The sequence below is a fragment of the Eutrigla gurnardus genome, assembly GCF_963514095.1.
Source record: "Eutrigla gurnardus genome assembly, chromosome: 11".
Classification (NCBI taxonomy): domain Eukaryota; kingdom Metazoa; phylum Chordata; class Actinopteri; order Perciformes; family Triglidae; genus Eutrigla; species Eutrigla gurnardus.
Genome location: NC_139925.1, coordinates 14,016,664 through 14,122,179, shown reverse-complemented (window position 1 = coordinate 14,122,179; position 105,516 = coordinate 14,016,664). Strand labels below are relative to the sequence as shown.

General features: G+C 41.0%; 2 protein-coding genes across 4 annotated transcripts; one reads left to right on the top strand and one right to left on the bottom strand.

The window, feature by feature from the left end:
- Nucleotides 1-44,734: 44,734 nt before the first annotated feature.
- ccser2a (coiled-coil serine-rich protein 2a) lies at nt 44,735-94,904 on the bottom strand. Of its 3 annotated transcripts, XM_084020772.1 has the most exons (12): nt 94,324-94,903; nt 78,674-80,139; nt 78,383-78,591; nt 69,291-69,384; nt 66,299-66,407; nt 66,016-66,196; nt 64,377-64,442; nt 64,093-64,212; nt 60,753-60,899; nt 54,400-54,484; nt 52,952-52,991; nt 49,780-49,984 (listed from the first exon to the last, which is right to left on the bottom strand). In XM_084020772.1, exons 2-12 carry the CDS (start codon nt 80,094-80,096, stop codon nt 49,924-49,926), a joined length of 2,535 nt encoding a protein of 844 aa, XP_083876898.1. In that variant the 5' UTR covers nt 80,097-80,139; nt 94,324-94,903; the 3' UTR covers nt 49,780-49,923. The 3 variants fall into 3 exon arrangements, with proteins under 3 accessions (XP_083876897.1, XP_083876899.1, XP_083876898.1); XM_084020773.1 differs by lacking the exon at nt 52,952-52,991 and having other exon boundaries at nt 49,741-49,984; nt 94,324-94,901; XM_084020771.1 differs by lacking the exons at nt 52,952-52,991; nt 54,400-54,484 and having other exon boundaries at nt 44,735-49,984; nt 94,324-94,904.
- Nucleotides 94,905-96,852: 1,948 nt separating this feature from the next.
- sparcl2 (SPARC-like 2) lies at nt 96,853-102,839 on the top strand. Its single transcript, XM_084022023.1, has 9 exons — nt 96,853-96,979; nt 97,428-97,535; nt 98,231-98,303; nt 98,870-98,981; nt 99,098-99,216; nt 99,304-99,458; nt 100,638-100,750; nt 101,836-101,930; nt 102,487-102,839. Exons 2-9 carry the CDS (start codon nt 97,473-97,475, stop codon nt 102,540-102,542), a joined length of 786 nt encoding a protein of 261 aa, XP_083878149.1. The 5' UTR covers nt 96,853-96,979; nt 97,428-97,472; the 3' UTR covers nt 102,543-102,839.
- The last annotated feature ends 2,677 nt before the right edge of the window (nt 102,840-105,516 follow it).

Sequence of the window (105,516 nt, the reverse complement as noted above, 5' to 3'; positions counted from 1 at the left end):
TTTTCCATGTTACACTGCTGATTGGGAAAAAGTTGCATACATGTTGGAGGACGTTGAAGGATATTTCACCCTTACAATTTCACACATCCTCAGGCAAAATGTGGAATCAGTTTAGTTTCAAACTTAACCACTACAACTTCACTGTTGCCGTGATAACCCGTATCACACTTGGCAATCAAAATGCAGACATATTTGTTTCTGTTTGACTTCAGCACCATCTCTGACAGAACCTCCGACCTTGATGCAATCCCACAGCCACACGTAGGTTTATGAACCAGCTGCTGTTCACTGAGAGGCAGCCAACACACTGGGCACAGAGCGAACATTCTCAGACATCCACAGCTCCAGTGAGAAAGAGACGCATACCGACCAGAGCACCGGTGAACACCTTGCTCTCTCATTTCCAGTCTGGATTGTATTCCCCTCAGCATTTCTCTCATAGGAAAACAAAGTATGGTCTGACTGATGGGTGACAAATCAATTAAATTACTGCTATAGTATCAGAAGAATGGACCTGGATTCAAAAACATCTCCATGCAATGAGATTTGTTTTAGAAAAAGGTCATAGGTCATATCCAGGTACTATGATGATTTTTTTGCCGAGTAATTCGCCAAAAGAGAGCGTGATTGATGAACAGATGGGGACGTTTGTTCAGAGGTGAAACTGAATGTGTGAGGAGGCATTCGTCAAACTGTGAGTCATCTAATGTTAACTAATGTTTCTGACAAATATATTCACAATGAATGAATCCGGCGCATTCGCCTTCCTGCGTTCACACGACAGTAACATCTGTTTACTTGTCATGAATATTCATCACCGTTAGTACATTTACACGCATTTACATATCAGTAATCAGGTAATTGTCAGCTTTCTGGAGTAAAACAGTTTCTTAAATGTCATGTAAATGATAAAAATGTAAATAAACCCTAACAAAGCTCATTTTCAGCTAGAGAAAGCAAATTAATTATCATGTCTTACATGACATGCATTGGGAAAGGATGGCTGTGGCAGCGGTGCGACTGGATGAAATAATTATTATTACACATAAATACGCTAAAAAATAATCAACAAAACAAAATTGAAAGCTGATTGTGAGGCTGACATGGTTCAGATAAAAGGCACAGTAGATTACGCAGATTGAGGAAAGGGGGGAGAAAAAGAAGGAAAGATGCACACAAACATGCATTCAAATAACTGAATCAGTGTCTTCTTTTTAAGGGATTTATGTGTAGAGGTGTATAATACAGAGGCCACTGGATGAATGTGCTCTCTAACAAACAGAATCAAGGGTTTGCCCATCGGAAGAGAGTGTCACTACAAATAACAGCTGATCCCTTTGTCCCTCCCTTCATCTGTGGAGAGTCAGTACAAAACAAATGGGAGACAGGCGTTATACTAGTTCCCCCTGAGTATGGGGCCAACTGGGAGTTGACAGGGCCAGAGAAAATTCTAAATATTTATTACATGAAGTCAGAAACAATATTTGTCCGTTAAGAACCATATCCCATCTGACAAATTGAGTTTGGGAGATAGAAGTTCTGGAAAATAATTGGTACACTCCGGGCAGCGCTGTGAGGCCTTGTAGTGCAAACGGCAGAACGCAGACGCCAGATGAGTAACGGAGTTAGGCAGACAGCCGCGTAGCTTGAATATTTATCTCAAAAGTGTGGCAGATGTGGTCACTTTGTTAGAAGGACGGAGCAGAAATTTATGTCCGGAGTGAGTCAGATGACAAAACACAGAAATACGGACCTCCCTGTAAAAACAGGCAAAGACATAAGTAATCACACACACACACACACACACACACACACACACACACACACACACACACACACACGGTGTCTTGCATCAATCCCAAGTGCCATCAATTCCATGGTGTCACACAAGTTGTACCAGCAGGACAGAACTAAACATTGCCAACTGCGTTCAAAGCTGGATTGAAAGTCACAAAGTCCGCTTGCTTACTTAAATATCTGCACAGTAATTAAAACTCAGGTCTACTCTGTACATTCTGCGTTCACAGGTAGGAAACAGGGCACTGTTCCCCCCCCCCCCCCCCAATAAAATTAAGACAGATGCATAGATTGAGAAAATGTCAAAATAAATGTCAATTACATCCTGCCAGCTGTATAGAGTTTATTGATTTATTGTATTATTCAATGACATTTTGAATCCCTTATCTGAGGAAGACGAGAACAAAATGCAACTGGATTTCTGCAACAGGATATTTCCATGAAGAAACCAGCTTTGGTCTGTAAAGTACAACCGTAAAACCTCCGAGTGTGATCACTCAAAGCCAAGAACATATGCATCTTAGTCTATCAAACGTGTTTCAGGTGTTCTCCTCTGAAGAACATATGTTTGAGAACAACTTTGTTCTTGAAGCACTACCCTGTGGGGTTTTTATGTCAGCAAGCGGTAATGTTAACATTCAGTATTTCTCAGCTGAACACATTGTGAAGTTGAATTGGATGGGTTGAATGTGATTTTCTCATGCATAAAACATTTGTAGAATATTTAGAACCAAGGTTGTTTGGATGAGGACACCTGCTGGGGGGCTGCCACTGCCACTGCTGTTTAGTCATGTTACTGCCACTAGGTGGCGATCAGTTGGATAGCAAGATGCCATCAGCAGGAATTACGTAACAGAGAGCAAAATCAATTAGTCAATTGACAGAAAAAAAAAATATCCAACAACAACATTTTTAAGCGAAATTATAAAAAAAAATAGTATTTGCCATTTTTTTAGGCTGGGTAGAATGGATAATACATTTAACTTCTTTCAGTTTTTCATTGCTTGTTGTGCAAAATCAGCAATTTGAAACAGACGGGATACTATTACGTGAATAATGAGTTATTGATCAAATAAGGAAAAAGGGAAAAAACTGGCAAATTAAAGGAGAAATCCGGTCATTTTTGACCCCATGTCCGTTGTCCTCAGGGTCATCCCGACTTATTAGAAGCAAAAAACCCGACAAAAATTGACGTTGCTTAGCCCGAGATCTGTACCTGCCTGGCAGCCTTCCAGACTCGCTACAATGCTAACCCATTGGGGCACCGTTGTATCTGCTTTCCTGGGCCTCAGAAAACAATTCCAAGACCTATGCAACACAGGTTGGGTCCGTACGAGACACCACGGCGCTCGTTTAGCACAAATAGTGTGGCAAAACGACATAAATATGTGTGTTTTAGCATGAAGTTACTCACCTCAAATCACCCCGTAGAGTAGACATTAGCAGTAGACAGCCGAGCGCCTGTCGTCCCTCCCAGTCACCGCAGAAACGAAAACGTTTTTCAGGTAGTTTTGATTTTGTATCCATAAAGAAACGACCGAGCAGTGCAGTCGTCCTGTCTGTAATAAATCCATGAAGATGTTACGTCCATATGTATGACTGTTACAACATAGCAACATAGCTTACAGCTAGTAACGTTCCGGGCGCTCGTCCCTCCCAGTCACCGCAGAAACGAAGACGTTTTCCTCGTAGTTTTGATTTTGTATCCATAAAGAAACGACTGAGCAGTGCAGTCGTCCTGTCCGTAATAAATCCATGAAGCCGTTATGTCCATATGTATGACTGTTACAACATAGCAACGATAGCTTACAGCTAAACAGTAGCCGGGAGCCAAAACAATGCAAGTCTCGCGCAAGTTCCCGTCTGCCGTCCTCACTCTGGAGCTGTTTTCAAGCCCGTACAGTGAAACATCTTGGACAGTCGCGCGAGGGTCACTTTGTTCTCACTCTGTTGATGAGAGACTGCAGTCTGCTCGCGGCACGCGGCACGCTGAGACTGCGCGAGATTTGTTGTCGCTGTAGCAGCTTCAACTGTCACAAAGGCTAATCAATCTTACTATGTAGGCTAGCGCCAGTTACACTGTCATATGGACATGACGGCACTACTCGATGGAAAGAAGTTTGTCACTAGTGGCTTGAAAACAGCTCCAGAGTGAGGACGTCGGGAGACGGGAACTTGCGCGAGTCTTCCATTGTTTTGGCTCCCGGCTACTGTTTAGCTGTAAGCTATCGTTGCTATGTTTCTGCGGTGAGTGGGACGGACGAGCGCCCGGAACGTTACTAGCTGAAGCTATGTTGCTATGTTGTAACAGTCATACATATGGACGTAACAGCTTCCTGGATTTATTACGGACATGACGACTGCACTGCTCGGTCGTTTCTTTATGGATACAAAATCAAAACTACGTGAAAAACGTCTGCGGTGACTGGGAGGGACGACAGGCGCTCGGCTGTCTACTGCTAATGTCTACTCTACGGGGTGATTTGAGGTGAGTAACTTCATGCTAAAACACACATATTTATGTCGTTTTGCCACACTATTTGTGCTAAACGAGCGCCGTGGTGTCTCGTACGGACACAACCTGTGTTGCATAGGTCTTGGAATTGTTTTCTGTGGCCCAGGAAAGCAGATACAATGGTGCCCCAATGGGTTAGCATTGTAGCGAGTCTGGAAGGCTGCCAGGCAGGTACAGATCTCGGGCTAGGCAACGTCAATTTTTGTCGGGTTTTTTGCTTCTAATAAGTCGGGATGACCCTGAGGACAACGGACATGGGGTCAAAAATGACCGGATTTCTCCTTTAATAGATAGGTGTATTGACGGGGACAGAATTCAAGCATGTCGTCTGCAGCAGGCCAAGTCAACGAGCATTGAGAGCGTTAACAGTGATAGCCGCCTCCAAGGAGCCACATGGATCCAGTCACTCCCTGAATGTGCCCCACCTAGGACAAAGAAAACATTACTCTGTAGCCGCTCTAGTGGTCAGAAACTCAACAGGGAACCTTTAATAATACAATTACAGCTGGTAAGTCTCATGTTCCCACTGCTTTGGCCTGTCATCCCAACACACAGGTGTGTGGCACATGATCGTTTACATTGGCACACAGCAACACAGACGGTAAAGTCACAGTTGACATGTCGTCGGTGTGGAAGTTCTTCAGCGTAAGTGAAGATGACAAAGTAAATCCACAAAAAGCTACGGAGGAACAGCCTTAAAAACATTCAGAACAACTTGGTTAATCACACACTTGTATTATAACGGCATGATTGACTTGACGTGTCCATGCTTTACACAGTAGCAATGAGTATTGAGCCAAGGTACATTATAGAGTGTACAAATGTAATCTTGTTCAATTTGATTTTAGGTGAGAAACTTGCATAAATACAGTTGTTTGAAGGACATGTTTTCATAGCAACATGAAATAGATATTTATTTGCTGTCAATTATAGTTCTTAAAAAGAAAATCGGAATCATCCATCTGTATTTAACAATGAAAATAATAATTAGTTGCAGCACTAATGAATATCTGTTAAAAATGAATTCTGTAATGACATTTTTCTCCCCTCAAAGATTTTAGAACAAATGCATGAACTGCTGATTATTTCATTATTTTTATATTTTACTCTCTGAACTTTCAAAATGAGTCATATTTGTCTACTTTCAGTTCTAGACAGGTACATCTGATTATCAACACATGACAGCGTAAACACTTTAAAAGGATCTCCTGCTTGGCCCCCCATAAGAAATTTGATTTGGCAGAGCATCGTTCTCCACTCAATGAATTCACTAATTAAGTAATTGCACACAGTTCATAAAAAGCCTGCAGAGAGTTCTGTCACAGTGCACTGAAGAGGGCGACCTGCCAAACGTCTGTGCCTCGGCCCCCTGTGCTATTTATATATGTGTTGTTTTGAACGCCTCAGCATCTTTCAGAGTTTGGACCTCCCTCTCAAGTTCTGTTTCGTTCAGCTCGAGCAGAGAAAACGCAAGATGTCAGGTGAGAACGGTGTAGGTCTGTGTCATCCTCCTCATATTCTCACATACACACCTACGGGCCAGTTTGTTCACTGTGAGACTGCTGTCACAGTGCCCACGGCGGGGCAGATGTCCCTTCATATGGACAAAGCCAGAGAGAGGAGACAGCTTAGATCTCATTAGCAAATTACTATATCAGTTCATCAGCATCCACACCACGGAGCAGCCTTGGGCTCTTCCTCCCACTCACCATCAACAGCTTTCAACCTCGTTCAGGAACCTTTGTCCTAATGCTTCTTACTAAAAAAGAAGAAGCGGGGAAAAAGCCGGACATAAATCTGAATCCAAGTGACAGGACCTTTCTGCGTGCATACTGAAAAGTTCCTCTCTTATTTTGACAGATGTCTTTATTTTTTTTCCCCTAAGTGCATGTTGCGCTCTCTTTGAATTTTTGTAAAACTGACTCCATGCAGCGCTTCGCTTTGCGCCTTCCAAACGGCAAACAAAGCAGACGTTTTATGCTTTGCCTATTAATTCTTAATCCTGTTCTAAATGCAGCAGTCTGTAGCGCATATGCTCAGAATAATTAATGTTACAAGGCCTTTAACATGCGTGTTGACTGTAAAAGCCGAGTTTATTTATTCCTCAGCAGCCCCACACCTCCCTGTACCATAAAATGTTCTTCATCTTTTGATAAATAGAAAAAATAACTCAGACATTCGTTCATAAACGTTCATAAATTCTGTGAGCTCCGCTCAGTATCTTGATGTATACTCATTCACAGAACAAAATACAGATTTTGTCATAAATGGATTAAGATTTGCTTTCACAAGGTCGTTGTTAGCCCATCCAGTGCAGTTTCACAATGTGAAATAATGAGCAGAAAAACCTAAAAATGACAAAATAAAGTAAACTTTGCTAAGCACAAAAAAAAAAAAATCACTTTTGAAAAAGGCATGTAAACCAGCTTTAAGACTAAAAAAATGGTTCTAATGGAGCTTCTAATAGTGTTAGTTGAACACCAAACAGTAAACTCAGGTAATAGGGTTCATATTCAGTTTTCTCACTAAATGAAGCACTTCCAAGAAAGCATTTCTGACAATAACAATGGTCTAAACCTGACGCACTTTTGCACATTCACCCATAAACAGTTAAACCCAATTTACGAGGTAATTTACAGCTCTCTAAACATGTCACCTACCATTTAAATCACGGCAGCACGTCTCCGCCTGGGATTTACTGGCGTTCATAACCGAATACTAAGTATTCATCAAGCATGCAAATCAAACCCTGTTGGTGCACAATTTATCAGGTCAGCCATTTAAAGGGATAGTAAACCCCCAAATCAAACATGCATATTTTTTTATTTTGGTGTGAACTATCCCTTTAACACGCACAAGAGATGGGGTACCGGCAGGGACTTAGCCATCATTTCAGAAGTGAGGGGGACAGATTGTTCAGGAGTAAGCTGACATATTCAATTGTGCCTCTCCTTAGCGGCTAAAGAACCGAATCACCTCAAACAGCTACAGTACGGCCTGGTCTCTGTCCTGAGCTGCTCTCTCCCTGTCTATTGCAAATCACACAATATGTGCAAAGACATTTTAGAGTAGAAATTAGAAGAGTAGTTGTGAAATAGCTGTGGAAATTAATCTCAGGGTCACTCTGATCTTATAGACATTTCTTTAGCCAGTTATAATCTCTCCTCACCTATGAAGTCTTGGGCTGATGGTCAGTGACGCTGCCTGCTCTCTGTCCTGACCCCTGTGAGCTGCTCTCTCCCTGCTCTGTCTATTGCAATAATACAGATTTACATCAATGATAATACATATACAGATATATAAACACAATATATTGCAAAAGAAAAAGCAAATGTTTTGTATAGAATTGAGAGTAGATATATTTTCTCAGCTAATTATCATCTCTCCTTACCTGTAAAGCCTCTGCATGACTGTCAGTGCGTCCGTTTCCACCTTCTCTGCTCTTTCTATTGTAGCAATAAAGATTTTTTTGAAAATGTGCAAAGCAATATTGAGCACAAATTTGGAGCAGAAATTAATGATTGGGTCTATTCCTAGCATTATCCATCCATCCATCCATTTTCTACCGCTTATCCTGTATTCAGGGTCGCGGGGGGGCTGGAGCCGATCCCAGCTATCATTGGGCGAAGGCAGGGTACACCCTGGACAGGACGCCAGTCTATCGCAGGGCCGACATGTAGAGACAAACAACCATTCACGCTCACATTCCCACCTACGGGCAATTTAGAGTCATCAATCAACCTATCCCCATCCTGCATGTCTTTGGACTGTGGGAGGAAGCCAGAGAACCCGGAGAGAACCCACGCTTACACGGGGAGAACATGCAAACTCCACACAGAAGGAACCCGGGCCGACCCGGGGATCGAACCCAGGACCCTCTTGCTGTGAGGCGAGAGTGCTACCCACTACACCACCGTGCAGCCCCTCCTAGCATTATGTAATTTAAAAAAAAGTCAGGAACTTAGAAATGTAGGGGTTGTATTTGAACAGTTACATGTATTTGAAAAAGCGAGGGGGACCCCCTTGCCGGTTCTAGTGTTAACTGAGCTATATTGGCATCTACTTAATTAGACATTATTAAGCTAACATTATCAACAGGCGACAGCATTACTCAACTTACACGGTTCGTTTTAAAAAAAGAGTGCAAGGCTTTTTGCCTCTTGCTGGCTGGTTTACTGAACATTATTACATAACTAAATAAATTGAGATGTGTGCTGCCAGCGCACATCTCAATTGTGGATACACAATAATAATATACTATACCATCATTTAAGGACAGCTCAGAAAAACGTGTTACGACATGTAACGGTTGTAAAAAGTGTGGGGGACATGTCCCCGCGTACCCCACATCCGCTACGCGCCTGGGCACCGGTACACAAAATCTACTAGAACATTTCATGAATTTTTCTCTCAGATTTCCATTTGTATTAAATTGCCACAGATTATCTTCATCTTCATGAAACAACTGGAGTGGCACTCAAGAGATATGGAAGTTGTTTCCATAGAAACTGCTCTTAACTTAACTCATCTTTCAGTGTCACAAAGTCAAGTCATCAACAATTGGTGAACATCTAGCGCTTATAAAGAAATAAGAATGTGATGGGATACGTCAGGGTGATTTAGATGTCATCTTATCTTTTGCAAATATACATTTTTTATGCGGCTTTGTAACTCACTATCTATAAAGCAAAACCCAGTTCATCTTTTTAATGCTAGTGTGAGGCTTTCTGGGCCACAAATAAATAAATAATGACATCCACTCCCTGCAGATCCCTAAGTGACTCTGATGCATGAGGGATGTTTATCTTCAGTGTCCAATCAAAGCTCAACATTCATTCCTTCTCCCCATCAATGAAGCCGTGGCAGCTCCAATCGCACTTTCCTTTAACCAATCAGGCAGGGAAATCTAACTTGTCTCACACTGTCAAACAATGTGTCCAAGAGAACCGGTCCTCATCTGCGACTGAGAAATGGATCCGTGGCCGTCTTAATCATTTTACAAAACAGCCCAAAGTGCTTTCTAAAAGGGAATGCTCTCTAAAGACTGTGGTGTTATTGTATACATTCATTTATCCAGGGTTGCTCGCAGCTGGAGGGACATCAAAAGACGACATTCGATGCCCAATAATACATTTAAAAATGGGAGCAGTGGGAGTCAGTGACAAAACTACTCTGTTGGGTTTATTTTTGTTTTTTTTATCTGTTTCAGTGACTTTTTGCCGGTTAAACATCTGTCAAGTGCTGCAATGGACACTTTAAAAACAGATCAAAATTGATGCAGCAGGACCAAGATGTTTGTCTTTATTTCTTTTTTTATTCCTCTCCCTAGTGAAAACCTAGTGCCTACACTACCCATAATGCAACTCGACAGGCGATATATATATATATATATATATATATATATATATATATATATATATATATATATATATATATATTAGCAGAAATCATTTATATGCGTGTGCGTAGTCCGGAGCCATAAAAACAGAAATGTTTTAGTGAGTTCTCGTTAAATTATTTTGTTAAAAGTGAAGTTTAAAAAAGGAGTCTAAATCTGGTACGTTCATGTCTTTCTACAAAATTTAATAAACAAACGAGATAAACTGCAATAGTGTCTGGAACATCCGTTTCATCTGTGTAAGATAACTCCATCATACTGGTGTGTAAATGGCAGCAAAACGGAACATCATTGCACTAAACATTATACAAACAATATATACTTAAAGACCTCATGTTGTTGACAACATGTCCAAACTAATGGCTGATTAAAGGTGAATTCAAGCAATATTATCATTATTCTTACAATTATTATCCGACAATAAAAAGATCAATCCCTTCAGTTGCTGGCAGAAATCTGGCTGAGGGCGCCAACATTTTCAGAAACAGCATTTATCCTCCATCTCCTCCATCTCAAGGGAGACTGTATTTCAAGTGAAACTTCTCCCTTTTATCACATCACATCTCATTTTATAATACCTGAGCTCTTTCCTTTTTGAAAGACTTCTCTTTGGTGTTGCCCAAAGGCATGCTTTAGGATTTTAAAACATCTTGTATTAAGATTGTCAGTCGTATAGAAACAACACGTTTCTCATTGCACTAAATATAATTGGAATATAATTACTTTTTGATACATTCATTTGGTGTTTTCAAGAAGATTGCATTCACTCTTACGTTAAAGAATTGTTAGTTCAAGGTTTCCAGCAGTTGTGACTAATTTCTTTAATTAGTTCAAAAGTAATTGAATCAAATATGCAGATTAGGTGTTCTTGATCTTGCATTTAATCTGAAATCAGGCTCTCAAATTTGTTATTTTTTCCCCACTGAGAACAAACACAATCTTTAAAATAACTGTACTCTACTGAATTGATTTTTGCATTTTGGATACACAGCTGAACATCCAGCGACTGCTTAAAGAAGAAATATGCATTTTTAAATACTCCAGGGGGGGAAAGACAGTATTCTATAGACAAAGGATAAATTATAAATCAATGTTATAAAATCCTCCTGTCTCATAGTTTTGGTGTAAACAGCTATGCAGCCTTTTGGTGTTTGATAAGCCTTCAAACTGAGAGCTAATAATTATGGTTTTAGTGAAGGTGAGGCAGGGAAACAGTTCTGCTGTATATGTATGATGTCACCTGAAATGAATTAGATGCTTTTAGGTAAAGCAGCACAGGTGGGAAACAATCATTAATACACTATTAAGTGCTTAGAATGAGAACATCTGTGAGCACCCAGCTCTGTGAACGCTTTAATTTGTTTTGTTTTTAATAACCTGTGTTTAGGTGAATTATGTGCGTGCATGACTGTGCAAAAGCCACATGATTAGAAAATATCAGCTATTATTTCAAGGGAGGTGTATGGAATTCATCCTCATGTAGTTTGTTTCCCCAACAGGCCTCTTGTGCCAAATTGTCACAGGACTTTTTTCTTAAAATACTTCAAATTCTCTCTCGTGCATCAGTCCTTAATGGCTTAGATGAGATTTTACCATTTGTGATTACACTCAAAAGAAAATGAAGACAATCTTTTATGTTCACTAAAGTTGTAATACCAATCAGTTTAGTAGATTAAGGAACTGTAGCTGAGATCACGTCCATCTAAATTAAGCGTATTAATGAGATGGGGACTGCCATCAATGTACCATGGGACGATACAGAATCTGCACTTGTTGGTGTCTCTGCAGGAATCTCCCCTTTTTCCATTACAAGCAGTTCCTGCACTCATTGATCAGTCTTTCAAAAACTTTTCTCATGCTTCACACTACTTTCATGGAGTTAATAGTTTTGAACAAGTGAGCGACTGATATGTGGGTGGTGGCAATCTGCCAGTAGTAGGAGAATCATCTGTCTTTTGACAAACAGCTATTTGCAATTGTGTGTGTATAAATGCATACACACTCGCACGAATGTGACAACACGTTTGCAAAGACTCAACATACTGAAGAATGATCCATGTTTATACAGAGCCATTGCTGTGCTGTGTTGTACTGGTGTAAACATGGAACACATAATACCACACAATACAATATCTTAATTGGCCGTTAGAGACTGCTAAAATCGAACAATTTGAGGAAAATATCAGGCTCCGATTTTTCTTAGCAATATTGTAAATGTGATTCAAAATTGTGACTTATTGTGAATGGGGCTGCCATTGCAAACCAGCGCCGGCTGCTGAGATACAGAGATTTGAAAAGCACCCAGCAACGCCACAGGGAAGAGTTGAGAAAAGAAAAGGAGCGAAAAGCAATTCTGCATTCGCCGTAATAAGTGGTAACACAAAGATACAGCATCATGAGAGGCCAGTCACTGCCTACTCCTTTGAATGTGTGAGCCACAGATTAATTTTTTGCAAGTTCAAGCTCAAGGCTCTTCTGGTAGCGTTCTATTGTCTGCTACAAGCCATCTGGTCCACTAAGACGAGTGCATTATCCTCAATCCCTCATATATACAAAAAATATTGATATTCTGGAGACTTCTGGAGGACATTAAATCTTCATTTTTTTATTTAAAGATAAATATTACAATGCCAGGTTAATCTTGTGCACTTTGAGAGCTAAATCAAGCTTAGATCCATAGATCTAGAACATTGTGTTCCTACAAACAATTTCATTATAAGTGGGGTGTGCGTGGGCGACTGTCGCGTTTCACCTCCAAGTGTGTTAAGACGCTGTTAATGAAAGTCAGAAAAACAAAATGCTAAAGTGAATGTTCTGTGCCCCATGAACCTGAAATAGTTTCTTTGTAGGTATTCGTGATGCAATTATGTAAAATTCTTGCTATTTTGGTCTCCTCCACAGCACTGAATGTGCTTAAATGTTGGTGGCATTATTGTCAGATTGGCTTATTTTTCTCCGTGCACTTGATAAGAAACAAACTGTTAAAAAAACGCACAGTTGCACTGACCCCTGTTGGACGTGACAGAGCGGAGTAGATGGCTCAGCATGATCTCATACTGTGATGCATTAAATAACTGTCTGGTGATGTGCACCTTTGACCTCAGATGCTAATGTGTCAGCTGCGTTAAAGTGCTTTAGACGTGTACTTTAAAGGTAGATGGGCTCATGAGAGTGATATCTATATAAAGAGGATGCTGTGGGGAAAAATACAGCAGAATATTATTTATATTTTTGCCTTTCTAAACAATGTTATTATTTTGTTGTTAGGCCGTCAGTTGGTGTGTCCTGCAGTGTTTCTACTCTGTGGATGATCACTCTGAGCAGTAGCGAGTGTTACAAACTCTGAAGAAATGCTTTCTGACAGTTACAAAAGCAAACAGAGCAGATTTGCAGTCAGGCCAACATGTTGAACTCTGCTGTGCATTTGTTTAATTGAAGATGATATATCCGATAAAAGATTGACCGTCTGTACAACCTGAATTTGTGAGGATAATTGATGGGTTACGTCTCTGAGGGAAGTCAGGCTAGTAGATTATAGTGTTCTTTAATTTACATGGCTTAACATTTTTTTTTTTGTTTTAAAAAAAAAAGGATTTTGAACACACCATGACATGTCACAGAACACTTTGCTGAATTAAATCAATCGAAGAATTGAAATCTACTACTATTAGAAAGGTATTCAATCCACGATTTAGCATCTTAAAACATTTTGCAGAGTCATCCTTTTTGGTAACAAAAATACAAATTCTTCGATTAGATAGTTTGTTTTAAATCTAAATGTGTTAATTTTAGAGCAATTTCGAATATGACTGCTTGTGTTCAACAATATTTAACATTTGCTAACATTTTCTTTTCTGTTGTTAAGTAAAACATGTTTCTATTCTTCAAGATCTTAAGCAAGCTATCCTTTTGGTATCAGAACCCGATCATAGTCTTAGGTGGGTGTCTGGCCCAGGGCCACAAAATGTTCCAAAAAGCCCCGGTGGCACCATTTATGGTTCAGCAACCAAGAACTGAATTTCATTTGGCGGCTCGTATTTTTTGGTGGCTGCTCACTGCTCCGAGAAGAAGTTTGAAGGATTTTTTTAATGCAGAAGACAATGTAAGTGCTGGAATTAATGAAATGAACTGATAAGGCAGAGGCACATTCAGACAGGTCGGTTTATTATGTGCTTCTCAATACAACCAGCTGACTCCTGAAAAGGATGTCAGAACTCTAATCTGCCACATTGTGATTGTTCTCCTGAACTATGTTGCGGGTCCTTGCACCTTATTTCAAAGCCAGAATCAATGAGGGAAGGATAAGCATCGCATGCAAGAAAAGCATTTCGGAGTGAAAAGTGATATTGTTGCAGAGTTTTGGAGAGAGAGAAGTGTGTGTGTGTGCATGTGTGTGTGTGTGTGTGTGTGTGTGTGTGTGTGTGTGTGTGTGTGTGTGTGTAACAAGCACCAGATGGAGCGAGACCAGACAAGAGGGAATTGAGCATAAAGAATTATGTGAAGGGTGCCAGAAATGTCATAATGTCTAATGTCATTTTAATTTTCCATATTGAAATAGGTCCTTGTCTCCCGACTCTGGATAACTGATGGTCATGGTGGCAAAGTCAATTATGTCCACCCAACTCATTCTGCAGCAAAAGTAGACTCCAACAGTCATTTTTACTCAAAATATTCAGTATTTTGGACCTTATATGCACATTTTTGTTGTCCTAAAGTTTATAAAATCCTTTGCAATACCTTTGCTCATTAGTATGACGAGGCACCATAAGTCATTATACATGTTATATTGCATGTTCCTTATGCATTCAAGTAAACCTTACATTAGTTTACAGCATATCTATAAACTAACACTGTTTTCCTTTTGGAGGTTAATGTTAACCTTGACGTTCACCTATAAAATAAGTGTTTGTTCACAAACATCAGGATGATTGTCATCGGCTCAGTTTCACTTTCAAATACAGCCGTTCTCGATCTTGTCATCTGAACCACTCCTAAAATTAGTCTAGCCTCCAGCTGCTGGGCTCAATTGAGTTTAAGTGAATATTTCCCAGAAAAATATCTTGTAGAGAAAAGATGTGATTTGATTTTATAGTGAGGCTGGCTTCTGTGACGCTCGGGATTGGTGTAGATATTGCTGAATATTTAAAATCCCTCACATTTACAGATAATCCCAAGTAGACCGTCAATCCCAAGTAGACCGTCAATCCCAACCAAGCTGCACTTCTCTGAACTCGTGCTTTCCCCTCGTGATTGTCAAGATTTTAAATATATGGTGTCCATCAGCTCAATAATCCTTGAGTGCCCAGAGGCTGGGCCACACAAGGTTGGCTGATAGATGACTGAGACCACTTGTTGCTCTCAAGGGCCATGCGTTTCCTCTCGTCTATTACACACTACACATTTGGACTGGATTGATGTCCAGGGCCCAGTATTTCAAAACTTGTAATCCGGATCAGACTAATCCGGATAATGAAATCCTCCTTTTCTCAGTCATGGATCAAGGTGATCCTGCTGACTTTATCTGAGTATTTCAAAACACTGGCCGGGTGGATCACCGTGATCCCGACCTGGCTGGATACGGATTACCAAGTCTCAAATCTCCGCCCCTCTGCATCTGAAACATGGCGGACTACTTCACGTAAGGAGCAGCTGGGAACTTTCACGTCAAAAATGTAAGTTTACTGTCGTCTAATGTTGAGCGGTTTAAGGACCATATGAACGCCAACCAACATATCGTGCTAGCTAACTATATGAATTGTCACATACTGAAAACCAGGCTGTAGCAATCTTTAATTGAGCCGCGGCCGTGGTAACGGTAGCTAACTCCGCTCCACTGACTTGCGTGTTAAGCAGCTAGCGGGCTAGCGGTCGCTGGCTTTGTTTAGAAATTTTGCGGTCCATGGTTTGATTTACAAGGTAATTAATCTGATGTACATTATACCACAACTGTTTAAACTAACATCAACCTGTTCGGAGTTTATTAGCATTACGTCATTGGCAACACAGCAGACTGAAAATAGGCTACATGTGTACAGACCAGACTGCTACAGTGCTTTGGAAACCTATCATTACACTGTGTATGTGTGTTTTGTATGAATTATGCAGTTCATTCAGAAGTGTCACAATGCTACAGTAATGCTGGGATAATCATGCTGTTGTCATCATGCACACGATTTCTGTGATTATTGTGGATTCCAAATGAAGACAAAGATATTACTCATACTCCTTCCCTTTCTTCTACTTTAAGAGCCCACTCAGCTATTAAGGACAGGGTCTGTATGAGTGCTGGAAATCCTTGGAAATGCTTCAATTGCAGTGATAAGTTGTTGGATTTTGAATAAAGTGCTGGAAAGTGTTTGAAATTGTAGTTGCATTATTTTCATGTATTATAGCTTGATCAGTGACACAATTAGATAAATTTTTTTCCATCCTAATTTGTGTCCCTTTATGTAGAAGGCTCTCACTAAACATAATTGTGGTAATTTAAAGCAAAATAGCATCTGATTTGGTTAAGTAAAATAATCAGTTTGTACACAAACATATAGCCAAACACTTTTGCTACACCTTAAATGTTCTTAAATTACTCCAATTTGTTTCAAGTAATGCACTGACAATTTAGATTAAGTATAATGAACATCTTGAGTAACAATATCTAGGAGAAGCAGAGCTGAGACATTGTCAATCCAAGTCAAATCCACCTCTGAGGTGGGATCCAAATCATCCTGAAATTTTGGTATCGAGCTGATCCAGATCTCTGCCTTACGTTTTGAAATACCCAAATTCAGCCCTTTATCTGGATTCAAGGGAGGATTGGATTACCAAAGCTGAATCCTGATCTTCAGGATCGGGATTCTCTGGATCTGTGTTGAAATACCCAGTTTTCAGATCAGATCACGATTTAATCCAATCCGATCAGGATAATCCAGTCGGATCACTTTTGAAATACTGGGCCCAGATGGCTGCAGCTGGGATAAGACTTCGGTGAGAGGAGACCTGGCAAAGATTGGACAATTCCACAGCTTTGGTAGAAACCCGATTCTCATACGACATATTTTCAGCGCATCCCACAAAACAAGTCACTTTTCTTCTTCTCCTTTGTTACTGTTGGTGCATGTGAGTCATAAGCTATTCCTCTGCTTCCTAACCATGTTCTCCCTTTTATCTGTTCCGCCGTTACATCACAGCTGACTATGATGTGCCCGCTCTACATTATAGAAGGTGTGAATCGATTAACAGGTGACTGCGTTGAATAGGTAGAGCTTCAAGACCGTGAGAAGAAAATTCAATTAAGTTAAATGCAGTTAAATCCAAACAATGTATTGGACAGCCTGCAGCCTTTGAACATTTTAATGTCACAATGTACATACATCACGGCTTTCATTCCGAAGCATGAATGCCCAGTGTGCATACAACCCCAAGGACTTGAAAGAGTGTTCATGATGTCAGTTTTTGCTGTTTTTATACATAACAAGAAGATAAAGCAACGAGTCTGAAGCACGCCCAAGTCCACAAAGTCCTTTAAAATAGGAAACCGATAGTCATACAGGTGTACTTTGTCTGTTAATATGTTATTATAATTCCAAACACTATTGTTAGAGATAAATGATAAAAATGGTATGCACTATATATTTTTGGAGTGTTTAAAATTAGAAGTTGTTCAGCACTATCGCCTATGAAGAGATTCATAGAACAAAACATAAACCGTATTCATTATTGTACAGATCGAAAGGCCAGTCAACAGGAGGATACATTATTTATCAAAGACAATGATCGTATGAAAGAATAAAGGAATACAATCATGAATACTAAATAATGGGGAATTACCATTCGTTCACAAGAATGTGTAAAGCCTTTCAGTGCTTGTGCTTTCTTCTTCTTCACGTGAGTGATCTGTTGATGAATATCTTAAATAATACCCATTATGCTGCCTGTCCTCCATTCTAAGATGCTCCTGCTCTGCTGTGTGCGTTAGTCTTATGTAATGGCTGTACAGCACTTCAACTTGGTCAACTTGGTATGTTACTGTACTGCAAGTAGCAGAAAACTTTGGATGAATTTCAGGAGCATTGGTGCCAAACACATCCCACATTCCTCTCTTGGTTCACATTTGCTTCCTGTGACCCTATGACATTTACTTAGTAGACCACCAATCTCAATTTATCCACACAGCCTTCTTCTGACTGTTTGAACACTGGGTAACTTGTCTGATGTCATATGGAGCCATAAGATAAGACTCTTTGTTCTTATCTCTTTCATATTGGAGGTAGCTTGGCGGGTATAGCTCTTAGCTCAGCTTCAGTCTCCCCGTCTCTTAGAGACATTTACTGTGTGTAGATGTTCATGATTAGGCAGCACAAATTCCATTATGTATATCAACTGTGATTACATTAAAGATTTCAAATCCCATTAAATGCACCATGGCATATCATTGGTTTTTCATTTACATAGGCCATGATGACTAAGTCATACCTTAGTTTTGGGTTAATTTCTGTCCTAAAGCATTTTGGATGTTAATTAGGTACACATATGACGATATGATACTTCCTCTTGCCAATGATTTCAGATAATTGTGATGAAAATACACACGTTTGTGTAATTCTCTCAAACTGACACCATAGGGGAATACTTTTATACTGTAGTTAGGCCTGACACTCAAAGATGTGTTCACACCAAATGCAAAGAAAATTTTTCAGGCAGCACTATTGCTTAAAATGTCAATGCATTTTCATAGAAATGTGCTTATCTTGCAGACAGACCTAACAAACCATGACTTCTGACTTCTTACAAATTGTTGTTATTAGGAAGTAATTTAGGCTTCCTTTTTATCAGTTTACTGCAAATAAATCACTGCTGTACACAGTGAATACAACTCAATGAAATTCACCGAGCACCTCTGGGTGATGTTATGAACTCAGACAGGATTCCATCATGTACATCGCAGCAATAGTAGTTATCTCAGTCATGACAGACGAAACCTTGTCGGTGTCTACACTGATGTTATCAAATCAATCCATTAATCATTTTAAAACTGTACCATTGTAAATGCATTTCATGTGTAATTAACTTTTATTTTAATTAAATTTAAGTAACAAACTAGTGATTATTTTCTCGACTAATGGTTGTGTAGGGGTCTATTAATATCTTTGATATTAATTTATGCACTCGTAATAAGTTTGGGGCACCAGTTCAATTAAGAGGAAATTACAAAGATAAATTGTGTAGACCGTTATTACTCGGTCAGTAACCAATAACTATCAGTAACTTCAATCTCGTTACTTAAGTTGTTAATTCTCGATACATTGATTCTTCGTTTCTGCTCAGAAGAAATATCTAATGATGGCGATAAATGAACATTTATTTTTAATGGTTTAACAAGTCAGTAAATGGGTCATAAATTAACGTGATATGGAATAACACAAAATCAAATAATATGCATGAATGAATGTTCAATGTTAATCAAGAATTATTATTGAGTTTAGCGATAGTGACAGAGAAGTGGGCGTAACTAAACTGGGGAGGCAAAACGAATAAAACATAATAGTAGAGTAAAAGTGGAGAATAGATGAAGTGTAAAAGAAGTGAACAAAAAGAAGAGCGAAAAGTACGAAGAGTGAACAAAAAGAAAAGAGATAACAAAGCAAAGAGCGAGGAGGCCAAGCTGAATCAATAGTTATATCTTGCAACGTCGGTGGACGTGTTTTGCAAAACAGAGGAGTTCTGCTTCCCGGCCAGTCCAAAGAAATGTAACTGTAATGTGACTATATCTATGAAAATATACGATTTATACCTCATGCATAATTGACTCCTGACACTATGGTCAAAAACCAGCTCTTACATATAATACTTAAAAAAAAATCACCACACAACATTCACAGGAAGAAACACAGGTTTAAGCATTTTGTACACCAAGCATTCTTTAATACTAGCCTACAGTTGAATTATTAGTCAGTGCGGTTCAACACACATACACACATACGCACAGATAAATTGGATTTCTCAATCTAATCATATCTATCTTTTGTTGCCAATATGTCTGTGGAAAGCAGGTTCAAATCCAATTTGGGTGGAAACACTGCCATGCCATAAAACATTTAGTCTTCAGGCCTTTTCACCTCAAGTCCATTGAACTTACATCTTGGGAATTTGGGGATTAAGGGCGGTTCCTCCTACAGTTGGGTCAAGAAAGTCAAGGTAAAACATCATTTCAAGAGTATCTAGCTTCCATACTTTGACGTGTTAAATAGGTGCACAATGTGACCAGAGGCATGATCACAAAGAATTAAGAAGGTATTCTTCATTTCAGCTCATCTTTAGAAATTGTGGGAAAATGTCCAAAAGCAGCGGTCGGGGGAACAACTTCAATCAACAGCCCAAAATATCCCAAATATATTCAATTTACAATTAGAGATGCACCGATCCAGCTTTTTCCGATCCAATCCGATACCGATACCTGGGCTGAGCATATCGGCCGATACCCGATACCGATCCGATACTACTGTTGAATGAATGAACTGTATACCTTGCCATGTGACATTGCCACAGATATAAATGTACTTAATATAATTTATTAACAGATAAAGTGTTCATTAGCAACAAAAATAAATAAATAACACTTGTAACCATGTAAAGTGCACTGCAAACAGATATTTTAAAATGTAATATAAAATATAGCAGCTGCCTGAAACCCAACAAACAATGGCTTAATTAACCGGCGCTTGCTCCATGTTGCTCTGTGTTTGCTCATCACTAGCTGCTCTGCGTGATGACGTTACCAGCGTTGCAAACATAGAATTGAAGTGACTAGATCGCTGTAACTGTATTGCTGTGTATGATATTAATCAAAATTAAATGACTGGATCGAAATGCTGGATCGTCCTCATTCGTCCGATATCCGATCCAGCTAATTAGTCAATATCGGAGCCGATATCTGATCACATGATGAAGAAAAGCAGCAAATCTTCATCGGCTACTTTTGTAACTGGAAGTTTAGCTGTTTGCAACTGAAGAATTTTTCACAATTTCTCACAATATCAACTGCAATAAAGAACGACCAGAACTGATTTAGGCCTGAATGGAAATATTCAGACATTAAACAACACTGAAACGAGCTTGGAAGTACTCTCCCTAACAGCGCACACACACACACACACACACACACACACACACACACACACACACACACAGTAACTGCAGCAATAATGATTAAAATGAATGAAAAATGGAAGAGAGTGATGGTCTAATCAGGGGAATGGATAAGCTGTCTGCAGCTCCTCTACCTACCGGTCAACTCAATAATCTTTCCAAAGGAGGGGAAATGAGCACACACAAGTTCTCTATTGACTTGCAAGCATCACCACGGCAACACTCCATCTTCTCTCCCATTTTCTCTTTTTTTTTTTTTTATCTGTGTTACAGCAAATCTTTTTAGTGACCACCCTCATTAACATGGTTTTATAATTATTGTCGCATTTTAAACGCAGCTTCAAATAAATAAGGTTCATTTTCACTTGATTTGTTTGTTTCTCAGTGCTTTGATTTGTTTTTCTGTTCCTTAAAGTTTAAAATATACTCACAGTATTCACTGCCAGCTGGTAGCAGTGCCGAGTACGGTCGATACAAGGCGTCCAGTTAAACTTTTAAGATAATGAACACAAAGAAAATACAATGACAATGTGGATAGCCCTGCAAAGTACAGCTACATGATTTAAAAAGGTAATGATATAGTAACTTTAAGATCCATGGTTATAAAATTGAAATGAATGCTGCAAACTATTACAACTGCAATATAAATGCTTTCAAACAAATGTTATATGTTTTTAGGAGTATCTTCTCAGTGAAAGAAACACATACTCATTCCCTGAGCACAGATTTTTCAGATTTAATCGTTAAAATGTTGATGTCAGTAAAAACATTTTTAACATGGTGAAAGTCAGCAAGTCAGATATCAAACAAAATAGACAAAATAGTCTGTTGACACTGCAGAAACAACCCCCCCCCCCCCCCCCTCCAAAAAAAAAAAAAAAGCCAGACAATTGACTGAGCAAGGGAGAAAAAGACAGCAGTGGCTGCTGATATCCTGGTATAATGCATCCCCCTAGATTCTCGTTATCACTTAATAGGTATAGTGCTTATTCAGGAACTGAGCTTCATTTGTCTGTGTAATGAACCAGTAGCAATACTGCTGAATTAACACTGCAGTGCAGTCCTCAACAACAACAAAAGCTAATATCTTGAACTGTATTTCTTATAGCATCAAAAGGTATGGATAAAATGTCTCCGCTGGGTCATTGATTAGAGCACTTGATCCTCCATCTCAAGGGTCTGTAAAAGTTCTGCAACATGTTCTCCTGTACCTGAATACAAGCCAGTAGCCAGCATAAAGATGAGACATCTGTTTGAGTACAAGATTAATGTGTGTAAAGAATTATCGGATGTCAAACGCTGCAAAACAGTTTGTAATACAAATCTGGAAAGTTATCTTGGCAGGAAACATTTTATCTGACACCGATATTGATATCGGATAGCAATCCAACACTGACTCAAATAGCTGGATCGTTATACAAAGTCAAGCCTGATGTTTCCTTGCACATCAAAGACAGATCCCTGTCCCACAGTGAGTCATAAGCAGCATCACATCGGTACGTGGTATTATCAATATGATACAATATATTCTAAACAAGAAACATGCGAAATACATCTTTAATATAAACCTGGTGCAAACAAAGGCCCTTTTCCACCCAGAAATTATATAATTTCACCATTTGAGGCAATCATGTATCTGTTAACTCACTGACACGCTTTGGACACTTTAAACATCAGTTGAAAATTGCCCATCTAAAAGCTTTGATGGCCCTGCCGGCTGATGAAAGATCTGCTGGGGTAGATGCCACTGCCATTGTCAAGAGTCCACAGGTACACAGTCATTACCCTTGGCAAACACGCAGAGCTCTCTCAGTCACTCAGCTGCACTGCATCTCAATGCCACCAAAAAGGCAGAAGGTTTCTAAAGAATTTGGTCCGTCTGAAAAGGTTGACAGCTTACACTCTCCGCCTCAGCTGCGCCTCCCCAATTCCCAATCGTCCCCGGGAATATATGCAGCTGCTGTGGTGTTAAACCAATGTTTTATATGCAATACCGGCACAGTCTTTCAGCATTTCGCATTTAGAGAGGTGTCACACAGAGAGAGCCCAGTGGGGGTGCCTCCTATTTGCAGCAGATTCAATTAGATCAGCACATTCTCTACTATTTTCAGGGTGACGGGCTGGGTAGAACATAGCACTGTCAGATAAAGGATTGTTGTTTCTACATGTTTGGGATTTCTGATCATCAGTTTGTCCAGTGGGAAATGGATGAGTCTGTCCTGCTGCAAAAATTAAAAAAAAAAAATAACGCTCCATCGTTGCCGGTGCTTAAATAAAACAAATGTCTGTGTGTATGTCCTGACATTACGTGGGATTAGAGGTGTTGGCAGACAAAAGAAAGGATATGATGTTCTTTACTGATGAGCATCCGATGCCAAGAACATTGCGTACACTGGTTTCAGGGATGTGACGGTCTGGATTCTTTGATGATTAAACACAGAGGAATTACTTTCGGGTGTTCGGATATATATCAATGATTTAAAGGGAAAAAGGTTTATTGATTTATGTGCCTGAATTAACTAGATATGTCAGGTTGAAGTGTTACTCTGATAATTAATATTCAAATTGAGAGAGATAGGGACTTTAATTCATCACCTATTCCGACATCCTTTTGAAATGGAATTCACTATCATGTAACGAGGCACATTTTGTCATAGTGATTCAAGCTCAGCTTTTATCACTAATAAATATTACCAGTTCAATCAAACACTACGCTGCAAGAGTGGGAATGAGTCCAACTAAAAAAGGTAATTTTGTCTCTCTTTTTCCCCCCCCATTCTCCGAAGGAAGAAAGTGTGTTTTTAACAATCTTCTTAAGCCTGACTTGCATGGATATTAGATATTAGAGATGAAAACATTAGCATAGTTGGTGAAAGGTGCATCTACAAAAACATTGATCAATCAGCCCTGATATGAACTGTGACGATGAAGACATGGAATGCCGAAACAACGATGTCCAGAAAATCTCAATTTGCCACCATGCAACTTGCAGCAACAGAAACCTGTTGTAAGGTACATGTCTTCCTTACATGATCATGTATTCTACCGCACTTAAATGTAGATTTTCTCATTTTGTTGCGGTTGGTCTGTGTAAAACTGTGACGGATACCTTGTTCCACGATTTAGACTTGAGCGTGCGAGAGAATAGCAGAAATGTAATTTCCAGAGCAGGAAAGAAAAAAAAATTCTCTGAGGAAAATGCTTTTGATGCTGGGCAGAAATGCTGGAAACTGTACAGATTTGGTGTGAGACAATGTTTAAAGGCGCATATCTGCATATTGACCAGCCCAGTCAGCTGATGACCTTTTGATTTGTTTGCCTGAGCCTGTGGTTTAACCCCTTTTAGCTTGTGAATAATATTAATTGACTTTCCATTATATCCACTCAATTTAAATTCTAGTGGTGTCCGCTCCTGCTGCATATAATTCTTCTTCAGCCCAGGAAGCAGTAGACTTACCTGACCTCTGTGTTTGCGACTGAAGTTTATACATCTTAATTGCTTTCTATAAATGAGGAATCAACCGGAGGACTCCAACACAAATGCTCCTGTAATGATGTGTGTCAATAAATCACAGTGTGGTGTTTCGTCTCGTCACCGGCTGTGTGCAGCCGGTTGTGTGCCTTTGATCAAGCTGTCCTCTAATCAAAAGATGGGTGGTTTGATCCCTGGGTCCACATATCAATGTCAATAAGAAAATGAACCCCTGAATTGTCCTGAAAAATTGCCATCGGTGTGCGAATGTGTTAGTTAGATCCTGTATGCATGGGTCAATGGGTTATTTCTGAGTAGTCAGAAAGACTAGAAAAGTGCTGAATAAATGCAGGTCTAATTACTTTGGTACTTTCGGGTTGATATTGTTTATCAAGAGTGTATCATTACAAAAATAAATCTCAGTTAATCCGCTTCATCAGGACTCTGAAGGTTTTCTCTTTGTCAATATTTGATCCACTAACCCTGTAATCCAATGGGAAGAAAATTAGAATTCTCAAATGTTATACAACCAAAACAGTTTTAATATAGTGAGCAAATAAGTCTTCAGTAATAAGTTATTCAACTGCACAAAAAATAAAGTTCTAATGTTAATATGCTCTTAAAGTCAGTTCAATGGCAGATATGCGAGATCTCTGAACTTGATTGCAAGGAAAATATCCAAGGATGCAACATGACCTTGTCTGTGTGTTGATTAAAGTGCAAAACTCCAACTGGCTTTGCAAATAAATTCAACAAGATTTAAGTCTTTTAATCTGCTGGTTGTAATGATCTTGCTTTACTGTCTCTAACTTCCTAACTTTCTAACTTTAATTTAAAGCTATCTATAGCTTACGACAAAGAGTATTTTCTATCTGATGAGATCATTCTAGGCTGTTACCTAGGTGTTTCTCAGAGAAAAAAATAACTGTTTATAGTCAAATGGAAGGTATATTTTCTGCAGTTCAGAGTCAGGGGATATTAGAAAATATAAAAAAAACAAACTTCTAAAGCACTTTGTCCCAGATACAGGGGAAATCCATCAATACTTCACCTTTTTTCTTTCATGAGCTTTTGAATAAGAAACAAACAGCCCGTGGGACATTGGGACTCAAAATACCCTGTCATTCTTCAAGATAAATACTTTATCTTTATCTTTTGTTTTGTAAACATTCTTTAATAAACCTGTCAGAAAGGCCGCTTTAAGGTCCAATTCTCTTTAAAAAAAATGATGGTCTAACCACAATAGCACTTTAGTGCAAAGGTGTTTTTAATTTCGTCATGCAAAACAAGGCCACCAAAAAGTGAATATGGTCCACAATGGATCCACAGGTGCAGAATAATCTTCAAAAAAAAAGACAATCACAAACAAACAAAACAAACAATACAAGCGCTGTTCAACTGGACCTACTCCTTTAAGGTCTCAGCCTCCACTCTCGCCACAGGCCTCCTTAGCCTCCTTTTAAACCTGTAACCGCACCCCCATGGCCCGAACCAACACATGCAGGGATGGCACAATATCATAGCCCAACATGTTACAGGGTAAAATAAGCATATGACAGTATAACAGTAGTCACACAATAAGAACTAATAATATCTCCATCAAAATGCATGAAACAGATAGTTCAGATCTCCACATTGTACATATGCTCTGTGCCAGCTTATTATACTGGACATTTCACCCTCCCCCTGAGCTCACCTGAGCTCACCTGAATTCCCCTTTTCCCGGGACAACTTCGCTTAAAACGCGTCACTGTAGCGCTAGTCTGGTTTGACCCACCGCAGCATCCATACCCCGGAAGCGGAAGTACGGCCACACGGACAAACACAGCGGACCATACCAGCATCTGCCGGTCTACTTTGCTAAGTATCAACATACAACTGTATTATATTGTCTAACAATAAAACAACTTATAGATGAACTCACACTCTCTTCGTTTTATTTTACGGAGGGAAGAACTTACGTGGGTTATGTGTGTGTGTTTTATGATCGGGAACGGTTAGCCCGCTAAACGGTGCGTGCACTCACTGCCGCAGCTAAAACAAACAGAGGGAAAAATGAGTGGTGTGTTATGGGGAAAGGGTGCCGTACTCCGTGACAGAGCCCACTGTCACAAAACCTTAGTTTGATCTCCCTCCTTTGTTGTGGCCCACAAGCCGGGCGTAACTATACAGAATGACTGTAAACATGGGCACTCTAAAATAGATAGACTGCAGATTTTCATCATACAGACCATTTTTCTTGCAACTTTCTTGAGCTTATTTGTAAAGCTTACACAAGATCGAACAAGTTATATACTAACATTTAGACATGATGGAAAGTGAAAACCTCATAGCCTAATTGGACGAACTATGTTTCTGCAAAACTGTCACTTTTACTTGAAATGTCACTTCATGATGTAATAAAAATAATTACTTTCTTACACCCTGTCATGTCTCTTCTTAAAATCTTTTTTCACTTTCTTGTAATATGTATCAATTAATTTTTAAAATATTTATTATCAGTCCCTATTCTTAATCCATGTGAACACAATGGTATAAATTAGATAAAGCACATCAAGCGATCTAGCATGGAAATTATTTAATTTTTAGAATGTAGACCGTACTTCACACAAAACGCAGTTGGTGCCGTTTAGCGATACCCAGCCCTACTACTCTGGAACATCTTTAGCATGTCTGCTCCTGGTTATTCCTTTTATTCCAGTTTCCTCCCTTATCGGAGTAGAGAGTGTTAAGATGGGGCACATCATTTATTGTAAACTATTTTGTCAAAAAAATGTACTTATATAGTAAATTATGAAAATATTCATCATACACCCCTTCAAGCAAATGACGGTAATGAAAAATGGACTAAATCAATAACTTAAACTAAACTCCCAAAAAGCCCCGTAACAGCTGAGGACAATGTGAAAAAATGGAAAAGCAAACTGACTCAATTCTGCTTTTCCCTACATCACCACAACTCAATCATATGCAGCAGTCCCAGAAGCCTCATTTGCGACCCTTTAATTGGCTGGATTTCGTCTACCCAGCGATTTAAAAGACATTTGCTCTCTGCGACAGATTAACTGCATCATCGTGTGAAACTCACTGGTGACAATAACTCATTGAGTGCACATATTGTATCCCCTAGTTTGTAGAAAGATGCCAGCCTCCCTGGCAAAAGTTGCCTGCCATTTGGCTTTAATTTCACATACATTACAGAAACAAACCGATTATAGGTCGAAGTGGAGCTTTAGCCAGCTGTGAGCCTCACCCAGGTGGAGGCCAACGTAAAGAGACTCCTGGACAAAGCAAGAACTATTATAAGGTTGTTTAGAAACAGAAGCTGCAGGGAGTGTGTGTGTTTCTCCTCAGCGACTTTACAACCAGATGGTCGAACACCATCAGCATGGAAACCCGCTCCCTACAGGTCACAGAAACGCTCTGTGAGTTGGCTAACGAAGAGGACTGATGCCGTATTCTTGCCAGCAAGCAGCAAAAAACTAGAAGCTCTGAAAGAGCTCCTCCTGATTTCTTTCCACAGAGCATACGCAATGCTGCAGAGTGACAGTATGTACCTGTCCTCCGAAAGCGCTGCTTTGTCTCACCTCGCCAGCCACCTGTCAGATTCCTACAGCAGCGCAGGATGCAGGGAGTTATTATCAGAAATGAAAACAGCTAGGTGTCAGAAATTCTGCCAGTTTTTGAGCACAAAGGAACGGAGTTGCTCCTCACGAGCGGCAGCGTGTTCCCTTGATCCTATACAGTGGCAGTGAACACACTTGTTGTAATGAAGATGGCTGGTTCAAGGCACAACCTTAACGCCTTGACAAGTAAATTTAGAGTAGTCGGATAGTTCTACGTCAACTTATCTAGTTCCTTTATTTAGCCAAGACGGTCTCATTGAGATCTCTTCTTCCAGGGATCAATAACATTCACAGAAAATAACATCCCGAGTCCTAATAATTACTTGGGAGAACTGCTTTTCTGCAGTGGAGTAAATTAATGCTGCACATACATTTCAGCTTTGGATTAACACTTGGCAACAGCAACATAGCAATATAATGAGCACTGTTCACTATTTTCTGGGTTCCTGAAACGTTATCTTAGTCTAAAGGAATCATCTCTAGAGGATGTAACCTACTTAAGCTTATATGTTCCGACATTAGCGCCAGGAATTTGTTGAAAACGCCGTCTCCTGCTGACTTTTAATGTTTTCATCATGTTGTGCTAAACAACTGAGGCTAACGCTGCATGTCAGAGGGAACAAGGTGGCATTCCTAACAAGCCGATGATCCAGCTGTAACCCACATAGTTAATGGTGTGTTCCTCGGCATTGGATGAAAGAGTGGTCACTAGTTAGCCAGGCACGCTAATAGTTGCAGCTTAATGTTTGAGCAGATTAAACAGATGAGAGAAACTGTGTATTGACTCTATTTGCCTTAATTCAATTTGGGCGTTTGTTAACTGTTCTGCACACAGGTGATGCATTAGACATTTCCTACTGAAATACATCACAGTCTCTGGGAGAAAACAACCTGCCAAAAAGAAAAATCGCCTACACTGATCTTTTGCTGCTCTCGTCTTCACACACTGTCGAACGAATGACGCCTGGGATTTTTTAAATCCCCCAAAAAAGCTAATTCTTGTTCAGTTATCTCTTACAACCATTCAGAGATAGTGATATGTGTAGCTCTCTGCTGATGGAGCTGGGAATGTGCGTGTCCCACACACGTCACACGGCATCCTGAGAATCACTTTGACAGCTCAAGCACTGTTCCCTTCAACCATCCCATTAGCTCGCTGGTTTAATTTTAAAGCAATAGTTTGGTTATAATTAGCCTTTACTGTTGCAAGGCACGTTATCTGAGCCGGTATTAGATGCTTGGCCCAGAGTTAAACTCCCTTTGGTTGAGCGATGTTGCAACAACAGCACATTATTTCCAAGGTCGGCAGCAAAACTGTCTTTTCTGGGCATCAATAATTTGTCAGGGAGCAGTGTTCTGTTTAACTCCCAAATTATTCCTACGGAGTGGATTGTGACGCTCTTGCATTCTGCCTCCCCTGACGATACCTCTCTCTGTCTCCATCTCTTATTGTCTCCCGGTTTCTGGTCCTCCCCCTCGTTCGCTCTCTTCACAGATCATTATGTTAGAATTATTGCTCTGCTCCCCATCTGTCCCTCCGCTTAAGTTGGGGTGGCCGACAACAGCCGTGTTTGCGGTCCCCGCGGGCGGGGCTGAGCTGGGGTAAAGTGGCTTACCGCTCTCTCTCACCCTCTCCCTCCCTCCCTCCCTCTCTCTCTCTCTCCCTCCCCCCGCTCATTAGAACGGAAAGGTAAGAACAAAGCAAGCAGAGTTAACTGGCAAAGCATTAAATTATCGACGAGAGCCATAAGAATTGGAATTAGCCGAGTTTCACAAAGTGGTAATTAAAGCAGGAGGCTGTCATCTCAAGTTAACTATTTCATTAAACACAAACAGCACGTTCACAGGGGTGAGGAAGTGATAAGAGGGCTGCACCTGCTCTCATAGGCCAGGTTACAGTGAGCTGCTCCAATTATTGTACGCTAATGGTTCCTTGCTGATAGATATAACATATACATACATACATACATACATACATACATACATACATACATACATACATACAGACATGGGGTGGGGGAAAAATTGATGTGTGTGTGTGTGTGTGTGTGTGTGTGTGTGTGTGTGTGTGTGTGTGTGTGCGTGCGTGTATGTATATATATATATATATATATATATTTGACTGACATGACTGCATCCATGTACTGTATTTATTAGCTAGCCCTTTGGCAGCTCATTATCGTTATATCTGCAGTCTGCATATATATGTTCTTTTATTGGATAAATTGCAGTAAACATGTGGACTGCAACACATTGAAAGATAACTGGGTGAAAGATTGCAATTATGATCCATCTCGATCCATGAACATTTAATTGTAGTGACAGGCAACAGAGCAAAAGTCTGTTTCTCAAATTAACTTAATTGATGTTTCTCTTAATTGAGGGAAGGGTGATTATTTAATAAATTATTCACTCATTTATGTTATCCATTTTTATAAATTGCCTGATTTTAAATGGAATTGTAATGAATTACTTGCATTTATTAGTGGAGAATCGCCCGTTGGGCTCGTCACACTGTTGTGCTACATTAGACTGCAACTTGAATATTGTGATTTATCATTCGTGTCACTTTTCGAACACAAATGACTATAAAGTCCTGATTTTGGCTTCTCAAATGTGGGGATTTGTTGCTTTTTGTTGCCTTACATTACGAAAGCCAAAGAAAGTCAGTATAATCATCAAACAAATCAGGCTATCCAAATGTGTCTCCATGGGTTCTGTGAAATAGACAGCATCTTCATCCGTCTGCATTTTATACACAAAATGAAAATATTTACAGCCACAACTAGTTCTTCGTCCTGTACAATAGTAAACAGAATATTTTGGGGTTTTGGATTGTTGGTCAGACAAAACTAGACATTTGAAGAATTAACAGAGGGCTCTGGAAACTGATAAACATTTTTCACGATTTTTATCAAATTGAATCAACAAAACGTTGACCCAGTTTAAGAAGAACATAATCTTGATCAATTCATTAATAATCATATTTTGCATGCAAAAATGCCAAAATGTCTCAACCAGCAATTCAGTAACTACAGTGTACTGTGGGATAGTGTATTTTGGCGAGTTCGATAAGGAAAATAAAAGTTGCTCTGTTGCTTCTTCAGGGGAACTCATTATCTCAAGTTTTTGGAGACAGACACTGTGGAGGTGAGAGCCAGGCCAATCAGAGCATTTTACTTCAAATTAAGCTTATTATTTCCTCACATTACTGTTGATTTGTGTAGTCAAAGGCAGCTAATAAACCTTAAGTTGCGCCCTCTCTCTGTCAAGACAAACGATGAAAAAACGAAAGCTCCGAAACGACAGAACAAAGAGTTGCTGGATCGGAAGACATCATTTAATGCACACGTGGCTGCTACATTGCCCCTTTGCCCTTTGTTGGAGTGGAGGAGTGTGAAAGTTAAGGAGAAGTCGTTCCCGGGTCTGTGCTGATAAATATTTCAGAGAAAGAACTTTGCGATGTCTCTCCGCATCAGTTCACAGTGCCCCTGTTCCCCTCGCACTTACAGTACAGACACAAACAGAAAACACGCTCATGTCATGAGGACAAACTATTAAGGAGCTGCAGACAGGTAACCTTTCCCTGCTGCCCACTGCTGTTACACCAGCCGCAGCGTCGTCACACAGCTGCTCCTCAGCCACACTAGTCAGAGCCGGAGGGAAGACAACAGGCCGGCTTAGGGCAAAGTGGACAACTGCTGAATTCATCCGACGCGCAATGAAGAGAGTGGAATTCATAAAACGACGAAAGCTTTTGACTTCAACTAGCGGCGGTACGGCTACCGACTTCTTCATTGTCAAATAAATGCTAAGACACTGAAATTACAAGGGCTGCAACTAAGGCCACACCTTTACTTGAAAAGTTGACCAACTTCTTGGCAAACACTTGTAAACAGTGTCAGCTCTTTGCCAATCCATTTCATTCATCTTTAACATCATTGTCTCGGCTCTGTTACTGTTGAAGCTTCCTACAGCAACTAAATACCATCCAGTGGTGCACAAGATAACAGTAATAGCAGCTTAATCAATCATTTGCATTTCAATGGTTTAATTTTCCTGCTATATGGTATCAAAAAATTGCCACGAGCGTGGCGAAAATTAAATGTAATTAAATATCTATCTCGCACTCAGGAAGCAAAAATTGATGCTTGGCTATATATATATATATATATATCTGACAGTTACTATGGAGCCCAAGCTAACTACGCCACCTGCATAAATATTAGCTTCAGAGAGAAGCAATATGCAATATGCATTTGAAGTATATCTCCAGGATGTCAAACAGAGAATATAGAGTAAAAAGATAAAGATAGAAACTGAGACTAATGTTACAGATCACAGTGTAAAAGTCAACCTCTACATCACATGTGCTTGTTCTTGCTAATTGAAAGGCTCAGATTGTTATAATATCAATGGTATATAAAGCATCCAACAGATAGAAGTTTTATTTAAAGAGTAAAATACTTTATGTTCACCTGAAAGCAGCTGTATCTGTCTCGCCAAATACAGTAGAAAAACAGTCATTTTACAGTGTTGTAAAACACATGTAAAACACATTCTAACTAAACCCTTAAAATAAATGTGTTTTACGGCACGGTACAATAACTGTTTGACTGTTTATAGACAGATGCTGCTGTTTCTGGTTAAACAAAAAGGACAACACTTAAACAGATTTTTACTGTCCATTGATCCAGCAATTATTTTCTCGATTAATCGTTTAGTCTATTTCATCTGAAAGTCCAAGGTGATGCCTTCAAATACCCTTTTTTGCCTGATCAACAGTCTAAAGACATTCAATGAACGAGTGACATTTAGATGATCTCGAGCTGTTCCAGTGCCACCGAACTTACTCATAAATGTCACAACACCATCGAGTGCATTGTGAGGCTCGCACCCCAGGGACTGACAGAAAGAGAGAAAGAAAGAGGGCGAAACGGAGAGATACTGGTGCTGAGTCATTCTGACCCGTGCGGCGGAGGTCATTTCGATGAGTCACTATGACTGAGTCCTCCGTCACTCGGCGTGCCGACGAGGGAGATGTGGAGAGCTCTTAAGCTGACTTGATAGGGATTTCCTCTGCTGCCTGATGGAGTTGACACTTTTCTACCTCTGTGCCATTTCTGTGAGGGCGCTTAACGCCAAGCGTCAGTCTATATCACCCCAACCTTTCCAATGTGTCCAAGACCATTGGTGGGTAATTGACAAAAATGTGGAAGGCCAAGGCCAATAGGACAGCTGAGAAAATCTGCCTCAAATCCTAAATAGGCTATCTAAGGTGAAACAGCAGGCAACAGAAACTGAATATCTCAAATGAGAGCCATTTTCCCTGGAACCAATTCCAGTGTTTTGCAGCCTGATTTGAACTTTAAATTTTGCATTCATTGAAAAGCAATGGATTGTGCCAATACTCTGATATATTCATGGCCTGTTACAAGACATTCATTCAGATGACAACTTGACTATATTTACAGCGATGTTTGTGACGTCTGTCTAACACGGCAGAGGACATCCAGCCGTCCTCTAAATTTTGGCCTTATTGAGATTGAAATATGAATGTGATGTACAATTTTTCTAAAAACCAATCCACGAGAAATCACTGGAGTAAAAACAACAACAAAAAACAGGAAAAACACGCTGCCCTCTCTTGCCTTGGACCAAATAGGTAGCTGGGTGTGTTTGTCATTTTGTATCTTGTACCTCACGAAAAAGATTTTTCTTGTTGCCTCCATCAATTGAAACTTAACCTCAGACAAGTTTTTATACAATCATCTGTCTGGCTACTTCAACATACAGCTACATAAACTATTTATTTTGTTATTTAACCAATGAGTGTTTTGGTTTTATTTAAAGCATTGTAAAAGCATTAATAGCCCTAATGAGAGGTTCACTGCCGCAAAATTACCCTGATGTACGGAATATAAATTAGCATCAGGAGACTAACAGCGCTGAGCTCGGTGGACGGGGGCCAGCCAAGGTCTCTCCTATTTTAAAAAGACATTTTCATTCACCGTCTGCATGCCTGAAGAAATATATTCAAAAAGTCTTTGTTCAAGGATGTATGAACTCTTAGAATCTCAGTGTTCCACTTATTCAGGCCACTGAAGTGTGAGTTATTTTCCTTTGCCGGCTCATGCAGGGAGTCATTTGCTGCCCTTTGTGTCGGCCTCCAGGGAGGCAGAGTTTCATTACAGCCAAGGCCCAGTTTAGCATGTTTGGAGTGGCTCACATCTGTTTGGCCCCAGTAGATCGCTGTCCGACACCTTACATTAGAGGATTGCAGACAGGAGCTAAGTTTTTGCACCTGTCAGATAATGAGGGTAGCTTTGATGAAGCTTAACCTTGTAGCTTTTCAGGAGCCTTCTGTGTGAACACTGTTTGATCTCGAGAACCTTTTGATTTTCAGCCGTCTGTTTTTGGATCTCTTTTTTTTCTGTGGTCTCCTCCTCCGCAACTCATTATATATAGAAGTTTTTAGTGCAGACACAAGTAAATGGGACTCAGGTACTGCAACCCAGAAAAAAGTAGTCCCCTATAAATGACTTTAAAACAAAAAAGATTCAGTGAGATATTTTGCCCATCAAATAAAGCGTCAACACTTTGTCAGTGAGACAAAATAATATACTTTCCCAGCAAGGCTTTTCTTCCATCAATGCACTCAGAGTGTCTGTATCATGTCTCCTTTCAAACGGCATACTGATGCATCTGAAAAATGGAAAGGCGCTTGACAGATGTGTAGTGGCAAGTAAACACTCCGTGATTGTGTCTGTCCATCAGGCGACACCTTGTTTCCTGGTCTCACTCAGGGGGATACGGAGGAGCTTTAAGGTCTGTGTCGGAGTGTGTTAATATGTGCCTGGGCCGACACGACGGCGGCATCCTAAATATTGAACAAGTCTATTATGTGTCGTGAGATAGAAGAGGATTGAGCAATGACATCTAACGCTCAGCAGACAGGGAGGGGAGGGTGTATATCCAATATGTTCTCACTTTCAGTTTGTCAAATACAGACGCTCGGTCAGTGGCCCTCGGCATCCAATACCGACGCACCGAGACACCCAAAGTTTATGAGACATATCTTGCTTTCAACTAACTCCAGTGTAAAGTGATCCATCAATATTAGACTATTAGAGCAACCAACACATTATAAAGAGTGAGGAAGTCTGGTGGATGGTGGGGTCAAACAAACTGACTTTCACTGGAGACAGTTGTTGCGTCAATGCTGACTTGTTGCATAACTAAAGCTCATGTGTGTAAGTTGCCTAATCGTATGTATTTATTCAACAAACACTTATTTTAATCCAGCCTTTCCTAGCTTAACCAGGTACTTTTGTTGCCTAAACCTCATCAAGTCAACTTAAAAACTAACCGGAAGTTTATTTTGAAAAGACACCATGAATGCAACAAGCAGAAACACTAGAAGAGTGCTTAGAGCTTCACAGTTTTAAGTGTAGGGCCACTGACAAGCATCGGTATTTGACCAGTTGTTCTCTGATATTTAAGTGCTCTCCATTTTTCTGACGGCTACAGATAAACCACCGACACCCAGTCTGAGCTATGGGCCAAGTCCCCACAGAGCTTTAACCATAGATCTCCAACCAGTCCCCCAGTTGTCTGATGGTCTCTCAGGCAACAGATGCGTTTCCAGACCCCACTTAGCCAGACACGCGGAGTTGATCCATGCAGGGGGGGAAAGGCCCCATGGAGGTGATGGAGATACCTGCCACCGCAGCAGCACAGGCTGATCTGTTACTGACAAATACTTTCCCTGGGACATGAATCTCCTCACGATCCCTCCAACCGAGCAAGATGAAGAAAGAATGACAGAGGGGGGACATCGAAAAAAGGATAGACCATGCAGAAAAGTAAAGTGTTTGAGGACGTGTCCTGCTTTATCCAAAGAATAATACAAGTCATGTTTTCAAGTGGAAATTGTTTCCTTTTTTTAATCATGTCCCTTCTTGTTTACTGGTCATCCTGTTGTATCCAGGGCCCAGTAAATCAAAACTTGTAATCCGGATCAGAATAATCCGGATAATGAAATCCTCCTTTTCTCAGTCATGGATCAAGGTGATCCTGCTGACTTTATCTGAGTATTTCAAAAGACTGGCCGGGTGGATCACCGTGATCCCGACCTGGCTGGATACGGATTACCAAGTCTCAAATCTCCGCCCCTCTGGATCTGAAACATGGCGGACTACTTCACGGAAGGAGCAGCTGGGAGCACGACTTTCACGTCAAAAATATAAGTTTACCGTCGTCTAATGTTTAGCGGTTTAAGGACCATATGAACGACAACCAACATATCGTGCTAGCTAACTATATGAATTATCACGTACTGAAAACCAGGCTGTAGCGATCTTTAATTGAGCCGCGGCCGTGCTAACGGTAGCTAACTCCGCTCCATTGACTTGCGTGTTAAGCAGCTTGCGGGCTAGCAGTCGCTGGCTTTGTTTACAAATTTTGCGGTCCATGGTTTGATTTACAAGGTAATTAATGTGACGTACATTATACCATAACTGTTTAAACTAACATCAACCTGTTCGGAGTTTATTAGCGTTACGTCATTGGCAACACAGCAGACTGAAAATAGGCTACATGTGTACAGACCAGACTGCTACAGTGCTTTGGAAACCTAACATTACACTGTGTATATGTGTGTTGTGTATGAATTATGCAGTTCATTCAGAAGTGTCACAATGCTACAGTAATGCTGGAAAAATCATGCTGTTATCGTCATGCACACAATTTCTGTGACTATGGTGGAGTCCCAATGAAGACAAAGATATTACTCATACTCCTTCCCTTTCTTCTACTTTCAGAGCCCACTCAGCTATTAAGGACAGGGTCTGTATGAGTGCTGGAAATCCTTGGAAATGCTTCAATTGCAGTGATAAGTTGCTGGATTTGAATAAAGTGCTGGAAAGTGTTTGAAATTGTAGTTGCATTCTTTTCATGTATTATAGCTTAATCAGTGACACAATTAGATAAAAAACGTTCCATCCTAATTTGTGTCCCTTTATGTAGAAGGCTCTCACTAAACATAATTGTGGTAATTTAAAGCAAAATAGCATCTGATTTGGTAAAATAATCAGTTTGTACACAAACATAGCCAAACACTTTTGCTACACCTTAAATGTTCTTAAATTACTCCAATTTTTAGTAATGCACTGACAATTTAGATTAAGTATAATGAACATCTTGAGTAACATTATCTAGGAGAAGCGGAGCTGAGACATTGTCAATCCAAGTCAAATCCACCTCTGAGGTGGGATCCAAATCATCCTGAAATTTTGGTATCAAGCTGATCCAGATCTCTGCCTTACGTTTTGAAATACCCAAATCCAGCCCTTTATCTGGATTCAAGGGAGGATTGGATTACCAAAGCTGAATCCTGATCTTCAGGGTCGGGATTCTCTGGATCTGTGTTGAAATACCCAGTTTTCAGATCAGATCACGATTTAATCCAATCCGACCAGGATAATCCAGTCGGATCACTTTTGAAATACTGGGCCCAGATGATTGGATGCAAGAATGAAATCAAAGAACTGGAGTTTTTTTCTTCCCCTCAAGAGTGAAGTAGGATTGCTGTCATGAAGGGTGAACAAGTGTGCATCACTGTAAGAAACAGAACAGGAGAGAGGCTCGGTCGGCGATGGAGTTGGTTTGCAGGCTGTTTTATTCGTCAGCTTGTGATCAGCCAGTATTTTCCCCGTCTGCACTGTGGAGAGAGGGCAACCTCAAATCAAAAGCAGAGAGGCTCTTGTGAGAAGGGAATGCTTCTTTGTGCTAAAGCTGGCGGGTCAATCCGACAGTGTGCACCGTTTTAGAGCAACTTCTCAGTAAGGATGACGCATTTCTGCCGACATCCCTCCATCAAAGCTGACGTTTAGTAATATTGACAAAAATCGATGAAGACAAATTGTTTAAATGCAATCCTTCAAAACGTTGCTCCATAATGCATTTATAAACATCTTAACAGTTACTTTTAGGAAAATAAATTTAAAATATCTCAAAATTACTTGAAATTGTTCTTTTCATGTTTTTGAATGCTGGTCAAAAGATTAGCTGGAGGCTAATTAGTGAACGAGTCTCAGTCTAAATTATTGCAATCAAATTGCTCCCTTCTTAATCAAAACCACTTCTACTCAGCCCATGAAAGCGCATAACAGTTTATCCCTCTCACATTTTGGTAATTAAGTAATTTAAGTGACAGACAATCACTGAACTCACTTATCGGTGAAGAAGCCAATAATTCATGGATACCAGCTGCTCAGATGTGAGGATATGCTGCTTTTCACCCAAACACCTTTTAGTTTGCGGTTGACAATTTGAACACGTCACCTCAGGCTCCAAGGACTTCCCTTTCACAACTTCCTGATATTTTATAGACTCAACGACGAATCAAAAAACTTTAAGAAAATGAAATAGTTGTCAGACGAATCGATACTACAATAGTTGCAGCAGTTACTGACATGCTTTCTTTTCAGCATTTACATTGCAATGTCCATCCATATTCTGAGAAAGAACCTCAGGTTATAGACGGGGAAAAAGGTCAGCCTTTCACAGTGTGCACATATCGAAACAACATCCGAATAAAAATGGCTCAAGGACAGGAAGAGGGACTGAGACGGCAATTTATTACATTAGAACTTAAATTCAAATGTCATATTTACAGAAAATGGACAATAAAGTAAACCAGTCATGAAGTAGTTCTGGACTCATCCTCCATATGGTCTCAGAACGACCCACACAGATACAAAGAAAGAACATTAGAGACAGCCTCCCTCCTAAAAAATTTTTTTTTTTTTAAATCATCCTATAAAGAAAAAATGTGAAGCCATACTTAAAAGAGTAAGCCACTCATGTCTTCTTAAACTAATTATTCAAGGCTTCAGGCACTTAACATTCGAAAGCCAGCTGGCTATGACATGAGGAGGATTTTGAATCTCCCCTAAATTAATTCTGGCAAACAATGTTATGCTGTATTAAAGTATGCAATGGATTGATGATTCATTTAATTACTTTTTTCCCCCACTACAGTGGTGTATTCATATCAGCCTGTTCTTTGGCATGATTATGTGAACAGTGCTTTTTTTCACCTTTTTTTTTTAAAGCGATGTGCTTATACTGTCTGTCTGTCTTTTTGTGTTTTTCCTCTTCATGTGCTTAGTGTCTGGATGTCTGTAATCTGAGCCTGTGTGATCTTCGCTGTCTGTGGGTGGCTGTGTGGGTGAGTTTAGCTGCATTATTCTCAAAATAGAGAAGACGGGTTAAGGTCCATAAATGCAGGTTTGAAGCCCGAGACTGAGATGTGTTGATGTTGCAGGCCGACAATTTACAGATCTGTGCATTGCAATTACTGACCTAAGAGGTTAGCTTTCACTGTGATGCTTTTTCAGAGGTTGTGTTTTTTTGTGGATTTCAAACCCACCTGGCAGATGATATAAGAAATCAAAAGCAAACTAGTGGGATTTGAAATATATATATTTTTGGCCACTGTCCAGACCAGCTTGTTAATGAAAGGGCTGATTTTAGAGCCAAGATGATTAGTCAATAATAGAGCAGAAAATGAATCAGAATTATTTAATAATCAATTGTTTCAGTCATTTTTGCTAGTGACATTTGCTTTCAGAAAGGCCCATCCCCAAACGTCCTTGTATTAATTGTGTTGTTTATTGTGCATCAACATGCCTGGGCAGTAACTCCTTGGTGCATGCTGTGAAATCAGTGCTGAGGAAGCGATTCACATCCACCAGAGGTTGATACATTTGCACCGATATATTCATCAAGATGACCAGGCCAACCGTTTGAACTAGCACTACCTGCAAAAGAGAAGGTCTTAATGGTGAAGTAGACGCACCATCGAGCTCTGAAAAAGGGGCCTCTTTGGATAGTATAGTGTCAGTGTAACGCTGGATGTCAACTTTCATCTCAGAGGCACTCAGACCTACAACAGCTTTGTTAAATCCTCCTTAGCTTTGTAACACGCTTTACAACTGAAGGTCACCGGAGAAGTGTCTGGGCTACAAGTCAGCACTCTGTTTTATGCTCGCTTGCTCTCTTTTTTTGTTGTTGTTTTTCTTTTTGCACCTGCCTATTTAAATTTAATATAATGGAGGTAATCTTCACACTGGAGCTGGAATTTGGTCGTTAGCTTACTTTTTCAAAGAAGACAAGATAAAGGACAATATTTTGTAAGCTAATGTGAAAATATTCAAACAAATATCAGATTAATCCACCTTGTGCCGCTGCTTAATGATGCACAAATTTTTGTCAAAATGAGTCTTGCATTTTGTAGAACCGAGGCAACGCCATTGGCCTTAAAGATTGTGTTTCTATCAAGCACCAGTGTGCAAGACGGGGAGGTTTTAGGAGCATCCCTGAGTGTTCTGTCTGACTTCATTTTGTACAGACGGTCCTCCAGCCTTCTGTCTCTCTTTTCTCCATGTCCTTCCTGAGAGGAGAGGTCTAATAAACTGTAGAAAAGGCTACAGAGCAGTCCAATTATTCTATCATCAGAACATCAGGTACCAGACACTCAAATGTTCCTCTTCATTCAGCCAAATACATTACATAGATGTAATCCTGATGCATCAGTAGTACACACAGGTTGACATTGACAAAAATAAATAATTGTGATTAAAGGAAAATAAAACACTCCAAACAGTCCAGAGTACTTTCAACAGATCTGAGGGGGGAGGTTGAAAGCCTTGAGTTTAAAAAAAAACAAAAAAAAAACTGGTGCACACAAAAATGAATCTGCTATTGGTTGCAGGTTTAAGGAACCTAACCGCACATTACTACAGATGTTGATGTGTGTGATGTTAGTTTGAATTCCAATTAGTAGCGTTTGCCAACTGAGTGCCAGACCTGTGTAATAAAATGTCTGGCACTTAGTTCTTTGATATGCAAGTTTTCAACATTTACATGAAACAATTGCCAGAGCTCAAAGGAGGCCAAATTATTGGTGCCAAATTGCAGGCATCAGTCCAAAATAAATTAATAAAATAAAAAAAAATATGACAACAAGCCGAACACAAACAACCGCAGGCACAAGTCATTAAAAAAAAGATATGATAAGGCCTAGATACAGCATATTGACAAATAATATATAGCTCCATCAACATACACAAGTACATTATTGTTCGGTTTGACTTCTGGCAACAAAGACAACAAATACCCCTGACAGCAGGCACTCTGAAATGGGAGACACCTGATCCGTAGTTCATGAAAAGGTGATCATCACCGTATAGCTCAAACTAATCAGGACAGCTATGCATAGCAATGAGCGTCTGTGTGTGAATTAAAGCGTCAGAATGAGAGGGGCCTGGCGTAGAGGACGTCAAATGTCAAACAGCTGTCAGGGGATCCAATTATGGTCATGTTCCTCCACCATCCCACAGCACAAGCTCCAATGTTGTGTATTCCCCCCCAAAACCTTCCCTCTACACTCAAGTTAAGCCATCTCGCCTGCAGCGTTTTTGAATATTTGAAAGTATTGCCGGAGGAGGAGAACGAGGCTGGCATTTCTCCTTCAAGTGCAGTGGCCGGGTACCCTGGTGGCACAAAGTCTCTGCCTGAGAATATAACACGAGTCAGATTACGCAGAAGGCTTTTGTGCCTATACTGCTTAACTGTTTAAGGAAACTCTCCTCACAGCAGGTTCAAGATTTCAAGTAAAAGTGACAGGAAGGTGGATGATGAGGATGCCCTAAAAAATACAAAATTCTTCATTGAAAGATCAGCTGGCTCAAGCATCTGCATGTTTTAAGCTCTCAGTGATGGAGCACATTACTTGTGTGTGACAACTCGTTGGAGTAGATGGGAAAACTTTCTCCACCATGTGAGATCCGAGTGTTCAGAAAAGATGTGTCGACAAGTCTAAACAATAGACATGTGCAACTCAAGAATTTTGGGATAATGGATCGTCATGAGTGTCCTTTACAATCTTCACAAAAAAAGTGTTCTATATGATGCAATAAAATATGTTTATTGATAAAAAAAATGTGAGGTTAAAGTTACTCCAGTGTGTTTTGCTGACATTTTAAGAATTTTAAGCACATTTCGATGATCGTGATAATATCGAAAGGGCGGCCTGCAACCAACAGGAAGAATCATTGGGGTACACAGGAACCTGTGCCATACCAGTATATAGACAATGTGCTATGTTATTGCGCTAACCCTATGAAAACTTTGACTTTCTGCAGTACAATCGAGTTACACTATGAAATGACTAATTTAGTCACGCCTAGTTCCTTCATTGACCCTGCTACGATATGCCAGAGATAAAACTCACATACTGTACAAACACCATTAGCGGTGATCTGTTTACCTTTTATGCACCACTCGCCATTATAGGCACACTGTGCACGGTCACGGGAGATTTCACTAACATTTTAAAGCACCCACGTCCGAGGACAGTGCAGCAACATCCATGTTGACAGGTCACATCAGGTTCTCATGAGTTTTATACAGCAGAGGTGAGCCACCTCACCCGAATCAAAGACAACAACCAACCCCATGAAAGACTAAATAAAATGCTGACCTATTCCACACTGCCAATGCTATACATTTATGAGTTTGGTTATTGTGTGTAGGCCATCTAACAGGCTTCTGGTTGACCTGAATAAAATGACTCCTCTATCTGACACAGTGACACAGAATATTCAGTGTTTGACAGTGTTGTACAGTACTCACTAATTTAGTACATCGCCTGTACACACATCATTCCAATTAAATGTAAAAAACAAACAACAAAGGACAAAAGATCGCTGTGTGACGTGAGTAGGCTTTAACACTGCACCACGAAAGGTTGAAGAGATTACAAGCAGGGCAGATCCTCCTTTCAGACTGAGATGTGGGATTATTTGCCCACCAAAAGTTAATGGGTGTTTTATTTAAGCCGGAATACATTTTTAATTAAAAAAGGGAAATTCAGGCTAAGGGTAGCAGATGATGCCGTGACATTTAAGCAGTGATAAGTAAATAAACGTACAGTGCTGTAGATAGATGTGAGCTTAAGGTTGGCAACGGGTGAAGCGGCGGTAAAAAGAAAGGAGCTTCAAAGAGGAAACGTAATACGGAAGGCAGCAAAGCAAGCTGTGGCATTAAACCTTTTGATTTGAATATTTTTGTCTTACGCATGACAAAACACACACATTAATATTATATATTAATATTACAGGCAAATAACCATGTCATTGTGCTGTGTGCATGACAACAATATTATTTACACCTCTAATGCCAATTTACATAATTATCTCCAACCAAGCTTGCAGTGAGAGGGGCAAACAACAACATCACTAAAGGGGAAAATACGCCTCAAAACGCAAATCATGGCAAACTTTAAGAAAGTGACCACAACAATTCACATGCCAAACAACCACCGAGGATAATTTCAACCAGTGAAGATGGTAATTCACAAGTCAACCCAAACGTTGCACGTAACCAGCAGCAAGATAGCAACAAAAACAACCGACAGGCAGCAGAAGCCAAGAAAGATATCATGAGCAGGAACAACACAACACAACAAACTCACCTTGCGTGTGAAGCGCCGATATCGCGAGAAAACTCCGCTTCCGGTTTGAAGTCCGTTTGGTTTGAGGCCAGTGTGGAGCGATTAAACCCGTAGTTTTTCTGGCAGGGGAACGTGTTTCTGTCCAAACGTACGAACGAACTGTAGCGGCAGCTGTCCGCAGCGACATTAATGACATAGTTAGCTAAATGAGCAGAGCAGTAGCGTCAAAGAGTAAAGAGGAGCGGTGGGTTTAATAGGCCGCCATTTTGAAAAGGTGCGTGTGAGCCGAGTGGAGGCGTCACGTCATAGACTCTCCTGATTGGATGCTCAATTAAGTGATTGGTTGTTTTCCAAGTCAATTTGTTTGTTTTAGTTATTTTAAGTTTTTAATAAGTTCCCTCCCTCTCCCCCTCTATATCTCTCTTCCTGCCTGTTATGTTGGAATGATTAGCTAATAAATAACCTCGAAAATATGAATCTTTTTCACCTCAAGCACTGCAGGGCCCCAGAACTTCCTTAAATGCTGTTGGAGGCTTGACAGTTTCAAACACAAAATACATTAAGCTGTATTTCAGGAACATTCGTATGAAATTAGGCTATTAAAAAATATAACAAAGCTTCGATGAGGAGATGTGTGGAAAAAGATGACCTTTAAGGCGAAATGAAAAATAACACTGAATGTTGAGGGTTTTACCACCCTGCTGTTACAAGTGCTCATGGTAGGCTACACATTTGGATAATTGAAGAGCAATTCTATATTTGTTTTCTTATGTTACACAAGAAAGTGCACTCTCCTCAGTATTATTCATAAAATGACTCTACCAAGCCCGTGTGTAGCAACCTGCAGCACTCCAACATTACACAGAGCAAAATCTGCAGCCTATATTTGACAGTTTACGATAAAAGAGCCTGGCTTCCTTTCAAGAGAAAACCTTTTGCACTCCATCTCCCACTTTTCCCAGTTAATGACAGTGTCATGCTACTCCTTGTGCTTGGCGGGCTGTTATCCACCCATCGCCTCTGAAGCGTGTAACCTCATTAGTAAGTGGACTATATGCAAGGTGTACAGAGGCTGCATAGTTTATAATGAAAAGCGATGAGTGGTGCTTTATGAGTAATGCCTTTTGCTTTAAGTCCTAAACGCAGCATCTTAGGGGCCTGAACGTTGCTTGTGAGGGCTTTGTAACTGCCTTTGAAGTTTGTATAAATTAATTTAAAAAAAGGGTGATATTTAAAAAAAAAAAAGAACATCAGACCAAACCACATTTCCCTATCATACTTTATTTCCACAGAAACACAACCAGCAGACAGTGAAAACAAGGAAAAGAGACTGAGGACAGGGGTTCCTCTTTCATCTTGAACCGAGGTCAGCAGCTTTATCTTTGTGCGCGTTAGCGTTGGCGAGGGTCTGTGATCCAGATCAATGAATGGCATTGACTGTCAAAGTAGAACCTCCTACCAGGTGTCCAGGGATTAGACCTGTAGCCTCTCATTGATGGCACAGCACCATCCTTCCACTCTGATGTTTAACATTGTGCCATTTTAACCTACAGTTGAGCATTTTAAGGTAAACACACCTGGAAGTTTGATATATATCAGCAATTCTGATGGAATATTTGGTTCAACCTTTACTGCCGTCTCACATGACTTCCTAGAAAAATGATCTTCGGAGACAGAGACACATGGGGAAAGAAGAAACCAAGTCAGCTTCTAAATCCAGTTTAATGTTCATTCAGCATCAACAACTAATGACATTTAAAGTGCTTCAGGTTCAGATTTTCAAAAAGCTTTATCTGGGTTGTTGTGTTTTTTGCATTTGCATAAAAGGTCGCTAAAACCATATCGTAGTGTTCCCTTGTGTTTTTTTTCCTTCAAACAATATTGCACAGTATACTGAAGACAGTGCTCAACAGCTGAAAGGAGCTGATGATGGAGATTATATTGTGATGAACACATTGACCTTGCATAGTAGGGGAAGAAGATAGGAACAACACCGAGGTATGTGCTTTATCTGCTAACACTTTAAACTTAGATGTAAATGTATGATGAAAATGACAGCTGGAACACTTGAAGCTGCTGTGAAAGTGCATTAATGGACTGTGCCTCGTCTGTCCCCGCTTGGACGACTACTTTTGCTTCAAAAATCATCACCAGGAGCCGGTGGTGGCTTGGAAACAACTACTCCTCTTGATGGTTTTAAACTTGCATTAACTGATTTCTTTGCCACAAGCAGCAGAGACCTGCTGTAAACTCCGTCAGATTATCACCTCGTAAAGTTCACATGGGGAACGTGTTGGCAACATACAGTATTTACTCATTCAGCAGATACGCATTCATTTGGAGTCATGTGTGTTTATTTGTCTCTCTGGTGCTGGGCAGGTAGCGTACAGTGGGCAAGTGTACAGTTTTTTTAAATGACATCGATGTTAGTGAAACAAAACAGTAAAGTTGTGGGCATTAAAACCAAAACAACATAAAGTCGCTAAAATGCTCCGTGGAGCCGAGGGGTTAGCCTGGCTGATGATTATCATTCACGACAAGAACACATAGTAATGTGATCTATTGGTGATATAAAAATATAGATTACCAAAAGCTTGAAACCACAAACGTGCCTCTTTCTTTTTGTTTTGCAGTATCTCTACTACAAGTTAAAAATATAAGTGGATCAAGGGAAGAGTCTTAGTAGTTATGCATCCCCATTGTATTGCGTGAAAACATCTACATTGATGGATAATTTGTGCTCGGTGCCGAAATGTAGCCCAAAGACATTCAGAGCAACAACAGAAAAGAACCCGGCCCCTCTTCTCGTTGTGCAGTGCAGCGTTATAACTCGCGAGTCTTATCTCAAAAATAAAGTGAATCAAGATCCTGCATTGGAATTGATCCGAATGGCTACAGAAGGCCCGGTTGTGGTTTTGTTGCAGCGCGGCGAGCAAAGACTGATTGGCTTGACTGCTAATCTGAGTGGGGACATTGATTTGCAGACGGGGAATGCAGCACAGGGAGAGAGACGGATGTCACTGCCCTGCTTTCCCTGGCATGGGTTTGCCTTTGGCCTGTGGGCAGACATACCCCCCCCCCCCCCTCTCAAACACACACGTTCTTCCGAGAGAAGCCCTGGCAGCCAGAGGTGTCTGGAGACGCACACACACATTCACACACATACACACACACTGCGGGGCAACATTGATTTCCTGTTTGGCATTACTAAGCAGTGACTGACACTGCTGAGGGGATTGGGCTATTCTCTGGACCACACTGCACACAAACAAACACGCCACGTATTCTGTATTGCTCTCCTCTCTTATACACACCCCTCACAACATTGTACACACAAACATTCACAAGCAGAAAAAGTTTGCCGACCCTGATCCCAGCCCCTTCACAATTTCATCTCCACATCTATTATTCTTTCTTTCTCTCCTCCAGCTCAGTCTTCTCGTCTCTCCTTGTGCGTCTTTCTATCGTTAAAAAAGAAATGTTTTTTTTTTTTCTTGGCTTGACCCATCGCTGTTCTTTGCTTGGTCAGTTTGGCACAATGTTGAACCATCCAAATGGGAAAACACGTTTCATCAGCCGCATAGATCGCACATTTCCAGCCTCTACCCATTTCCAGGGTAATATACAGCCCAGCCACCTTCTTTTTTTTTTGGCTATGGTGGACAGATGGATCAATGTGTACTTGGAGAGCTCATTTTGTGAGAGCTACCAAAACAACACAGATGCAATTTCAAATTCTTTACCATAGAATTCAAAGTCTGTGTGTGTGTGTGTGTGTGTGTGTGTGTGTGTGTGTGTGTGTGTGTGGGCGCACTTATTTGGCTACTGGAAAGTGTGTGAACTGATGAGTGTGTGTTCTCTCCGAGTTCCGTGTCTCTTTGAGTTTAGTCAAGAGTTCCTGTGCATGTGCATCTATGTAACTTGTGTGTCCGGATGTGTATGCCGTGATGTGTCCGCGTGTCACTCTCTCTCTGCCTCACTCCGTCTATGTAGGGTGCATTATTGGACGCAGTAGACCGGACAGTGCCAGAGGCGTACACCAAGCGGTCACGCGGCGTGACAGAGAAGAGAGCAGAGTTGCTGTCAGAAGGCCTTTTTAACACACTGCTGCTCTCCGTTCGGGGACATTTGGGGAGCGTTTGACTGCAAAAAGGGCTCCGCAAAGGAGAGATAAACACAATTCTCAGAAGCTCCCACAGAAACACCACTAAAGCCCCAAAGGCTCCCTACCTGAAAATAACACACTAATGCCTTTGATGTTCCCAAAGAGATGTGCAAGAGAGCGAGAGGAGGAGAGAGACGGAGGGAGGAAAACGACTACTCAAGACACTCACACACACACATACAGACACACACCAGGCAGCAGCTTCACACATCTAATGAGTCCCTGTTAGCTGACGTTTCCATGGGTGGGTCAGTGTGCATTGCACAAGTTATTTAATTGAGTTTGACTGAACTTGTCACACGTCAAATCGTAACGTCTTCATACGAGGCCGTGTTCACTTAATCACATTTATTTTCACTAGCAACAAGTGACATTTACTGGCAGATGTTTTGCGTTGTAAGGATTACGAGACTGTAAATTAGCTTCATTACTCCTCTTTATTTGTTGTCTTCTCTCTCTCGTCACACACCCCGTTATTTTCACTGTTTGTCATTTTCAAACCCACATAGCCATGAAATGACAGACAGTGAGGCTAAATTGTACCTGGGCAGACTTAAGTGAGGTTAGGTTTTTATTCCACTACTCTTTTCCGCTAAATTATGAAAACCGAAACACTGTCATCTCTCCACCACCAGTATGCTATTATATTATTTTTATAAATCTATATTTCTCTCCACTTTCCATTCATGCAGATCTTAAGACACCTTTTGCAAATAGGTGCAGGTTGTAAGTATAGTGAACTGAAACAGAAACATGTATGCACCTCCTTACTATGTCTCTCCTCTCTCACTTCCATACAGGCGTACACACACACACACACACACACACACACACACACACACACACACACACACACACACACACACACACACACACACACACACACACACACACACACACACACACACACACACACACACACACACACACACACACACACACACACACATTTTCATCCTGGGAGTGACAGCTCCACAGCACTTTGATGATTTGTTTTTCAGTCTTGGCCCCCATTTCACTTCTGCTGTTATTTTATTCCTTTTTTTCTTTCTTCTTTTGACTCCATCTTCCCCTGCCATATGCCATTACATTGCAAAGGTCACATTCATGTCACCTCCATTTTAAAAACCAAATGCATCCGTGTGTCAGAGGCCACCCCCGTGTGAGGACAACTGAACTTAGATTTTAAATTTGATAACAGCCCGCGGATGTTACAAAAAAAAAACAACCTAAAGCTGACTTGAATGGTAACACTACTTTTTTTTTTTTTGCATCAGCAAAATTCACATGCAAGGTTTGTAAACTGGGCATTTCTTCTTCCATGAATTCCCCTCAATCTGAAACCTGTCACATACCACTATGAATGCTGTGAAGGAAACATCCTGCTACATACTATATTTCAATCAGTCAGACTGAAGTTGTAGATGCTAATTTAGAACACAGCAGTCACAATACCGATGTCCCTGCATGGTCCATACGAGTTAATGAGCTCAGTGTATACTCCTTTGACACTCCAAAGGTAGAACAATCACACTGCTATTATGTCTGGGGAGAGAAGGGGATGAATATCAATGTCAGAGTGATTCCAGTTTTAAGTTTTGATGGGTGGATTTGAGCTCCTCAGGGAATCTTTGGCTTGGGGAGACATGAGCGACTCAAAGGGATCAGGATCTTGGCTGACCCGGGGTCTTTGAGCGTCCCCTGATTGGGCTCCTCCAGGCTGGAGTTGGACCATTGTGGATCCCTGCAAGGCTCGGATGCTCTGCGAGGCTGAAGCAGTGAAGTACGACACTGACTGGGAGCCTGGACCTGGGGTCCAGCGTTAAAGCAGGGAAGGCCTCTAGACGGAGGGGGCAGCTGCTTGGTCCGGTTAGCCGGAGTCCTTAAGGAACACCCCAGCTTAAGAGAGGCAAAGCCACCAGTGCCCCCTGGCTTGAGTGCAGGGAGAGACACGCGCTTGTGGAGGCGAGGAGGCTGCAGCATGCGAGGGCTAGTCGAACCAGCAGATTTAGAAGGGACAAAGCTCTCTGCTATCACAGCAGGAGCTCTCTGTCCATGCTGGGCTGCTGACTGAGCCGCTGATGCCGGACCGTCTCTGGCTGTTACCCCCTGTGGAGCCCCGGAGCCTGGGCAGTGCCGGCTGGGGCTGAGATGACTCAGCTCATCAGGGTTTGCTGGCCCGGACATAACAGTCATAAGGTCTTCAAGAAGGTGGTCAGCTATATGCATCCCATCCTCTGATCTGCTCCTCGTGAGGTCACTGCGGTCCTCGGTGGGGGGAGACTTTACTAGTCTTCCCTGGCGGAGGTGCTCGTTGAGGCAGGGGTTGAAAGGCTGTAGTATTTGAGGCTGCAAAGAAGAGGAAAATACATCAATAAGACTTTTTAAAATGGGTATAAAATAGTCTTTGAGCTGTCATATGTATAATGAGGCAACCTGAGTTGTTTTTAGCATGTTCCAGATACGGCTATTTAAAAACTTCCTGTTTTTTTTTTTAGTGTCTTTGATCCCTGTGGAATCCAGGCTTTTGAATAATTTCAAAACTATATCAAACTATTTTTCCCTCCACTCTTTTATATCACAGCATGTTTCCACTGACAGTCGCTGAACTATTCCTAGAATGGCAAAGGAAAAGTCAAAGAGGAAGCCCTTATTCAGCACTTAAAAACAAGCAGCGGAGATAACCTTGCCATGTGAATGTGTGGGATCTAGTGAAGTCTAGCTTCATTTTGTGACCACTGCTGCCGAGGGGCTTCACAAACATTTAAACTGAGAGGTGCAATACCTGCTGCCTGGGAAAGCACATGCTGAGTCGGTAACCGCACGAAATTTAGACCAACCACAGTGTTGTCCTCCACCAGGGGACGTTCAGGGAAAGAGCACGAAATCACCAACACCTGTACAGTATGATGCAATTCCAGAACAGCCCTGCAACAATTACTGACTCAGTGCAGCTGATTATGTTCAATATATTTCGGTGCGCGTTAGAGAGCTGCTAATTATCCTGCACGACAACCAACCACAGCTTCAAACGGGTTGAGTTCTCTTGACACAAATGCGACAAAATCTCATTATCACTTAACAGTTTTTTAACACTGCTGTACTGGATTTGGTTTTGATTGCACACGGGTTTCACGATACATGTTTCCACTTCACGCACATGCTTTATTTGTTTGAGATGGAAGAATTCACTTGAAACTAGAAACGTTCTGCCTCACAGCTCTACTTTGAAAAATGAATAGATAAAAGGAATAAAAGGCGTACCCTATATGCTTGGATGATGTATAGTTCCATAAGATAACCTTGTTTACAATGATTGTTCTACACCACATTCCCAGATAAGCAGCCAACAGTGCTTGTTTGTCCAAACAACCAATATTGAACTTTATATGAATATCTTATATGAGTACATTTTCTGAATAGCTTATGACCTCAAATCTGTCTAGTGTTTCTTGTGTTGGCCTCCTTAGTTGGAGACTGGTTCCATAAGGAATTACTGTCGGTTTTTACCATCAGAAATCAGAGGACTGGCCTTGTTTCGTTCATGTCCTTCGAGCAGAACCAAAAGAATATAAATCCACCTGGAAACATCTAAAGCTACTGAAAAGCATCAAGGTAGTTTTAGCAGAAACATGCCCTCTGTGATTTGAAAGCAGAAAGATCTCAGAGGATCTGAATTTATATGGCTGCGCAGGTCAAGCTACCCTGCTTGTTTCCACCATCAGTCACTTTTATTGCGGGTGGGAGTGGATGTCCGAGGCCACAGCTCCATCTCCTGGTACCCTGCCACAATGCGTCCTCTAGCCTCTTCCAGAGCCCTTGTCCACCTCTCTGTGTCAGTTTGTTGTCGCCTGTTTTTCAGGCAAGGAAATGCTGTTTCTAGATGTCGGAGTCTCTAATTTAAAAACGTTTAAAAAGGAATTGTGTTGCTTCTTACAATAGCTGTGATTATTCTGTCACTCAAATCACGAGCATGTTATTAACCTTTTTGTTTAGTTTGTTTTGACATACATTACATTACTATTACTATTGTGATTCAGACAGAAGGAGCGCCCACTCTCATAGTTGAAAACAAATAACAAAAGAGCAGGTGTCACCAAAGTAAATCAACAAAATAAATCCAGCATCATCATTTTAGATACCGGCCTTGTACTACATTTCAGTTTCCATTATTTGGTTTGTGCTCAAAATATCAACTGAAATGTCCGTTCTCATGACTACCAGTAATATATGAAACCTTACATTGCAAGGTTTGCATTGAGTGCATATTTGTAGAGCCAGGTCAGCTGAAAGTAGCTTCTGACCAGCAGTACAGGATCACAGCCAATAATGATCTACAGCTGTCTGCCAACAGACATTGATAATTAGCAGCAATCATTTGAGCTCTTCACTGCACTGCCAAGAAGTAAATATCTCACTAATGATACCTATCACTTGAATAGAAATGTTCTTTCTTACTGAGAAAGACACTAATTGCAGCACCTGAAAGATGTCACGGCCCACCATAACAGATCTCATCCCCAGCTCCTCTCGCCCTGCAAAATGGCCACGCGATTAAAGAAACAACGTGCAAAAGAATATGAATCAGGACGTCGATGATCCTCGTTAAGTCTATCCAAAGACAATGTGAATGTAGCACTTAAGCAGATCAGAGACAATATGGTAGCACAAGCTCCAAAGCTTGTGTAGTACCGTTAAATATAGATTGTTGTGAAAATGCTGATTTCGGATTGTGTTTGAAGTCGAGAGGTGGAAATAGTGGAACAGCAGAGAATGTGTGATTACTTTGATTTGCCCTTTGCTTGTTGTGCTTACCCGCTTTGATAGAGGAGTTAGAATGAAATTGATTGCTCGGGAAAGAGGTTATATGCATGCACGTCCTTTAACACAGGGGTACTCTTAAATAATGTTCATTTCAATACACTCCAACCAAATCCTTTGAGGTTAATGACTAGAATAAAATATAGAAGAACAAATCCTCACAGAGAAATGTACCCATTTGCATGCAAAACAGTTCTTATATACACTTCATTTGACAGGATGGAAATAAAAAAAGACACCCCAACAAAAGAAAATGAATAAATGAAATAGGAAAACAATAAAAAAACAACTTTAAAAGGGTTACTGTGACCTCCATTGAGAGAAGATGACCAAAGTCCCAAGTGCAGAATACAGAAAACTCCAAAACAACTGAAAATCAAACACAGAGCATGCAGACGTAGAAAGACATGCTTCAGTCGTGCCTCACGACGCCAAGCCAAAGCCCAGCGTGCAGGAGCAGCATAATAACTGCATGTTAAAGAAATGTTACTGTACCACGCTGTGTCACTGAAGTACTGCACTAGGTGCTCCACTCCTTGTCATAGGCATTATGTGCGGGGAGGCAACGGTAGAAGAGAGAGAACATGGGAGATTTCATTTTTGTGAGTGGCAGAGAACAAAGGATGAGAGGAGGAGAAAATGTATTAAAAGAGAGAGAGGGTGGAGTCAGATGCAGGAGAGAGAATTGTGGGATAAGTGCTTTTTGGACTGAAATTTTACGTGCTGAATTAACACCCAGTCTGTTAGAGAAAAGTTCACATTATCACAGATATCTGAATATACTGTAACTATTACCAACTATATTCAACAAAGTTTCATTGCCTCTTTCCTCCTACTGTTTTTCTCTTACTGTACAGATGCTCTTTTGATATTATGTCTTTTGTTTAATTATACCATGAAATCTCCTGGTGGGAGGACAAATGCGCCCTGACTGAGCGCTGGGCTGTCTCACACATTTGTCGAAACAGCGTAAGCACAAGTGCACTTGAGATTAAAATAACCTGAGATGCACTGAAAGAAAATACACCTGTGCTACATTTTTATAATTTTGTTTCCCGAGGGGATGGATCAAAAGAACACAACGTGGGTTCCTTTCTTTCTTCGTTCTTTCTTTTTATTTTTTTGATCTTCCCTCTTGCACATATGTGTATTTTCTGAAGTCTTTTTCCCCATTGTCATTCTCTGCCTCCTCTACTTGCTTCCTCCTCAGCACAGCGTAATACAAAAAGCTTTGTTGTGAGATTCAATGTTTTGGTGACTTTGCTGGATTTGTTTTGACAGTCTTGCCTACCTCGATGAGGTCAAACTGTTCAAGTCTACAGAAAAATGTAAAAAATGAAAATTTTAATGTCCCTATCCAAAGCAAAGATCATGGCCAAGTCCTATTTGTTAAAGATCAGAAGCTACCTCATCTGTTATGAAACAATTATATCAATAATTTGCATTATATATTGATAATGGTCCTACTGTAAAGTATGGTAGATATATTATTTTACAAAGTATTGAGTGGAGTAAAGTGAGGTTAGAAATGCAGGTATATGCAGATTTTGGAAATTCCACAAAGTCAGCCAGTTTCTGACTAAACACAGCTAAAAAGAGGAGACCGAAAACTATAAAATGGGCAGCACAGGGAAAAGGACACCAGAAAACTAATTGGTAAGGACCAAGAAGTCAGAATGTTTAGTAAAACAAACAAGGAAAACTCATGTTATGAATCATGTCCTAAATTCTTTAACGGCTCTAAAAAAGCAGCATACAGCACAAATCATCCTGTAGTTGCACAGTGAAAAAAAAGAGTTGTACTGACTGGAACAAAGATAGTTCAGTAGTTGAGGAGACGGAGCTTTAATTGGAAAGTTAGTTCTCTGGCTATTTACGGACATATGGGTACGTTGTGTTATGGAAAGGTGGAAACAAGGACGCCAAGGATGTTAGTGACTCACTCTGTCTGCGCTGGGGCATGCTGGTACGGGTCAAGCCCTGGTGCTGTGCCTGCCACGGGGACAGCAAGGGAGTGGGCAGCACACCCTACACAGAGAAAAACACAAAGGACAAAAGGCATGACGTACCAGAACACACACCCACACAGAAACATGCCAACATAGAAAAAACACACACACACACACAGTCATAAACGCACCATTAATGAGTTATGGATAGCCCAATTCACACAGCACACAAGGACACATGCACACATATACTGACACACTGAGACTCATTCACCATGTCATCCAATGAATTGACTGCAAAGTTCTTTGAGTAAAAAAATAAATTGAAGTTTTAGTGTTAATGAATGTCTCAAATGAAGACTGCACTACTAGATTTGGCAGCATGTATTTTTGCTTCCAGTTTTCATTTGGCCAAAATGTTAAGAAATGCGTTCAACACACATTCACACACACACACACACACACACACACACACAGACAACCCAGGAGATTATTTTCTCACATTGTCAGACACGATATTATACTCATTAGCCTATAAAACATTCACTTCACTTCCAATAGTCGTAATGTTATTTCTCCCAGGGCCACTCTGAAAAACCTTCCCCCAACTGCATCACTGTTTTTACATAAATAATGCCAAATCCAATATCAACTATCCCAAGTGCCGTACCCTACAAGCCATTGTAGAAGACCACTCCATCATAGGAATGTGCGAACAACAAGGTGACACTGGAAAGGACAACGTATTCCACCCATCACTCTGAAACTTGACAGGACAGGTTTTATAAGCTGGGCGGGGAAGTGGGGGAGAGGGTTCATAAAGCTGCGACGCCATCACTAGTTCATGTGAATTTTGATGGATGTCTGCTAAATATGCTGAAGACACTTTCCAGAGTCTCTATTAGTACATCAGTCTTGGGTTACACAGTAAGATGCTTTGCAAGGATGATAAATTTACACTTACGGTACAATTAGTCACAGAAGGTGGCAAATCCATATCTAACAGAGGCACAATGTGACAGCTGGAAACATTACATGTTTGAATCAATGTGAATGTGCTACATAAATGGTATGCGTCAGACCAATTACTTTTAACCATTCGCTGTCTATATGTTCTAATTTCTCCATTTGTCACATCGTGCGTTCTGCTGTCTGAACTTTCTGTTTGACCAGCATGTGTACCACCGTGTACAGCCATGTACCTAAAGGAAACACCAGCCCATTTATTGATAGCAATCCCATCTCCAAGTTAAGCAATTTGAAGATCCCTGGCCCCCATAGGCAGACGCAAAGTGAAGGGGCGGCGGGGCCATCACGTTAAGCAGACACAGACTAAAACCTTATCACTTCTTTCCTCAGTCGCGGGGAGGGCCGCCGCTCGAATAGCACTCCAATATGGAAGAAAGAAGCACCAAATTTGTCAGTGAAGAAGGAACCGATAGAGAGATAAAAGACGAGAAGAGGAAGGTAGCAACTTCCCAGCAGGTCCAGTCCAAGCTATTTCAGAGCCCTCCTAGTGCGTTTGTTAGAAAGGGGAGGAATGAGTTCTCCCTGATCCGTTCACGTCCATGTCCCTCCTTGAACATCAACAACTGCTTCAGCGGGAGGTCTTGGCAGAAGCCTCCCGTTGAGGCTTCATTTGCAGAGAGGAAAACCTTAGGCGATGAGAACAAGAGGGTATGTTGGAGGGCTCTTGAACGTTTCTGACAGTGTCTGGCAGTTATATTAGACCTCTGCAACAGCTTAGCCTGTCAATTTTTTAGTTTTCCATCCCTGTGACGACTCTCCATTGAAGGGCTGACAGAGCTTTACAAGGACAGGGAGACGGAATATGAAAAACTTTTATATCTTCACATTTTCTATCAGTCTCAGGGAAACTTCTTTTATTTCTCGCCCACCAGTACAGAGACCCTGGGTTCAATGCTTATTTGTACGTCTAGCTCTTTCCAGCAAACACAAATGTTCACAAGTGGTTAACATGGACATGGATTTTAGCCGAATATTTGAAGAAAACAGGTACACACATATTTGAGAATCAATGATATTAATTCGTACTCTTTAACATGCAGCACAGAGTTCGGAACATTTCAAGATCTCAATGTCGTTGTGACAATAGATGAGTGTATTGCTGGAACCAAAGCGCCTTGAGGACAGGACCTCCCTCTGTAAATTTGTTTTGGCATCAACAAAGTGTTACCATTCAGAAGACATCATTTGTAACCAAAAGGCATCAAGAGCAGGAAACATTTTTCTGTGGGTAATCATTTCAGGCTTGTACATAAAAAACTGGGTGCTTGTTAAAATGTTGTGCTATGGCAAGTGATTGAAGGGTATTTAGCTGTGAATATTAAAGAAATAAAGAACGATGTTTAATAACAAATAAAGTCTCACGTCAGCAGATGGTCATAGTAGTATGTTCACTAGAGGCCCCTCTCATTCGTTAAGCTACTTCTTCCCAAAAGCAGATGGCAAAACTTGCCGAAGTAGGAATGGAATTTAAAAGTCAAGTCAAAAGTTGCTAGCTGTGATCCTTCAATCTTTTCATCAAATAACAACAGTATTTAGAAGAATCCATGATGCTAATCCCCTGATCCACTACACAGAGCTTCTCGTGGTTGGCTGAAGCTAATACCTTTGACCACAATGTCTTACTTCACAGACTCTGGCAATTAAATCCTCACCAAGACGACTCTGCTGTGCTTTTTTTTTTTTCATAAATAATGAGTGTACATGTGTGATGTGCGTGTGATGCAAGAGGGCAGATAGAGGGGATGTGGGTGGAGAGGTAATGTCAGGATCTGAGAGGGCAAACTTTCAACCTACAGCTTAACACTGATCACTAAGCTTGTTCAATCCTCCCTCTCTCTCACTCTCTCACTTACAACCGAGCTAAGACGCAGAGAGGTGATGTCAAAGAAAGAATGACGGAGACAAAAGAAAAGAAACCACTGAAGCAAGACGTAAAGGAAGAAAATGGAGTGAGAGAGCGGGAGCGATAAAAAGACATGAAGAAGTGGATGTTTAAAAGGCAGAGGAGGAGTGGGAGGGGAGCTGTAATTATCTTCTGTCCGCCACTGATGAAACATTGCCTATTGTGTTGCCATTGTTTCACCGCTGCTACTCATCTGCATGTTTGTTTATCTGGGTTATTAACAAGGTCGACTCCCTGGTCCTCAGTCTGCTGAACTCATTGTTCAGTCACAACGTGTGTGTGAGTACAAGAGATACATGTGGGTACATCCCACACACAAACACACGGGCAATCAGGGCCTCTTAGAACAAACGCACAAACACACAAACACAAGGCTGTGCAGTTTTTCCACTTGTGGTACATCTGAAATAGCTCAAATCATACCACAGGACGTGTATTATTTGTTGTAAATAGCAGAGGAGGCACAGGAAACATTTCTGCTCCTTGTGATTACTCTGGGGAGCTATTCAAGTATTAAAGTGGTTACCAATGCCAACGCATGCGTGACGCATTGCTGCGACAAGTGTGTCCACTATTGTAAATTGACAGACATATAACTGTGCCATATTGTGGGACTCTTTTTTCTCTCTCCTTGCATGCTTTTGGACTAAAAATCGGATTGTCAACAGATTTAAATGGGAAGCTGCGGGAAGCTGACGCCCAAAGCAGTTAGTTGCGATACTTTGCCAAAGTCTTCCTACAGACTGAGAAGGAGTTGGGAGATGAGTTCATCAAAAACATTGAAATTGGTTCAAGCTGTCTACAGAGCAGTAGCCCACGATGTTTTTGTTCCTAAGAAGAATTAATGGGAATGAAGTGCTTTCTTGAGGATAATATATCAACTGACGTTGCATGAATAATTAACTGTACACTGAAAGGTGAATGCCCTTTAATAGCCATTGTCCAAGAGACATACACCAGCAGCTTACTCGCTTGTTACACAGAGAGGTTTCTCCTGAATCCATGTTCAAGTAGCTGGAAACAGGACTCAACTCTAGACCTCCCAGCATCGTGGTGCACATTACCCTCTCTGGGCTACAGATAAGGCAACTAGATACCAGCATTAAAGCTATAAAAAGATTATAGCTGCTGGCCTTTGACATCAAATTTACTCTTGGCTGATCCTTTCAGCTTAGAGCTCTAAAAAACTATGAGAGGGCAAGAGCTACTTCAGTGCTATGATACAGCAGCACTTTAAATGTCAAAGGAGCAGAAAATCAACAGGAAAGGGCATTTCAGAGCAAAAGGAAAAACAATGAAGATGACAGCAGATTATGAACGTGTGTGTGTGTGTGTGTGTGTGTGTGTTGGAAGAGAAGTACTGAAAACTGAAATAAAGACTTGATGAATGTGTGATTGGGGAAAAAAGAAAACAATATTTGTATAAAAAATGAAAAAAGGTTAGAGAAAGAATGGCTGGAGAGACAGACACAGAAGCACAAGTTGAACGATTGTGTGGAAAAACACAAGAGGCGATAAAGGAGCATCGTTTGAGGAACACTGTGAACCCGGGGCTTGCTGTAGGTGCTAAACCTGTGCGATACCAAGAGCTTTGATACCATCTAAAAGTATGAACAACAGAGAAAGAGACATCCCCTTCTCTCTGGTGTTTGTTTACGCTGTGCTCTTTATTCTTGTTGCCTTGTCAAAAAAACACCACAAAGAATTCAGAGCTAACCTTTTAGAGCAACTGCACGCTCCGAAAAGTAAAATGCCACTAACATAATGTGTTTGTCCCCAAAGCACAGCAAAACACTGTGCGGGAAATCGTCTCCACTCTGGTGATCACAAAGTACTGTGGATTAAAGGGGAAAAAAGGGCAGGATGTTGGCCAACAAAGCTATCTAAAACAGTAGTAGACAGAATAGAGAAATGCACTGAAGATGTCTTAGTATGTATACACCAGACGCTACAGGTCCCAGGTAGATATTTCCACCATGGAGATACTTCCTGTTGAGCTCAACTAGCTCTGGTTTGACGGTTGCCATAGCAACTGTTAAACCATATGCTCTCGTGGTGAGCTTGGACTTACTGTTGTTATTGAGTCTGCTTGTTTTATCCTTGATTTTGAGCTCTGTAGCTTATGGACTCCAATGAAATCTCCTTTTTCACCAGGGCATGCCTCATTTCCGTTATTGTTAAATTTGTACAGATCACACTGGAAATCCTCATCTCCAGGTATATCCTTATACGGCTTATTTCTGCCCTTTGTGTGTGTGTGTGTGTGTGTGTGTGTGTGTGTGTGTGTGTGTGTGTGTGTGTGTGTGTGTCACACGCTGAGGGCTGTGAGCAGGTCAATTAGAGGAGTGTTTACTAGGCACCCTCCCTTTGGCACTCCTGCTATTGAATCAATACTTGGCTGCTACACAGCATGTTATTGTGGCATGATACTGAACACACTCAACGTGCATCTATCCATCTTCCACCTCTCTCTATCCGTCTCCTTCCTCGCATGAATCTCCCCCTTCTCCTCTCACCCTCCAACTGTTCATCTTCTCTTGCTCAGTCATTCGGACATAAGACCGGCTTCACAACTCCCTGTTCACTGTCAGATCTGGGTATTAAGAGTGTGAGACAGAGTGACAACCCAATAAACTCTACTTCATGGAGGGGATTTGGTGTTGGTAGAGCAGGGAGATAATTCACTATGATCACTGGTTGTGTTTCAATGCAAGCATAGCGTGATGAAATCATATCCCGAGATATTGTGACACACAATTACGTCATTTTAACTGAAAATAACAAGCACAAAGGAAATCAAATTCCTCGGAAAATCTGATGGGGAATATTTTTGAGTTTCAGGTTTTTGACCACTAATTTCTCTGTCATTAACAAATGGTATGTATATATGGAAAAAAAATGTTTGTTCTAAAATTACACAATTTGAGACACACATTAGAGTTCTTACGCAAAATACTCAGGAATGAGAATATTTGTTCACAGGAGTGAACAAAAATAGGCTTTACCATGTAGATATTTCATCAAGGCTATATATGTATTGAATTACCGGAAAACATGTTATATCTTCATATATATATATATATATATATATATATATATATATATATATATATATAATTATTGAGATATGAAATTACCTATGATTTTGGTCATATTGCTACCTCAAGGTGTAGTCTTTGAACGATTCAGAATAAGAAAAGTGAGTGAATAAATGGAGGGATCGATGTGAGTGTTAAACTTAGATAATGACTACTGCACCAGGCAAATGCTGATATATAATAATATCTTGGTAATTGTTGAAATAAGGTGAAACACATGCTTTATTCATAATAAGACTTGGGAAATTCTGTTTTGCAAAACAACCTTGAGCAATTCAAGAGATGCTTTAATGACTGCCGTGAATGGTTGGACTTACAGCGTGGCTCGGTGGTCTCCAGTACGTCTGGGTGGCCTTGTCAAAGTGATGCTGTATCTGTTTGTCCATCTGTCTGTTGCTCCTTCGTAGTGAAGAGGGAGCCCTCTGGTGGTTGCACTGACACCTTACCGGACATCCTTCAGCAGGCTGGCGGGACAAGAAGGAATTAATCAATGAGAGAAAGCTCATTACAACCTGGACCACATTTCCCTACCTCTATAGTCATTCTAGTAATAGGTTTGTCACTCTGCAGGATAGACTTGGTTCAAATACTTCAAAGGATATCTACTTAGATACTCAGAAGCGCATGAAAAAAGATATAATAACATGAATAAAACGGACAAAACCTACAATTGCCAAAAGAGACTGCGAGATGTTCGGTATGTGGCTGCTTTTAACTTCGCAAAACTGATGGCATTTAAAAAAAAATATGAATGCATAATTTCATGTTGAGTGAATGAAATGTCATCCTATATCTCCACTTCCTCAGATCAATTGTGGGAGAAAACTGCCAGAAGATTATCATGCAGCTCTGATTAGAACCGACACAAAATCATGGGAAATTCAAGCTCGGGTTGGAAGTGGTTAAATAGCGTGCAGTAAATCAAACTCACTGATATTCACTTGAAGACGCATGTTGAGAAAAAATGACCTGTTTTTTTTTTTCATCCAGTAAAACCACTTTGCCTGGCTAAGTGATGTGAGTGAGACATGTGACTGAGGAGCCTTTACTCTCAACTTAATCCAATATGAAAATAAACGGCAGAGCAATTAATGAGGTGCATTATATCATCTGCAGCCATTTCAGTAAGAAGTTGGTACTATTGTCATATTCTTTCTTGTATATGAATAAAGAGAAGAGCAACTTGTGCTTGGCTGCAAAGCCTATGGCAGAAATCTGACAGAAAATTGCTAGTTTTTGCCAGCTTTGGTGAAAACTTCAATGAAACTCAAACAAGGAGAGCGCATAATCATGAGCAGTCTGCCTCAACAGCGGTGGAAGCTGCGTCCAAAGCTGCATTCTGTCAAGTCAGACTGAGAAATCAGTTTTCTATCTTTGATAGCTCCATTTTTCTCTCCCCCATTATTTCATTTTCTTTCCACTCAGCCCTCCACACAAACGTGCACACGCAGACACCTACACACACGCAGTACACTGCAACAGCCTTCCTCCCAGCCACAGCTACTCTATTGTTTTCTTCTTATTACTCTGTTATGTTCAAGTCAGCTTTTCCCCTTCTTCTGTCTCTCAGCAGTGTCTCTCTAACACTTAACCTCCCTCTGTATCTTTGACTCTTAACCAACTGTAATATTATCTCTTAACCAATTTCAAGCCTTTGACTTTCTGGTTCAAAATATCATGTGAACCAGAAGAATGGCAAATCTTCGCAGACTCTGAACCAGTGTTGATCTCATGGGTATTTCTTCTCACAAACCGGAGATTCAGCCTGATGCGTTTGGGTTTTTTTTTTTTGGCTTCATTGTTGTTAAGTCCTGTCCTGCTGGGACATTAGAGGCTATGAGAAAACACACCATCTTCAGCATTCCTCTAACCTAGCACCCGGAGTGCCCACGTAGTGCTTCCAAGACAGAGTGCGCAGAGTAAATACGTTTCCCCTCCTCCTCTACTCTCTCCAACGTCTTCACTCGCTCAGCTCATTAATGTCAGGCAGAGTTCTGAAAATATGTCCCGGCTTTTTCCTTACTCTCCTCGCTCGTGGGTGAGGTTGCAACAATATTGTGCTCTTCTGAAGAACCTGCTGTGGGTGGGTGCTAATTCTAATTGGAGCGATAGCATGCGGCACGGAGGCTGGAGGACAGGCCGCGCTTTGACATTTTGGTATTTCTCGGTACAGCAGGGATTTGAATAATGTCAGCCGAGCATACGGTTGTTTGGCTAACAAGCGAGGCCGGTCAAGGCACTAATGAATGTTTGAGAGTGGAGATGGAAGCTGCTAAAAGCGAACAGAATGAGGGGTTATTGGTTAGCAGTCCTAACAACGTGCAAGTACACACGCGAGAGTGCATGTGGGAGTCCGGCAACATACCGAGTCGAAGCTGAACTCCCACCTACGTTGAAGGGTAATACAGTATGTCTTCACTAGCCACTACGAGGTTGAACGGGGAATCTGCACATTTATCATGTGACTTCCACACTCACACACTGCAGGGATTTTTTTTTCAATATGCTACAAAGAATATTTATAGAAAAAGATTTCTCCTGTCCTTGTTCACTCAATTCTTTCTCGCCACGCTTTGTCTTTCGTGAAATCTGATGAATCCGGTATTGATGTAAACGAAAGATAATGGAAGGCCGTGCCCCAGACCATCTGGGATCTGTGAAGAGCGTTGCTCTCACTCATGGGAACCACCAGAAGCTATGTGCTTGCAGCACATGAAAACTACATGAAAGCAATCAGCAAACATGAGCACAGGAGCTATTACAGCCCTGCTTGCATGTGCTCAAGCAAGACATGCACACGCTCCGTAGTACTCAACTAAAGATGAACCCGTATTGATATTCACTGCACGAGCCTTGATCATACCTGTCGGTGTATGAGCGTCACCATACATGACATTCATTTCCCAAAACATATACTACACAACACACAACAGCAGCATCTTATCATGAAGACTATTTTTCCTACAATGGAGGTGCTCGATAACAACCCTTCATAACAGCAAATTATTCGCAAACATGAAGTCCAAACCATGCATTTGTGTCTATTGGTTTTCTTGTCTGACATACATTGATTCATATACTGTATGTTTGCTGACTGACTGTCTATTCCATAGACACCACTAATCACATGCTCGTCTTCTTGAGATTTCACCCTCTTTTCCTGTTCCCTTATCTGGGTAAAGGATCTAAGGAAGGAAGACTATCATCTGTTGCTCTTTGTGGTAAATTTGTGATAAGCACAAGCTGTCCTCGGCGTTGATCTCGTCTGTTTCTAATCTCATTAATGACTCATTATTAAAATACTATACTTCATACATTTAAAACATCAAACAACAGACACTTACAGCAGAAACAACTCGCATGCTGTAGCTTAATTTAAAAATAAATCAACCATCTAGTGACATTTCTGTCAATGTATAAAAGTCAGACAAATAGATCTGAACATCGTGCTAATAGCCCCCAGCAAATGCAATTTATCAGAGCAACATTTCGATCTGACAGAGATCTTTGTCGGGCATTGTCAAACCTATTTGCTATTTGCTGGGAGCTATCAGTGCAGTGTGCAGACCTTTTGTCAGGTTTTTGCTTTGTTATATAAAGTACACGGTCCCTTTTTCAAACTTTCCACTTGTGTCAGTCCTGTTAAAACCAACTCACCGTTTGCTCCCGCTGATGTTGTTGTAGCTGTTCACACTGCAACGTGAGCTGAGCGATGGTCTTGTCTCGACTCCTCAGCTCCTCTCTGAGCACCCGCACTTCCTTAATCAGCTCCTCCAACTGAAAACACACACACACACACACACAGGTAACATTAACTGCGGAGGTAGCAGACCTAGCAGTAGGAAACTGGAGAAAAATAAAGAATATATATATATATATATATATTTCTATACAGCATATCTAATCAACCACTGCTATAAACCTAAGATGAAGTTTCTTACCTGTGATGCTGCGGTATTGTCTTCAATCTCTTCAGGAACATCTGCTGGAGAGTTGGTATCCTCAAGCTGGAAACAAATACACGTGCACAGCAGCAGGCAAACACACACACACACGCAAACACAGAGTACACAGTGAGTTGGATCAATGACAACTGCCTTAGGCATGCCTCAAGAGCAATATTGCACTACAGTGAAAGAACTTTATTCTTTAGCATATATACTCTGCTGACCCTGAACTGTCAGCCATCAGTGTCAGACACCTGCGGCGGAACTCGGCGTGTTTGTGAACATTCAATACATTTATTTCATCGAGTACAAAAATGTCTGGAGATGCTGCTTGAAAGAGACAGTGTGTAGAAATAACTCCCATCTAGTGGTGAAATTGTATTTTGCATTCTAACGAATAGTGCTCTCTAGCGCGTCGCTTTGTTGCAACTACGGTAGCCGCCATGTACCAAGAAGCTATGACAACATGTCGTCCAATACCATTTCACCGGGTATTCTTTCAGGTGATGAGGTTGATGTTGAACAAACATGTGTGAGCATGTATAAGTAATTACTCCTCAAGCAAGATAGTTTATATTGGTTTATTTTTGGTAGCCTTCTTTTACTATTATGTCGTAGCCTATAGCATCAGCTAACAACTAGACACACAACAAACACAAAGGAATGTTACTTAAGTGCTTATATTGCTCTTCAACACTGACTGTACAAGGCAAGAGGTCGTGTCCGAACGTCCACCATGGGCAGAGGAAAAAGTGGGATGTGGGTGCACCGGTAAGAAATTCTTCGCTTACGAGGATAAATCAGATTATTGGTAAATTATACACTCATGAGGACATGAATGAAGATATTTATTTTAGCTAATAAATGACTTAAACGTTACACACCGTCCCTATAATAAGTGCAACACTTCTGAATTGTGTTTTCTTGTAGAGATAACATTCAATTGAGCAGTCTGATTACATTCATTGATTGTTTTAACCAATTACTGTTACTGATTAAGTATTCGGTGATTACAATGTCAAGGATAATAATAAATGCCAATTACAGGTTACCAGAGCCAAAAATTATGACTTGAAATTGCAAAGTCAAAGATAGGAAATTAAAAAAGAGTGTAAATCCTCACATTTTACTTTCTGATAAATTGGCTTAAGTACTTAAAATATAAATTTTATTCGGGTCAGGTAGAATAATGTAGCTACAACCAGGATGTCTGATTGTTAGCACAATAAAGCACAGATCAATAAGGATTGAGTGAGGCTGTAAGCTCCTTTTACAGTCACTTCTTTTATCCCTCATACTAAAAAATAAATACACAATTGAGAACAGAGTTGCTAATAGGATGACAGAAATATTTTCCTTCTTGACGCTATACAGCCAAACTGTGTGACTAATTGTAGTGAGCACAATACATTTGCAGAATACATTTGACTTAAATGCAAACACAAATATCACTTTAAATATTGTAGATGGTAAATTGTATTGAGGCATTCAAGATCATTTAATTTGGAAGTGTGAAGTGCCTTGGTGCATTTCAGCAATTTACGAGATAGATGTAGAACAGTGCTTGTATATGAAAGAGTGAACACGTTTTGGTACGTGCAAGAATGAATCTTTTTGTAAATTTGGGTCGAACCTGTAACAACGTTTTGAGCCTGAGCAGCTGGTTCTTGAGCGAGCTGCAGTCCTGAGTCATGTGTTCAAGTGTGAGTTCATCCAGCATCGCCATGTAGCCATGCTGCCTGCCTTCACAGGGGACAGGCCGCGAAGAGATCCTCGAAGCCTTGAGACCATCGTAATGCTGGACGACATGAGCCCTGAAACAGCCAGAGAGAGAGAAACAACCCCGGAGAGTCAAGCAGACAGAAGAACAGAACGTTGTTGGCTTTGCGTTTTTACTTCTTTCAGGCCGAACCAACCTGCTATCATTGTGGAAGGGATCAGGGCCACTCCAGCGATGGTGTCTACGCCGCTGCCCCTGCCGACCAGCCCTCTCCGAGCGCTCAAAGTGAGACATCCTGTCAGCGTCTATATAGGCAGAATTCAGAGCACAATAAGACAGAGGAAAAGAAATGGGTGCATGTCTTAAACAGAAAGGACTACACTATCTGACTTTTGGAAGTTGAAGAAAGTTGAAGAAAATCAATGACATTTCTGCTGTTATTTCTTGAAGCCAAGCTCGTACATTTCTGTGGTTAAAGACGAACAGTATTTTTGCAAGGGTTAGAATTTGTTTTTCCTCTATTTTCTCTGCCAGTGTATATCTATTACTACCACTACACACACACGCACACACACACACACATGCACACACACACACACACACAATAACAAGACTGCAAGACATTTTTTCATATCTTATGGTACTGAATACTGCTGTGTATATTTCCTCTCCTAGATCCTCTATTCCAGAACATCTGCATATAAATCATGATCTGATCCACCTCATTCTCGTATTTCTCTCAACTGTCTCACAAACATGAGCTCACAACACGCGGTGACAGGCCATTTCATTTTCAAGAAGGTAAAAGGACACAGTATTTGGGGACGCTCAAAAGCATATAGCTGTGAAATGAACCGTGACCGCAACAAAATTGACAACTAACAGAGCGCGACCCCAAGGAAATCAGAAGGACCCTTGACTTTCTATATTCCAGATAGTCTTTCGACCGAGAGAAAAAGGAGAAAAGAGAAAGATATATAAGCAGATTGAAAGGCTCAATTCACGGAATGCAGCAGTGGTGGTTAAAATACTTTACCCTGAGTGTCACCACATAGCAAAGGAGTAGACGCTCTTTTTAATTTTGAAGCGTTACATTCCAGGAAAATACAACAGGAATATATTCCAACTTGGGGAAAAAAAAAATCCACGAAAGGCAAAGAGACTCAGACGGAGAGTGGAGTGAAAGGACTCCTCGTCTAGTCAGCTAGTGAGCAGTTAAAGGGCCAGAGTCGACCCAGCTCCCACCCTGCCTAGTTCTGTCTTTGTTGACAGCCTTGTATTTCTGGGAACTCCCTAGGAACTGGAGCTGGGGAGGAATGACTGTGGTGGTGGTGTGAGAGCAGCTGAGGTGACTGGTTTGTGTCCAAGCTAGAAAGTCACCAGCTGACGCAGGCAAGAGGAGGAACTGGGGCCTCCTGTCATGGGACCTGACAACTGGATAAAAGTATTTCACGAGGCCCCTTCTACCTTTCCCGTTCTCCTCTTTCTCCTTCCCCTCTTCCTGTTTTGTGGCAGAGTCAGGGTGTCTCTATCCCTTGGCTGACTCTTAAACCTGTCATTACGTGACTCTCGTGACACTACGGCTCTAGCCATGACATAAAGCGCTATAAATATGTCCACTTCCAGAAAAGGAGTAGGAAGGGACGACAATTCACATTCCTCTGAAGTGAACATTCCTCTTCCCCTCGCTCCGTCTGTCTCCTTCTCTCACAAACAAGGAGGTCTCTGTTTATAGACTAAAGAATAATAAAGGGGGTGTAAAGCTGCCTCAGCGATGCATACCCAGTTGAAGGTTTAGAACGCACACCTAGATGGAACAAATGCAGTCACACAACAGGCCAGCAAAAAAAAGTCTATCAAAGTGAAGGTTTTAACGTTTTGTTCAAGTTGTTAAAGAGAAGAGGAGATCTAGCTTTATGGTCATTTTGGAGGATGTCGTTTTTTATCAATGAGTGTAGACTTAATATTAGAAACTACTCTCGGTGAACCAGAATGCAGCTCAACAGCACAACAATCTGCACTCGCCAATATGACCATAAAGTTGAATGAACACCAATAAAACACATTCGGCTGAACATTAGGGACTTGATAAAGGCACGTTTTACAGTAGAGCTGTTCCAGTGGACTACATTGCAAAATGTACCTAAGAAGTGTGTATATGCACATGGGTGTGTGTGACTCTGCCCATCCATAGACTTGTATGTACGCATGGAAGCATACGTGGCACCCTCTCATGTATGTGACACACTATCCAATTAATCCATAACAATGTTGTCAACACTAGTATTATGTGTTAATAATGTGACCTGATTAACTGACTGAAACGCTACAAAGAAGCTATTTTAATCTATACTAATTAGGTAACTGATTACGTTTACAAAGTTAAAGATGAGTGACACAAATCCCAAATACAATAGGTATGATATCAAGATGGGAGTGGGTGGTGTTATGTGGAATAGGAAGCGAATAAACTAATCATGCAAATGCCATACTGCTGTTGTCAAGTCAATCAAATGTAAACTCAGCCCCTACTCAGGCTATGTACGCACTGTGAATGTGCCCTACTCAAGCGTGTGTGTGTGTGTGTGTGTGTGTGTGTGTGTGTGTGTGTGTGTGTGTGTGTGTGTGTGCGTGTGTGTGCGTGTGTGTGCGTGTGTGTCTGTTCTTATAAACAGAACCAGTCAGCTACCTACCTGCCATTCAAGGCCAATTGTGTGTCAGTGGTGGAGTTGTTATTAATGACCTCTTCAGCAACCAAATATTAAGAGTAACAGCACATAATAGGCAACAAGGTGTCTATTAAAAGATTTTAATGGATGTTGTAGAGGCAACTCTTCACCCAAGGCAAGGCAGGATTTAATTTATTCAAGCTATTATATGCCATACAAGGATATTGCTGGAAATAGAATACTAAGACCTTGGTCATGCATTAATTAATGTTTTGAACTATGATCAGAACAGTTTTGCAAGAGATTTTCACTGTTATGAAAATAGCAAACAACCTCTAGCCAATGAAACTGAAGCATTTGTCTTTGCCATAGAATAACCTCACCCCACATTTAAATGATGTATGATAACTGCAAATAGTGTGTGTGTGTGTGTGTGTGTGTGTGTGTGTGTGTGTGTGTGTGTGTGTGTGTGTGTGTGTGTGTGTGTGTGTGTGTGTGTGTGCGTGTGTGTTTATTCACCATGCAAGCCATCCTCTGGGAGGTCCATATCCAACATGAGGTCATCATCGTCCAACTCTCCAGTTCCCGGAGGGTCCAGGTTGTTCAGGATATCCTGAAAAACCACAAAAACCCCATGATACAATCACTTCATTGAAAGACATTAGATAACATTATAGGCACATTATGAGTGCATTAGAGTCATTATGTCATTTTGCCTCTGGGTGTTTTGTTTTATAAGACCAACTACTGGGAGGGAGATATCTAAACACCAGGGACACATGGAACTCTCTGTAGATTCAGAAACAAAACAAAACAACTGAATCACAAATATACAGATTCGGTCTTTGCCTGCAATTAATGAAGCCTTGCAATCATATGTATGTGTGTGTCGCACATCATTTTGAAATAGTGTGTTTGCACATACAGTAAACCTAATTCCCAATCCTCCAATTAGCCAGAAATGGATGTTCCCAAATATCTTGTTTTGACACAAATCAGGATCCTTCTGTCCTTGGTCTGTCATTCACAATGTCTTGTTTTTATTAAATGTAACAGTATTCTTATTCATTCTGTACTGTGAAATTTAGGTGGCTATGCAAATTAACAGGAATTGGATACAAGAGGAGGAACTCAGCTACAATTTAAAGTAATCTAATCACTTCATGAATATCATGCTGAACTCTTCAACTGTTATGTTTTATTAATTGCATTATAACATTTGTTAACTATTTATTATATATGTACGTCCGTGCATCTGAATAATGTTGACATTACATTTTTCTTTGATAGGGTTTTACATGATTCTTTCACTCCAACAGCACATATTAAGCTTTACATCAGCTGACAACAGACATGGATAAAGGAACAGGCTTCTGGGAAAATATCACTCAATTATGAATGATAATACAGAACACTTTGAAAAGCAAACAAAAACACTTCTCATTACAGACTCAGTATATGCAGTTAGTCTGACTGCTGTGCTGCTGTCTACCGAATGATTCAAAGCATACCCAAAAGCAAAGGACTGAATCAATAGTTCAAAGCTTTGTTTTTCAAGGCAATTTTGTGCTTCATGAAACTAAATTGACAGGGCTTTGACTAAAAGACACAAGCATAAAATTACTCATTATAGGAAATCTCATGTGTTGCACAATAACTGGCTGGTACTCAGTGTTTCAGACTCAATTAAGAAGGAAACAGAATAAACAACATACATCTGTAGTCTGTCAACCAAAATGTGGGCGGAAACTTTGTGGTCTCATATCACCTCCTCTGTCCTCAGATTTATGTCTGTTTCTCCTTCACCTCTGTTGCTCTCTTCTCTATATAATTATGTATAACTCCTACCTTCTAAATATGAAAAGGTAAGAAAAAATACTTGATAACGACACATTTTTAAAAAAAACATGTATGTAACCAGAAAAGTCTTACTGCGAGAGATGCTAGGTTTTTCCAGAAACAGCCACCCGTACAAGACTGAGGTATAGGTACATTCTTTATCGGCTACAGATATTTCAACTCTGGATCAGCTTTCTGAAAGTTCACCTGTGTGTGTGTGTGTGTCAAAAAAAACCTCTATACAGTACACCAGCCACACAACAGTAGCAAAACATCAGCAGCTGTGAGTCCTCCATCAGTGTCTGCAGTGATTTCAGCAAGTGTTTGCCAAAACTCACAACTCAGTACGAAGTCATACTCTTAGCTGTGCAAGTGGGAAGACACTCAAACTAAAATAGACTATATGGGCTAGTGTTGAGTAGTTAAAATGAAATCGTATCATTTCCGTCACAAGCTGCACACCCAGTGTAGACATTGTTTAACAGTAGTTTCATCACAGTTGTCTATAAAATTACTTGTGACATATTGCAGACTCGCCTTCACTATGATACCATCATTGGCTGGTAAATCTATTGTGATAGCGCTGTATTGTCAGTTATTAAAGATTTATTTCCTATTTTTTAGCTTACAGTCTTCTCAAATTCCCAACTTACTCTGTCCCTGTCTTTCATTGACTGACTCTGCTGTCATTGACACAGTGTAGCTCTAGAGGTTTGAAAGCAAACCACAGCATGTAAAGGACCTGGGCAAATGTTCAGTAGATACATTCCCTGTGTCTGCTGATGTGTTGCTTATCAAGATGTCGAATCACTTCCTGCTATAACAACCCTGCACTCCGACTTCTCCGATGGAGAGTTTAAAAACTATCCTGTTTGATAATGAATCACAATAATCCCATGAGTTGTGGATCCTTGGATTCTACTGCAAAGTGAACCGTTATTAAAATGCATCTGAACGGCAGCTTTGAGCCAATTACATTGTAGCTGCTGTGCTTCCTCTCACTGAGGAAATAATGATTTGAGCTGCAGGAGTATGAATTTGACACATGACACGCACTTTTTTTTAATCACCCAGAGGTGTCCAAGATGGATAGACTGAGTCCAAACCCTGCAGTGTGAGCAGCATTCGGAATCATAACAGCCAAAGGAAGGTCTTCCAACATACTCAGTTTCATGGCACACTCTCTGCTCCCACCATAACACAAGATGAATCTTCCATCAAGCATGGCTGGATCAAACGCAGATCCGAACCTCCAAAATCAGTGGGAAAGTTGGTAGGCTCAACTCCTCTCTTGGACGGTTTGCCGCTTGTCTTCACAGCAGACTTGCTGAGTGAAACAACATCTCTTTTTTTTTTTACCCGTTCACACACACATTCATGATTCACTGATGGCCTGCACACCAGGATCTAACTCATTCATACACATTCACACACCGATGGCACAGCATCGGGGGCAATAGAGGGTTCAGTATCTTGCCCAAGGACGATTTGCTCTACCTCTGAGCCACAGCTCCAATGGAGAATTTGGAGAAAAATGTGGAGGAAAAAAAGCACATATTACTTGTATTCCTGTGTAAAGCCTCACATGGCAAATTGGTCTGGGCCACTTTGCCTTTCGTACAACAACACTGTAAATTCATGAGACTCCCAACAACAGAAAATAAAACCTGTTGTGAATCACTAACTTATTCTGATAGATTCTAAACAGATAATGAAACTCATCAACATGTTGATGTTTCACCGTAAAACACATCCACCATTCAGGAAAGGGAGGCAGGAGAGGGAAAAGCAACCGGTATTTTGTATCTTCAGTTTTGTAGCATAAAAGATGCCTCTCAGTTTCATAGCCTGTTGCCTTTTGGGAAAGTGTTTGTTCAGTGTTCGTATAGTCAAACAGAAGTGTATGAAATGCTTCTTATCTTTACTTATCTTTTCTTATTGGTCATCTTTCACACTTGAACAACTGTCTCTTTGAAATAAATGAAAAGAAACATATGCATTCTCGGGGGGGTTTTGCGCCGTACCTAACTCGCACCGAATCGTGACTCCTGTGTACCATTACGACCTTACTAGAAAAATATTGCTACAAATGGCAATATCCATGCTACTAACAGTTTATTTCTGTTGTGTTATGCTACGGGCAGGCAAACATTCAGAGAATGAAACAGAGGCAGTGCGGAGGAGGCACGCGGAGTGAAATTGTTTGATGAGGGATGGCAGCTGCAGAGCAGAGCAAATCAGAGTGAGGTAACCCTCAAATCAGCAGTCTGATTTATTTTCCAAGCTTTATGGTTTTCCTATTTGGATGTGCATATTGTTGAGAAAACGATCAGCATGTGATTCTTGTGCCTTAGTGTATACACCTTAGACATAAAACAGACGGTGGCAACAGAGAAGTCCTCTTGCACTCAACCAGGTTTCTGTGCTGTTAACATTGTTTTATAATATTGCAGTTTGAAAAGGGTTTGTTATTAAGGTGTATTTAATATCATTAACAATTAGTACTGTGCTTAATTAGCTCCTAATTGTTTGTCATTTCCCCCCCGTGGTATTGAAAACGTATCAAGTTTGAAATTCTAGTATCATGACAACCCTAATTCATGTTAAAACAAATCATGTCTAAAATGTAACTTTAACTGGAACTGGAGTAAATTGCTGTAAAACTGTGGACTGCGGAGCCAATCATGAAATTGCATATTAAATACAGTCAGTGAACTGATTATACTTAATCAAACAAATCTTGCCAGTGAAAATGCTTCTGCTTTTATGTTGTGATTCAGCTAATATATTATTGCATTTATCATTCACAGGGGCGCAATAAGCAGCCAATTTAGGATTTACAATATGTGAGGCAATAAAAGGCAGCATGGTAATGATCTGTAGGAAAATAATAGTCACGACTGTGGCTGGAAACTAAAGGGAGCGCAGGCTATAATTTTGGGAATGACTCAGACCACTTTTGTCACAAGTTGTGCATGATGGTCTCTATTGAGAGCACCGAATGCACCAAAAGAGGCACACAACAACACTGTTTATCTTAAGAGGCTGCTACTGTCAATTTAAAATCAAGACAAACAAAGGCAGGTGAGCTATTAAGCCTCATTAATGCAACAGCATAGCCGGTTCACTGGCAGCATGTTCCATAAATGGCTAAGCACTCTGCAGACAAAAGGCTTAAGAACCTCACTCATTTAAACACTAATGAATTGACCTGTCTCAACCTGGCTCCCCAAAAGCTTAAAATTAGAGGCAAAATAAATAAATCATGGATAAGAGTCAGCGGCAACTCTGCGGCTTTAAGGAAGCAAAGGGAGAAACTTAGGGATTAGACTATCCAAGAGCAGAAGGGATAAAAAACTGACAGAATTATAAAAGCCAAAAAGGAAATGGGCGTTTTCCAAGCAAGGTCTCATGCTGCGAGGAGGGACACTGGGCTGCAATTCAAGGGGAAATGTATTACTTCTAATTACATAATTTACTTTAAGACACTTACAATAAAAGTAATTGGCTAATCGGCTAGTGACCATAAAGTTTGAGTTCATGTTCAGATGAAACCTTGCATCTGATGATACGTTGTAATGATAATGTAATGCAATACAATGTAAGAAATCTGCAACGCAAACTATGTTTGAGGCTGTTAATGTGGGTAAATGTGGTTGATGAGTATGGCAGAGATGTGTCGATTCTAGTGATGTTATGTTATGTGTTATGGTGTATTAAACTCTGATCTTATATCTAAGGAGACCATAACTCCTTGTACTGAGAGGCAAATACAGTAGATAACAGGGGAAGATAACATGTTTGTTCTATAAAGCAATCCAATAGCATGACAAAAACAAACCAAAGTCAAGCCAATTCCATCCATCTGTCTACTGTTACAACAAACATTCAACATTATATCACAGAGCTATTGTACTGGAATGTAGTCCACTGCACAGGTATTGTAAACTAATATTGCGTCTTCCCTGATGTATATAGTAGAAACCACCTTTTATACTATTCCAGCTTCATCTTATCCGTGTATCCTATGCATTTATGATTGTGTGAATACTCCAACAAACTTCAACCATTTAAATATAAATTGTAACCGGGTCTACTGATGGCGTTGCACTGCATGATAAACTGTGCTGAAGCCCAGGAACCATTAACAGCCACTCTATTTCAGAATGACAATTTTGTAAAGCTGGTACTGTACCGAGCTGCATGGTGCATCATGGGAATCTTATTATCAGCTCAGGTAGCCCACTCCTTGATTTCGCACACAGGCATAAGAATGCAGATAGAGCCATATAGAGCCAGAAAAATACTGGGACACACAAACCAGGAACACCAGCAAACACACACACGTTGTGCTGTTTTGAGGAAGCACAGTGCCTCCAAGTGGACAGAGCACGCCTCTGCAGTATGGCAAACTAGAACTTCTTGGGGTTGAATATCTAATCTATTATTTCATACCATTAAGAAACAAACAAAGGGAAAATGTTGCTTACCGTACTTAAATGCATTAAACACCAGTAGTTTATTGCTCCTTTTGCATAGAGCCATGGTTGCATGCCTTGCCTTTTTCCATGTCATTAATATTAGGCCTAATTACCCTGCATTTCTTGTTCATCAGCATCTAATTCAGAGGAGCATTCCTGTCAAACTCATCCTCATTGATCCACATTGTTTAATGCCTTAACTCATTACAGACCAACATGATTACACAGGATGAAGCAATCACTTTGGACACTTTGTGACTACATTCATGGTTTCCTTCTGCTCATTATTAGGAACTATTTACTGAGTAAACAAGAGAAGAACGAGTAAGAGAGAGATGGAGACAGAGGAGGAAAAAGAGTGGGATAGAGAGAGCTAAGTGCATCTAATTACAGTAAGTGGGCTCATTTAGTCTAATAAAACGGTTCAGTTAAATATTTCAAAAGGCAGATTCCCCATAGACCTGATCTTCACACATCAGCCACTACAGTAACACCAGTCTCTTCCTTCCTGGGTCTATAATGTTCCTGTTTTCATGTTCCAACCAACATCAGACTTTACCCACTCTTACAGCAAGAATTATCACTAGACATGGGACGATCTGAAAATGTCGACGATGAACCTGGACAAAATAATTTACAGAAACAACTGTTTTTATTGTATCACTATAAGAAATCATTTTTTCCATCCTTTTAGATAAGATGGTCATATTTCATAAGGTCTGCCTGCATAAATATAGGATGAATAAATACAATTTTAAAATGGTAAAAAAAAAAAATTTGTATCCTGTATTATTAGATTAGATTAGATTCAACTTTATTGTCATTGCGCATGTCAAAAGTACAAAGCAACGACATGCAGTTTGCATCCAACCGGAAGTGCATAAGCAGTAATAAATAACGATATGATATCAGGCTCACTCAGATATTTACGATTATCCTGATAATGGAAATTCACCACAATCAACTTATTGTGGGTTTTTTTTTTATCTCGATCCACGATACAATTCAATATCATCTCATATCTAACCATCACAATTTCCTTCTTCTCAAAACAGAGGTTCGTACCTCACTAAAAAATGTTACAGACAGGGTAGAGCTATGCTGAGGGTCAGGCTTGGTAATGGTAATTTCACATTTTATAACACGCATGATTTCATTACATTGGCTGGGGGGCAGGAAAGATGGATGCTCCTGATGGAATAACAGCCTCCAGTTACACTGACAGGAGGCACACATCCTCTAAACTAGTAGCCCTGTGGTAGATTCATTCTGGGAAACAGCATTTGATTGTGGCTTCTCTCCGATCACCAGTATTGTACTTATCAAGTACAATAATAATCACCTAATCTAGTGCAGAACTGCAGTCATATTATATTATTATACTTCTGATCTCTTTGTGGCACAATCAGTAGAAGGTGCTTCTTCTAGAAATTATTAAAAGTCTCGTATCTGTATTTGATGATGCTCCAATTCTGTAATTCTGTAAAGATTTAAGCAGATTATCTAGAATATTGTGTACATTTATGGTACAGTATGTAGATTTAGGGGGGGCACAAGTCTCCCGTCTGCTATAATGGAATGTCAATCACACTTTGCCTTTTTCAAAACATCAAACAAGTCTACCACATGATGACAGCTCAACTAATCTGCTACACAACACACACACGCACTCCTTAAGACGTGCTGAATGACTCTTAATCAGATACACAAGGCTACAGCATGTGTGCTTGCACTGACAGCACACAAGTCTCTCTCTCCTCCTTTCCGTATTGCTTTGGTATTTGCTAGAGAATCCATTATTGCAAGAGAAACATGTTCCTTTTACAGTGACTTGAACCTTGTGTCAACATCACAAGGTGAAAGTAGTAAACACGTAAATCTTATTATATCATTTCTAATCCAGCTCGTTTTAAGCCCTTTACACATTCCTGAGATCAGGTGCCCTGGTACAGGAACGCAGAGCACCAAAGTGAAGGCCAGCGACGCTATTAACATGCTGTTGATGGCCAGGTCAGCGTTCCTTTCATGGACAGAGAGGCCTTGGCATGAAACCTGCCATGAGAGCAGGAAGAAACCTTGAGACAGTTTTGCTTTCCATGTCCCACTGCTCTGCTCGATTAATCCCCAATTATAAAAAAAAAGTTGTTATTTAACAGTGAATGCTGAAAAGGTTGAAGGCTGAAGTTGTAAGCAGATCTCCAAGGACAGTATACACATGTGCTTGATAAAAGCCCCAATGTATCTCAGCTGAACCAAGTCAACCCCCTATTAAGGAAAATTTAACTTAATGACATAACAAATTAACCACTTTGATTACTGAATATTTCTACTTTTTACAGAAAAAAAATAATAAATTCATATATAAAAGGATGATAGTGTAACAAGATGGCATGCAACACTTCCAGCCATGGAACGACTTAAGAGTTAATATATTAACAGTCAGTTTACAGTGTGATTGAGGGTAATGCGGTAATGAGGTTTGGCCCCTGAAGCTAACATTAAGTACATTATGTTTTTTAAATGGATATTTCCGGCCTACATTTTGAGTCTTTTGAGCCGGTCCACTGAGGCTTGAACTTTTGTATGTTTTATACTTGGAAATGTTACAAAGGCCATTTGTATAATGGGCATCATACAAGCACATTTACATTCCTTTCAACTCTCTCTTAAAAACAACTGTAGTTGGACATGAACCCAGTTCTCAGGCACACAAGACTATTCTTTGCCAACTAGCAATATATTTCTGAAGTTTTTAGTCTTCATAACTGTATCATCGCTAAAGGGTTTTGGCTGCTTTCCATCCCTTGCCCTGACAGAAATATGCTACAGAGCAAACTGCCAGTTGACATTAAGCGTGAAGAGTGGAGAGTATGAGGGGCATGTTGGCAGAACAGGAGTGCTTACTTCCTTACTGGTTTAGTATAAACAACTGAAACAATATTGTTGCAATTATAGTATAGTGAATGATTATCCTTTGAAACATGTCAGAGCTGAAAGTCTTTGTTGATTTAAGCAAATCACTTCAATTAGTAAATTAACAGAATGTGTGTCACTGTTTACTCTCATAAAAGAGTGTGTCTTAAATTCTGTTTTCTTGATAAAGAAGTGAATTTGAGATGATTGTTTGTTTTACTGACAGCAGTGGGAAGAAGTGGAACCAGTGGGAAATAGTTTTGTGAGAGAGACCTGATTTCAGGACTGACTAATCAACAACTGTTATATTTTGTTTTTTGTTTTTTGCATTGTACATATTTATATAAAAATTCATCAACACTTAAAACTGTGACTCACTGTGCTGTTGAGCTCTGAATCATCATAGCCGTCACATGGATGTATTCCAGGCCCCCCAAGGGGCTCGAGTCCATCCTCATCCCACATGTAGGTTCCACCAGAGCTGTTGGAGGGCGACAGCTCCACAGACGAAGTCTGAAGGACATCACCCTGCTCTGAACACACCAAAGGTCCCTGGGAGTCCTGCATAGGACTGTCTTCTTTATGACCTGCATACATTAAATTAAGCGATGAACTGACAACAATGTAACACAACAATTTAATTGAATTTCCTTTCAATTCTGTTTTTACCTGCCAGATCCATAGAGTCCCAGTCAAGGGTTTCATTGAGAAAGCTGTGTAAGCTGGTTTGAGTAGTGCTGCAAGTTTTTCTGTTGTCAGGCAGGTCCCCATCAATGAACACCTCTCCTACGCAGTCAAGGTCATCTAGAAACTCTTCACTGGTGTCGCCTCTGTCTAGAGATGAGGCAGAAGATAAGGACATGTCCTCCAAAGTCTCGGCTGCTGTCTGGCCGGAGCTCTTCCTGAGCGCACCACTTCCTCCTCCTTTTGCTGCTCCAGAGCTTCCATCACTGTCACTGCATGAGTCTGGTTTGTCAGCTTCACCAGTCTGCTCAATGTCTATTGCTCTCCCTAATAGTCTTGCACTTTCAGGAGCAGCTGAAGGTCTGATATCCCCCTTAACCCTGCCTGGAAAGGGATTTTTCTGCTGCTTGGCCTGCCCAGATCGAGCCAGCCTGTAGCCCAAAGACCCCCCACTGCCCAATGATTTGGTCAACACACAACTGGGGAGTAGAGGCTTCCTCAGAGCGCTGGGAGTAGTGGGTGCTGGAGGGATCGAGAGGGTGGGAAGAGAGGAAGCAGCTGAAGGAGTTCTACTGTACTGAAGTCCTCCACTGTGCCCTCCTGAACCTCCAATGCTGCCATTCAGACCTCCGATTCCTAAGCCAACTCTCCCATTGCTCAGCTGAGGGGGTTTGAGGAAACTACTCCGAGGAGGCTGGAGCTGAGTGTTTGCCAGAGGCTTGGCTAGCTCCACAGCCCGGTTAAAGGAGAAGGATCGTATCATAGGCTGGCTGGTGGGTGAGGGAATCTGCTTGAAGTGGGTGAAACTGTTTGAGCGCACCATGTTGTCCTGTCCCAGGGCCTTCAGGCTGTCACTGGACTGGGACAGGCGGTCTTGAGAGCTACTTCGGGGAGAGCTGGAGTCCAATCTTGGCTGCATAAGGCGAGACTCTGACCCTGTTCGAGCTGGAATGCTGGAGCCATTCTGGCCTATTTTAGGAACTCCGTTCAGTGGGATTTGGCCCACTTTGGTCCCTACTTTGGGACTCATCTTCAAGGATTGCTTGGGGATGGCTTTGGGACTGGATATTGCCACCATCGATGCACCTGACCTCCGCATCTTGGGTGTAGATGGAGAGCCATTCTTGACCTCCTTTGCCAATGAGGGAAACTGTGTCTGAGCCTTGTCTTCAACTCCATCCCCAGGGCTGGTGGGGGTGGTAGGGCTCGAGGGGGTCGTCCCCTCATCTCTCTTCCATTTCAAGGAAAAAGGAGAGGCACGGATTATGCCATTTGGGCGTGTTGCTGGGGGAGTGGTTGGCTGTGTGGAACCATTGGACAAGGGGCTGGTGCCACCAGTCGAGGGGCGTGCACCGAACTTAGGCAGTCTGGATACCATGGCAGACTTGATTGGTGCTTTTTCTTCCATTAGATGCCAACATAGGCATGAAGGAACATGGAATTACACGCAACTATGAAGAGAATACACAAAAAGAAGAGATGATTAGATGAGTGGTTAATATAGAGGGATTTTATTCCTGTTGGTGACCAAAAAAAAAACACTACTGTGAAAGGTTCCATTACAGGTTAAGTAAAAGAAGACATTCAAATGTAGTTAAAAAGACACAATAGCACATATGCATTCATCTATAATGGTCTTACAAATTATATGACATTCAGTAATTATACTAAGGGTAGTCCTGTCCACCTGCTGTTGTGGTTGCATGTCTGTCTCCTTTTCAAAGATCGCTGACTGTCAAGAGCATTAGGGATTAATCTGGGAAGATTACTGAGTGACTTGAGACTTTGTCACGGCAAGTCTGGCTTGATGCTTTCACGTGGTCATGTGAGAGACATAAAGGCTGCATTAATCTTGGTCTTTATGCAACGGGTAATCAATCACATATATAAATCTGATGTCTCTTCCTTAAACATTGTACTATGTATTTGAGTCTATTCAAACAGAAAGCACTTATGAAACTAAATCCAGTGCAGGAAACTGAAAAGTATGCTTCTTATGATCTGTTTAAAATCATGTAATGACATAAAATCTCCCAAAACGTAAATATACAAGATTTTCAGACATGATATGACCTGTAGCTGGCACTGGTTTTAAAGGATGCAGCGCCAACACGCCTGTCCAACAAAAGAATGGGAAAAAGGGTAGACAACGCCTGGGGGACAAGGGGAAACCAGTGCCGGGAAGGTGGCCAACAAACTGTGAATAGTGAATGGAGGACGTACAGCATTTAAAGCCAATGGAGGGAGAATACAGGGCTGTTTCCTGCTACTCCTTGTTAAATGCATTCAATTCCAATCAGCCATGTGACAAGTGTACATGGGTTGGTGGTGCACCTGTGTGTTACATCCATCTGGCTAGTGCTCGAAGATTATGAATAGGAAAGTTACTGAGATCCAGATGGTGCAGGTGCAGTTAGCAGAAAGTGATCTATCTGCATGAGGGAGCGAAGCAGGTACTAAAAACTGTCGACTCTTTTTCCATCAAGAGAAATTAATTGCTGCACCAAATAATATTAATATCCACGCATAATAATTTACTTTCAAGAACTGCCTGCTGTGTCGTTCATCCAAAGCAGATCAAGCAGTTTCTCCCATGTTAGTGGATCCTTTGACAAACTGGCACAAAGACACAAAGGCAGATACTGGAGCATATAACCCCACTTTTGAAGGGGTGGGGGATGGGTATTGTGTTATAATGTGGGTCTCCTAATCTGGAAACGTTGCCCCACATTCCCTTGCACAGACACACGTGTCTACAATCGAAGAGACACGCTCACCCACTACCACAGAAGTCTGGCTACGCCACCATCCTAATCTGCTTCATAAACACACGTGGGTACAAACACTAAAACACACATTTCACACAAAATCAGGTCAGCATGTGCAGGCAGGGCAACCAAAGCCTCTTTGCCCTGAGGAAGGGATGGTGATGCTGTGTGTGTGCGTGTGTGTGTGTGTGTGTGTGTGTGTGTGTGTGTGTGTGTGTGTGTGTGTGTGTGTGTTTAATGGGTAGTGAATTAGATTAGGGTCTTTCGCTACTGTGAATGGCCCCAGAACCTCTCAAGTTTCATTCACATCCAGCGTGGCAGATTTATTATTGCATAGAAGCAAATCCATACACTGCTGTGGAAAATGTTTATTCATCTGGGTCATCTCACTCATCACCCAGCCACTGGAAGATATTCATCTGTAGTGCTGGTGTTTTCTCTGATGCTTATATTTAAGTCACCATAAAGAAATCCACAGCTTCTATTCTTGACATTAACGTTTTGTTTTAATTAATGGGTTGCCGCAAAAATGCAGACGTGCCGTCAATGAAAAGTATGAGTCAAATGTTGAGGTCTCAACTTTTCCTGCAACAGTAAACAAGAACAGGAATATACACGGCCCTCTGATTTAACACCAGTTGTGTTTTGACAAGGAGCTATTAACTTGTTATGAAACTGTTCCATTTTAATAATGATGCGTCTATATGACCTACATAAGAAAATGAGACGATCAGCGAGAAGATTTCTATATAGCTATTCACATTATCATAGCCCAAGATGAGCCATATATGTATTGTACATCAGTGAGTAATTGTTCTTAACATGACCAAATATGCCGTTTTTATGCCTAAATAAAGGTTATAATTTAAAATCAGTACATATCTTGTCAAAGAATATGAAAATAAGACAAAGTATCCAAAGTAACCAAGTATATGGCTGGGTTTGTTTCTCGATGTTTCCAACACACTATGGTTGAAACCCAGCCCTATTCCCTGATACTGGTACAAAGGCAGGTCAGCTCAAGAGAACCACAAATATACAACAACATCCTAACTGACTGACACACATTCAGAGTGAGGGCAGTAAACCGTCCACACCATCTGTCAAACGCTCATATCTGAAGGCGGCCCCTCCCCCCCAGACAGTAGTACAGTAAATAAATATCCCTGAGCTTCACTGACATCAAATACAAGGCTTGCACTAAACTCCATATAAACCAAGACCAACGAGGTGCCTCCTGCGTCTCTGCACTGTATATGAAACAAAACAGGAAACCTTGACAGTGTAAATGGATGACTCATGTAAAGAAAACAGTTCAGGAGGACACTGCAGTCGAGGTTATAATCATACTTCTACAACGTGAAAACATCATGTTAGAGGAAAACCAAAAGCTGTGCACTGCAACGAGAAACCTTCCAACAAGCCGGAGTGCTGTAGATTTAATTTTATCCTGGTTCGACATTGAGGTCTACAGAGAGAGTGTAAATAATTAAGTTTAACTTGATTTTCTGGATTCTTCACTGCACTGAGTTGGTCAACAGCAAAAAGAGTTGTATCTCAATGTCCCTAATCCTTGCTAGATTTTGTCTGTTTAATAGAACGGAATATTAACATCCATATCACCCAGTGCATATAGTTTCTCCATATTACAAAGAGAAAAGGGATGTACAAAGTCCCAGCCAGATACTTTTAAATAGAGACAGAGAGACTTCAGGCAGACTTTTCCCACAAGGTGATCTTCTGCGAGAACAGCGAATTAGCATCTCAGCCGTTATCCCTGTGTGTGAAATGAGCAGGAAAGTGAGATGACATCTATTCTTTCTCTCTGTCGTATAGGGAATGGTGAGCGTTCTATCTGTCGGACGGTTAGGCTATTTGGCCTGTCTTCGTTTCCAACTCAGCCAGACAGAAAGCACCTGGCAGAGATGCAGGAAGTCTGAAAAATCGGATCTGCAAGAATAAGGTTGTTCATCACTCCTCTGGCGAAGCTTTCACTTTTGAGCTGCACACACACTACAGAGACGCATTCTTCAGGAGTAACAGGATGGATGCAGATAAGCTGTGACAGGCTGAGGGCTATGATCCACTGGGTCATTGGGACTACGCATGAATGGATGTGCTCTACTACACGCAGTAAAGCCCCTTTTCTGCTGTGTATCCCCACAGCCGGTCTGTCCTCACCTCCCAATGCTCATAGGTCCCCATCATTGAAAAGTCTCAGCACCATCTCTCAATCTTCTCTCTTACCTTTACTTCAGTCAATCCGAAGTATTTTATTTTACTTTATTTACTGTGGAAACTCCAGCGAAGGATCCAGGGTAAGCGATTCTTTACAAAAGAATCCATTTATCTCTAGTATTTTAGAAAGAAAACAGAACACAAAAACTCCTTCAATATGCACAGATTTAGTTAGTTGAGCTATTGTTGTATCGGAAATAAAGTTTAAAAGTACAGATTTAAAAATACTGTAAGCAGAGGTGGGCTACGTCACCTGAAATGAAGATCACCTCTGCTAACTTTATAAAAGGGAACACACTTATTCAGTAAGACTTTAGCAAAGAGGAGGTGACAAAGCGTCACAGTCTTAGACATTACTGACCATTTCAACAAATTTTGTTCCATACATGTTTTCTGTCACTTTGTGTGAGATAGTGTCAGTGTTGTTAGGTACTTCTTGAAGTGGATTTACTTAAAGCCACTATACATGCCATTAGAAAAGGGTGCTATAATCACATAACGACCTGCACACACTGACAACTTTTATGGCAGCTTTGCTACTATTTCCCGTATAGAGTAATCATTACCTTGTAGTTACATTTTCAGAATAGCTTCCTAATCACAACATCCGTGTTTGTAACTGCAGAGGCTAAAAGTGCTTCAGATTTAACAGGCAAAGTGTCTTCTCTTTTGCACAAAAAAAAGGTGTATAATACCATTATTGTATCGTTGGAAAGCCTGATTAGTCACCTTTACAATGAGGTACAACTTGTAAGGATCCTGCTTTCATGGAATGAGCAACACAGCTAACCGTGTGGGTAGTGGCCCAAAAGAATGTGCCAAAATCCCCTGCAATATTCTTCTCTTTGTATTCACTCTCAGGTGGCAGAATAAAGAGAACTGAAGAAAGTGAGATACAGAAATGAAAACATGGAGGGAGGGACATGAAGGATGGCTGGAGAGGGTGAGAAAAGATCAAGACTGTTTCATCTTGGTAACTCTGTTTTTTTCATAAAGCGCAGCCAAACCAATCAATTATAGATCAATATAACCCCCTTCTGAAGAGGGAGTTTAGTTTGTCATCCAGCTGGCACCACCCTGAGACAAGATACTTTTTCTTTAAAAGGACCTCCCCAGACACACACAACCACTATCTCAGAGCAGTTTCCCTCGCCAAATCCAATGCCTTGTTTAAACCAACCACAGAACAGATATAAGAAACTATGTAGGCCTGATAAGTAATTCAAATGATCCGATCTACGAAAGGATGAAGCCATAATAAATACAACCTGAGAATCAAACGCAGCCCAGATTATTTCCTCACCCCCTTCTGAATCTAAACTAAAGTGCAGTATCATTTCCATATATTAAGGGACTCAAGTGTCCCAGTGGAGTAATAATCAGGCCAGTCATCTGGACAGAGCAGTAGTGGGCCACAGCTCTGTCCCTGAAGAGATTAACAGAGTGCCATTAGAGCAGGCTAATAGAATGAGACAGGGATGAAAGCAACACTAACGCTAGGCTAATGGGTATTGAGGGAATGAGACAACATTTAAGGGGGTTTGGTGCTGTATACTCTGGTAGATCAAATGACAGAGACCATGTTCTGGTGTGAGTAGAGAAAAGTGGAGAAAGACAGTTAAGGTGTGGCAGCATGCTACATTAACAACTACAATAAGTACACACTGCATGACGTGGTATACTGGACCAGCACAAACACATGGGCACGGCACATTAGACTTTTGCCTCATAATGTACAACAGAGAAGTAGATGAGGAAAACATTACCTTAACTCAGTGAACTTATGTTGACGAGTCCAATCATTTCCATCCCATAGTCAGACCTACACCCTGCCATTTCACCCTGCAGTCTGTTTCTTCATCTAAACTGAAAGTAAGGTCATACCCAAAAGAGAGTAGAGCACAGGAACAGGAAAACTCTCTTCAGAGGTTGCTCTGTCTACTGCCTGGCTCTCTGCTTGCATGTGTGCCTGTGTGTGCATGTGTGTGTGTGTGTGTGTGTGTGTGTGTGTGTGTGTGATGTGACGTGTGTGGTGTGTGGCCACGGGTGTGTGGGAGAGAACAGAGCCTTTATGGGTGTGTTTAATATTTGATAGGGCATCTTTTAGGAGACCCACCCAGTGTGCTGCAAGAGGAGAAGAGATGTAAAATTAGGTTTGGGGGAAAATACACTAAAAGAAGAAATGAAAACCACGAAAAAGTGTAATTTCAAGTACAAAAGAGATTATATTAGCAGGGGGAGAAAATGGGATGAATTATCCACAATATGGTATGAAGTGTAAAGAATAAAGCACATAATCCCTCCAGCTCAACACATTTTTACCAACAAGCTAAAGTAGCAATTCCCAGTGTGCATGCAGCAGTCCTATAATGTCAAACGATCACCAGAGCAGCACAACAGAGTAGCTCCAGTAAGGAGAATGTCTTGTGCTTCTCATAAAGATTCAACAGGAGTTCAGATCCCCCTGCTCATTTCATGGTTGGTAGCATACTGGTTCCACTCAGTCAACCGTTTTTAGCTAAGTGCCAGCAGTAAAACCATACGAGCCTTGCCAGTTCCTCAATATCTTCCGTTAATTAGTGGCATATTGACAAATCACAGCATGGAGTCTGATCAAACCCACATCAGCAACAATAAAATAAAAGACTCACACACAGGACTACTTCAGCGTTTGAATTGCTTCTTGTTACAGGCATTTATGGCTTTTATTAACAGGCCTCAATCAAAGTCAGCTGTTGAACATAAACCGTGTTATATTAGTGATTTGGAGCGCCAATTCGAGACTGAAAAAGTTTTCTACCAGATGACTGAATGGTGGAGAGAATTACTTTTTTTGTGGTGCTACATGTATTTACGATATGCACAGAACCAGGATGTGACAAAGAAAGTCTGAACCAAAATGAGTCATAGTACTGATTAGTCACGACACCGAAACAAGCCCAAAAAGTCCTCATCATCCAGCATAACTCATATCCTTAAGAATAACTCTGCTGCTGCCTTCTTTCTGAGCTGTGATGCTGAGCAGTAGAAATATTGGCAGAATCTCATTTTCTTTCCTGTTTGAGCAGCCCACATGTCCACAGACCCATCACCGTAATCCCATCTCTCCTAACACCACTCCTCTCTCTGCTTTATCATTCGGTTTTAGTGCATGTGCATGGAATGAATAGGTAGTCATGGGAGTATCTGCTCCCTCTATATGACCTTCACTTGAACCCCACCAGGAGAAGACTGTGGTGCATTTGACAGTTCCATTTAGTTCTAACCTTCGGATAGGCCACAAGGGCAACAGCATAGTGTCAATCACTGTCAAGGAGGTCATTAGAGTCCTTTATGTATGGTAGCTAAAGGCAGAGCGGACAGCAGCCCGAGGCGTTCTTTTCTTTTTGAAGCATCACCAAACTTCACTGAGACCACAGGACACCACATTATTGATTGATCACACAAGTGGGACATTACATAACTGCTGGCAGAGAGATGAACCAAACAAGCCTTTGGTTATTAATGTGTTGTAGCTAACATGGTAGCAAGGAGTTTTAGAGGGCACCACGGACCCACTGACATCCTCTTTCTAACTAGAATAGAATAGAATAGAATAGTATAGAATTAGAGTAAGTATGTAAGTAGAACCATATTGAGTAGTTGTCCGGACAGTGCAGACTTCCTGTCAAATGTCCAATATTCAACAGCATTTTAGCCCTGGCACGATCTACATGACTATTTAAGGAACTCACTCTTTCACTGCTCCCAACTCACTATCCAGGGAGTTCCATGAAGAGGACTATATTATACACATATTGTAATCCAATTTGAATTCAAGTTTGCCTGGTAAGCAGCCCTTATCTGTATCAGGCTTTTATACAGAAAGATAAGAATGAAATGAGCTGTATACACTGTTGTTGGCAATGTGGAGGCAATGAGCGTATTTTCCCAAATTAATATATACGTTAATTTGTGATCATCATATATCATTTTAGTGCTACAACTCATGGATTTGTCTCAATAGCGCTGCTCTCTCTAGTTTTGACTGTAACTTTTCCTTCAGTGCTATGCTTGATGTATAATGCTCATAAAACATGGAGAACTCACTATGTAGTGGACGACATAGTGAGTAGTGAGTTCCTTTTGGTATTTTCTCCTTTACATTTTTCATTGTTTACTGCCCCCTTAGTTTTTCGTTCCCTGTCATTTTTGGTATCGGCTCCATTTATTAAAGCTCGCCTTTTTTTTAGTTTCACCTGCAGGGCTCCAGACTAACTTTTTGCATTGGTTGCACTGGTGCGCCTAACTTTTTTTCTTAGGTGCACCAGCACAAAATTAAGGTGCACCCACATTTTTCATCGCGTCGCCTTTAACGCCAAAAGGTCACCTTTTTATCGCTCTCCTTTTACATAATGACACCCCCCTTATGGCCTAGGTTAACTGCAGCACCATCAGCACCCAGAGGAACCGTTTTCTCCAGCCAATCTGCACACTGATGCCCAAGCGCAGTAAATGCTTGCTTTGTGGCACAATAAAAAGATCATACAGGTCACTAGCCTATAGATTGCAAATGGAAAACTGTTTATGTGATCTTAGCCTAGCCTAATTATATTTTTACTTAGGCTATTCATTTTTAATAATAATATTAGGAATAGGCTACTATACAATTTCCTATTCATGATGTCTCATGCTGTAATGTGGACCTTCAAACACTGTGCGTGTCCATGCTCCACCCGACATGTCCAATTAACATGTTGACCGGCCTCCCTTTATGCAAAATGCGGCAGTAGACAATAACGCACTCCTTCGTAGAGACGTCTGTGTCGCCGTCAGTCATGAATGACGTGTACGTGGCGTTTCCAACCTCCGCAGCTGTCTTGTTCTTTAGTGTGTCGGCATTTTTTTCATCAGAATAATTTCGGACTTAAATTTAGTGAACGGCAACTCCTCCTTTGCAATATTGTATGCGACGTTGAATTTTATAATCATTTCAGATTCCTCAGCGGACGTGATTGATACAGCCTGACGCTGAAATGCAGCTGGATGAGGGGCCACTTTATTAACACACTTATCACGGCATGTAGTATGCTTTTTGGACATATTGCGCTTTTTCAATGTCTCGATGCGAAATGTTGTTGACTCCTCCACAAACGCACTATTACCAGCCAAATGCTGACCGCACTCCCGACAATAAATGCAGTGCATTGAGTCCCTTTCTTCATCGTACATCAGCCAGGGAAATTGCTTCAACCAGTCCTGTCTGAAGGCATATTTTTGGGCTTTTTAATTAGTCTCGGGGCGAGGCTTTCTGACTCTCTTCACTTTCAAAGAAAATCGAAGCGCTCATTGTCGAAGCGCTCAGAGTACCTGCTCTGCTCGCTCGCATTTTCGAACTGACACAATTTACAGCAGTGTGAAAAGGACCACAGCCAATCAGAGGCAAGGACCCGCCCGAGCTCTGTCTCTTATTGGTTTAGACCACGATACCGTCAGGAGAACATAAAGAGATGCTGCGCTTATGATTTTTTTTTTCACCCGAGCAGCGTTAGGTGCACCAGTGCGACCTACAATTTTTTTCAGTCGCACTCATAAAAATTTTGGTCGCATGGTCGCACTCTGGAGCCCTGACCTGCCTGCCTCTTTTTTCACATTTGGGCCCTTTTTTGCATGGTCAGTATTAGTTTGTCGCTCCAGCACACCCCGTAAGTACGATAAAATGGTTGAGAGCTGCACTGGGAGCTTGAAGTAGGGTGTTGGTTCTAAGTGGAAACAGCAATGTGAGCAGCCCGTTCACATTACTGGGAATCATTCAATTGAATGTAAATATTAAGATATTGTTTAGTCTGGTTTCAGTTGTATGACTATTAACACCATCAAGGTCTTAAAATGTGTTTATGTAATCTGGATGGCTTCCAAACATAAATTGGTATTATTTTCTCAACGTGGCGGCATTTCTCTCAGATTTCTATCACTTTAAATAGATTAGTTCAAGTTTTTGGGTGTGATTGTATGTTGTTAAGGTGAAACAGTTAATCTGGAATGCAAAATGTCATAATCAATAAATTAAAGAAATCCCAAGTTGCATGATTACATTACAAATAAGATCATTTGTTTTCTATAATAATTATTACCATTATGCATACAGCCTTGGTTTCAACTCAAAATATCCCATGGCTGATGTCATGAGCTAACCTTGTCAACAAAGGGTGTGCGCATGTCACATGATCATGAAGGAACGCCACCCCATCACTGCATGCAAATGGATGTATGAGATCACTTTACAAAATATCTATGGAACTGTATATTAGCAACACACAGGAAGAAAATGAAAGCATATGCTATGATCTGTTCTCTGTATGATGTCAGCCATGATATAAAAAAGGCTACTTCAAAGTGATGAGAACATGAACACTAAATGAACCCTAAGAGCATGACATTTATATGCATAATAATCACGTTTGAACTGAGGTTTCATGCTTTTAAATCATTAAAGTACAGGCGCATGTGTAGGATTATGCGCCGCTGCCACAGTACTTTAGTGAAGGATAAATCCTTCATGAGCATGTTTTCTCACAAGATTCATGAACAGAACCAGTGACCGCACAAACATAGCAATAGAACACGTGGTCACATGCAGAGCTTATGGCCAGTTCAGCAACTGCCTGCATTTCCCTAACCGTTTGTCTGATACCAGAACAATGACATAACTGCACAGATCAACACAGATATGAGTTCATCTGAAACACCTCTAACTTATCTAACCACAAAACAGATGTCATCAGAGGTGAGAAACGTAGCAAATTAACCCAATGTTCAACATATGAAATGCCTAAATAATATGCTTTTAATAGATCATGTTCCTGGTGGATGTATCCTCTGTGAATGGACAATACACTGCTACTTCCTCTCTGCCAAACTTCCCTCTTTTCCTGTGCTCCTTCCTTTCGACTCACTCCATCAGGCAGCTTCTTTTAACAAACAATCCCCCTGATCGCTATTATTTTCTTAAGCAGGCTCACGTCAGGCCAAGGAGAGGATATTCTCACATCAAATAAGGCCACAGTTTGGGGATAACGTCTCTCAACTGCCATTCCTTTGTGTTCATTTCTTTCACAGGGACAAGAGCTATTAGGTCAACTGATGAAACTAGAGGACAACCTATCTAAAGACAATCTAATACTATGGGGTAAACTTTCTATTCACCTCAGAAGCTGTCAGGGATAAACTGGCCCAATCCTCATTGGGGGCAGTTGTGGCGAGATAAACCCCACTGTGTAAATTGCTTTCATCACAGATAGGCACCACAGCACAAAGAAGTCCATTATATGGTGACGTTAGACGCTGGGCTGAATCTGCCTTGCAAACATAGTATTTGAATATTAACCCTCATGTCCATGCAAGGAATCCCATAGAAATTTGGGACTGCATGTTTGCCTTTGAACAGAACATGAGTAATGACTAATGACCATGTCGTCCCCGGTGAAATGCAGGTTTAGACATTGCTATGACAATACTGACTAACCAAAAAGAGGCAATGTGCCAAATTAAACTGGTACAGTAAGATGGAAACAAACACAGCACTGGGCAGTGCTCTGGAAATAATTCAATCCATTCTATTTGTAACAGATGCATGCAGATTGCAGCAGGTCACACATTGAGATCGGGAGTGACTCAGCAGTGTTTGTTTTCACCCTCAAAACCCTCAGCTCATGATCTCAAGCACATTAGTTGTCCAGTGCCTGATCCCAAGGACATAACGTCTCTATAATACCACATGACTCAAGGCCTTGGAGGATTACTGACTGAGATGTAAAGGTATTAAGGAGACCTGTGACCTGGTGTAGTACATGCTCAATGCAGCGTACTACCTGGACCTTTTTAGACACAGGGGAACTGGATGAAGCAGGGGAACATGCTTTATCTGTTACATGCAGACACCTGGTGAGATGGAACAACATGCAGTTCATAATTTGTAATGAAAATACTCATCTTTATCTGCTAATCCATTGTTGGTCTTGTTGATGATATGTTTTCTCACTGTTCACTTACTTTGGTCAACTTCAGTTTTAAACTTGATATACAAATGACTTAATGCATATACAAATTATAATTTCCTCTCGATTTAGAGCACTCTACAGGCCTCTGCTGATGTAGCCCACAGTCCATACACAAAGTCAGGTGAATTAGACATAAAACTAGGAGCAAAAGAGAGCTACTGACGTGAGGTTAAAAACACTCAACCCATAATCGAGCTACTTTCTGGAGAAGTTGGATTCAACTTATGATCTGATATAACAGAACGGGTAATTGTGCCATTATCAAAGCCCAAATAAGGAGATTGTTCATTTATCACTTTTGACATAATGTTTTCATAAAAAGTTTAAGATTCAAAGTCAAAGCGCTTAAATGTCACTCTTCATCTTCCACAAATCAGCGCAGGGCTTGACAAAGTAAGAGAAATTAACTTTGTTTCCTCAACCGTGCCATCTTTCACTCTCTTTTCCCCGCTGAACTTTGGATAATTGCCTTGAAAATTTCTATTACTCAAGGATACATCAATCACCCTGCCTCCCACAGACACATGATTATCAATCATCGAGTAAAATGTGAATGAAGTAACATGTGTACTCCTACATATACGAGTATTCTTGACTCATGCTTTTTTTATGGAACATTTCCTGTTCTTTGTTCTTTTTAGTCCCAAGCACCTGTCATGTTTCTGACCCTGCTTCAGTGCATCTGACATCCTGCATCTACACATTGAACTATTCAAAGCCCTTAAACATCTGTGGTCTTACCGAGGGAACTGATAAGCATGGCTAAGTATAGCTCTAATGATAGGCCACATACAGAGAGAGTAGAGGGCAAGGAGGATCAGGGAAAAGTCAATGTCAATGCAAGTCATTAGGCTCTGAGCAGAGCACAGCACACAAGCAAAAATAAGCACAAAACTATAAGCACAATGCATTCATCTTGAATGGCCTGATCTCTGGGTTCATGTTGATTACTCAGCTGGATCTCTCATTGATTTGGAGCTAGAGTCAGCAAGGTTGAGCATGTGCAAAGAAAAATGAATTGTTCCAATAAATTGAATTTTTTGCTTGTAAATCGTTTGCAGGAATTTTAAATCCTGGGTGAATGTTGCTGCATTAAACAGGTTTACACTTTTAGTTATATCATGTATTTTTACAGTGTTAAGAAAGCAATGTGTTGCCTTATACATAAAATAATAATCCCAGTCACTTCCATGCAGTGAGCATACAGTTTATTAATGAATTACTGGTATCAGATCTGTACACGATATTGGGACTGAAAAGGTAGTATATCTAGTAAATACATATCTAGTAAATACAACAACTGCAGTGGAAAGGATGAAGACAGCTCATGTCTGGCGGTTTGAAGGGCCATTCTTAATCTACACGGTGGACCTCAGTCTGGAATTTCTGGCATTGCCAAAAAAACTACTCAACACTTCTCTCTGCTGCAAGCAGTCACTTTTAGCATCACAAAAGCCCACTTGAACATCTTATCTGTTGGCCTCAAGGGTTCATTACAGTGTCTTGGAATGACTACCATGCGCAGGGAAATGTGCATAATCAGTATTTTTACATACAAGTAGACGCCAATGGTTAGGCAAATGCAGACAGGCAGACAACAGACACACACACTGGGAAAACCCTCATATATTGAACTGCAATTTGGGGGGTCTGCAGCCACATAGTGGAGACATTCAGCTGTTGTTGGGGGGAATCAGATTGTAAACACACCCTCAGCCAAGGTGGCGCTACAGGACCTATGCCAACAGGTGCCTGAGGAACACACACACGGATGTGTGCGTGTGTGTGTGTGTGTGTGTGTGTGTGTGTGTGTGTGTGTGTGTGTGTGTGTGTGTGTGCATGTGTGAATGCAGCCCCACCCAAACACTGAGCACACCAGGGGAGTGTCCATCTCACTTACACTTAAGGCAATCAGTCATGCCTCATCCTAATGTGTGCCGGCACGTTGATGCCACGGCTCTTTGCACTGTCTGAGCTGTAATAGATCACTGAAATGGTACACACATACACACACACACACACACACACACACACACACACACACGAGGTATAAAAACTCTGGTTAAATTTGAGCTCCTGTCAGAGTGGAGCATGAAGGCTCATGAGGCATCTTAAATTACCCTTTAATCCTGACATGTGCATGAGGAACATATCTCGGTAGTGTACGAGTTGGCCCTAAGAGCCATACTGAGAGACTGTGAGTGACATGGTGAGGCGCTTGGAGCTGAAATACCCCATATTTGTTCTCAATGTATCTACATTATGTGATCAGTGTACAGTACACCATTTTTGTTATAGTTCGTTATATAATGAGTGACTTTGAATATGCCTGGTCATCCTCATTCACGGTACAGTAACTCTTTCCAGGTCATGTTGTGTGTGTGTGGGTGGGGGGATGCTGTGACGTTAGAAAACATGGCCTCTTCTGCCTCACTGGGCATACCCAATAATAGAAATAATTATTATGTATTACTACAGTATATCATGGGGTATATAAGGCAGAACACTAAGTTTAATTCTATTCCCATAATGTCCCACTCATAACATGACATATATAACCCTGGTACATGTAGTATCAGGCTGCACTTACCCGAATTAAAGCATGTTTACAGCCTCCACGGTGTGTAAGCAAACAGTCCACTTGCTCGTTGTGTTATGAATAACATGTTGTAAAGTTAGTCGTTCACTTTCCGTTCAAAACTTGTCTCCGAGCGTTAGACTTCAATGACGAAGTGACAGCTGGTCCATTCGCAGTCGTTACACAAGTTGAATGAAAAGCTTTGCGCTCGACATCAAGTCTGGAAAGTACACACATACCAGCGAAATGTTGGGAATCCCTCGCATTTCCAATAAGCGCTTCCACTTGAAGGTTAAAATAGCCCGAAGCTACTGTGGCACTGAGCCGTTAGTTTAACGATGTCAACAACGACCCACTGATGATACCGAGCGTTACCGAGAAAAAAAAAACACGGGCTGTACGTAGACGGAGACGTACGCGAAACCCGGACGTATAAATGCCGCGAAAGCCTCGTATGGAACAGTTCTTGTAAATTAACTAACCGAAAGCAGCAGACGGCCACACGGTGCGGACCGACTTCCAAGCAGAGTTTATCCTTCTGACACGGTCCTCTCGCTCCCAGCTGGGCGGGGCGTTGGAAAGATGTCACCTGGGTCTCAAAGGGCGACCCCGCGGGCTAACCTCGAGGTACTAGTTTTTTGTACATCTGCGCATTGTTTTTGGACGTTGTTTACACGTCTGTCGTTTATTCCATTGGTTAACGCGTTTCAAATAGCTGCAATCGGCGTATGCTAACTAGCTCGTAAACTTCAGCCTCCCCGCTAGCCGTGGACGTGACGTCAGACCATCATCAGATGTAGAGAAGCGTGCACAGATACCGCGCCGCCGCTGTGCGCGCGTGCACACGCACAAGAGGCACGATCACAAAGCACCAATAAGTACTCAGATTTTTACTTCTACTTTCACTTTTCCTTAATGTGGTATTTCTACCATTACTAAAGTAAAATATTTGAGTACTAGTACTTTCTAATAAGACACCCATTGGTATTGGTATACGTTGTAAACCAATTCAATTCATAAGAAAAACATTTGGGTTGCCAGGTTGTGAGTTTGACCTTTGGCGAGCTGTATTATTCACTAAACACCTAAAGGGGATTTCACAACCTATATGCCAACCGAAAACGTTCCTGTACTGGCTTACCTACACTATAAAGCATTATAAAGAAAATAATTTATAAACCACTAATAAAGCAATTAGTTGCAACATGTAAACCCCCTGTGAAGGGTGGCATATGACAAAACGGTGCCTGTGTTGTAGGCCAATTTATTGTTGTGAAAATAAATATGTTGTGATAATAAATATGAGGTTTTGAGTTGAGGTCATGCATTTTCAAGATTTTCTTTTAATAAAAATGTAAGTAAGTGTCACACCTTCAGTTGTTGTGCAAGTTATTATTATTATTATTATTATTATTATTATTATTATTATTATTATTATTATTATTATTATTATTGGACTATTGGCCTGAGCCCCTATTAATGCCCTGATTGTTGTAATTTCTGTCATGTACATTTTTCAAGACGTGGTCAAGCAGTAAATTAAAGACCTGGTTCTTTATGGTTGATATTGTGATTTGCTGGCACATCTAGTCACAAATTAAATAGAACAAAGCATTTTATTTACACTATTTAAGGACCCTGAGGGTCTGGGGCCCTTGGGCAGTCACTTGCATTGTGCGGTGGGCAACCCTGCCTTGCCTAAGTTACCATAAAACACAACAAACACTAACAAACCTGCAGCTGCTTTACCTGCAGGACACACTTATTTTTCAAATGATAGCCTATATTTATTTGATTATTTTCAATGTTTTACTCATTCATGTTTTTGTTTTTGTGTTTTCTCCTCAATTTGGTGCTTCTATCAGATGATAAAAAATATCAAGCATAGTTTCATTAAATATTTTAAAAGGAAACTGAGTCAAAAACATATTTAAAAACAAAAGGTCTCCCCTAAAAATATGGCTTCCCTTCAATGAGAAAAACAACAACAGATTTTTTACCTGTAGTAGGCACTCAGAATTTGTGCCATACAGTGAAACTGTTATTTATCAATATAACCACTAGAGGGCAGCGTTTTCCCTATTATTGCCTTTGCCAGTTAATATTTTCAGAGTAGTCATTCCTCCAAACACATTCATTGACTCTTACCTTTATGTGTTTGCATGTGCCTAAAATATGAAAGGAGTTCAAACATGAAGAAGAGAAGAAGAAGCGTGACCAGATTTTCTCTCTGGCTTGTAAATCTTTCTGTCGGTCAGTGCTAACTTCAAAGAAAACCACCGCCCCCACAAAAAAAACTCTCTCTTTCTCTCTCTCTCTCTCTCTCTCTCTCTCTCTACCTCTCTACTCCCCCCCCCCATATCTCAGAAAGATTCAACACAATGTTTTCAATTAACGCTGAGTTCAGATACCTGTGCACTCACTTGGCTTGCAATCAACAAGGATCTAATGTGAAGGGAAGAAAGTCATCTGGTGAAGAGCATAGAGGAGGGGTTAGATACGGCAGGAATGTGAAAATAGATGGATCAAATGGAAAGAAAAAGTGAAGACTGCTAAGCTGTAAAAAAGAATACGTCCTCACAGGAGTCAGAGAGACAAAAGTATCTGGCAACAAGGAAAAGAAGGAGAACACTAACAAGGGAATAACAACGGAAGAAAAGAATCCCAGGTAAGATGTGGGGCTTTTTTCAAGCAACAGGGGGATAGAAAATTACTTTTTAGACTATAATAACTTCCTCAACTGAACGCTGAATGTCCTCTCAGTGAAATTCAACCTGCTGATTCCTCTGTGATGGAAAATGATTGTTTTCTTGAGACAATGAGCTGCATTGTTTCCCACTACATTATCCGAATGACTGGAAAAAGATTAAGTAAGTAGTCTGTAAATTACACTGGTGAAGAAAGACGACAAAAATGCATCTATTAATGGAGCATTATCTGGGTAAATTAATAGTCTCAGATGTAATTGATATCAGGAGGTAAAATAAAGGTAGAGGTGGGATGCTTCTGGAAATAAATATAAATATGTATCATTTTTCATTTTCAGTCTTTCTCAGTCAGTAACCACATCTATGTCAGCAGTTCATGTCAATAAGTCCAATACTTTCCTCCTGCAGGAAAACTGATCAATTTCCTCTTGTAGACCACTGGATGTTTCAGCCATGCACCCGAGCTTGACCTTTGCGTTATTTCTTCTCCTGAGTCTTCACACTGGTGTAACCATGGTGAGTCTGTGGCTTAATTATTTGCTCAACGATTTGGGCATAAAAGTTAATAAAATTTATGACCTGGGATTGTTTCATGAGCAGCGTCGCAACTGTAAACAAATGGTGAAAGATGGAAATTGAATATCTAACATAATAGTCTTAAAGCGAGTCATGAGGCATGGAAGCTCGGCTCCAGTCAGCATTGCAGCTGTTTCCCATCTCATCTGAGGACTTCGGGGGGCAGATGTGGACCTGGCACCGACTCCAAAGTTTCTAGAAATATAATTTTGGATTTAGGAGGTAGAGTATGAAAGGAGATGGATGTGATCGCATACCATCTCATTGTGTTTTATTTTAATGCTTTTTCATTTACAGTACAGCAGCTGCAATAAGTTGACATGTTTTGATGACTTATAGATAATACCCCTCTACACCTGTGATGCATAATACTGGTGAAAACAGAAATTATTGTCATGTGGGTCAGTTTGGCTTGTGATTCAAAGTTTAGGTTAACAATGAGATATTCATACCTGAGTGCATACCTCTGGAATGACATGAAAAGAAAACCATACTTTCAGCTCTGCCTGAGCATGATGGGAAAACAATGTCCGCGTGTGTGTGTGTGTGTGTGTGTGTGTGTGTGTGTGTGTGTGTGTGTGTGTGTGTGTGTGTGTGTGTGTGTGTGTGTGTGTGTGTGTGTGTGTGTGTGTCAGGGAGGCAGAGCCCAACGCAGACAGAGACAAGCTGAGGAAAGCCTGAGACCGTATATTGGCAGAGTAAAGCCAGGTAAGACTGAAGTCCAGAACAGTGAAGGATTGCCATTTTCTGACTGCATGTCAGGTATATATTTCTTATAGACACAGAAAGGACAGACTCAGTCTGTTTAAGGGTATTTGTTCTCTTTCTAAATCCAAGATACAAAAAAAGCTTTATGGGGTGCAGCATATATATTTTTTATTTCACATCAAACAATGAAAGATTTCTTTACATCGTTTACATGGCTGGTAAAAAATGTCACTATGTAAAACTATTACAGAAAGCACAATATTAGCAAAGCAATAGACAATGATCTGAACAGTTATTATTCCTTCTTGCATTAGCGATATAAGACATTTGGCCTGTAAATTGGACCAAGAGTGGAATGTATAGCAATGACCGGAAATCCAGGGATTGTCATCATTCATTTGATTTCCTTTACTTTTTCTTCTCCTAATTTACTCACTTTTTTGCACCCACCACTTTCCCTAAAATAGACTCTCACAAGACATTTTATATGAAGCTCTTGTCCAAAAGGCCCATAAGGCAAAGAAGCACGAATGTTAAAATGATGTAATACCAAGAATGTTTTTCAGAAAAGCTCTGTGAGCTGCTGAAATGTCGCAGTCCAGTGGGATCTTGGTGCCAAGTAGTTGAAGAAAACGGAGTCCTCGTCCCCAAGTGTGTTTGCCCTCAATACTGTCCACGGTAAGCACATCATGCAATATTGTAAATGTACTCAAATGTATCCTTGACATGTATATGTATAGCCAGCTGTGCACCCCACATAAAGCATGCATTTGGGCACTGGCTCATGACATCAGGCAGAGGGCACCAGTGTGCAGTGTTCTGGGAAAGACCTATGGAAATGAGTGCCTGCTGCATAAAGAAGCCTGCAGGAAGAGACGCCGCAACGGACTGGCTCACACAGGACCCTGTCTGGGTAAACACACATCGGATTAGATATTACACACTATTTCAACTGTGCACTGCAGTCCGTCAAAGTACCTCTGTTATCCTTCTTGATCAGTCGTCAAGGCTAAATGCACCGAGGGGGAGTTAAACCAGTTTCCATATCGTCTCCTGGACTGGTTTCTGCTCCTGAGTCGTATGGGGGAGTCCTATACACCTGCTGCCCCACCCCAGAGCTGCCTCAGCCACACCCGGAGGACCCAGCTAGCACAGGTAGCCGAAACATTATTCTTATTATTCTTACAGCGGATGGACAGTCTGCACCTAAGGGGAGAAGATGATTGTAGAGAAGTAAAGATGATTCATGATGATGCAAATTAAATCAATATCCACAACAAAATGTAATACGGAAGAAACTATAGCCAGAGGAAGAATGTACCAAGGGATCACTTTCACTCCCAGTGTAACCTAACGCTGAACATAAAGTTGTTTTTGACACCAGACACCGTCATTGTTCCTCTTCATGCACTGTCCAGCGAGAAATCGATGCTAACAACCGACTGTCAGTGGCAAGTTCTTGTGTTGCCTGCGGTGTGGCCGCCCACAGAATGAGACAGGGGCTCTCCAGAACACCATGTATAAATAGGGGTTGGTCAATAATCACTAAATTATTCAATAAGATGGTGAATAAAGGGATAATTTAATATCCACGTTGACCTCCTGGTTTCAAATGAATTAAAAGAAAACCTGGCATTATTTTCATTATCTGAAAAAAAAAGTATTTTTGTGACCCTTCATACATACAAAGACGATGGTGATGTTTCAGTTTACCATGTCCACCATCTTAGTTTAGCGTATTAGCATGCTAACATTTGGCCATAACATTTTGACATGAAGGTGGAATTAAGAAACATAAAAAGACCCTGAATGTCAGAGTTCATGGTAATTCATGCAGTAGCTGCAGAACGACACTGGCTAGCAAAGCATTATCATTTAATGTACTGCCATAAAAATTTGAATAAGCAGTGCAAACAATGCTAACTTGAACATTTAGCCTTTTTTCTTTCTTTTTTTTTACGCCAGTACTTGTATCCCTCTTTTACCATGTCCACTGTCTTAGTTTAGCGTATTAGCATGCTAACATTTGCTAATTAGCAGTATACACAATGTAGGCTACAACTGATGCTAATGGGAATGTCATGAGCTTTTCAGGTATTTGGCGATAACATTTTGACATGAAGGTGGAAACATGAAAATACCCTGAATGTCAGAGTTCATGGTAATTCCTGCAATAGCTGCAGAACGACACTGGCTAGCAAAGCATGTTCATTTGATGTACTGCCATACAAATTTGAATAAGCAGTGCAAACAATGCTAACTTGAACATTTAGCCTTTTTTCTTTCTTTTTTCTTTACGCCAGTACTTGTATCCCTCTTCTTGCCTTGATTTAGCAACGGTTTGCTGTGCTGGACAAGAACAAGGATGGCGAGTTGAGCCGGAGGGACCTGAAGAAGCTGAGTTACAAGAGGATGCCACTGGAGCACTGTGCTACACCATTCTTTCAGTCAGTCCCACCTCCGGCAGCTAATGCTACAAGTTTCCAAGATGTCAGCTGTGGGATAACAGCAGAGATTATATGATGATTAACTAAGTTGACACGACTTTGATGAATTCACTATTACTGTTTTTTTTCTTAAAAGTCAGAAGGACATATCATACACTTTTATTAACTTATAATATATTTTTAGTGTTAAATGTACTTTTAGTCAACCAGTAGCATCTGATAAGTAGGTTAAATCCTACTTACCATAAGGTGACTGAGCAGTCAATATATGAGAAGTCAGAAAATGTGTGCTCACCATGTTCATATCACCATCACGTCACACATCAAGATCATGATGTGAACCTTCTGCCTCTCCAACATGTTACTTTCCAGCTAATTACTGAAACACCGAGGGTTAAAAATGTCACATGGCGATGCGTTTCGCCCCTGCTCTGTGACCAAGTGGCACCTCCCACCATGCTGTTCTCTCTGCACGTCATCCATCCATTCATCCTCCGTGCCAACACCACGCTTCCTGTGTCCTCCTCCCCTCCGATCTCACGACCACACCGTCTCCCCATCATCTTACTCCTCCTCCGCGTTCGTTCAAGCACCTCTTTCCCCCTTCTGTGCTTCCTACTTTCATCTTGAAATAGACTTATCCTCTGACCCCCCCCCCCCCCCCCTCTCCCTGTCATCCTTTCCTTCATTTTCACCCATTCTTTCATCCTTCAATTTCTCCCCCTTTCTCTACCAGCCACACTCCCACCCAACCCCCCTTTTCTTTGCCACTCTGCAGTGACAGGTTTTTGTGGGAGCAGGGCTGGCTGTGTCAATGTCAAGCCATTCCCAGCAATGATAATGTTTATTACCCACTGTGTCTCCCGCTGCCCATGGATTAACACAAATTGAAGGACTACCCTTCAGAGACAACGCTGCAGGGTGAACTGAAAGACAATGGCTGTTGAAGAGACCCAATGCAGTTGTTTCCACCGCTATGTGTATCTGTCATATTGTTTGTGCGTGTAACATGGGTCCATAAGTGAATGAGTGAATGCATCCCATGTTACGAGGTCACCATATGTTATGCTGTGCTGTGTCTGCAGGTCATGTGACCTTAACAGGAACCGGAAGGTGACCCTGCAAGAGTGGACGACATGTCTGGTGGATCGCTCAGAGGACTGGTTCTACCATTTCATGTGTTAGTCACAACTTTTGCCCAAAATTCCTCATGGTGACAGATACATGGTGATGAAGGTTATCATTTACCTAAAGCCCCTTTTATTGTTTTTGTTTTTTTTACAGATTAAAAGAACTCCTTACTCACAAGCTTAACAGGATACTTTATGATACATGTTCTTCTCTGCTTCAAGTTTTAGGTCTAATCTTGAACATTCTCATTAGTAAAAAATAATATCCTGGATGATGATTACATTCATTCATTAAAGCATCAATACAGTATTGCACATCCATACATTTTTCTTTTACTTCTGAGAAGCACACTTTTAAAAAAAGAATGCTTCAAATAGTTGCATTGGATCTACTTCAGGGAAATTAACCCCGAAGACGTTATAGTAGTGATTGTGGTGATGAAATGGTTCCAACCACAATAAACATTGTTTACTTGTTTTTATTTATATATATATTTTTTTTAACACCATGCTTTATGATTTAAGCGAAATTGTCTTCAGCATTTTTATTTTATATTTTATCTTCCAAACCAAAATGATTCTTTTCTTTCTGTGTTCTATCCACAGCAGTGAAAATGGGCTCCCGCAAGCTGTGTCCCACAATCAAGGGGAACTACCTTTGACATGAAAAACGGTCATGAACTTCTTCCTGCATGTCTTCTGTATTGTAAAGCTCTGAAGCTGAAGACACCATCACCACAGTTACCTGGTTTAAAAGCTGCAGGATGGCATCTCTACACACTGCTCACGCATCTGTTCCACACCAGTGTTGCAGCTCGTAACATTGGGATTTATAACCTCATCAAATCTGAAAGTCTGCTGGTTGTCTGTGCATTCATGTGTGTAAATAAACGTCTGGATGGCCTGACTTGATGGCCAGTCTTCTTAATTACAATATCTGACATTTGTACATTTGTGTTGTAAAAGAGCAGAGACAATATGCAATAACAAGTACCAAATGGCATGGCATGCGTTGAATAGCCAATTCAAATGGAGGATGACGGCCGTGCAGACAGACGGAGGGATGCGGCCTACACTGAATAACAAACTAGATGGGAAATAAAGCTAAAGGGGGAAAGAAACACTTAGTATAGGATGACGTGACCAGAGAAGAGACAAAGGGATAATAAAGGGGGTGAAGGGGAGAAGTAGAGGAAAGTCTCATAATGCACTGGAAGAGACAGGAGGGAAGGAAGGAGGGAAGCAAAGTGACTGAAGGAAGGAGAGAGAAGTATAAAGTGTGTTTGTGAAGGATGGGAGGAGGTAATGCACTGTAAATGGGAGTTGAGAGTAATGGAGTAATGCATAAAAAATGGATCAGAAATGAGGCAAAGACTGAACGGAGAGTGAGAGGGGGGGAAGGGATGGCTGAAAAAGCGGGAGGAACTGAGGAGAAGAGGAAATGCAAAAGAAAAAAAAAAGGTTTTGATGCTGCAAAACACTTCCTTTACAGCCGACTCTGTAAATAGCATCTCCGAGCATGATGCAGTATATCTGAAACACTTGACCTCTGAAAAAACAAAACCAGCGTTTTTTTGGACATATGTACCATCTATAATACATGCTGCTCCAAAAACTCTTGTTGCATCTTGTTAGTTTTCCTCTGTTTCGTGCACAAATGTGTGTGCGGTTTGGCCCATGTTGGTGCCACAAGATCAATAGGAGGATATGTGTGCGAGGCCTGCAGTGGTTTCTTTGGTATGACTGGTTTTTCTGGACTAATTAGCCTTCACATTTAACATGCCTGAAGGATGAGGGGGGTGAGAAAGAAAGACACTGGAAAGAAGATGAAGAAGGGGGTGGGGGGGGGATGTTGTGAGATGCAGATTCAGTGCAGACGCAAGGCAAACGAGGACTGCTTGCTCTAAATGTCGTGCAGAAAGTGCATCATCATGAATATCAAAACAAGATGTTTTTCGTTCCATCGGATTTTTCAGTCAAAAAACTTTTGATAAAGTGGAGTGTACCACTGGAGGGCTGCAGTTCGTCTTGGCGAACGGAGTGAAAAACAAGTCGAAACTGTGAGAAAAACAAAGGGAACGGGCTTGAGGAAAGAACAAAAGCGGAGAGATTAACTGTAATGGACAGGGATGGATCTGCTCGTGGTGAGTGACCTGCGGAATGGCGAGAAGTCCGTGCCGCCATGCACTACCTCCTCCAACAAACATCTCCCCTCGATCGCTCCCTGCTTCCCCAGGGACTACTTCCTTTATTTTAAAAAAAAATGAGCTGTTGGGGCCACCCCTGGAGGTCCAGCATAGCCTATACATCTCCTCTCCTCCTCCTCCTCCTCCTCCTCTCTTTCTCTCTCTCTCTTTGTGTGTCTTCATACCCCCCTCCTCTGTGCTAATAGATTCCCTCTCGTTACCTCTGGACCACTGTGTCCACCTCCTTCCATCCCCCCATCCAAACACACAGAGTGGGGCAGTTGTAGATTGATCCACCTAATCCTCCTCTACCTTCCTGTCACACACACACACACACACACACAGACCATTCTCCTACTGTCCTCCCGTGTGTCACACCCCATTTGGATATTAGAGGAGAGACGTATCTGTGTGCCACCCACCTCTCTAACCTTGTTCTTTCCCCTCCTCCTCCTTTTCCTTTTGGTGCTGATCAGAGATCTGATCTGTGATGGCTTGCTTGCATCATTCTCTCTCTCTCTCTCTCTCTCTCTCTCTCTCTCTCTGCTCTCTCTCTGTCTCTGTCTCTCTCTCTCTCTCTCTCTCTCTCTCTCTCTCTCTCTCCCAAGAGACCCTGACAGCGTAGGAGCAGATGGGCGGCTGGTGATGACATGTTGTTAAAAATAAGGATTCCTGTTAACCCGTTGTCAGCTAGCACACCCTCCCTCATGTCACCCCCCCCCCCCCCCCCCCCCCCACACCCTTTTCATTTAATGTCTCGCTGTCAATTTCTCATTATCGCTTTCTCTCACTGTCAAACCCTCTTCCTGTCGTTGGATGGTACAACTATGTCCACGTAGCCTATAACTCAAGCCAACTAACCATGGCAGTGAAACCCCCAGAACATGATATTTAATACACGGCTGTCATAAAGACGACCCCTTGCATTATGCATGGCTCGTAAGCAGACATCAATAATAGATGAAAAGGCCAGTTTTGCAGTTTCTTTTCATGCAATTATGCCAAATGAAATTTTTACTCTCACTTTCTGTCGCTCTCTGAGCGGATAGAGTTTGTCCGGTGACTGTATGTCGATAAATAATTTAAACGGCAACACAAGAGGAGAGGAGCTGTGTGGATCAAAAGAAATATTCAGGCCAGTCACGATGGCAGGGAAACGGAAAGAGGATGTGTGTGTGTGTGTCTGTGTGCGTGTGTCACCCAAGCTTGTGCATCCATTTGAGGTCGGACAAATGTCTGACAGATGTCCGGTCTACAATGTGAGAAAAAAAAAGACGACGATGTGTTTCTCAAATCGAATCCTCCCCATAACAGCATAAAAAGTTGAACGCAGCTCACACACAACGTTGTATGTGTACACTAATCTCTCAAAGGTTAATCACCATCCAATCTTCAAAAGCAGCCTCCGTATCGTGCTCTGCCAGATTGCCGACTTTCAGAACTTCTTAGG

Coding starts and splice junctions, on each gene's coding strand:
- sparcl2 (XM_084022023.1), top strand. CDS start 97,473: ATGCACCCGAGCTTGACCTTTGCGTTATTTCTTCTCCTGAGTCTTCAC. Junction 100,751..101,835: donor TGTGCTACACCATTCTTTCA/GTCAGTCCCACC, acceptor CTGTGTCTGCAG/GTCATGTGACCTTAACAGGA. Junction 101,931..102,486: donor CTGGTTCTACCATTTCATGT/GTTAGTCACAAC, acceptor TTCTATCCACAG/CAGTGAAAATGGGCTCCCGC.
- ccser2a (XM_084020771.1), bottom strand. CDS start 80,096: ATGGAAGAAAAAGCACCAATCAAGTCTGCCATGGTATCCAGACTGCCT. Junction 69,385..78,382: donor ATTCAGAGCTCAACAGCACA/GTGAGTCACAGT, acceptor GTGGTTTTTCAG/GATATCCTGAACAACCTGGA. Junction 60,900..64,092: donor AACATCAGCGGGAGCAAACG/GTGAGTTGGTTT, acceptor TTGTCCCGCCAG/CCTGCTGAAGGATGTCCGGT.